This window comes from Coptis chinensis, chromosome 4 (assembly GCF_015680905.1).
Source record: "Coptis chinensis isolate HL-2020 chromosome 4, ASM1568090v1, whole genome shotgun sequence".
NCBI lineage: Eukaryota > Viridiplantae > Streptophyta > Magnoliopsida > Ranunculales > Ranunculaceae > Coptis > Coptis chinensis.
In genome coordinates, this window is record NC_141459.1 from 33,261,074 (window position 1) to 33,405,252 (window position 144,179).

General features: G+C 36.4%; 6 protein-coding genes, 4 long non-coding RNA genes, 6 other non-coding genes and 2 pseudogenes across 33 annotated transcripts; 11 read left to right on the plus strand and 7 right to left on the minus strand.

Annotated features, from left to right (window-relative positions):
• The first annotated feature begins 2,513 nt into the window (after positions 1 to 2,513).
• On the plus strand, positions 2,514 to 3,119 carry LOC147503250 (uncharacterized). Its single transcript, XM_086604757.1, has one exon. The coding sequence runs from the start codon at positions 2,514 to 2,516 to the stop codon at positions 3,117 to 3,119; it is 606 nt and encodes a 201-aa protein (XP_086460883.1).
• Positions 3,120 to 3,591: 472 nt separating this feature from the next.
• On the minus strand, positions 3,592 to 4,242 carry LOC147503251 (uncharacterized). The gene is made up of 3 exons (XR_015220557.1): positions 4,065 to 4,242; positions 3,869 to 3,984; positions 3,592 to 3,778 (listed from the first exon to the last, which is right to left on the minus strand). It is a non-coding gene; the product is annotated as an uncharacterized LOC147503251 (long non-coding RNA).
• A 4,891-nt stretch (positions 4,243 to 9,133) lies between these two features.
• Positions 9,134 to 33,643, minus strand: LOC147503252 (uncharacterized). 10 transcript variants are annotated; one of them, XR_015221949.1, is made up of 10 exons: positions 33,449 to 33,643; positions 29,608 to 29,745; positions 29,469 to 29,528; positions 17,791 to 17,893; positions 10,784 to 11,795; positions 10,620 to 10,704; positions 10,234 to 10,314; positions 9,954 to 10,132; positions 9,758 to 9,873; positions 9,134 to 9,468 (listed from the first exon to the last, which is right to left on the minus strand). XR_015221949.1 is itself a non-coding variant. In XM_086608012.1 (8 exons), exons 5-8 carry the CDS (start codon positions 10,948 to 10,950, stop codon positions 9,463 to 9,465), a joined length of 339 nt encoding a protein of 112 aa, XP_086464138.1. In that variant the 5' UTR covers positions 10,951 to 11,795; positions 17,791 to 17,893; positions 29,469 to 29,528; positions 29,608 to 29,745; positions 33,449 to 33,643; the 3' UTR covers positions 9,134 to 9,462. The 10 variants fall into 10 exon arrangements, 1 of the variants encoding a protein (XP_086464138.1); XR_015221953.1 differs by having other exon boundaries at positions 9,954 to 10,135; XR_015221951.1 differs by having other exon boundaries at positions 9,954 to 10,138.
• Positions 21,930 to 22,841, plus strand: LOC147503253 (uncharacterized). Its single transcript, XR_015221959.1, has 2 exons — positions 21,930 to 22,427; positions 22,534 to 22,841. It is a non-coding gene; the product is annotated as an uncharacterized LOC147503253 (long non-coding RNA).
• A 3,152-nt stretch (positions 33,644 to 36,795) lies between the features above and the next one.
• On the plus strand, positions 36,796 to 38,343 carry LOC147503254 (uncharacterized). Its single transcript, XM_086604758.1, has 3 exons — positions 36,796 to 36,976; positions 37,086 to 37,404; positions 38,088 to 38,343. Exons 1-3 carry the CDS (start codon positions 36,829 to 36,831, stop codon positions 38,341 to 38,343), a joined length of 723 nt encoding a protein of 240 aa, XP_086460884.1. The 5' UTR covers positions 36,796 to 36,828.
• A 9,850-nt stretch (positions 38,344 to 48,193) lies between these two features.
• On the minus strand, positions 48,194 to 55,058 carry LOC147503255 (phosphatidylinositolglycan-like protein). Of its 2 annotated transcripts, none has more exons than XM_086608015.1 (6): positions 54,919 to 55,058; positions 51,954 to 52,186; positions 51,377 to 51,461; positions 49,663 to 49,717; positions 48,893 to 49,031; positions 48,194 to 48,748 (listed from the first exon to the last, which is right to left on the minus strand). In XM_086608015.1, exons 2-6 carry the CDS (start codon positions 52,131 to 52,133, stop codon positions 48,665 to 48,667), a joined length of 543 nt encoding a protein of 180 aa, XP_086464141.1. In that variant the 5' UTR covers positions 52,134 to 52,186; positions 54,919 to 55,058; the 3' UTR covers positions 48,194 to 48,664. The 2 variants fall into 2 exon arrangements, with proteins under 2 accessions (XP_086464141.1, XP_086464140.1); XM_086608014.1 differs by lacking the exon at positions 54,919 to 55,058 and adding an exon at positions 53,295 to 53,754.
• Positions 55,059 to 55,191: 133 nt separating this feature from the next.
• LOC147503256 (WUSCHEL-related homeobox 8-like) lies at positions 55,192 to 61,373 on the minus strand. The gene is made up of 3 exons (XM_086608013.1): positions 61,143 to 61,373; positions 56,908 to 57,432; positions 55,192 to 55,603 (listed from the first exon to the last, which is right to left on the minus strand). Exons 1-3 carry the CDS (start codon positions 61,321 to 61,323, stop codon positions 55,518 to 55,520), a joined length of 792 nt encoding a protein of 263 aa, XP_086464139.1. The 5' UTR covers positions 61,324 to 61,373; the 3' UTR covers positions 55,192 to 55,517.
• On the plus strand, positions 57,518 to 57,589 carry TRNAQ-UUG (transfer RNA glutamine (anticodon UUG)). Its single transcript has one exon. It is a non-coding gene; the product is annotated as a tRNA-Gln (tRNA).
• TRNAQ-UUG (transfer RNA glutamine (anticodon UUG)) lies at positions 57,832 to 57,903 on the plus strand. Its single transcript has one exon. It is a non-coding gene; the product is annotated as a tRNA-Gln (tRNA).
• Positions 58,350 to 58,421, plus strand: TRNAQ-UUG (transfer RNA glutamine (anticodon UUG)). The gene has a single exon. It is a non-coding gene; the product is annotated as a tRNA-Gln (tRNA).
• TRNAQ-UUG (transfer RNA glutamine (anticodon UUG)) lies at positions 58,660 to 58,731 on the plus strand. Its single transcript has one exon. It is a non-coding gene; the product is annotated as a tRNA-Gln (tRNA).
• TRNAQ-UUG (transfer RNA glutamine (anticodon UUG)) lies at positions 59,213 to 59,284 on the plus strand. The gene has a single exon. It is a non-coding gene; the product is annotated as a tRNA-Gln (tRNA).
• Positions 59,692 to 59,763, plus strand: TRNAQ-UUG (transfer RNA glutamine (anticodon UUG)). The gene has a single exon. It is a non-coding gene; the product is annotated as a tRNA-Gln (tRNA).
• Positions 61,374 to 64,990: 3,617 nt separating the features above from the next.
• Positions 64,991 to 83,390, plus strand: LOC147503263 (tubulin alpha-2 chain-like; annotated as a pseudogene).
• A 1,011-nt stretch (positions 83,391 to 84,401) lies between these two features.
• LOC147503264 (uncharacterized) lies at positions 84,402 to 88,063 on the minus strand. Of its 2 annotated transcripts, none has more exons than XR_015221962.1 (2): positions 88,018 to 88,063; positions 84,402 to 86,940 (listed from the first exon to the last, which is right to left on the minus strand). It is a non-coding gene; the product is annotated as an uncharacterized LOC147503264 (long non-coding RNA). The 2 variants fall into 2 exon arrangements; XR_015221961.1 differs by having other exon boundaries at positions 87,535 to 88,057.
• Positions 88,064 to 88,083: 20 nt separating this feature from the next.
• Positions 88,084 to 93,404, minus strand: LOC147503265 (uncharacterized). 7 transcript variants are annotated; one of them, XR_015221965.1, is made up of 6 exons: positions 93,023 to 93,404; positions 92,855 to 92,872; positions 89,465 to 89,592; positions 89,107 to 89,260; positions 88,843 to 88,969; positions 88,084 to 88,751 (listed from the first exon to the last, which is right to left on the minus strand). It is a non-coding gene; the product is annotated as an uncharacterized LOC147503265 (long non-coding RNA). The 7 variants fall into 7 exon arrangements; XR_015221966.1 differs by lacking the exon at positions 92,855 to 92,872; XR_015221968.1 differs by having other exon boundaries at positions 89,542 to 89,592; positions 92,855 to 93,404.
• Positions 93,405 to 97,261: 3,857 nt separating this feature from the next.
• LOC147503266 (protein FAR-RED IMPAIRED RESPONSE 1-like) lies at positions 97,262 to 98,106 on the plus strand. The gene is made up of 2 exons (XM_086604759.1): positions 97,262 to 97,305; positions 97,353 to 98,106. The coding sequence occupies exons 1-2, from the start codon at positions 97,262 to 97,264 to the stop codon at positions 98,104 to 98,106; spliced, it is 798 nt and encodes a 265-aa protein (XP_086460885.1).
• Positions 98,107 to 108,293: 10,187 nt separating this feature from the next.
• Positions 108,294 to 108,396, minus strand: LOC147503267 (U5 spliceosomal RNA; annotated as a pseudogene).
• Positions 108,397 to 144,179: the final 35,783 nt, after the last annotated feature.

Sequence of the window (144,179 nt, forward strand, 5' to 3'; positions counted from 1 at the left end):
CCCATTTGTTTTTTTTAAATGCCAGTTATACCCTTCTGTGAAATTGACCATATTTTTATAATACCAGTTTAACCCCTCCGTGTTTTATTTAAAACAGAGAAAATTTCAAAATCAGAAACTACTTTACACTGCGTGCTGCGTTTTTAGTGGAGAGCGAAGATCGCGACACCAGGTTTCAATCTAAAAAGGTTTGTTCTATATGATTTCAATATGAGGTCCAATAATCTATTAACTTAAACTTGAAATCGTATGTTGAGGGTATACTTAAACTTGAAATCGTATTTTGAAATCATAAAATGTTATGATTTGTATACCCATTGAGATTGTTTATGATTGATGGTTTTTATGCTATCGGCTTTGTTTTGATTAAGGTTGTTTTATGATATAGATATTTCTTGTTTTTTAGATCTGAATGGGTATGAATACTCATTAAACAAATAATATGAACACTTATTGTTAATAGTCTAGTTGAGTATGAACAATGTATGTTCATACCTCTCTAAAGCATTGCGAATGATGATAGTAGTACGTGTACTATGAACATTTAATGTTTATGGTGAACACTTATTGTTCATAGTGTAGTGGAGTATGAACAATGTATGTTCATACCTCTATGAAGCATTGTGAATGATCATAGTAGTACGTGTACTATAAACATTTATTGTTCATGGTGAACACTTATTGTTCATAGTCTAGTGGAGTATGAACAATGTATGTTCATACCTCTCTGAAGAATTGTGAATGATCATAGTATTTTGTTTTTATTGTGTACATCTCCTGAATTACATTTTTATTGTGTTTTTGTGGGTTGAATTTTGCAGTTATACATGGAATTTAGTGTGATTGGAGTTTTTTGCTGTAATGGGGGTACTTTGTCCTTTCGTTTTGGGTTGGATTCTTCGATTGATGTTGTTACGCGCAAGGTGTGTGACAAGTGGCCTGATTTGGGATTAAGGAGTTTTTCTATGTGTTTCTCCCGTGATGCAAAAGAGAATATGATTGAAACGGATGGGGATTTGCGATCATTGGCTTGCTATTGTTATGGCATGAAGATTGCAACTGTGGAGATTAAAGTAAATGTGTGTATGAGTTCAATGAGTAGCTGTAGTGGTGCAAGTACGTCAAGTTCATCAGGTTCATCGAGTTACTTAATTGGTGGTGAGGTTGTTGGCCATAAAACTTACAAGTCTGATTTTTGGTGGTGTAACTTTGATGGTGGTGTTGGGCAGAGATTTTCTTTAGGTGCTCCTGAGTTTAGATCTAAATTGATAGAGTACTCTATTGTGAGTGGTTACAAGTATGAGTTGATAAAGAATGATGATTTTAGAGTGACTGCGGTTTGTCAGAAAAAGAATGAGCTAAATTGTCAATGGTGTATTCACTCTTGGGAGAGTTGTGGTTATTTTGAGATTAAAAAGATTAATCTCACACACACTTGTGGTTTTGCAGTTAAAGACTACGAGAATCCACCTCTCACTTCTTATCTTGTGAAGACTCATATTCTTGATTTTGCGAGAGATAAATCAGATTTGACATTTGGAGATATTACTGCTTTATATACTCGTGAGTACGGGCTTCGTATTTCAAGGCACATAGCTTATGCGGGTAAAAAGTTGGCATTGAAGGAGTTGTATGGTAATGTTGCGCTGTCTTATAATGACTTGTTGTGGTATACGGAGGAGTTGAAAAGAAGAGATCCTGGGAATATTGTTGAACTTGAAGTTAACAAGGAGAGTGGGAAGTTTGAGAGGGTGTTTGTTACTTTTGAATCAAGTATCCATGGTTTTAAGTTTTGATGTCCGATGGTGTATTTGGATGGAACATTCTTGAAATCTGAATACAAAGGGTGTTTGTTGGCTACTACAGCAAAAAATGGAGATCAAGGTATTCTCCTAATTTTACTAGCATTTTCATTAGTTTTAATTTTGTGTTTGGTTATGAACAATCATAACTATTTTGGAGTATGAACAATACGTGTTCATATGAACAATCATTGTGCATGCATATTTTTGTGTATGAACATTCAATGTTCATACACTCTGTATGAACACATAACACTGATGCTTCAAGTTATCTCATATTTTTTTTTTTGTTTTTTTAAAGATTGTTCCCTCTTGTTGTTGGTGTTGCTGACATTGAAAACGATTCCAATTGGTATTGGTTTCTTGATATGTTTAAGAAGGCTTTTAGGTATGAGCGGAGGTATATGTTTTTGAGTGATAGGCATCATGGTTTGCTTGTCAACATTCCTATTGTATTTCCTGATTCCTATCACTCTTTTTGCTTGTGGCATATGGAGAACAACCTTAGAACATGTTTGTCGAAGTCATGTGGTATGAGAAAAGTGTTGGTTGCATTATTTAAGAAATGTGCTTATGTTGCCACACGAGAAATTTGAGGAACACATGGCTGAATTCAAGGAAATTGGTAGAGATGCACTTTCTAACTTTCTTAATAGGGCCCTTTATAAGTACTAGACTAATGCATGTTTCTGTGGGGCCCGGTATGGTGAGATGTGCTCTTCCTTGGCGGAGTGCTTCAACAACTGGATAGATAAAGAGCGGCATCTTCCTATCACAGCCATGTTAGATGGAATTCGAATGAAGATGATGAAGATGGCGTCTTGCCGGAGGATGGAATGCAAGAATTGGAAAAGTTTTCTTTGTCCTAAAATTGAAGCAAAGTTGCTTGAGAGGACTGAGAGGGCTCGTTCTGTGACTGTGACAAAGTCAGATGATCATGTATTTGAAGTTGATACTGAGAAGCATAAGCATCGGGTTGATTTGCTTAGGAGAGATTGTACTTGCAACAAATGGGGCATAAACGGTTTTCCTTGCCGTCATGCTATTGCAAGTATTCATTGCAAACAGGAGTCGGTGTATTCATACATTGAAGATGCATTTCGCTCCACTTATTTCAGTAGCACCTACTCTCATGGCATAACTGCAATTAGTCGTAATGAGATCTGTTCGGATGGTTCTGATGAAGTGCAAATTCTCCCACCAGATGTGAAGAAGCCTCCGGGTAGACCACGAGTTAAGAGGATTGAGAGCGTGGGTGCTATGCGTTATATTGCCCACAAGTGCAGAAAATGTGATAGCACCGACCGACATGACTGAAAGAATTGCCAAGGGAAAACTGTTGATGTGTTAACTACTGAGTAGCCTAGTGGCGATATGGTATCAAGGTCTTGCCAATTATTCTAGGTAGGAAGAACTAATCAGGCTGTGGTAATGTTTTGTATGAACAATATATTGATTGACTGATTGATATTAATACAGTTTTCATATGATTTTTATATTAGGATGTTTAATGTTCTAGGTGGAATATATTTGTTCATACTTACTGGAGTATGAACATTCAATGTTCATGATGAACAATCAATGTTCATAGTGAACATTTTGTCATTGTGTACCAAAATCATGACCACTCAGAGAACACATTTGACTATGAATCACCACTGATGCACATTCATACACGAGAAAAAAATATTGTTTTGTCCTTGGGTACCAAAAAGACAACTCAAAAAGAACACATTTCACTTTGAATCACCACGTCAAAATATATTGTTCATAGAGTAAACTCTCCTTTTCTTAACGACTCCTGGAACTTATGATCTTCCTTTGTCCAGCTTCTTGGTTTATCAGAAAGCAATCCACATGCAAGTTCTGGGCGCATATTGTGTACTTCGGTTTCAGTAGTTACATCACAAAAATCCTAATGATCTTGTTCATAAAGAATTTGCATCATTTTACAAACATGAACGCCGCAATCAATGCTGCAATTTAGAGAATACATCTCAGGTCAATTATTGTTTTCTGTATGTCTAGAAGTCTCCAAGAATGTCAGTGAATAATTACGTGCTTACCTATTTTGTTGCTGTGGACATTTTTTAGGCATTATTCTTCCTTTATTACTGAGGCTGTGGATTTTCTTCTTCTCCATTTTGATACAACTGTTGATGGGATCAACCAGTCTTTTCCTCTGCAAAATAAAAAGAAGTTATTTCATTATGTTTCAAGAAAAAAAATTCATGTCAGTTAAGTGTTTTATGTTGAACTCACCAGATTATTCGCAACTTGGAGCGATTTTTTTTCGGTGATTAGGGAGTTGAAATGAAACCATTGATCTTGTTGTCCCTCTATCAACTCTATTACAAGAAGTGTCCAATGTGTATCTGAATGAACAGGAATAGCTATGAATTTTGCAGAAACATTGATGCTCTGCACTATTTTTTCCAAGCCTCGTTCTTCATCTAACATTTTCTGTGTCAATGATTGCCTGAAATAGTAAGAATGTGACAACATTTACAATATAGAAATGAAACAGAATTTTGTAATAAATATTTTACCTTTATGTTTGAAGTGATTAGACAAGTTTCGTTTTTTCCATGGTTCTTTTCTTGAAGGTGTTTAGACCACCAGTCGATAACCTGTTGAATTGAGCATTTTTTAAATTGGCATTACATATTTCATGAGCAATGATTGTTCATAGTACAGTATGGACTATGAACAATGAGTGTTCATAGCTCATGACTATGAACAATAAGTGTTTATAGTTCAATTTTAGTATGAACAAAGAATGTCCATAGCTCATGACTATGAATAATGATTGTTCATAGTATAGTATGGACTATGAACAATGATTGTTCATAGCTCATGACTATGAACAATGATTGTTCATAGTACAATTTTAGTATAAACAAATTTTACCTGAAAATCAATTTCTCTATCAAATAGAAGGTCTTCAACTAGAACACCCTGTACTTGTAAATTTCCATCTGACCATGCAATTGTGCTTCAAAAACCACAAGAAATTACCATAAGAAATTACCATTAGTCAAAAATGTTATAGTAAACTTGTAAAACTTACAGTCTTGTTAGACTTACCCTTTGTCTGCTATCGTGAAGAAAGTGTTGACATCTTGTCTGTGGCTTTCTTCTAATCCCTCATAGTAAGGACTCATCTTAGGGGAACAAAGAATGTTCTTAGCTCATGACTATGAACAATTATTGTTCATAGAATAGTATGAACTATGAACAATGAGTGTTCATAGCTCATGACTATGAACAATGAGTGTTCATAGTCCAATTTTAGTATGAACAAAGAATGTTCATAGCTCATGACTATGAACAATGATTGTTCATAGTATAGTATGGACTATGAACAATGATTGTTCATAGCTCATGACTATGAACAATGATTGTTTATAGTACAATTTTTGTATAAACAAATTTTACATGAAAATCAATTTATCTATCAAACAGAAGGTCTTCAACTAGAACACCCTGTACTTATAAATTTCCATCTGACCATGCAATTGTGCTTCGAAAACCACAAGGAATTACCATAAGAAATTACCATTAGTCAAAAATGTTATAGTAAACTTGTAAAACTTACAGTCTTGTTAGACTTACCCTTTGTCTGCTATCGTGAAGAAAGTGTCGACATCTTGTCTGTGGCTTTCTTCTAATCCCTCATAGTAAGGACTCATCTTAGGGTCTTCGAGTGGTCCACTCTCAATATCATCATCAAGAATTTGCTTGCCAGTATCAACTTTCTTTATTTTCCCCTTCCCTTCAACAGTGTATTCCTTACTAATAGGCTTAGTTTTCCTTCCTTTCTTTTCCTTGACTTGCTTTACTAGGGAACAAGGTTTCTCTGCTCCCTTACCCGCCTCAACATCCTTCTCTTCACCTTTATTTGTATCTCCCTCCTTGTCTGGCGGAGACAATGTAAGACGTAAGTCAAATGATGGAGCTTCAAACTCTCGCTGGAGCTTCACTTGTTGCACTTCAGCGAGGGGGACTTGATCAGGTTGAGGTTGCAATTCAGCCAGGGGGACTTGATCAGGTTGAGGTTGAGGTTGCACTTCAGTCAGAGGGACTTGGTCAGGTTGAGGTTGCAATTCAGTAATGGGGACTTGATCAGGTTGAGGTTGAGGTTGATCAGGTTGAGGTTTAGCTGTATCCCCCTCTTGCCTTTCCTTTAACATCTCTTTTAATTTTTTTATTTCTTCTTCGTGATCAAGAAGTTGTTTCTCAAGTGTGGCAATTTTGGCCAACAGTTCTTTGTTCTCCACTCTAAGTGTTTCATCCGTTCCTGGAGTAGGCTGGACTTCATGATATGTATTTTTGACTAAATCAATGTACATGTCACGAAGTAACTCCCTTTCAGCCTCCGTTGCTACTTCAGCATTGACAACGATCTGAGATGCAGCTACTGTAGTAGTCGGAGTCTTCCGGAACGCATCAAACAAGGTCTTTAAATTCCACCTCGCACACCTGGGGAATTTACTTTCATGGTTCTGTACCTTGTTGATGACTAGAGAGTGTTCACAAAACCAAAATTGCAACGCACGTGACGAAATCCATATTAGTTCACACACCAATAAACCAAAATATTAAAACAATCAATGTTCATACCATAATAATAGATATGAACAATTAGTGTTCATACCTATCCATGTATTAACATTGAATATTCATTAGGATATGAACATTGAATGTTCATATCTAGTGTACTATGAACATTCAATGTTCATACCCAATCAATGTTCATACCGAAGGACTATGAACATTCAATGTTCATACCCTAGGGCTATGAACATCGAATGTTCATACCCAAAGACTATGAACATTCAATGTTTATACCTACGAATTGAAAAAAAAAATTAAGGAGAAACAATACCATAAACATTATCGTGCAGCCATTGATTGTCAGTTTCTTATTGACTTTGTGCTCTCTAGCTGCATCAATTAGGTCATTGTGGATAGTTGTTGGCCAAGACAACTTTCTCAATGTATCCAAGTTGTCAACAGCAATTACCAATGGCCACAAGATTCTGTAATTGGCATTTGTGAAGAAGCAAGTTGTCAGCATGAAGAGAGACACCAGCCTTGCAAAATCTTCAGCTGCGTGTTGCTCTTCTGGGTCGTCCAAGGTCCTCTGTATGCCATCTTCTACTTGAGCCTTGGTATATCGGACGGTCTCATCACCAAAATACTTCAAAATGAACCTTGTTTTTCGTTCATCAGCTCCGACAATCCGGTTTAGTTGCACCATTGTCTCGATCATAGGAATTCCAAATATTAGGCTGACCTCTTCTACAGTGAACTTGACAAGCTTTTTTCCAATCTGAAATGCCTCCTCAAGTACAGTGAAATTGTCTAGAATATAAAATATTTCCTTGTTAGGTTTGTTTCCTTCTACAATAATATTGTTGTACAATGCATCAAACATGTACCAAAACGGCGTCTTCTTCATTTCATGGAGATGTTTTTCTGGAATGCCTCTCTGCTTGAGTTTTCTTACAAGACTTATCATAAAAGACAAGGTACTTCGCAGCTGAGTTACCTTCTTTTCCTCCTCTTTCTTCTTTTTCACTTCCACTGCCTTATTTCCCTTTCCTTTTTTAGCAACAGATTGACCGACATCAGTGGTTGGCACTTCCTTCCTTTTCTTCTGTCTATGGGCTAAGTTCTGCAAATTAATAAAAGCCATATATCAAGATTAAAAAATTAGGAAAGTATATATCAATGGCTGAACATTGATGTTCATACCCTTGGAATATGAACATCGAATGTTCATACCCACTCAATGTTCATACCCAAGGACTATGAACATTTCATGTTCATGTATAAACACCTACCCAAGGACTATGAACATTGAATGTTCATGTATGGACATTGAATGTTCATATCCAAGGACTATGAATATTGAATGTTCATGTATGAACATTGAATGTTCATATCCAAGGACTATGAACATTTAATGTTCATACCCAATCAATGTTCATACCCAAGGACTATAAACATTGAATGTTTATGTATGAACAGTCAATATTCATACACAATCAATGTTCATACCCAAAGGACCAAGTACTATGAACATCGAATGTTCATACCCAAAGGACTATGAACATTGAATGTTCATACCAAATCAATGTCCATACCCAAGGACTATGAACATTCGAATGTTCATACCCAAGGACTATGAAAATTCAATATTCATACACTAATATTTCATACCGTGCAACATGCATGCATAAACTAACATTCACTAACATAGGGAACAGAGTTATGAACTATCATTGCAAAAAAAATCATTGTTCATACTGAAAAATGTACCCTTATTAGTACATCCTCTTCTTGTTCTTCTCCTGGTTCTTGTTGTAGTTGTTCTTCTTCATCTTTATTTTCTCCAACATCATCTGATTTCTCATCAACTTATATTATGCTCTTAAGGACAAAATTATCTGCTTTCTCATCATCATTCTCAGTAGTTGCAATTCCTTCTTGTTCCTCCATCAAATCATCCAGCATAATATTGTCAATAACAGATGATATTTGTTGGATGTGTTCTTGACAATAAACTTGGTTTTCAAATCTAGTATTCGTGCAATTTTCCGTTGCGCACAAGTTCTCGTCGGTTTCAAATGGTGAGTTTGACATTTTTACTGGGTTTGATTTTGATTTTGTTATATTGTTTGAGTTAAGTAAGAAAATATATCAATATGGGGTTTAGTTTGCGGTTTTGGTTTCTTTGCGCTCTTTTTTTCGAAATGTGTGTAACTGAAATCGTAAAAACAAGAAATGATGGACACGTAACACTCAAAACCGCTTTTGAGGGTAATTATGTCTTTTCACATGTGTGCATAAGTATGAACAATCAATGTTCATAGCTCAATGTCTTTTCACATGTTGAGGTATGAACAATGATTGCTCATATTATATTTGAAATCAAAGTAGTCATGAACAATGATTGTTCATGTTTGATGTATGAACACTGAATTTTCATACTCCCAAATAGGTATGAACAATCCATGTTCATAACTGGATCAATGTTCATACCTATTGGATCATTGTTCATAGCTCCAATAGGTATGAACACTTTTTGTTCATAGTTAATGTTCGTAATTGAGGGTATGAACAATGAGTGTTCATACCTGCTTAAAGAAAATAATATGAACATTGATTGTTCATACCTATTGGAGATATGAACACTCATTGTTCATACCTTTAACCAGGTATGAACAATGAGTGTTCATATCCACAAATATGAACATCAATTATGAACAAGGATATAAATATAATAAAAATTAGTTATAAATAATAATAAGATAACACATTAATAACACCAATATTTAACTTTCATAAACAAAATATCATTTTGCACAAAACACACCACAAAATAAATTTTTTTTTGCCTTCATTACATTCATTCAGTATGCATTTCCTTTTTAAAATCTCACATTCATTCAACAAACATTCCCTTTATAAAATTTTCCTGAAAATCATGATCATCTTTACTCCAGCTTCTCGGCAAGTCTGAAAACATTCTGCATGCAATGTGAGGGCGCAAGTTTAATTTTGTATTTCCTCTTCATTTATCAATTGGGAGAAATTCATATGACCTTGTTCATACAAAATTTCCATCATTTTGCACACATGAATGCCACAATCAACGCTGCAATTTAGAGAATATACAATCAGTGCTAAAATATGAGGAATCATAGTATTCATATGTATTGGTGTATAAACAAATATTATTCATAGTTCCTATGGGTATGAACTATGATTGTTCATAGCTATCTGATGCATGAAAAGTCATTCTATTCATAATTTTTCATACCTATCTGAGGCATGAACAACTAATGTTCATAGCTATATGAGGTGTGAACACTCATTGTTCATACCCAATAGGTATGAACAATCAAAGTTCACACATGTAACACAGGTTGTAAATAAATAATTACCTATTGTTTTGCTGAGGACATTTTGGTGAAAGAATTCTTCCTTTATTATTGACAGACTGGATTTTCAAATCCCCTTTTGTGATAAGATTGTTTATTGACTGAACTAGTACCTTCTTCTGTAAAATTACAATAAGTTATTTCTTTATATTTCAACATAAAATTTTTATATAATTTAAGTGTTTATTGTCGAACTCACCAATTTTTTTACAACTTCCAACCCTTTTTTTTTGTGGCTTAGGGAGTTGAAGTAATACCATCTTGCTTATTGTCCCTCCACCAACTCCAACACAAGAAGAGTCCAATGATTGTCCGAATGAATTGGAATGACAATGAATTTCAAAGAGAAGTCGATGCTCTTCAATATGGATTCCAAACCTACTTCTTCCAACAATCTCGGTGTCAACAATTGTGTGAAATAATAAGAATGTGACAATAATAATAAATGAAACAATATTTTTTTGTAATAAAAAATTCACCTTAGAATTTGCAGATACTAGACAAGTCTCTGTTTTTCCAGTCTTCCTCTGTTGAAGTTCTATCGCCCACCAGTCGATGACCTGTTGAATGGATAAGTTTATTTTAAATTGGCATCACATAAATAGTTTATGACTATGAACAAAAAATGTTTATAGTCCAATTGTCTAAGGTTAATTATAGCTACAAGATTCTTGGCAAGTTGCTGGAGTATGAACAATGATTGTTCATACCCATTGCTGGAGTATGAACAATGAGTGTTTATAGCTAAAGACTATGAACAATCATTGTTCATAGTCGAATTGTGGGTATGAACAATAAGTGTTCATAGCTAAAAATTATGAACAATAATTGTTCATAGTCCAATTGTGGTATGAATTAAAAATACCTGGTGATCAATTTCTCTATCAAAGAAAATATCTTCAACTAGAACACCTTGAATTTGTAATGCTCTATTTGACCAAGCAATAGCTCTTCAAAAACCATAAGAAATAACCATTAGTCAAACAAGATATTTACTCAAAATATTATTTTATGGTATCTTAAACTTACCTACTGTCCGCAATTTTAAAGAACGTGTCAATGACTTCTCGATGGGTTTCTTCCAAACCCATATAGTATCGACATGTCTTCAGGTTAAGCATAGGGCGAACGGTACTGTCATCAACAAGAGCCCCCTTGCCAGTGTCACATTTTTTTTTTTTTTTTTTTCCGCCCATCACCAGTAAAATCCTCACCAATCACTTTACTTCTCCTTTCTTTATTTTCCTTGACTCGCTTTACAAGTGAGCAATGTTTCTTGGCTCCCTCGACATCCTTATCCTCATCTTTATCCGAGGTGACAAGGTTACGCTAAGATCAAATGATGGACCATCAAAGGCTTCTCCGACATACTTTCTGGCTGAACTTCATCGGGCCGGTTGTGACTTTGTCGAGAAGGCCCCGATGCACTTCAACCGGTGAATCAGATCGTGACTTCATCAGGATTCCCCTGCTGCACTTTTTTAAGTGGGTGGACTTCATTCGTTACTTTAGTTGCCACTTCGTCAGAATGCCCCTGCTGCACTTCAGCTGGGTGGACTGCATCCGTGACTTCATCAGGATGCCCCTGCTGCACTTTTTTCGGTAGGTGAACTTCATCCATTACTTCATTAGGTTGCAATTCAACCTCATCAGACATATCCCCCCTCTCTTGCTGCTCCTTTAACTTTGCCTTTAACTTTTCAATTTCATCTCTGGAAGACATAATTTGCTTTTCAAGCTCGGTGACCCTCTCCTTCAGTTCTTTGTTCTCCATTTTCAATGCATCAATGTTTTCTACAGTAGACTGGACTGTTACTTCATGGTTTGTGACTAAATCACTATACATGTCATGAAGTAAAGTCTTTTCATCCTCATTGCCGCTTCAAAGATCAACAAACAATCGACTTGCGACTATTTATGTTATTGGTGTGTCTTCGAACGCATCAAGTAAGGTCTTCAAATTCCACTTTGCACATCTCGGGAATTTGGTTTCATGGTTCTCTACCTTCTTGATGACTACAAAGTGCTCACAAAACCAAAACTGCAATGCACATGACGAAAGCCATATTAGTTCACACACCAATAAACCAAAACATTAAACCAATAAATGTTCATAACCTAATAATAGATAATGAATATTGGTTGTTCATATCCACCAATAGCTATGAACATTGAGTGTTCATACCCACCAATAGCTATGAACATTGGTTGTTCATAGCCACCAATAGATATTTATGTATAAACATTCATTGTTCATACCCACCAAATAGTTATGAACATGGATTGTTCATACCCAGCATTAGCTATCCACCAATAGGAATCCATGTAAGAACATTGGTTGTTCATATCCACCAATAGCTATGAACATTGAGTGTTCATACCCACCAATAGCTATGAACATTGGTTGTTCATAGCTACCAATAGGTATTTATGTATGAACATTCATTGTTCATATTCATTGTTCATACACTACACCAAATTGGCCAAAAAACAACAAGTGTATTCGGCCGTAAACGACGGTTAATAGCCCACGTAATAAAACTTGAGCCCATAGCCGTGGTTGTGTAACTCAATAGCCGTCGTCCTCTTATAATAGAATTTGGAGCTTTGACGAGCTAATTCCTGCTCTACTATTTCGCGAAAAATTAGACTTCGCGGCTAAATTTCGATTGGGCAAATAAGAAAAATATAGCAGAGAGAGAGAGAGAGAGAGAATTCGCCTTCGTCAAAACAAATCAGATAGTGACTACTTCTCTTCTTAAACAAAGTGTGAGAGAAAAATAGATATTGAGGTTCGTTTGGAAATCTTAATTGTTGTTTTCATCTCGTTCTGTCGCCATCAACAGCTTAGTTTCAGGTAATCATATAATCTCATTTGCAACAATTAACACTTTATTTTTATTTTTTTGTATAAATTCTTCATATTTCAATTATTTTATTTGTTTTCCCATCAGTTTTTCGGTTTCAATTTGGGGGGTTTTGGTGGAATGTGTTTCGCTCGATCATCCAATTAGCAGGTACTACATATTTTGATCTTAATTCTTTGATTAATATCTGTTATTAGTCGAAAAATTGAATTTGTTGTTGTTATATTAAACCAATTGCAATTTATTTTTTAAAAGGTTGAATTTTTCTTCAAAGATTACAATTTTTTTTAAAAGGTTGAATTTTCCAAGAAAGATTACAAATTTAATGTTAAGTCACCGTAAAAAAATCGGTTGGGTTGCTCAAAAAAAAAAATTGAGTGGTAGTAACGCGATACAACTAGGATACCTTTCAACGCCCTCTTAGTTAATCCTTGGGTATACGTGGTATCATAAGCATAGCATTCCATCTTAACGAGATGTTTTAGGACTACGAAAGATGTTTTACAAGGCATTACCTATATTACAAAAGTTAGCTAAGAATCATTACGGTGTTTGTTAGTTATAATTTCACGCATGAATTGGCGTTTAGGTTAGTAAGCGGTTTAAAAGCACTTGGGTCATGTTAGTGTTATTGTTTGGAATGGATATGATTGAGCAAGGGGAAAGTGTTGATTAAGGTTTTGATACGCCGTGGAGGATTAAGGTTTTGGATTTGGATCCGGATATTGAGGTCCGTGTTTAAGAGGACTAAGGTATAAAATTGTTTTGTTGATGATATGTAAATTTATTAGTTATAAGTATATGAAGAAAATGTTAAAGCAATTTGAATGGTTAAAGTATATGTGAGAAAGTGAGATATGCAATATGTTTCATAACCATGTGGGGATAGAATTTCTTCGCGATTGGCACCTTGACGTGGTGTGTTTTAGAGGATATGTGTAGTGGATGGTTGAGTTTTGTATCCGTTTTAATTGAATGGAAACACTTAAAATTTATGAGCGTGTAGTTGTGTATGGCTAAACCATACAAATCTTAGGATACTTGGATGTAGAGACTTGAAGTGTTTAGAGCGAGACTTGAGTTGTCCATAGACGTAAGATGTTCTTTGAAAAGAAAGGCTTCAACGACTACATTTTGACCAAACTTCGCCCCAAGAAACCTTTAGGTTGAAAAAGTATTGGCGGATCACCTCTCGAAAGGGAGGAAATCCTATTCTTGATTCTTTGAAACAACAAAGATATGTCTCGTCGATGTCGGCTTACATACCTTTAACTCGACCCCACCGACCATTCTCAATGTGGCTTAAAAGCTCTTCTATTTCCCTTCGAGGGAGTTTCGTTTAGCCCCCGTTCCCAAGATCGATCCCCTTCTTTAGGGACCTTTCAATCTTTCATACACCGATTTTAGAGTAGGGTCTCTAGCCCATATCTCAGACTCTTTTTATACCTTATTATCCCCGAGGAGCCCCCAAAGTAAGCTAAAATTCCTTTAGTTTAGAGTGGGCAACAAGCCCTTTTTATTAGTTAGTCGGATACTAAATCCCGGTTGGCAACCTCTATCCAGCCCTCTTTGATTCGCGCTTTTAATACTTTGTGGATTTGAAACTACTGACCTCAACCCTTGCTCCACCAGCTAGAGCTTGGCTAGATGTCCACCTCTCGATCACCATCCGTTTCGACTCGTTCGATTTACCTAGTGATGAGCTTGATGGTCTCTAAGATTTAACGCAGCGGTCCGATCCGCAAAGCCGGCTCAACGGCTCCCCGAAGTTTGGCCCCTCTCTTAAGCAAAAAACGTTGTTTCGGGTCATTCGAATGGGCCTCAAGCCGCCCCATGCTTCAACACCTAAGTTTTCACGGAAAAACCCAATTTTATTATTGGGCGTAAAGATTAGATTCCGTCAGTGGAAACCAAACAAAGAAAGCCAATCGGAAATTATTTTATCACTACGCGAATCCAAAAGAAAACTCAGAGCGAGAATCAACATCCTCACTTAGGGCTAGGCTAGGCCGCTTGGGGCTTATGGCGCTCCCTCTGCGGCTTCTCCGAAAGGTTTTCTGTCACTACTTAAGATAACACAATATTGGGATGTGAATCCATAAGAGAAGGACATAATAGAATAGATAGGTGAATGCGTTGAGTTCCGAAAGAAGAGTTTCTTCCATAGGGAGAATCTATGAAAATCTAGCTGGGATGGATATAACCATACTAACAAAGGAAACAAGATAAATACCATATAATACATTCCTACCCTGCCTAATCTCTTCTAATCGGAAAGAACCTTTCGTAAAAAATAGAAAGCAAGGAGGAACATAGGTCCCACTTTTTTCTTAGAGGCCGCCATACTAAACTAAAAGCACTTGAAGGAAGTTAATGGCGATTTACCCTAATATAGATATCTCTACTCAGCTCTTCCCCTAGCTACCATAGCGGCGGGGAGCTACTAGAAAGGCAGGAAAGATAAAGTGCCTTAGAGAACCGAAAAGCGAGGGAAGGAAGATCGGGGAGTAAGATACAACCAATCTTTAAAACCGGGATTTTGGTTGTCTAACTCAAGGTAAGCAACCTTCCTTAAGGATCAGAGTGCGTTAAGGTCTTATGCTTAGAGTGCAACAGCGAGAATGGCTTGTTGCAGAGCGGTGCCTGTCTCTATCGTCTGCATCGCCCATCTTGAATTAGCAAGAATGCCTAAAAAAGGCTGCGCCGAAAAGACTTGGGATTTTGGTCCGATGAGGAGGCTTCCGTTTATCCGAGCGTGAACTTTTTTTCTACCGATATGTTAGAATGGTCCTCGCAATACATTGTTCCAAAGATTTAGCTATTTCTTTCCTTCCGGAGATTGACCCTCTTCGAGGAAGAAGCTTCTTACCCGTATTGAAGAAATCAATTACTACATAATACTTAATCTAGGTTCGCTTCATCCGGGTTTTCGTCTTGACGGGTCCGGCCGACTTATAGTTAGTTGTTTTGTATGTCGTCAAAGATTCCGTATGAGACCTCCGGATGACTATCTATTGACAATGTATTCGACCGTCGCCCGGGTTTTAAGGTGCCGGAAGAGTATTCGCTATTCCTAACGCTAACAATGAAAGCGGGCACTACTTGCGTCCGCGAATGATTAGTGTGGTATGTCGATCGTAAGTAAAATCCCACAAGATGGAACTTTCGATCAACTGCGCACCTCCTCCTGGTTGAAGGGTTGCATGAAGGTAAGATCGTATGATTTATCTTCGCGAATCGACCGCTTTCCTCTTATCTTAAGTTCCGGAGGACGGTGATCGAAAGTGTTTGTTTAACAAGGTAGTTGCCCATGCTTGGGTTGAGTCGGATTACAAGTAAAATAGATTTGGGCTCCTAACTTTCGGTGAAGGCTACTTTAAGTTTATCACCCTTGGGCTTCCTATCATCCCTGTTATTCTATGTCACCACATTCTTGTGTGGCTCGGTCGCCATGGATGCGTCTACCCCGGCGGGAGATTTGTCAAATACTAGCTTCTCGGTGATGATTTTGTCATCGGGGATGCTTTAGAGTAGCCGACGAAAGTATATCAATCGGTTGGCTAGGGCTTTCTATTTCATTACCTAAATATCGCATCAATGATACGGGTTATTTCGAAGTTTGCGAATCAATTCAGCGGACCGGGAAAGGATCTATCACCTATATATGTGAAAATGCTTCACTTTACCCTTGCTTTCCTGTGGTATCATGCTTCTTGACATTTGAAATCAAAGAAAGAAGGACGATAAGGCAAACTAGTTCTTTATCGATGGTGATCATCCATACCGCTGCTTCTAACCACAATTAACATCACTCCGGGGGCTATGGGAAGGCAAGTGGAACACTTAGTTCTTGAAATGCACTTAAAGAAAGAAATTCTTCACTTTTATAATCATCATTAAATGCACTTGAAGTAGGTTCTTTACTTTCAGATATATCATCTTTACGTTCATGAAATGCACTTTCCGAAATCCAATCATTACTTGAATAATCTGAATTATCATTATCAGAAATACAACTATAACACCTAAGACTATTCAAATAAATACGACTATCACACTTAATACTACTATCAGAAAAACAACTATTTAACCTTATACTATGAATATGCAACCCAAACTTTTTTGTACTCCTACTTACGTTCGAGTAGTATTAGGTTATGTAGTATTGATAGCAGATCTGATAATGAACTTAAAGAGGAACTTAAAGATGTAATTAATGATAGTGAATTTCATAATTTATATAAATCTTCAGATTTAGTTTCTGAAAGTGACGAAATTCTTGATCGATTCGATCGAACTCTGACAACTTAGGGAAGAATGATGGGTCGCTAACAAGGCCCCTAAATGACCGCTCCGCTCAGAAGGCCTACCTATTTTTTCCCCAATTTGTCACTTGCTCGACCCTCTCTCATGAGAGATTGTCTCTCCTTTCCCGGCAGCTTTGACTCATGCCTATAGCCAGTTGCTAAGACGATTCCCATTCAAGCATTCTCATTCAACGGTCTATCAATGCCGCCTTATTTTTTTCCAAATAGCTTTCTTTCTACTAGTTCTTACATAAGCAATTTGCAGGAAGTAAACAAAGTCTTTCCTTCAAAAATCAACTCCTGAAGTATGATCAAACTGCGACCCATACTGAAAAATCAAGAGGTTACGCTTCGTCCTCATGGCAACAATGGATTTCTCACTCTTCGCGACCATTTCTTTTCATGGCACCTCTCTTCGACCTCAATCAACTCAAGTACACTACTTAGTAGTGCTTCTTCACTTACGGAATTGTTTGGGTGTTCTCTATTTTGGCTAATATTAGCTTGTGAACTTAAATGATTCACAACAAAGCAAAAAGTAACTCAATAAAGTGGTTGATCTTTATATATAGGGAATTTGTATATATGTGTGTGTTTATATAAGCAAAATATCAGTATTCAAACACTCTGTTTAGTAAGACTAAAAACAATAGATTCTTATATAATGACTTTAATATAAAATGGAATGTGAAAATATTTAAGGTAAGGAAGCAGCCATACTCCAAGCGGGGTGTCAGCAGTAAGCGTCAATCTACAGGGCACTTTCTTAATCCTTGTATAGAAGATCTACATAATACATAAAAGGAAAATAACACTAATAATAACAACTGGAACAGTAAAAAAAAACTAAAGATTTTATTACCTCTGCTTTCCTTGCCGATGTCCGCGTAAATACGTGCACTTGTAAATTAGGAGGTGATCTTCTTGTGTTAGTGTGTGACTTGTGTTAGTGTGCATCACGAGATCTAAGAAGGAGAAGAAATAAAACCGAGAAGCCCAGAAGTTAGAAATAGAAAAAATATTTATGACGATTATTCTAGAAGATATGACTTACAAAGAACTGATCAAATAAGCCCTTCAATATAGTTTCTAGAAGATATGACTTACAAAGAACTGATCAAATTTTGTTTCTAGGGTTTTCCTTTTTTTTTCATCCAAATTAAAGAGTTGCAGTCTCTAATGAGTCTTGTTATCCCCATATATTGAGGTCTTTTGATCATATAGTGTTTTAGTGATTGATAGTATTTTGAATTATGAATGATATACCATTAAATTTTGTCTTGGTATTTAGCAGTTGCTAGCTTGAACTTGTGCTTATTGCTAATATTATATTTAGTTCTCATTCTTTTGTATAGTAGGAATGTCTTCAGTACCCCCAAACAGGGCATGGATGAAAGCACCTCAAGCTTCTACGGAATATCTTGATGGTGTCATATCGTTCCTCACATTTGCTCAAAACAAACCGGGAAACGATGGATGGTACTGCTGTCCATGTGTAGCATGTCGTAATGTTAATGGGAAAAAGACTCTATCTGAAGTCAGTGACCATCTAATCCGTCTTGGTATTGATCAGACATACACAACGTGGACTTTTCATGGTGAACCACTGCCCACTAGTGGCATTAAAAAGGGGATTCCTAGCACTTCTTCAAGTGCAACCCCTAGGATGGTTGATTTGGTTAACGATGCCCACATAGATCCCCGAGTCATTAGATGATTGTATGGATGAACTTCGAGGTGGACGGACACACAAAATGAAGAAGATATACATGGTAATGATTACTACAAAAATTGAAGGAAGATGCAAGATAACCTTTATACCCTTTCGTGTGAAGATGGATAAACTAAACTTTCCGTGATGATTGAGTTGATGAGTATGAAAGTTAGAAATAGATGGTCGGACAATAGTTTCACGAGTTGCTCCAAATGTTAAAAGCTATTTTGCCAAAGGAGAGCACTATACCTATTGACACCTATAATGCGAAAACACTTGATCAAATCTTTGGGAATGGACTATGAGGTGATCCGCGCGTGTCATAATGATTGCATTCTATCTTTGGAAAGAGCATGCAACTAGGGAGTTTTGTCCGGTGTAAGGCAAGGCAAGCGGATGTAAGTCAATTGTTCTTAGGAATAAAGGGAACAAAATTCCGTGGAAGGTGCTAAGGTACTTCCCATTAACACCAAGGCTGAAGAGATTATACACAATACCGTGGATTGCAGAGAAAATGAGGTGGCACACAAATTCAGTTGGAGATGAGGATTACATATGCCATCCTGCTGATTCTTCTGCTTGGAAATCAGTTAATCGCAAGTGGCCTGAATTTTCAAGTGAGCCACGCAATGTCCGGCTAGGACTAGCTACAGACGGATTTAATCCTTTTGGAATGAATAGCAATTCTTATAGCTGCTGGCCTATCATGATGGTTCCCTATAATCTTCCTCCCTTCTATTGCATGACTCGAGAATTTACAATGTTAACATTGTTAATCCCCGGAAAAACTAGCCCAGGAGATGACATTGATGTGTATTTGCAACCATTGATTGAAGAGTTGACTGAATTGTGGAGAGTTGGAAGTCTAGCATACGATGCCTACTCCAAGAAAATATTTACTATGAAAGCTATTTTGCTATGGGCGATACATGATTTTCCGGCGTTGGGTCATCTCTCAGGTGGAAAGTATGCTTGTCCAGTTTGTAGTGTACATATCGACTCAATCAGACTATTACATGGGAAAAAGGAAGCTTACATGGCAACTAGAAGATTCCTACCAGATGATCATGTGTTTAGGAGCCAAAAAATGCAATTTAATGGAAAAGAAGAGCATAGAAAAAAGCCCAATCGCTTGACTGGTTCTGAGGTATTGATGAGGGTGGAAACATTTCCCACAGTGTACGGAAAATTAAGCAAGAAAAGGAAAAGACCCCAGCACATACGGCGATGAAAATGGTTCATATGCATGGTCCAAGAAATCAAAATTGTTTGACTTGCCGCCGATTGGGAGGTAAGTTTAAAATGTTTCGTGATCACAAGTGTTATATATTATAATATATTAGGTATTTTAACATTTTCAGTTTTGTGTAAATGTAGGAGTTATTTAATCCACACAATGTGGACGTGATGCATACAGAAAAAAATATTGCTGAACATCTCCTTGGGACAATCATGGGAACAAAAGAGAAGAATAAGGATGGTCTTGCAGCTCGCCTAGACCTTAAAGAAATGAAGATAAGGAAGAACTTGTGGCCTATTGAAGAGAATGGCAAGATTTTCTTGCCTAAAGCTCCATTCGCTTTGTCGAAATCAGAAAAACAGTTGGTATGTCAAACTCTAGTTGATTTGAAAGTTCCCAAAGGGTATAGTTCAAACTGGAAACATCATGTGAATATGGAGGAGCTTCAACTCAAGAGCATGAATTCACATGATTACCACATCCTCATGCAACAATTGCTCCCAGTTTTACTAATGCATGCATACAAAAAGCATAAGCCTTTGTGTGCTGCTATCTTGCAATTGTCGCTATTCTTCAATGTCTTGTGCTCAAAATTATTCACCGTGAGACGCTCGAGATCATGAAAAAACGTGTTGTGGAAACTTTATGTGTGTTTGAAAAGTATTTCCCTCCTTCATTTTTTGTTCCCATGATACACCTTGTTGTGCACTTGGCGGAGGAGGCATTAACTAATGGACCTGTTCCATTTTGATGGATGTACCATTTTGAGCGGTATGTGATATATATTTATCTCATTTTATGCTATTCATATATGAAATTATTGTGTCTCTGATTTATTTTATGTAAGGATGATGAGAATATACAAAGGGAACGTGATGAATAAGACACATGTAGAAGGGTGTATTGATGAACGGTACATTATGGAAGAATCAGTAAGATATTGCATGGAGTACATGCCTAAAGCGAGAAAAGGAAGCCATAAAAGAGGAAAGTTCACTACTAATAAAAAGGGGACAAGGTACATTTTGTCCAATTTGCAATACTGAACAAGTGCAAGAAATGGCTTTTGCAACATTGTCCTCAAAATGCTTTGAATGGGGGCGTAAGTAAAATCTGATTTTTTTTCTTCATTACTTTCAAATTTCATGTAAATTTATTCAAATCTAAAGTTGTTTTAAATTACAGGAAGTACCCGGTTATACGTTGAACCCTATACATCTCATCCTTCTAGTGGTCGACGTCGAAAAAGGAATGTAGCAACCGAAAAGCCATTGGAATCGTTCCTTGGTTAAGACAACAACTACAAAATCAGAAGGCGGCTGACCTTGAAAAGGCTTGCTATGGGTCCGAGCTTTGAAGCCAATTCGTTATGACGATATGAGCACAATGGATACATGTTTTTGTAATCGCGGGGGTCCGAACGCCAAGTCAACCCAAAATAGTGGGGTTTCAATGAATGCTTTTACTAATTTTAGAGCAAGTCGCGCGAAGGATCGAGAACCTCGTGGAGAAACAAGCTACTTATTTACGACATCATTAGGCAAATACTTGAAGTGGATTACTCGATTTCAAAGAAGTGGTGTTCTATTGCGATTGGGTGCTGATTGGAGATAAAGTAAATGGATGTGTGGTTGATCGAGAAACAAATTTAGTATTTGTTAACCTTGGGAGGTTCAAAGGAAAATATAAGGAAAATGACGAGCCATTTATTTGTGCATCCGAAGCTTCTCAAGTTTTTAACTGCAAGGATCCAACAAGGGACAATTGGTATGTTGTCTTGGATGCTCCAAAGAGGTTGAATCAAGGTGTGGACGTTTTTGAGGATCCTTTGGTTTTGAGGCAAAATGAGTGAAGAGGAAATGAGAATTAGTAAATGACATTGTGGAAGAATTAGATAAATGACATGGTTCTTGGGTTTAGATTGTTTTTTTGTAGATACCAGGTTTAGATTGTTCTTGGGAAAACCTATATATATATATATATATATATATATATTATATATATATATATATATATATATATATATTTTTTTTTTTTTCTAAGTTTCTTTTAGAGGAATTGATTGTTAGAATTAGTAATAGTAAATGGATGTTTTGTTTTGAACATGATATTAAGTTGAATTGCTATGTTTTGAGCATGATATTAGGTATACATGTCGCATCCGACATTTGATCAAATGCTAATGTCGGAGGAGCAATCTAGCGAGCATGAGCATGAGCATGAGCATGAGCATGAGCCTAAGCCTGAGCCTGAGCCTGAGCCTAAGCCTGAGGGTGAGATTTTTAATATTTGAAAGTTTTATCACTCTAGTTTATTTTATTTCTTATGTATGTGTATAATTAACAATCTATTATATTGTTATGTAGCCCCACCTCCTGTGAGAATAGAAGTTCATTTCAATGTTGATGGGAAGGCGGTTGGACCAAATGCAGTGAAATATGCTTCACGACTAGGGAAACTTACAAGGCAACATTGTCCTCCACACTACTCTGAATGGACCCTTGTTCCTGTTGAAGCGATAAATCTTTTGTGGAATGGTATCTTGGTGAGTATGTCTTTCATTCGAAATTGCTTGTTTTGCTTCAACAGTGTAGAGTGATGTCCTCCACACTATAGATATATATGGCTGATTTCTGAATTTGTTTTGGTAGAGTTGGTTCGATGTCCCAGTAGAATATCGAAGCCAACAACAACACAAAGCAAATAACATGTGGAGGAATTGGAAGTCTAGTCTTCGGAAGCATTGTGACCAATATGATACAATCCTAGAGAGAAAGCGGAATCGTAAAAGTGGTGTGAAGAAAGAAGAGTGGGATCTATTTGTTGACATGGAGTCAACTGAGCTCGCATGCCTTCGTTGTTGAAAGGGGAAAGAAAACAGAGAAATGATGAAGAATCCACACACACGACGGTAAAGAGGATCGCAAGGACTATAGAAGAAATGGTAAGTTATAATCAAATACTACTATGAATCCTTAAGGATGATCAATAAGGTATACAAAAAATGCTTTAGCCCATTCTTTTTCTTTTGTTATTTCTTAGTCATAAATAAGCAAATTGCTTGTTTTGCTTGTCTACCATCCTTTTGTCTTTCTTTTAGTTAGGTAAGATCCAAGTTTTAACAATTAAACATATAGGTCACAGTTGTGGATATTAGGACATGTGCCTCTAGATGTTCTCCTTCATTCTCTAGTCGACAGATGCACTTAGATTCTGTGAGAGGTAAATATGAGAAGAGGTCCTTATATGGGAGGTCCTTATATGGAAGATGCTTGATTAGTAAACTAAAGCAAAGTAAAATATTCACTCGCTAAGTTTTGATTAAACTACGGGTATTCTATGATCAGTTGTAGTAAGTGTTGTTGTGGAACAATTTGTGTTTTATTTTATCTTACTAAATTTCTATTCGCAGAAGGATGCATTTTTGTATGAGCTATAGAACTAATAGCTCTTATTCAGGTGACTAAAGGGATGATATATTCTTATTCATAGGTTGCTAATGATCCTGCTAATCCCCCCTCTCGAACTGATATATTCGTGGTGACTCATACTAGAAAGAATGGAACATTTGTTTCAGAGGAAGTCAGACAAAAAATGGTATGAAATATATATTTACTATTCTTATAGTCAAGAGAAGTAAGTTTAACTGATTTTACTTTTGTTCTCACTTTACAAATAAAAATCAATGAAATTGTTGCTCGTGACCCGAGTAGCAAACACAAGAATTTGGACCATGACCCTGTTGCAGAGGTGTGTTTCTTGTTTAATATATACTTTTTATATATTAATTTTACAATTATTCTTCTAAAATTAATCCCAATGTGGGTAAAAATGAGTTTGTAGGTCTTTGGAAAGGATGGAAGGGTCGAAAGTACTAGGCTTGGGTAGTGGTGTCTCCAAGACCACTCTTATGGTTGCAGCTCCTTATAAAAGGAAAGAGAAGAAGCGGAAAGATCAAAGGTGGAATTCCAAAGCCAAATAGATGATTTGAAGCAAAGGTGATTGATGGGAAAAGGACACAAATGGAGATCTGATCCACAAGTGAATGCAATGTTTCGAATGCAAGGAATTAATGAGGGAGCACCAACGTGAATCTCTACGAACTCTCCATCGATCGTATTTGGTTAAAATTAGTGTACCATTTTAACTTGTAAATTGCAAATCGTAAAGATGCTATCACTACATAATCCTATATGAATAATTGGCTTACCGTTAATTATAGTTGGTTGCACATAGCTCAATTCATCTCTTCTTCTTTGTTGTGTTCCCTATCACCTCAGCCCAAGTGCTTTTAGTGATATTACTTTTACTTTTAGTCTTTGTTGTGTTCCCTTACACATAGCTCATTCGGGTAGGGTAGGCGGGAGACCAAACCACCATTCCACGTCGTCGTTGGCTGGATGAGACTTTCGCCCCAAATTCCATCGCCGCGGGCTATCCGGTTCAAGTGACCCCGAAGGGCTATTCTGTTTGAGTCATATCCGTGTGCAAAAAAATCCTTGTTCCTCTTCTTCGAGCCATGGCTGATTCGATAGCCTGAGAAAGATTGACCACGATTGTAGTGGATTAGGCTAAAACCGGATGTTAGGTCTCGTCTGAGTCATTCCCCGTGGTGTATAAGTCAAGCCTTGCATGCCCTCCACTGCTGTCATCTCTAACGTTGCTGTAAAAGTGGAGTCTTGGTCATCCTCCACTGCTAGAAGTTCTTCAGCATGGTTTAGAACAAGGTCTAAAACCTCCTTGATCTTATGGCCTTCTTGGTTTGTCCACCTCTCATCAGCTCCGACTTCTTTAAGCTCGAGTCTTCTCCTGAATCTCTCCAGCATGGTTTAGAACAAGGTCTAAAGCTAGTCCATACTTCTTTACCGTTATTGTTTCAACTAGGGCATATGGAGCAGCAGCTTTATATTATTCGGTGCTTGATCTTAGGGAGATAATTACTTCTCTTTTTTTGGGAAGAAACCGGCTCAAATGCACGATATCGCCTTGGTTGATGGAGGAAGTTGTCACATTCCCGGTTACTAGCAGAAAGACATCAAGGACTTGAAAAGCAATATATCTTTCTAAGTGGTGTTGTAAATCCAAAATCTTTGAACTTGCAGTAGCTTTTTATTGCCTGCTAGGGGTCGTAGTGCGCTTGTTAAGAACTGGTTGGTTTTACGTGGACCCAAAACAAAATATAAAGTAAACCTGCAAAGTAACTATTACCTAGGAACATAAATGATCCAGTTGGTTAGTTTGATACCTTTTCGTAAACCTCGATTGGAACTGATTTAGGGTGAATAGAGACAAATAAGCCACAACTCTAAGGTTGTACTTGTGAATTGAGGTCAGTGATGCGATAGAGTAATATCAGGAACTCTTAAAACTGAATGCTATCAAAAACGAAAAGAGCTTCAGATGACAGTCTTTTTAAAATTATAAAATGTACTTCATCCTTTTTTCCTAGCTTGATGAAAGAACAATATTTTTATGTTGTTTTAACATAGATAATAACAACCAATCAACCAACCACTAATTCTAGCCGACTAATATTTTTAGTAATGCTTGCTTTTTCTACGTTATCCTTTACCAAAGTCTAAAGTACTTAAAAGATTTTGTAACTAACGGTAGCTGTTTCTAGTTAATCCAATGGTTGGTTTGAAGTTTTGAACTTCTTAGATTGGACTTTGTCAGCAGTAAGTTTAACTGCGCTTCCGCGCTGGTATAAATTACATTTAGTCATTTACCGACAAAATCTTGACCATGACTCATGCCTAGGGCTGGTCATGAGACTCGGTGCTCGTGAGTAACTCGGTGCTCGGCTCGTTTTGAGATCGGCTCGTGCTCGCTCATGAAATAATATGAATCAAATATGAGCTTAGTTTTAGGCTCGTTTCGAGTTCGAGTTCGTTTTGAGCTTAGTGTTGCTGTGGAACTCAATCCAGCTGTCTTTCTTTATGAAGGCAGCTTTCCTCATTCGCCCCAGTTCGAGATTGTGGATCGGAAGCTGCAGCCTTTTGTTTCAGACTTTCCTATAGATTCAGCTGGAATAAAAACCTTCCTTCGAGCGTGTTCTAAGGGCATGGCTCTCCCACATCTTATTCAACAACTTCTTTTGGAGAGGAAGTCAGTAATAGCTTTTGGATGTTGATGGTAGTTTGGATTCGCTTCTTACATTGTGAAAACTGAAATATGAAATGTAATGTTTTTTTTGGATTTTTTGAGTAAATATGCTACTGTTTCCAGATGCAAGCTCACGAGCTAGTTTCGAGCTCGAGCTTCAATCGAGCTCGTTTTGTAAAATGAGTCGAGCCGAGTCGAGCTCGAGCTAATCGTAATTCAAAACGAGTCGAGTTTGAGCACAAAGTAGAGCTCGACCTTGAGTTTGAGCTCGGCTCGAACTCGACTCGAAAACTCACGAGCCGAATCTGAGCATGCCAATACTCGGCTCGCTCGACTCGATGACCACCCCTACTCATGCCTCGGTGCGCTATCAACTAAGTCAACCATACCAAACGATTGTTTTATTTTAAGTCTAACACGATATGTTGCCCATCTTCGCCTATCAAACAAAATTCTTATATAACACACACAACTCTTTGTTGGTAGATCAGATGCGACCAACATCATCTATTTACATCTTTGTTGGTACTTGGCGGTCTCTTATATCATTCAACCGCCAAAAGATAGGGTTGGTTGAAATGAGGATCGGATCTTATCAAGCACGATGCCATCTTATTATACTCGAGCTAGCATTCAATAAGACTTATTTATGTTATCCGCTTAAGATTTTGAGATGAAAATCTAAGTTGTAGTATATTGTATATATATAACATAAAGATACAAGTGTGAGAAGATAATAGAACAGCCAATAAAATAGTAGGACTAGGAAGAAATAAACAAGAGAAAGGAATATAAATTGTGCATCTAGAATACGAGGACATGATCTTAGCAAATTCCTTGGTATTAGACTATTAAATCTTGTAAGATGGAACCGTGATAGTACAATATGGTTTCTTTTCTTCTTTTTTAGCTTTGAGCAATGCCAAATGAAATAATGAAGAGCTCCTGTATTAGTTCCGACATTATAGTCAAGGCACCAGTGATTAAGAAGCATTACACATTTATACATGAAGATGCCACTTGTTGATGTCTACTTGATGTTTTGTAATCATTGGATTTCTTCCTTTTTCTTTGAGTGTTTGGGATGTTGTAAATGACTTGGTTTCTTTTGCTTTAATTTCCTCTTGCTTATATATAAAGCTGCCAAGTTTACTTATTCATTGTTGAGTCTGCAAGAAGTTATCAACTATAAATATATAATATTGTTATATATTTGTTATACAACTCTTGATTTTACATATGAATCTGCTAGTTGACATGTTTGTCGTATTGAGATTTTCTTATTACTTTATATCTTGTTCATCGCAGACAACTGGTCATTCATTATCTAGGCGACCAATGGTATCACGTTCTGCACAAACGTATGAGCTGCAAAGCATGGGGAGAAGAGTAGTTGCCATTGGAAGAATGCTTGGTGATCGAGAGGATGTACCTGAGAATGCATATCGGATTATAGTGGACGAGATCCTAGAATTTAATGCTGAGTTGTTTGGTGCTAGAGGAAAGACCTTTAGTGACATTGACATGGGATCTTCTATTACATGGCCTAAAGCCTTTACTAATGTAATCTAAACTACTTTCTTAAGTTATATGAAAGATTTGGTTGTGTACAAAGTTGTAGGATAGGATTTGTTCAAGTTGTTGGATGGGATTTTTTTTTGTTGAAGTTTCAAGTATCCAATGAAAATATTTTCTTCGTGATTTAGGTTTTGTTATTGTTTTATATTTTGTTATTGTTCTTGATTATAGCTTTATAGGAATATATTTTGTTTCTATCAGGTACCAAAAAAAAAAAAATGCTAAATAAATAAATGACAAAGAAGAGCCCGATTGAAACATTTATCCCATAAACAACGGCTTGAGTCATTTGTTATATTCCAAATGTAGGTGGGGACGAATTTAAAGGGAAACATGTAATCGACTTAACCGTCGTTATTTTACAAGTGTTAAAAGCCGTCGTTGTTTTTTAAACTTTACAAGTGCCCCGGGCCGTTGTATTTCAAAAACTACAGCGGTTTTTGTGACGGCCGTAACAACGGAATATAGCACATGTTTCTTCATAAACAACAGCTATGGGCCGTTGTTTCTTGACTGTTTTTTTGTAGTGATACCTACCAAATAGCTATGAACATGGATTGTTCATACCCAGCATTAGCTATCCACCAATAGGAATCCATGTATGAACATTGGTTGTTCATATATATCCACCAATAGCTATGAACATTGAGTGTTCATATCCACCAATAGCTATGAACATTGAGTGTTCATACCCACCAATAGGTATCCATGTATGAACACTCATTGTTCATATCAACCAATAGCTATGAACATTGGTTGTTCATAGCTACCAATAAGTATTTATGTATAAACATTCATTGTTCATACCCACGAAATAGCTGTTCATACCTACTAATAGCTATGAACATTGGATTGTTCATACCTAGCATTAGCTATCCACCAATAGGTATCCATGTATGAACATTGGTTGTTCATATCCACCAATAGCTATGAACATTGAGTGTTCATACCCACCAATTGTTATAAAAACAGACAAACAACCATAAACTAAAGATATTGAGTTAAAAAAATATACCAAAAATATTATAGTGCATCTATTGATTGTCTATTTTTTTGCTTCTTTGTATTCAATGGTAGCATCAATTAACTCTTTGTGTATGGCAGTTGGCCAAGACAGATTTCTAATTGTATTCAAACTGTCAACAGCCTTGATCAATGGCCATGATGCTCTGTAATTGGCATTGGTGAAGAAACATGTAACCAACATGAAAAGCGACATCAGCTTTGCAAAATCTTCAGCTGATTGCTCATCAGTGGTTGCCAAAGTCCTCATTATGCCATCTTCAACATGAAACTTGGAATATCTGGTGTTGGCATCACTAAAGTAGTTTTTAATAAAGTTGGTTTTCTTTTCATCATCTCCAACAGTCCTATTTAACTGCACTAAAGTCTCTGTGATAGGCAGCCCAAACATGAGACTAACCTCCTCTACAGTTAGCTTTACCATTCTCTTACCAATCTCAAATGCCTCATCAGGTTCTAATTTGAAATTGTCCAAGAGATAGAATATTTCTTTGTTTGGCTTAAATTTGTTTACTTCAACAATCTCACAGTTGTATAATGCATCAAACATAAACCAGAACGGTGTCTTCTTCATTTCATCGACATGTTCTTTTGGAATCCCCACTTCTTTGAGTTTTTGTACCAAACTTATCATGTGTGAGAAGGTACTTCGCAGCTGCACAGGTGCTACTGTGATACCTTTAACATTCTCCTTCTCATCTTCCTCATCTTCCTTCTCTTCCACCACCTTCTCTTTCCTAGTTTTCTTGACCACAACCTTCCCTTTATTAGTATTCTTTGTCTTAAGTTTTTTAGATTGGACGACAACGCTGCTCGACTCCGATTTCTTTTTTTTTTATGCAGACCTCAAACATAACTTTTTACTCACAAATCTACTCACAGGGGACTTATCGACTTTCTTCTTCTCCAAATTTCTTTTCGTCCTTCCTCGGATTAAAGACTGCAAATAATTGAAGGTCAGACATGCAAATTATAAACATAGTTTTGTTATTGTAAAGGGATGAAATCGATATTCATACCCAGTGGACTATGAACAATTAATGTTCATACAGAATTTTGAGTAATTCCTAATGTAAATGTACTTTTATTGGAACCTCCAAATCATCTTCTCCTCCATCTTGTTGTTGATGTGCTTCTTGATTTCCAGCATTCAAATCCTAACATGCAAAACAAAGTTATGAAAAATCAGTATTCATACATATTTAATATTATGCTATACTACATGAATATGAGTATTTATAGTCTAATATGAGTATAAACAATGAATGTTCATGCCTATTTCCTATTCTATACGGTCCTAACATATTTAAATCCTAATATGTAAAAACAGACGTATGAACACTCATTGTTTGAGTGTTCATACCACTTTATTTCAAAAAATAAAAACAAAAATTTTAAAAAAAAACCTTTATATCTTTTCCTTGTTCTTTTTTTTCTTTTTCTTCTGCATTTCCATCTTCATCATCGGTATCTGTTTTTTCGTCATCTTCACTCTCAACAATTACTTTTGTTCTATCCTCCTCATCTCCTCCAACTTTTTCTTCAACCGTATCATTTACAATAATTTGTATGACATTTGATATTTCTTGTTTGTGTTCTTCACAGTAAATGTCGTTCTCATACCTAAGCTTATTGCAATTCTCAGTATTGGACACATTTTCGTCCATTTGATATATTTTGATTTTGATTTTGGAGACAATTTTGGTTTAAAAATGAATCTAGGGTTTTATTGTTTGTGTTAGTTTTCTTTTTGGTTTCGCTGTTTTTTGGAAATGTGTGCAAAAAGAGTAGTTGGAACCGTATTTGAACAATAATTGGACACGAAACCGTTTATTTAGGACGTGACACGTAATATTTTATATTTATTGGGTATGAACATCTATTGTTCATACACGGAATAGGTATGAACATCTATTGTTCATACGCAATTCAATGTTCATACTCAAGGACTATGAACATTGATTGTTCATCCCTCAAAGACTATGAACAATGGATGTTCATACCAAAAGGACTATGAACATTCAATGTTCATACCCAATCAATATTCATACCAAAGGATTATGAACATTGAATGTTCATAGTCCTTGGAATATGAACATCGAATGTTCATACCCACTCAATGTTTATACCCAAGGACTATGAACATTTCATGTTCATGTATAAACATTGAATATTCATACCCAAAGGACTATGAACATTGAATATTTATATATGAACATTGAATGTTCATATCCAAAGGACCAAGTACTATGAACATCGAATGTTCATACCCAAAAGACTATGAACATTGAATGTTCATACTCAATCAATGTTCATACCCAATGACTATGAACATTGAATGTTCATACTCAATCAATGTTCATACCCAATGATTATGAACATTGAATGTTCACTATGAACATTTAATGTTCATACCTAATCAATGTTCATACCCAAAGGACCAAGGACTATGAACATTCAATGTCCATAGACAAAGAACTGAACATTCAATGTTCATACCCAAAGGACTATGAACATTTAATGTTTATACCCAAAGACTATAAACATTGAATGTTCATGTATGGACATTGAATGTTCATATCCAAAAGACTATGAACATTGAATTTTTATACCCAATCAATTTTCATATCCAAGGACTGAACATTGAATGTTCACTATGAACATCGCATGTTCATACCCAATCAATATTCATATCCAAAGACTGTAAACATTGAATAACATTGAATGTTCATACCCAAAGGACTATGAATATTGAATGTTCATACCCAAAAACTATCAACATTTAATGTTCATGTATGAACATTCAATGTTCATACTAAATACACCAGGTCGTTTCATCTAGGCTGGGCCGTTAATTATTTCGCGTCATGGGTATACTTAACATTTCATCTACTCGTTCCGTTTTTTATTTCACGTCAAGGGTATACTTGAACTTTCATTTACCCGGTCCTTGAGAGTTACAAAAATAAAAAAGTGTCATTGAGAGTTACTTTTTTGGCATTTTTGTCCTTGAGAGTCATTCCCTGATATGTGAAAAGATATCATAGGTATTTCATAATATCATCAAATGGAGAACACGTCCGGTAGTGGAATAAATCTTCTCTGCCACATTCAATAGGCTGCTCTGTCATAATCTTTAATTCAACGTGTTTTTGTTTTATATTTTCTGTCTTCTTTTTTCCTTTTGTGATTAACCCTTAAAAATTTAAATGATATGAGAATACTAGTAACATATCAAGTGAGACAAAGTGTAACAATTACCAGACATCGAGAATAGAATAGACAACTTGCATTTTGAGAGAATAAATCATTATAACAAAATCAGAAAATTGGGTATAGATACACAGACGCAAATTTCTTAAGTTCAAAGAAAATAGCGAACTTTTTTTTTTGTTTTTCCTCTATAAAAACTGAAATTTGACATCTGTCTCAAATTTCAGACTGACTTTTACAATTTTGACCTTTTTTATTAGTCCTAACTAAAAAAACTAACTACCAACAAAAAAAAAAACTACAAACCAAAAGAGTAGTGGGTTAATCAAAATAACTAAAATTCATCTGAAATCTACAAAATTCTAATTAAAAGTGAAATGAATTTCTAGAGAGACCAAAACATTGTGGAAAACATCAACTTCAAAAACGGAAAAAAGTAATGTTGATTACAACTAATTTCAATACAGCTTTAACAATTTAAAATGCATATCTGATAATTTTGAATAGCATATTTAAACTTTGTTTGATATAATTCAAATTGTGAAAGGACAAATGGTTTTTTTTATAAGACAATTGTATTATTTGATTGCAATACATCTTGGAGCAATGCACACGCACCCTTATTTAATGAGTGGTCTCGATTAACACACACACCTACAGTCTGCACACATTAGATTTTCATATTATTTATTTGTAGAAGAAATTGACAGTTACAAATGAAAGGGTAAAAAGGAGAAATAAGAAATTTTAAAACCAGTTAATACACCCAAAAAGTGACGTGTTATTAAAATTGAAGTAGAATCAAAATATAATATTAGTATTTCTCTAGACAAAAAACACACTAAATAAAGTGTCTAGAGCCCAATTTCTAGATAACAAAATGAACTTGTTGAAAAATATTATAACAATATATCAACACTGCATGAAATATCAAATTTAATCAACATGAAGCATCAAAAGTAATTCTGAATTCCCCAACTGACATATCGAACCTCTCTTAAAAGTGAAACAGAAAACCAGAAAAGCAATACAAAAATTTGCAATTTTGCACGCTTGTAAAATCAAAATGCTTTGACCCCCGTGCATCAAAAGTAACTATAGTTTACAGCTAAAGGATCTTCGTAATATCAATTTTCACTGTCACTTGAAAACCACATACTAAATCGTTTTTTCTTTATCGTTCTCAGCAACCATTAAAGTATTAACCGATTTAAGCATATTCAATTGAGATTTCAATTTAATGGTAGTTAGTAAAAATTGTTGTTGATATCAAGATTAATTGATATGGATGTTGGTTTCTATCCCATTACATGTATAAAAAAAGAATTTAAATATGTGGTGACATAACGAACAATGTTGAAAGTTGAAACACATCTATATGGTCGCGAATACAAGTGTGGGTTTTAATGGAAATTCAATGGAATGAAGACCGAAAGAAGAATGTTTTGTGCCATGCAATCTCATCTAAAAACATCTCCTTATGTCAGATCAGAAACTTACTCATAGTCGTATCTCATAAAAGTGCTAAACCAAATTTTAGGAATAGCTCATAACTACTCAAAATGCCTAAGAAAAGTAGAAAACTGTTGTTTGGTACGTGGTTAAAACTTAAAAACACAAACTTGTCGTGGGTAGTTTTTCTCTTACCTTGTATTTGTAGTTGAAAGCTGAAGATCTCCTCATTTGTTGTAAAAAACGAAAAAACGAAGCATGGAAAGCCATGGAAAAAATCCTGTAATATAGTTATCTCCTACATTTCCTGGCCGAGATTGGAACCAAGAGCCATTTCCTGAATAACAACACGGCGAAGAAGTAAGTAGTGAAGTTTTGAAGGGACAACATGAGCTTTAGCGTTTAGCTGACGTGACGTGTCTATATATGGGTCTTAAAACCACACAATCTCTGCGTATAGCCGTCGTACACACGTCACGTTCTTTGTCTTCTTTGTCTTGAAATGTCAAACCAACGTAGGCTTTTAAGCTTTTTGACTCAATTGGTGTTAGAATATGGACTGCAACCCAATATCTGCCGTGCTTTATGCTTTATGTTTTATGCTTTATTGGGTCTGAAGGGTTCGAGATCTCTGTAACCGGTTACAGAATTATCTCACCGTTTATTTCAAATCGAGATGTGTGTGTGCTTCGATATCTGTGTGTGTACTCCGAGATGTGTGTGTGTGCGTCGAGATACGAGACGTGTGTGTGTGTGGTACAGAGATCAATCTCTGTACCCGGTTATAGAGGAACCGGACTCGGGTCTGAATTCAGTATATGGGCGTGTCAGAATATTGCAGTCTTCAGCCTAAGAAATTTCTAAGTTATAGGGTGAGTAGCGCAGGGTCAGGTTGGACTTGAACCCAAATAAGTTGGATTTGGGTTGGTTTTAGGGGTGATAAAAGAGTTGGGTTGGACTAGCCCGCCCCTCAAATCATAAAAGCCCTCGTGGTTGAGAGTCTGGTCATTTTGTTTCTATTTTGTATTGAGAGCCGGGTAGAGTAGGGTCAAGTATGAAAACTCAAATTCTTAATCCGTCCTTCGACTCTCATTTTTGAGGGTCAAATGAGAGCCGGGTCGGGCCAAATCTAATTATATTGGAAATTTTATTGATACTAATAAGGATTTTTACAAATAATTAGGACAAACGTGCAACAAGCTGCGCCGCAAACTCTTTTCTGAATAGCAAATCCTATTCTTCTAAAAACAAACTCGTTAGAACCAGCTGTTATAACGTTACTGTCCATAACCTTCTGAAGTCTCTTGAGAAGCTCAACCGACTGTTGTTCCAAGAAACCGAAAGTGTCAAAACTAAACGGAATGAAACAATGCTGGTTAGCCGTGCAAGCTTCCTCATGCTTCTCCATCTTTCCTACCGCTGCTCTTTTAGCTGCTTCTCCCACCTCAAAGACTCCATTTCCAAGCCCTACCAACGAAGAGGCTCCAGTTACATCAACACACGCATATCTCCCCTCAGACCAACTGTAGATCAATACATCTGCAGGCCAAAGTGTAGATCTTCCCTCATTTGGATCAGTGAGAAAATTAATAGGAGCTTCCCTTTTTACTTGTACCCCAGCCCTCCAGAATGCATCACATAAAATATCTCTGACATGATCATGTCGGTATTTGAAACCTGGAAAATGTCTACAATGTGCTGTATGGTCCCCGAAAGCATCTAGTCTACTCTTTTTGCAAACAGGGCATAGACCACCATCAGAATACAAAGGAATCATGAGACGGTACTGGAGAATAGAACGATACTCCACCGGCGACATACGTTGTCCAAGTCCCTCCATCGGAATAGCAAGTAGAAAATCTTTTGCGTGTTCGGACTGCAAACATCCAATGACTGCTTTCTGACGAGCAGATAATACAAACTCCCTCAAGACCAGCAACAATCTTACCGTAGAACGCTTCCGCCAAAACTTTTTGTGATTTTGAGGGGACGACAGCATTCACAGCTATAAAACTGAGGTCAAAATCGGGCAGACACATACTCAATACACTGCTAGCAACATCAAGAATCTCATCTAAAGACACTGGCCCACAACTCCTAAAAATGTAGTTCTAAAGCTCAGAAGTCTGACAACGAGAGGCCACAAAAGCAAAAGTAGAGACATCAGTGACAAAATAAATACCTAACCCACCAAGACGTACTGGGAGTGTTGATAAACGCTATTGCAAATCACCAAAGTTAGGACCATCAGAAATCACAATACCCTGGAGAGCACTGCGGAGATGCCGATCAAAAGTTTTTGTTGCCTCTCTAAAAAGGGATGGTGGACAAGTGCGAATCACAAAGACCAACTTAGAGAGCCCAGCACAAGCACGTAAGAAAGCTAACTCACACTGTGGATCTTTCAATATAGCTAAACGGTCCATCAAAGTCACAACCTTTTCAACACACTTGCGAGCAAGGCCCATGACAAAGGATGAATCAGTGTTGACCGCACCTCCAAATAATCTGACTCCCTGCTGAGAACGGGATACACTACACCATAATAGAATATTTACAACACGCACCTTTTTTGATTTGCAACGGTTATTTAGTGTTAGTAAGTTTCCAACGTTAAATAAGCGTTGTTAATGTTGTAAGGCGTTGCTTTATTTGGGTGAATTTCCAGAATTAATTGCTAACGCTTAAAAAGCGTTGGAGAAGTGTTACAAACTTAAAAATTTCGCGAACAAAGGGAAACCAAAAATATCGAAATATAAAACATAATTTTTTTTTCTCTCCTCTCTCTCTCTCTCACTGCCGCATTATTTCAAGATCCCTAATTTTCGCACTCTTCAAAATCAAATTCCATATTGACCGAGTAAACAGTCAATCAAAGAAAGAAGAAGAAATAAGCGTTAGTAAGTTTCCAACGTTAAATAAGCGTTGGTAATATTGTAAAGCGTTGCTTTATTTGGGTGAATTTCCAGAATTAATTGCTAACGCTTAAAAAGCGTTGGAGAAGTGTTACAAACTTAAAAATTTCGTGAACAGAGGGAAACCAAAAATATCGAAATATAAAACATATTTTTTTTTCTCTCCTCTCTCTCTCTCTCTCACTGCCGCATTATTTCAAGATCCCTAATTTTCGCACTCTTCAAAATCAAATTCCATATTGACCGAGTAAACAGTCAATCAAAGAAAGAAGAAGAAGAAAAAAAAGAAAACAAGGAGTTTGGAAGTCCATTTTGACAGTCGTATTTTCTTGAAGTTTGAGGTAATAATCTTTCATTTTCTTTCTAGTTACTAACTTAATTAACTAGTCCTAATTATCGACATTGCAAGAAATGGATGAATTCCGTTTTTTTCATTCCTTTCTTAGCGATATTTTGCAAGAAATGGGTTGTTTAGTTAGTGTCTTAGAAATGGATGTTTAGCTAGTGGTTGTTTTAGTTAGTGTCCACAGCCCATATTTTGTCTCAAGTTGTAGCGTCACTTGGTATCTAATTCCTCTTCTTTGATCCGGTGGTTGGTGAACCACACCACCCAATTCATTTAATCGATTAATTAGAGTTTTGTGGAATTTGATTGATGAAATGGAGAGTTTTAGCGCGAAAGATGTATCAACAATAGGTGGAATTGCAACGGTTTTGCTTCTACATTCTTTTATTCCGACACATTGGTTGCCTTTTTCCATTGTGGGTCGTGCTAAAAAATGGACTCTTTCTAGAACTCTTCTCGTTAGTAAGCATTTTCTCATATCTCAAAGGAGTTAGTTGTAGATCTATCTATGCTTTTCATTTTGAGGAATGATTTATAATCCGCCAATTTCTAATTCATGAATTTGTGCAACCGCTTTTGGTCTTTGTTTTGCATGTCATTTCAACTTCACTTCTTGGCATAGCAGCAATTACAATGGCAAACACCATTGCTGGCGAGGAAACAGTGCATAAACTTGCTTTGTTATTGCTCATAATACTTGGGGGTGGTTATGTTATACTATATTTGTTTGGTAAAGGTGGTCACAGTCATTCTCACAACCACCCTATGGAGAAAATGGCCCTCATCCTAGTTCCTGCACTGTCTCCTTGTGCAACAACGCTTCCAGTATTTCTTGCTGTTGGAAACTCCTCCTCTATGATGGTTCTTGCAATTATAGTGCTCCTATTCAGGTAATTGTAGATCAAAATTTTTTTTTTTTGTTTATGTTTACTTTTGTATTTTTTATTTGACCCAAATTACTTTTTATCTAGTATAGTTCTGTCTTATTCTTTAAGATGTAAGAATAAATGAACCATCTTTCTAATTTGTGTCATATTGAAGCTTGAGGAGGGTGTTATTTTACTTGTTCAAATGAAGTAGTGTCGACTTTGAGGGCCAAGCTTCTAAATTATAAGTACACACAAAATATCAAGTAACTTTTAATGGTCTAAGCTATGGAGTGCTCTGAAGGTCTTCTTTTATCCTTGGTTTATTAATTTGAAAGTCAATTATATTACAGTTCGTTTTTGCGATCTGTTTCTTTCGTCATCTGTATTTTATATTTTTAATTGATTCCTCTCATAACTTAGTTTCTAGAGAAACATTTAAAGGAAACACAAAAGAATTGTAGCACAATATGTTGAACAGGGTATGAATTCCATACCTTGGCCGCCCTCAGTGTAATGTACTTGGCAATCATACCTACTTCTAAGAAAAATCACGTTGTGGCAAAATATATCTTGTCTTTTTAACTCTTAAAGCTTTCGTAGTAGAGAACATCTTTGAGTTTAGGATTCTTATGTAGATAATTATAATCATTTCGGTTGATGTCTTCTAAATAACACATTCGACAATGATGTAAATATCTCAGTAGCACCATAAGCGTGATGACATCTTTGGTGGCTCTCTCATTCTATGGAGCAAGCCAGCTCAAGTTTCATTTGGGTGGGCGCAATGATAAACTTACGGTAGAGGGTGAGTCTTTGTGTCTTGTCGGAGTGTTGACACTTCTCTTTCACGATCATGACCATGATACCGACGCGTTTATTCTATTCTTTGGTGTGGAGCATTTGAATAGGAAGCTGATTGGCTGTGAGACCTTTACACTTTCTAGTCTTAATCCTTTGTAATAGAAGAATTTGTGAGTTTACAAGTCATCAAAAGTATGGTTCAAGTTTTAACTTTCCTCGTGTATTCTATTTTTGGGATTATAGTGAAATGGCCCTAGCCTATAGGCCATCTCATGCGATGCAACCTATGTCTTCAAGGCGGTGTGTGAGAGCGGTCGCGGGTGACCTCTTTTTCTAGTAGTCGGGACTTCGTTGTAAATCTGATTTTGTGCACACTCTTTAACATTGCTGAAAATTGGAAATGTAGGGTGGTGGTAGGTCTTCTCATGAGGGAAACCATTGGTAGAGTTGCGGTGGTCTTTCATTGCAAAGATTATTCTTAGAGCATATCTTTGGAGAACAGAGGTAGGTTTCTTATGTTTTTAATTGCACGCTAATGTTCATACACCAATATTTTTCCTTTTTGGAGGATTTCTAATTAAAATTTAGCTTGAATTAAGTCAAGGTAGGCTATGGTAGTTGGTCATTAGGTTTATACTAGTAGTAGTTGTTGGGAAAGTTGATAAGGAGGATTCATGGTTTTAGAGAGTTATCGAGGAAACATCCTGGACAGGCTACTACTTTTTGAGGCATATTAAGGAAGGGGTTGATATTGTGTCGAAAAGACAAGGAGGCTTTAGTTTTTTGTTTAGTGGTGGGGAGACTAGGAAAGATGCCGGTCCTAGAAGTGAGGCTCAGAGTTCTTGGGTCATTTGCTGAATCAAAAGACTAGTTTGGTGAGTTTGTTATTGTTTTTTGAGTTGTTTGATTATTACTTGTTAGATATAAGTGCTCTCCACAATTTTCATTGCACCATCCGAGTTGTAGTGCAATGAAAATTACTTTTTGTACTTGAAATCTTGAATATGACACGCAAGACACCACAGATATGATCGTCTGTAATTACCTTTATTTACATGTATTTAACATACCTGTGAGACCATCTCACGTAGTGCTTGGGCTAACAACTCCCAAAGATGACAACATTCCTTGCTAGACGGATCTGAGCTTCTTCTACCTATAATTGTTATGACCATACGTCCTCCCGGAATTACTTCTTCAGAACGTGAGTTCAAGAATAGCATGAAAAACTTTTTAGCTGTATCTCTAGATGTAGGAAACTTATACCCATGAATATGAATTTTAAAAGTCCTCTAAACTATTTTCAGGTTGATTGGAATGTTTGAACTCATGTGGCCTTATCTGGACAAGGTGTGTGCTAAAGCTTATAAAATTATTAATCATGCAAGTGTCTTCTAATACTCTTTTTGATGGGTTAATTGTTGACGTTTGTTGTTTAGGCCATCTGCAAGACTGCAAAGAATATTGCAAAGCCCATTATAGCTGAGCAAATTCCAAAATATAAAATTGATTGATGGAGTTTGAAGAACTTACTTTGGGTTACTTGCCTCCAACTTTTCAAGGTTAGTGATGCTACTCTTTAATTGGTAGTTTTCTGGCGATAAATCATCTTATTTGTATTGGGTTTACTGAGTGAGGTCATCGTGAATGCTAGTTTGGGCTCTCAAATTAGAGTGTGGGTTGAATTAGAATATGGGTTGAATTAGGAGTAAATACCATAAGAGTGCACTACCTTAAGATATGATAAAACCACCAAAACCACAGCCCCAAGAAGAGCTTTTGGAAATATCCGCTTGGATTTTGTACCTCCCCCGCCAATGTACTTGCTTTATCCCAGTAATTTAAGTTCCAAAACATACTATTAAAGTATCCCTCCAATCCACCTTCTTGAAATCAACAACTAGCCATTTTTAGGCCTTATTCGAGGAATTGAAAGAAGTCCCATTACTAAAAATGGCAAAAGCGAAGAAGGCTGACAAGGGAAACAAATTGTAAACCCAACAATATTGAGTCCTCTCAGAATTCAAATATGTCAAAGACATGAAGAAGTCCCAACAAAGCTGGAATTCGAAAGCAATCAACTTGGTTGAAAATTGGGAAAGAACGTTTCAAGTAATCCGAAACAAAATGGGGGTAAAGTGCATTATCGAACTCCATTTGAACCACTTCCGGAATCCTTCACGAAAACCCAAAAGGGCCCAAACGCCGCTAAAATTCGAGAGAACATACCCGCCATTTTCGGGATAGCTTGTAGCAAGTTCATTTGTAACTAAGGCTTACGGAACACTCCAAAGTAGAGGAAAAATTAAAAAACCAAGCAAAGATAAAAGGGGACCCCCCTCGCCTTGATGAATCTTCAACCCCAAAAGGTCCTCCGAGGAGACTTCATAGAAGATAAGAGCAATAAGGGGTAAAAGTGTTAGTTTTGGATTTGCTTTCATAGTGGCTTCCTAGGCATCGAAGTTCCATTCAGTTCTTCTTCACCCATGAAACAAAACCTCCAAATCAACTAGTATAGCGTAACACGGTGAGGATGGACCGTGGAGGTTGGAGATCTTGTAGAGGAAAAAAGTGTAGCGCCAACATCACTTCCGTGATTTGTTACAAACGAAAGCTAATGAAAGCCTACAAATGGTAGTATTAAGGTCTTATCAAGTCCACCGTGACAGTAAGGGGTACATCAATTGGTGATGCCCACAACAAAACCACATTACAAATGCACCAGTCCTTAAAAGTGGATCGAGTATCTTATCTTGTTGTTAGACTTCATCATCCAATTTAGTCATTACTAATCTTAAACTCCATTTATATGCCTGTTGATGAAATACTAGTTACTTACTTTTCTTTATCCTGATGCTTTATAAATTTCATTCCATAGGTTTGGGATACAAGGCAACGTACTTGCTGCAATTCTTTTGACGCCCATAAAGAGTACATTTATGATATGACTTATGCGGCGAATTCATTGAAACTTTTGGGAACGAGGTAGATCTATTTTCTTTCATATTTATGATATTTAAATCGTTCTTTTTTATGCAACTCGGCTTGCATGTATATGTTTCTTATTGAGGAATGGATAAATTGATTCATGATGACAAGGGCAATGCTACTATTTCTAATGATGGTGCTACTATTATGAAACTTCTTGATGTTGTTCATCCTCACGCTAAGATTCTTGTCGATATTGCCAAGTCTCAAGAATCGAGGTATACAATAGAAAACAAATTTACTAATTTTAGTGATTGGCTGACTAAAAGAGTGAAATTTTTATGCTAAAGTTTATATTTATCTTAGAGTGGGTTATGATGGTTGCATTACTACAACATTTAACAGCTTATACTTTAGAGAAGATAATGACCATTAACAAGGACATTGTCTCAGAAAAAGTTGAGAGGGTATCATTAATAATTGTATTGGTTAGGTTTTAGGGATAAATTTGGAATTCACTTGTAATTTTAATGACCGGATTTATTGTCTACAGGTGGGTGATGGAACCACTAGAGTAGTTCTTTTTGCGGAAGAGTTTTTAAAGGAGGCCAAACTTTTCATTGAGGATGGTGTCCACTCAAAGTCTTGTACGTAGTTTTCGAGCTGCTTCCAATTTGGTAAGGAATTTAGATCTTTTGGTTTGATTGGATGGATATGTTCATGAGAAATTATTCTAGAAGCCATGAGTTTGCTACTTATATTTCAGGCAATTAGCAAAATTAAGGAACTTGTTGCTACCACACTCTCTTCAAAGTTTTTTTTTTTTTTTTTTTTTTTTTTTTTATACAAAAGACCTCACTCTTTTCAAATCTGATTGGTGGTGAAAAAGAATTTTTAACATCTATGGTTGTGGACTCAGTTATTTCAATTGGCAACTATGATACATTGTTTATTGTATTCTTGTATTCATTGTTTATTATAGGTTTAGCTGGTCTCGCTACAAAATATGAGATTTTTTTTTTATTAGCAACCCATCAGCAACGGTTTATAACCGTTACAAACGAATTTTAAATTATTTTTTTTTAAATTAACTAACAACTTTGCAACAGTTACAAACCGTTGGTAAAAATTTTAACAAATTACCAACGCTTAAAAAGCGTTTGTGAAATAAAAAACCGTTGCAAAGGGTTTAAATATGTGTACGAAATAATTATAATAAGCGTTGGAAATTTCTGTTTGCAACGCTTTTTAAGCGTTGCAAATATTTCCAACACTTTACCCACGCCATATTTGCAACGCTTAAAAAGCGTTGCGAAAATTATTAGTAACGTTTTTTTGCCATTGCAAATAGCCTGTTATGGTGTAGTGATAAATCTGAAGAAAAAAGACCAGGAGTGGAGCGTCGTGGATCCAGTGATGGCCAAAATATCTCAGTTTTAGCGACATTAAGAACCAACCCGTAAGAAGGTCCTTCTTCCTGAATCATACCCAAAGCTGTCGCCACCTGTTTTGTATCTCCGATCAGAGTCCCATCATCTAGATACCAAGCCTGTAGCATCAACTGACAACTGGACTGGATCTGCAGAATCAGGGGATGCAACACCAGTGCAAAAAGAAGGGGACCCAAAGGGTCGCCTTGCTGGACCCCAGTAGCCGACCATATGTAGCCATCCCCCATATATAACTTCGCAGGTTGACAATACAAGTACTCAACCCAAGGAGCAATAGCTGGGCAACGGATACGAACCTCTCTCAACATGGTAGTCCGATCAACCATGTTAAAAGCATTCTGAAAATCTACAAGCAAAGATCGAAAAAAAGAGAGGTCGCATCGCCTTTGTTAGCATACACTATGTGGTTGACAACGCGTGCAAAATCATACGCTCCACCGAAAAACACCAACCCCATATTGAAAATCTTGTAAGTATCCTACCACATCTTGGGAAACTCCTTTCATTGCAATCTTGGAGACCAGCCGACGCCAAACCATCCCCACGGCTATAGGATGAATACTATTATCCGGCTTGAGAAGTGAAGTAAAGTTTAAACACTCGCGAATGAATTCGCTCAATGACTACTTTGATTATGTATATCAATTTTAACTAAGTATACAAAATTAATTGTTATGTCTTTAGAAAAAAAAATAATAATAGATAGAGATGGTGGAAAAATTATATTCTTAAAACATCTACATTATTCATACTTAACTATGTTGTTACTTGTTAGGTTGGATTTGTTTTTATGTATGATTTATATACATATCATTAAATAAATTACAAAAAACGCATATGTTATGTTATATTCTAATTTATCCCATATTGAAAACTAATTTAGTGATTTTTTTTTATACAATTTAGATAATTAAAGTATAATACATAAATATAATGTAAAATAACAAGAAAATGTATGAGGGCCAAGTGATGGCTGGTGAGAGCTTAATAAGGGCCGGGCTCATGTTTCATAACCTAGGCCCTAACCCACCCCTTATAAGCATGAGGGTCGGGTCGGCCCGCCCCTCAAATCTGTGAGGGCCAACTTTTGAAGGCATGAACATGCAATTTTGAGGGGCGGGTTGAGGGCCTGATGGCCAAATTATCACTCCTAGTTGGTTTTCATATCTGTTTTTAAATTTAAGTATGTTGGGTTTGGGTTTGGATATAAATTTTGGATTTTTTTAAAAAAATTTAGTGTTATCCAATCGGATCTACCGAGTTTGGTTCAAGTTCGGATTAAACATTTCGGTTTGGTTCAAATTCAGATATGGTAAAACTATTCAGGTTTAGGGGTGATTAAAGGGTAGCCCACTTCTATATAAAACCCTCATGATTGAGGGTTAGGTCAGCCTGCCCCTATTTTGTATTGAGGGCCGGGTTGAGTAGGGTCAAACATGAACCGCCCCTCGACCCTCATTTTTGAAGGCCAAATGAAGGCCAGATCTAATTATACTTGACTAGTTTTTTTTTTTTTTTTTTTTTTTTTTTTTAAGTGGAAATTTTATTGATACTGATAAAGAATTTTACAAATAATTAAGACAAGCGTGTAACAAACTGCGCCGCAAGTCCTTTCTGCATAGCATTTTTTTTTTTTTTTTTTTTTTTTTTTTTTGATTTTTTTTTTTTTTTTTTTTTTTTTTTTTTTTTTTTTTTTTTTTATCATACTTTGATTATGTATATCAATTTTAACTAAATACACAAAACTAATTGTTATGCATTTAGAAAAAAAAAATAATAGATAGAAATAGTGGAAGAGATGATATTGTTAAAACATCTACATTTTTCATACTTAACTATGTTATTACTTGTTATGTTGGATTTGTTTTTATGTATGACTTATATACATATTATTAAATCAATTACAAAAAACACATATGTTATGTTATATTCTAATTTATCCCCTATTGAAAACTAATTTAGTGATTTTATTTTATACAACTTAGATAATTAGAATATAATACATAAATATAATGTAAAATAACAAGAAAATATATGAGGGCCAAGTGAGGGCTGGGCTGGCCCGCCCCTCAAATCTGTGAGGGCTAATTTTTTAGGGTTTGAACATGCAATTTTGAGGAGCGGGTCGGGCGGGTTGAGGGCAAGAGGGCCAAATTATCACCCCTATTCGGATTTGCCCATATCCGACTCGTTCCCTGCCCTGTCCTAATGGCGAGTTTGTCAAACAACTGCCTTCACAAGTTAAAATTTCTACACCAGGGCAAAATATGACATGCACAACATTTTTTATAGTTAAAATGTCGACCACAGTATACTAATGTAAAATTTCACAGCGCATTATGGTATCTATCGGATTGTAAGGCAAAATGTTGTTAAAAACTTAAAACAATCAGGTTTTGAATATGGTAGGCCTCATTCTCTTGTTCAAATGTCGCGGACAATAGTTTTTTCAATTTCAACAATGTAAAATGCCAATGAAGGAAGTGAAATATCAATGGTATCCGCTTAAGATTTAAGGGGTGGATATTTGTTGGAGTTATCCCTCACATGAGGAAGAAGGAGAAAAGAAATATTGTTTAGGTGTGAAGGTCCTGAGCGGCCACCAGATTTGCCTTTGCCCAAAGCACCCAGGCCATGCCTAAACTTGCAGACTTCTATTTTTCTACAGTAACCGCAAAAGTGGAGATTACTATAAAAACAGAAATTAGGTTTTGGAAAACCAAATCTTAGATAGAAACCCAATTTTGAGAGCAATCAAAATTAAGAGAAAACTCTTGCAAAGAGAAAAACTTGTAAGGAGAGAGGAGTGATCTAGTAAGGTGGAGAGACTTGAGAGGAGTGATTGTAATCTTCCTTCCCATACTTATAAAGTGATTAGCTTTTGTAGAAGTAGACATCATTAGCCGAACCACGGTACATCTTTGTGTTGTGGTATGTGTTACTTGCTTTATATTTCTATTGCTTGTTTGTGATAGTTATATTCATAGTTTAGATTGTGGTTGTTAGTCCAAGTGCAAGTTATCTTAATGGGGATCGATTGGTATCATTTTCCCCAACAATATGTAGTCATCCCTCTCTATGCTCTCTCACTTCCAAGTGAACTTGGGACGTTTAGTCCCTCGGGATTGAAGTATATGCTTTCTCTCATTCATTTCCTTAACTCGGCTGATTATTTTACTTGGAAAGTTCTAAAAATTCGGAATGTAAAACATTATTACTGTAGATTTTGTAGAGAGGGCATTGCAAAGGTAAAATTGAAAATTGATACAAATGGCACACCTATTCATACCATTATTACTAGGAATTAAAATGAGAAACGCCATCGTTCTCAAAGTCCTTCAGTAAAAGCTACACCACTTGATCTTAACCAAGTTCTTCCTTGTTTTAGCGAGGAAACTGTGAAAAATACGATATAACATACATCTCAAGCAATATTGCACTAACTCGAATGTAAACACTAACGCGGCGACTCGATTATATCTCAAAAAGGTAGGACGCGGACGCAGCAAAGAACAAGGAAATGAATTAATATTTATAATTTTATTTTATATCAATTGAACATTAAAAACTAAATTAAATATATCAACATTCATAAATTTAAAACTATTAAAGATAAATAGCCACAAAATTAAGTTTAATATTTTCTAATCAAACTTTAAAAACATGTCATAAATATTAACAAAACAAAAATTGGAAAAAAATGAGTTTTTTAATATTATTTTGATTTATTATTTATTTTTTTGGGTCAAAATCCACGTCTTGACCATGTTGACCGCGACCTGACTGCGTCTTGATCTGCGTCCAGTTTAGTTGACTGTGTTGATTGCATCTGTGTCCGCATCGGATGCGGACACAACCCATTGGTAAGTGCGTCTGTGCTTTAGAGATTTCAAGTTTCCAAAATCATTACATTCACATGTTAAAGTTAATAGAGTTTTCAAAAGCTTATGATGAGGGTCCCCAAACATTCAAAACTAGCGACAACATTGATAACCAACAACTTCCTAAAGTTACATGTCCAGCTGTGGTCGTGATTTGTTCAACTCGGACATTACTATCTCGACGGCAATTTTATGGCAGATATATGACATGTCCGCATGCAAGTTGGCATGCACAATCTTGCATAGTCAAAATGGATGTGTGAATAAATAAAACCATTGTGTTTTTGAACAATTAAATTAAGTAAATTACCTGTGAAAACTCTTTTGAGAGTTTGCGACCATCCCAAAACTGCATATATTTCATCATGAAGACTCCATAATCAAATCTACATAGAGACAAATAGTTTATTACTAACTCTACAAGCCAAGGTTGTTGCAAATTTATACTTGAAATTAGAGATTACCCATTTAGATGTTGTGGAACGCTCTCGATCCACTGCTCAATCTTCTAGTCTTTAACAGTACAGCTCCCAACGAACTCATCTCAAAGTAGAGACAGAATGCAATGCATATACGTGACCTAATAAAGCAAACAAAAAAGTAAGTAGAGTAAAAATTATGATCGCATAATGGTCATTAGTATATATTGTACCACCATTTTCATTGATTGCTCCCCTCCTAATATTTGTGTTAGACTAGTTAGGAAATCCAAAATGACAACCCTCTTCTATTCAGGTGCAAAGGCGTACAGCCACCAATGGTAGTTGTCCACAACTGGCACGAACTACTACACACTCACATCGAAACTTAGTTGAAGCTTCTACTTTGAAATTAGACCTATATATCAAATTATATTCAATTATCTTATATTATACCACATCGTGTACTGCAAAATTATCTTACCAAATGATTCGTGGATCGGGTGATCCGGGTGGATCACGCATGATTCTTCTAAGAGGTCAATTTCCTCGAATTTAGTCCTACAAAATAATATTCACTACACTATAACAACACTTTTGTGACATGATGGATCCCAAGCGTCAGAATTAACTTTTGTGACGCCTACAAGGTGTAAGAATTTTAGCGTTTGTGTTAACGTCAACCATATTTGTAACACCATTTTCCCGTCAAAAATTTAGAATATTTGTTACGCCAGTTTGCTGTCAGAAATATTTTTGCCACCATTTTACCGTAACTAATATAGACATTGTGTCGCCAATGCACCATCACAATTGATTTTCATTACTGACGGTTTATTGCCGTCACTATTGAACTTTCAAACGCCCCAAGCCCCAAAAAACTAACGCTATAACTTGGCGCCAAAATTGATGCCTCAGTACCATCAGTAATTATAAATTTGTCGTTTCTTTGAAATGATTACTGATGCTTGTCAGGCATCACAAAATATCATTTATTTAAAAAAAAATAATATTTTATTTTTGGTTGTCATCCTAATATTTATATTTTTTGTCCCCGAAATCACCTGCATAAATACAACCATAGACACCCCAAATACATAATATAATTAAAGCTTAACATGCAATTATACACGAGAAAAATCTTAGCAATAACCATCACCAAAATTTGATTAAGTATATATATATATATATATATATATATATATATATATATATATAGAAATGCTATTATACGGACTTCCCGTATAAAATATGATCCGGACCAACCGACCAAACTAGAATGCTAGATACGTAACCCCATTCCTCTCTATTTCTCTCTCTTCACTAAGAGTTTCCAAAGGCCATCTACTGCTACAGTAGCCAAATTACAAACAAATTTAGTGCAATAAGATAGCTACATTTACACTCAAATTTCTGAACACGCCAAGTTCATCAATAAAATAAGTGTTTCTTATCTAACATGCTTTTGCTAGCCAACAGAGCAGGGTTAGGGGCATTGCCAAGACATCAGGTCTAGTAGCAATGACCAAGAACTGGGGCAATGTCTTTCTTCACAATTGAGTACTTCTTCACTTCTTCTTCTGTTCCACTAACTCAATACAAGGCCTATTAGCTGGAACTGCCAACTTTGACAAACGACTGATCAACCTACGGTCATGAGACTGCATCTAATATCCACATACCTCAGTGATCTATCCTTTGTTAGCAAGGTCAAATTTCTACCTTTCAAAGCTCAACCATGATAAAAATTATGAAGTCCTAAGCATGGCTGACAGATAACCAGCGGATTAATTTTCAGCGACTATATCTGCGTTTCTTTGCTACCGGTGGCAACAAGCAAGGCCTTCCAAATAGGAACCAACATTTTGACTGGCGGTTGTAATTCCTACATGAAAACATATAGCAATGTCAGCAGACAGGTTTGTCCAATATTGATTATTTTTCAAACGTGTGGAGTTTGCAGACCATGCAAAACATCACGGTCAGGAACTGTTAGAATGTAATCAGAAGGAAGACCTAGTAGACTTACCCGGAAAACCAACATCAATTCTGCTTCTCCATGCATAATCAAAGCCAAACTCCAGTAACAGGTGACCGGTGTCACACACTCATTCAGCACAGGTCTCAAAATATTTCCAATGGGAACAAAGGAGCGTATGACTTTCCCACTGTGCGAAAGACAGAAATTGCCACTAAGAACCACTATTGGTATAGAGAACACAGTAATCAAATAAAAATAAAATGATAAAGCTCACCATTTGCCATTTCTATAACCTGTTATGAACTAATGCTAAAAGGAAATAAATGCAAGTGAAGTGGAAAATATAACAGATTCTTTCAGTTGCCCAAGAAAATGTTCCATAGACCAGAATTAAGTATATCATTTGATCTGGTGATAGGTATTTACTTAGTAGGAAGAACTTTGATGAAGGCTTTTGACATTAGATGAATAAGTCATATCAGAAGGAAGAGATGAGCAAATGCATATGGCGAAATTTTTCTTACTCCGCATGAAGGATTAATCGTTAAGGATCACAAGATGCTAAGCTGAAAGTCTAAAACAAATTGAACCATCGATATACGTTTGTGACTCATCAGTAATGGGATTCCTAGTATCCAGTTGGCATGTTAAAAAACGTGAAAACCATGATGTACCGTGTATGGCATAGAAAATATCTCGATTATCTGCAAGACTTAACTTTACTTTCTCCAACCAGACTAAAAAATATAGAAAGTGTTTCACCCTGAGCAAGGACCGATGAATATAGTGAAGCTTACTGAAGAAAACAATAGAATTACCTCTTATAGTGCGTCTCGAGTTGCACTCCAAATCCTGGCATAATCACAACAGACTCTGCACATAATAAAGAATATAAAAGTTGTTTGTCAAGGAAAGAAAAATTCCAACTAAAAGACAAATTTGGATACAAGTTCACTAGATATCTACTAAGAAAAATATGGGGTCTCTGCAATAGTGAAATGTATGTCTGTCACAGTGGCAAAATCGTAAATAATGTCAATTATGGTGGTAATTTCGTCGTTTTTTAAGAAAGAAAAATTATGTTGTCACATCAGTGGACCTGCACATATTTTGAGAAAGTAAAAACATGTGGAGACATGTGCAAATAGGCTAGTTTGTTATAGAGTCCCATTACTGACAGACCCCATATTGTGTTGGGCAGACCCAAAAAAAAAAAACAATTATTACAAGTGTGCCATTGGTCCCAAAAAATCCAAAAAAAACAATTATTACAAGTGGGCCATTGGTCCCAAAAAATTGAATTCGAAAATCCCAAGCTTAAACGACCCAGCTAGGTCGTTCATTGTGCAAACCCAACGATATGGCCACACCGTCAAGTCGTTTGGACTAAATCTCAAACGATATGGCCACACCGTTTGGACTAAGTCCCAAACGACTTAGCCACACCGTTCAGCCACACCGTTTGGGACTTAGTCCAAACGATGTGCCCACACCGGTCAAGAGGCCAAAAAACAGAACTTTATATTTTTTCAAAGTTCAAATCCCAAACGGTATAGCCATATCGTTGGGGACTTAGTCCAAACGGTGTGACCATATCGTTGGAGACTTAGTCCAAACGGTGTGGCCATATCATTGGAGACTTAGTCCAAACGGTGTGGCCACACTGTTTGGGATTTGAACTTTGAAAAAATATAAAGTTCTGTTTCTTGGCCTCTTGACCGGTGTGGGCACATCGTTTAGACTAAGTCCCAAACAATATGGCCAAGTCGTTTAGAACTTAGTCCAAACGGTGTTGCCATATCGTTGGGTTTGTACAATTAACGACCTAATCGGGTCGTTTAAGCTTAGGATTTTCGAATTCAATTTTTTGGGACCAATGACACACTTGTAATAATTGTTTTTTTTGGGACTTTTTGGGATCAATGGCACACTTGTAATAATTGTTTTTTTTTGGGGTCTGCCCAACACAATATGGGGTCCGTCAGTAACAAATACCTTGTTATATGTACGTGAACTTAAAGACGAGAAACCCAGCCTTACTTTACTGAAAATGTTAATTGTCATCCAAGCAGTTGATTAAGGAAAAACACACCACTGATTTCAATGTCAAATGTTTGGCACCAATATGAACTCAAGAATAGGACAAAATGGTCTGGATGTCATTTGGATTTTCCTATATAGACATCTTTCAATTTCATTCATAAACGGATCTGGACCTGACTCAGATCCAAATTCAAACCATACCCAACATTGGTGGCATTATGATTGATCTGTGCTAGGAGTAACAAACTTTGACTCATTTGTTTACCAAAACAAGAATCGTTTCTTTTTTTAATAAATACCTTAATAAGAATCATTATAAACCATAATCGCAAAAAACCATTTTTAAAGTTCCACACTCACATAAAACCATTTAAAATGGTAGTCTATATAAAAGATACTATTAAAAAGAAATCTAATAAGCTTTGACGATAAGCAACTCATGAAAACATGCATATCGTAATAGGTATCATAAACCATGATTTAATCCACCTTTCTTAGCAAGCTTCCCATGCCACGCCTTAAGAATGAAGATTCCCAAAAGAATGTTCGAAAGAAAAAAAGCACTTGGGTTTCCCTGTCAATGTAATACAGTCATGTCACTACAACAGGCACCATCTACAAGCATTTTGCTCTAATACAGTTAACTTGTCATTTTGAGATTAATTTAAGCTTCATTTAGTAAAACTCCAAGATTAATACAAATCAATTCTAAAACACCAAGGATAAGGGTACTGAATGCTGGTGTTATTCATGGTATTATGCTATTATACTGTTATTGAAGTTTGTATTGATTATTTCACTTTAGCAGTACCATAATTGTGGTACATTCACTATTGCTTACATTAGTTTACAAGGGTTATCAAAAACATTTTTTTCCTTGAATTGCTTGAAAATAGCTTGGATCAGTACACTTTAGAAGAAGAAAAAAGGCTTTCTGGGCAAAAAACACAGCACTTCTTCCTTTCAACATTGCGAAAAGAGACTCCATACCTACTCCCACTTGTATCCAAAACCATCAAACATAACAAAATGCACAATTGAAATAGCTAAGTAAATTACCACCAACCTTATACAGTACGAGACTGAAAGTGTATGCCAACAAGGTGACAATGGCGAAGTAAAAAAGGAAGTCCCTTGCACTTCTCTTCTGGACTAAAATGTGGTGAACATCAACAGCTTGGAAACCACCCTTGAGATCATCCTGAATGTAGACATATTTTCCAATGACTATAGGCGCAATGGTCATTCTTGAGCTAAAGCAGAAAGCCACTGACACAATTGGTACTCCTGCATTAACAACTGAATAACCAAAATGTCACCCTACTTGACGATCAACTCATAAGCTTCTACATTATCAAAATCCTGAATCTTTACAAGCAGTACAATGAATTCAAAGGTCGTGTCTATATTAGTATATTACAAGGTCACTTATATGAACAACACTGTACATATTAAACAACACTTACCTCCCATAGACTACAGTACCTTCTTTTCGTTCTTTAACTTACCAAATGTTTTAAAAGGTGTAATACTTTGACATCATGAAAGGTGAAATGAATAAACAATATAAGTCTAATGAAGTTACAATCACTCAACTACATAAGTTATATGCACTACTGGTCAGTAACATATAACACTGAAATCTCTTTCCTAGAACATTGGTGCGAGCTATGAAGCACGGATACGTCTGTATGGGTGAAGTATCCGTGTCCGATACGTATCCGACACGGATACACCCTGATACGCCTCGGATACGCGATTTGGAGTATTCAATTTTTTAATTTCCGATACGCGGAGGATACGTGGGGGACACGCGGGAATAGTAATCTCACAAAAAAAATTTGGAACTTCAAAAAAAAAAAAAACAAGTGAAATAAAATCCAAGATAAGAAGAGATGCAAGAGAATAAAGATGAAGTGAATTAAGATGTAGAAGATGACATAGTTGAAGTTGGACAACTTGATTGACAAATCCATTGTATTGTTTTGAACTTTTTTGTTGGCATTTGCTTGTAGTGTTATACACTTATACAAAGTTGCTGCTTAATGTGTTTGAATTAGTCATTTTATGAAGTAGAATTGTCATTTTAATTTGAATTTGGAGAAAAATGCTCAATTATATAATATTTATATATATATTATTCAAACGTATCCATGACGTATCTGTATCCTATATTTTTGAAAAATGTCGTGTCCGCGTATCCGTGTCGCGTATCCGTATCCGTGGTTCCTAGGGTGCGAGCATTGATGTGACAGAATTTCTTTTATAGTTTAGGAAATTTTCATCTACTTTGTTGTCACGGCTAGAACGATTCAAAGACACTAAATTTGTAAAACAAGCAATCACTTATTAAATTTTAAAAAGGGTAAGTTAATGTTCCATAGAAAGGAAAAGGGTTGGTGCTTACGAAATTCCTGCTTTTCCAGATCCAAGACACCACAGAGGCTTAAAAATGCCATCCATTAGAACGCCAATATCTCCATGCATTTTCACAGCGACGAGCGTCTTTAACCTTTAAAAAAAGCTTGTATGCTCTCTCTACTTTATTAACATTCAAAAGCTTGTTGTTTAATTTACTATATATAATCTTTCCAGGGCAAAATCCTTTACGCAATGCTTCCTCCATGACAAGTACAGCATTTTCCAACTGTCCAATATTACAAAGCCCATTAACAACATACTCATACACCTCCATATCAGAAGAATAACCACAAGATTGCATGTCATCCCAAACCGTTAGAATCATTCCACATTTACCAAATCTAGACAGTCTCATAAGCAACAACTTATAAGCTTTCAGTGACAGTTCACATCCCACTTTTCTTGCTTTCTTGTAAATAACAGTGGCAGCATAAGGGGGGCCAAACCTACACAAAGGTTCAAGAAAAGATGTCACTGTCCCTGTACTAGGAACAATCCCTTTCTCTAACAACTCATCAAACAACTCGAGTGCATCAGCTACTCTCCGAGCCTTTAAGAAAGCATTAATCAGTATAGTGTAGGTGTTTATATCCGGTGAACAGCCCTTTTCTATCATAACTCTATAATACTTCATACACTCATCTAACTCTCTAAATGAAACAAAATTAGATATCATCGCATTATAAACAGTTGTATCTGCCTCACAACCATTCTCACTCAATTTTCCGAAAACCTTCACAGCATCCTCAATTCGACCAGCTCTACCCATCCCCTCAATAAAGTAACTAAAAGTCAAACAATCAGGACTCAACCCATCATCCACCATTTCTTTCATAAACCTCTCAACTTCATTTACTCTACCCACTTTCGCCCATCCACCAATAACAACATTATAAGTTCCACAATCAAAACCAATCTTCCCTTTCATTTTACTCATAACCGAACTAGCACTACCAACATGAGAACGTCGACAAAGACACTCCAAAAGCACATTCAACGACTCCGTACCACTCTCCAAACCAAATTCCTCTAACCCCTCAAAAAACTTAACCGCTTTCACCACCAACCTCGCTCTCACATAACTATCCAACACAATAAACAACGCTTCACAATCAAAACCCACCCGTTTCTCAACCATTTCGCGCAAAAAAAATTCCATAAAACTAAAATACTTTCTTCTACCCAATCCTTTAAGTACAACTTTATAACACCTAAACAAATCTAGTTTTACCACGGGTTGTTTAATAGCCCAATGGAAAAAAACAACCATAGCTTCTCCACCTAAATTCCCCCTATTCACAACTTCCTCCAACACCTCTACATTTAAACTAACACCAACACCACTCAATGCAGACTCAATAGCAGCATTCCCATTCAACTTGTGTATAAAAATTCCTCGTAATTTCTCCGCTGGCGATAAATAGTCATCCATAATCCTAGATTCTTGGGTATCAGTAACTATATTTTTACGATCAATTGATAATGGTAATAAAAGATCAGTGAGTTGACTCAGTACAAAACGTTCATCGAGATTCTTGTTGTAATTGATGATATGATTATTATTTAGAGTTGAAAATGGAAGTAAAGAAGAATGAGAAAAAAGGTTGTACCTGGTTTTGGTCATTGTTGACGTAAATAACCCTACAAATCTTCGACCTCGAAATGCCATTCTTTTTTTTTTTAGTTTTATGAAATGCCAAAATTTTACAAGACGGGTGTATATGTAGTTACGGAAATTTAGTTGGTTGGTCGTTGGTCAAATTTTTTTTATATGGGCTCTTTTTATGGGATTTAAAACGGACTAAAGCCCTTTTGAAGTTTGGGGATGTGAACGCTGCAACCGTATAACATTTGTATGGTGGTTATTTACGAAGATTTAAGAATGACTCTAGTAAAGATTTCTTATTTCCTACCGACAAAGATACAAATGCAAGTATAAGAGGATCCAACAACATACACACATATCAAGTCCGGTACATGGGAATCCAACTCATAGTTATGTGAGAATTATGTGTCATCCCAATATTCCATAGTTAACTTTCATTATGAAGTTTTCTATAATTACATTTCTGTATATTTTTTATCACCGCTATGATGTTAATCATATACTTCTCTGTATAATGATGTCCTTCTGCTGTACATATTTCTTGAGTCTCTCGGGCAATAATAACAAGCCGTGTCACTTAAAAAGGCATAGCATGAGAGAATATTATCCAATCATGTCATAGTCTTCTCCTTGCCTATAAGAAGTAAAGCTCCCTGCTTCTTCCATCTTTCCAAACCGATAATCAGTTCCTGCATTCACCAATTGGGTAAGTAGAACATGTTGTAACTTGGATGCATATGAGAAACACAAAAAGAGAAGTTACAGGACAGAATGTTGTCATAAGATTGCGATATAATCATCAATAACAGTTAGTATTGGCTAAGCTCATCTATAGCTCTTGTTGCCCTTCCAGTTAGGATGACCTAGTTATTCCTCTCGAACATGTCAACCATCAGGAAGTGGAAGTAGCAGTATCTACTCGGGCACAGCATTGGAAGTGTGTTGAATCAAGAGCAGACAGTAAGCGTCTTTGTTATGGGTGTTTTATACTGTCGACGCAATGGAATTATAAGTGAATTATAACTAACATCAAGGTAGTATATATTTTGTACAAGACATGAAATATCAACTTAATATATATTATATTTATCAAACCTTCCTGATGGCTTAAATATATTAATTAACCTCGTTAAAAAACTTAATGTGACTTAAAATGTGAAGAACATACTAAGCAATATCAACATAAGAATATAACAGAGTATGAGGTATGTGGTTCACAAATTAGGTTTGTGTTAATTAATATGTTTTATTTCAAAGTATCTTAAGTTTTCATGATTCTCAACAAAAATGATTATCCAGATAGTTAGGCCGTGTTTGGCTTCCCAATATTATAAGCTCTGTTTTCAATTGGTAAAGATCAACCATTTTGAACTCTTTATATCCAATAAAAAAGGCTTTATAGGACAAGAACACCTGAAGTACAATTACAAAACAAAACCAATATAAGACAAACAAAACACATCAGGCTCTTCCCCTCACTCATCAATCCAGAAGCTACTTTTCTCCAATTATACAACATAACACAATCCAATCTGAGTGGCCTACTGGTCAAGCCTTGGTAGGTTGGGATCAACTCCCACCTTCAGCAGGAACAAGAGGATCTAAGGGTTTAGGGGAATATAGTTGTAAGTTTTAGCAGTACAAAAAAATAAAATAAAACTAAAATGAAATAAATGAACATAACTGACTCACTGTTACGTCAAACATGTGCAAATTCCAGTCCTATGAAGTTATTAGAAGAAACAACTGAGAAGCTTCTACAGGAACATAGGTCAACAAATATCCATACTCAAAATATGTGATGGAGTTTATATGCGTCAGATTCTAAGGTTGGTGGGGAAAAAGAGGATTAAGAAAAGCAGCTAAATCCAGCCTTATAATGTTGTCAATTAAGATCCTTTTTTTCCTCTTATTTTCAATTTACTCCTAGATAAGCTTTGGTGAACAAGTATATAGGAAGCAAAAAGAAAAGTGTAATTTAGGGAGAACATACTTGAGTTGGATAACAAACTCTCGTAGAAAGGTATGTTGCCTACACTGCCAGTTGACTTTGAGCAGCCATCTGATGGAAACATGATCGCTGCTGTGTGAGGCCGTGGATCTTGGGAAAGTGAGTTTATTTCAGAACTCTGGAAGCATATTTCATCAGGCCTTGGAACCATGATTCCATTGGAATTGATGTTTTCTGAATTTGTTTTCTTTTCTTTTGGAAAATCATCCTCCGTCTCTACTTCTGATTCTGCACTATTTGGAGGTGTAACCATCTGCTTTCGCTTTGATCGGGCCCGCCTGTTCTGGAACCAGTTATAGACATTTGTTTCGGAAATTTGCCCATGTTGCATCAGTTCATTAGTTACCTCTTTAATCTTCTGCTTACTTGGAGTCCCAATGCCTTCATCAAAGATACGCTCAAGAATCTGAAGCTGCGCAGTTGTTGGGGTCCATCGCTGCCTAGAAGTCATCTTGTTGCCAGCAGATGTCATTACGGAATCACAATACAGATTTCCAAGCTTAACTCCTGAAACAGAGCAAGGTAATTTTCAGTAGTGGCAAGAGATTTGAAAGCCACTAAGCCCAAAATATATTTTACTAAGACAGCAAAAGGTTCCATGGTGTAGTGGTTAGCACTCTGGACTTTGAATCCAGCCACCTGGGTTCAAATCCCAGTAGGACCTTTGCACTACTTTTACTCAAAACAGGTATTACATAGGCATGAATTTCGAGCATTTACCGCTTTACATTGGGGGACAGCGTAAAACTTACAGAACCTTTTTTGACTGTCAGTTCAATCGGGCCAAACAGGTGGGAAACTTAAAATGACAATAAAGGTCTATTTTCTGACATGTGCATGCTTTTGCACCCAACTCAAGAAAGTGCTAAGAGAAATTTGAGGGATATTGAACAAGTGACAGCAAAAGGTTCTATGGTGTAGTGGTTAGCACTCTGGACTTTGAATCCAGCGACCTGGGTTCAAATCCCAGTAGGACCTCCACTTCTTTTTTATTTGCACTAGTTTTACTCAAAAAGTGAAGATGAAGTGATACTACAAAAACATTCACATTAACCACATTACATAGGCCATTTCAAGCATTTTAAGCAGTTAAAAAATTTGCTACCAATGCATTGATTGAAAGCGATATGAAAATCTGCAGTTAATCACATCCCAAAAGAGGTGTATTATAAAAAAAGGAATACAAAAGAAAAGAGAAGATTTATAATCAAGACGGAAATTATCCCAAGGAAAGGAAAGTTTCAGCCTCCTGACAAATAACAGGAAAGAATACATATGTCTGACATGGTCGTACACTTGATGTTCCCAAGGAAAGGAAAGTTTCTGCTTCCTGACAAATTATATTGTTAAATGTGCATGCTTTTGAACCCAACTTAAGAAAAGTTCTAGAGAATGTTGAGAGATTTGAACAAATGACATCAAAAGGTTCTATGGTGTAGTGGTTAGCACTCTGGACTTTGAATCCAGCGACCTGGGTTCGAATCCCAGTAGGACCTCTGCATTTTATTTTTCTTTGCACTAAACAGGCTTTACACAGCATGGTTTTCAAGCATCTCAACCACTTACATTGGGAGAAAGGGGGTACCTTTTTGACTGTCAGTTCAATCGGGCCAAACAGGTGGGAAACTTAAAATGACAATAAAAGGTCTATTTTCTGACATGTGCATGCTTCTGCACCCAACTCAAGAAAGTGATAAGAGAAATTTGAGGGATATTGAACAAATGACATCAAAAGGTTCTATGGTGTAGCGGTTAGCACTCTGGACTTTGAATCCAGCGACCTGGGTTCAAATCCCAGTAGGACCTCCACTTCTTTTTTATTTGCGCTAGTTTTACTCAAAAAGTGAAGACGAAGTGATACTACAAAAACATTCACATTAACCACATTACATAGGCCATTTCAAGCATTTTAAGCAGTTAAAAAATTTGCTACCAATGCATTGATTGAAAGCGATATGAAAATCTGCAGTTAATCACATCCCAAAAGAGGTGTACTATAAAAAAAAAAAAGGAATACAAAAGAAAAGAGAAGATTTATAATCAAGACGGAAATTATCCCAAGGAAAGGAAAGTTTCTGCCTCCTGACAAATAACAGGAAAGAATACATGTCTGACATGGTCATACACTTGATGTTCCCAAGGAAAGGAAAGTTTCTGCTTCCTGACAAATTATAGTGAAAAAAATACATATGTCTGACATGGTCATACACTTGCACTAATCACCCTTTGAAGATAAATATAGGTTGGCGTGGCATAAGTTGAGAGATTTTTAATATAGACATCAACGGGTCCTATGCTGTAGCGGTTAGCACTCTGGACTTTGAATCCAGCGACCTGGGTTCAAATCCCAGTAGGACCTCAGCTTCTTTTTTCTTTGCACTAGTTTTACTCAAAAGGTGACGGAAAAGTTATACTACAAATACATTCACATTAACCACATTACATAGAGCATTTCAAACATTTTAAGCAGTGAAAAAATTTGTTATCAATGCATTAATTGTAAGCAACATGAATATCTGCAGTCAATCACATCCCAAAAGCAGTGTAGTATAGCTAACTTGGGAAAGAAAAGGAAGACAAAAGAAAAGAGAAAATTTATTATCAGGATGGATATGTTCCCAAGGAAAGAAGTTTCTGCTTTCCTGACATATAACAGGGAAAAATACGTGTCTGACATTGTCGAACACTTGCACTAACCACCCTTTGAAGATAAATAAAGATTGTAGTGGCATTTGTTGAGAGATTTTTTTATATACAACATCAAAAGGTCCTATGGTGTAGTGGTTAGCACTCTGGACTTTGAATCCAGCGACCTGGGTTCAAATCCCAGTAGGACCTTTCACTATCTTTCTTTTTTTCTTTCGGTGCTGTACAAACACAACTTTATAACAATAAGCATGTTAACCTTATAACATAGCATTCCATGCATTCTAACCAAGTTACGATATTCGGTGCCAATGCCTTACAGTATATACAAATACTGGTTTTGGTAACCAACACTATGAATACTTGGCAATGAATCACATCCCAATTGTAGTTTATTATATTTAACTTGTAGGTAGAAAGGAAGAGTTGGATGAAGGGATTTAAAGTTCAGAATAATTAACGAGGCTAATTTCCTTTTAGGATATTTCTAATTACGAATTTAGGTATTGTTTTTTTTAGTGTCCTTTTCCATTGGTGTCTAAATTGTCAGCCATCTAAGGCTATAATAATTATGTAGGCCTTTGGCCAAGTTAGTTGTTTTGGATTGAATTTATCAGAGTTTAAGTAGAAGTTTCATTGAATTCTCATTAGGGCAATTGCGGTTGCATCAATTTTGGCATCGGGGCCAGGTTAGTCCAATGTAATGAGAAGGGAGTTATTTAAGTTAGCATTTGTCACGGATCCTATACCAAAAATAAATAGGGGAATTAAAATAAAACAAACAAAATAGTACTAAACAATAAATACAAACAGATTGATATTTTTAGCATTAATGCAGCGTATCCATGTTTTGGGTGTTTCATAGTTTTCGTACACCTCCTACCAATGTCAGACACCAAAAGTACAAAAGACCTACCCGTGTTAGCCTAATAAGCAACCTAAGAGGCTAAGATGTGAATACACACAATTAATAGAAGTACAGATGAGAGCATATCTTCCACATCCAAAACAAAATGAAGAAAGAAATTCAAACAAACACAATTCAAAGATGGTCTTTGATACAAAATCTCAGCTTCCCAACCGAAATTATAATAATGAAGTATTCTAGATAATAATTCAAACAAACAATCCTCACTAGTATGAAGAAAAATAAAGGTAGCATAGTTTCGGCCATTTCTTCGTATTCAACCCAAACACAATCCAACTCAGACTATCAAAAACAATCATCAAGTGCAAACCTAACCTTACATTGCATCAATTCCTTCCAAAAAAAGGTACGAGTCAATTAGCGATAAGTTTAACCCAAGGATACTACTCAAACTAACATAATATCTAACATTAATGATGCCCAAACTTACAGCATATCAATACTCATCAAAGAATATAAAAAACCCCCAAAACACATGGAATATTGTTTTGGAATATCCACATAAAAAAAACACAACATCATCAAAGCAAGAAATAGCCACTATATAAATAAACTAAGTAGAACACAAACTAAACCAATCCAAGCCTTCAATACACATAACAAGTAATACCCAGCATAGCCAAGTGAAAAAAAGAGAGTGGACCTGAGAGATCTTGTTGGGCAGATACATTTTTGTGCATCTCAACAAGCTGTTCACAAATAGTTGTGTATACAGCGATTTGCTTTTGTAAAAGCTCCATTTGTTCATCTGTCATCACTTTCACGTACACCATTCCATTATTTTGCTGTGACTGTTGCTCTTCTTCTTCCTTTTCCCACTCCATTTTTTTTTCCTATTTTTTTTTGCCTATGCGTCAAAATCTCTCTTATACACTCCTCAAAAAGGCCTAGATTTTGTGAGCTTTATGTATATGGGCCCGGACTGGCCTATTATTGCTGTGGGCTTTGGGCTTAACAATTTTATTTCATCGAACTAAATTTGTCTTTGTCTGATCACTGTGATGTAATCGCCGCGTTTGTTATGTGCCACGTTGTTGTGCAAACCAGTTGTCATCTGTGGTATGTAGCTGATGAAACATAATTTGGAATAATAAACGATAAAATTCCAAACGAACGTACTGTAATTAACCAATTAACCCTACACCGAAAATTGTATAAAAAATATGTGCATTGAGACTTGAGAGTGCAAGGAGTCGCACAAACTATGTCCCCAGAGATCATTTTTGTGTACAAGGCCCTCTTTTTGCTATTTTCTTGGCGATAATTGTTGTTTCTAAGGAATCAGTTTATAATAATGTGATAATAAAAATCGTTTCTATACTCTCATTGGTTTAGGGAACCATCGAGTCATCAACCACGCAAGTCATGCTCCAACTCTTTCTGAAGTACAACAACGGTGCTTGAAATTTCGAAAGCTTAATTGTAATCCCAGTTGTGGACAAGTTATTAGTTATTACGGTCATTGCAAATTGAAATCCTTCCAAAGTTTCAGTGTGGACAAGTTACTCAAAATCGTTCACTAAAATGAATTTCAACAACATAAAGGAAATGTATAGATTAAATACGTGAGTGGTAATACAGTATACTTGGCTAGTTGGCTACTTGGCTACTTGGTGCCAATGGTTTGAATAAACAGGACTCTACAGTACATCAAACTAAACCCGAATGGATAAAGGCAGCCTTAAAAAGGTAAAAGGCAAAGTTAAATGAATTCGTTATATATTCATAATTTCATATACGACGCAACTATAATCTGTGAAGTGCAAATATTCGGGGCCTTTAAGCCTAATAGCATCATCAACACGCTCGCCTTTATTCCATTTCTAATGTGACAGGTAGCAATTTATTTAGCAATTTCGGTCTCCAACTTAACACGCTGCCAAATCGTTGTTTCTATCCCAACAATTGTCATAATCAAAACCATTTTTGTGAAAATTATAACAGCAGGATGGAATAACTTTAACCGTCCCACTATAGGGACGGTGTTTGAAATTTTTTATTTTTTTCTAACAAAATATCGAACTTCAACACACTTTTTTTTTTTGAAGGGACAACTGTCTCGTCAGATATATATATATACGGTTTGGCTAGGTGAACAGCGAACAACCAACTTTGGACCGTTAGATCGTTAGATCATCCAAACCGATATCAGGAACCTTAAGCACGATATTTCGATATTTCGAAAGATTTTGCATTTTCGGCTCCAAAAACAAAACACTTAGGTAAAATTATTCAAACAAATCTCTCAAACAAATCGGCTTCAAAATCAAAATCAAAATCAAACTCCCAATTATTCAAACAAATCGGCTTCAAAATCAAAATCAAACCCCTAATTATTCAACCGAAAAATTCATACAAATCAAACCCCCATTCAAATTTTGGACCAATTTCAAACTCCCATTTTTTTTATTTAAGGCATGTTTTCTTCATTATTTAAAAAGTATATTATGTTATTAACTGCTTGTATGGTAATTTTATTAGGTTGTATTTATTGGATGTTAATTTTTATATTTTAATTTTTCTGCAGCCGATTTACTGCTAATACACAACCATTAGATCACCAAAAATTGTGCATGGAGTCAACGGCAGAAAATGTAACAATCAGTATCGACGAAGACGTCGTTATTGAGTCTTCTTCGAATAAATCCCCGGATAGAGAAACGCATAAACTAGTTGCTCTGTCTGTAGGAATGGTTTTTAATAGTGTTGACGACGCAAAGACTTACTACAAATAGTATGGTCTACAAGAGGGATTAGAGACTCGTGTTCGGTCGACGGATAGGAAAAAAGGTGTGGATTTTGCTACGAGTTGTTTAATGGTTTGCGCACGTGAAGGGGTCTATAAGAGAGAAGTGGGTGTTTCTAGGAATACGAGCACTGTCAAGTGTAGTTGCCCCACTAGAATGCGTATTATGAAAAGAAAAGACGAAGATTTATACTCGGTAAGCTGCGTTGAAAATGAACATAGCCACGGTTTGGTTAGTCCAGTAAAGAGAAATTGCATGAGATCGAACAAAAATATGTCTGAAGCGGCAAAGAGGTTGACTGAGATTTTTAGTGAAAATGGATTACCTGTCGAAAAGGTTACAGCTGTGTTTAATGGGGAAGAACTTGGGTTTACAAAGAAGGATTGCTGAAACCATCGTTATGGTTTGACTAGAAAGATGCCTAAAAAAGGTGATGCAACTTTTGTGCTTAGATATTTTATGTAAAAGAGTGCCGAGAATCCCCAGTTCTATTACACTATTGATCTAGATGAAAATGGGACTGCAGTAAACTTTTTCTGGGTTGATGGGAGGTCTCGAGCGCAGTATGAGTATTTTGGGGATGTTGTCTCTTTTGATACCACATATTGTATGAATGCATACTTTATGCCTTTTGCCCCTTTTATTAGAGTCAACCATCATATGCAGTCGATTCAGTTTGGTTGTGCGTTGTTACTTGATGAGACAGAAGATGTATTCATATGATTGTTTAAGGCCTGGCTTGCAGCCATTGGTGGTCATGCGCCAACTGCATCATCACTGACCAGGATAGAGCGATGACTGCAGCCTATTGCCAAAGTGTTCCCTAATACTCGTCATCATTATTGTCTTTGGTATATTATATATGTAAAAATTTCAAGAGAAGTTGTCATTTACTAAAATTGAGACACTGGTAACTGACTTGAAGAACACTATTTCTTCCTCGTATAGGATTAGTGATTTTGAAAGAAGATGGCGTACAATAATAGAGAATAATGGGTTGTTTGAAAATCCTTGGTTGACAGAAATGTATAATATACGGGAGAAATGGGTTCCTTGTTATCTCAGTGGCACATTTTTTGCTGGTATGCATACGATTGGGAGAAGTGAATCGATGAATTCTCATTATGACCAATTCGTAAATTCGACAACTGGGCTGATTGAGTTTGTACATGGCAATGAGAGGTCTTTGACTTTGATTGCTAGGAATGAAAGAGATTATGATTATCAAACCGAGCATAGTTCACGAATTGTAGCTAAAGATGCTTTTCTCCTTATACATGCTGCGTCGGTCTATATAATTAATGCATTCAATAAATTTAAGGAGCAATTATAGAAGGCAAATATGGAGTACAAAATTGATGGGGACGAGATTGTCGAAAATGGAATCAGAAGCTACATGGTGAAATTCAGAGACCCGCAGAAGAAATCCGTTTGGAAAGTGCGTTTCAATAGAAGAACCTTAGAGGGAGATTGTGAATGTAAGTATTTTCAATTTATAGGGTTACTTTGTGGTCATATGTTAAAAAAAATTCAGCATTATGAAATCGAAGAGATTCCAAGGCATTTTCTTTTGAAGCGGTGGATGCAAAAGACAAACACGTATAGAGCGGAGTTTGATACTAGATTAGTGGTCGGCCATGAAAACCATGAACCTTTGAGAGTGGCTCATTGTATCAAAGTTGCTTCTCAAGTGGCTTACGATGAAAGGAATACTGTTCAGACTTATTTATATTTTATAGAAAAGATGGGTGAAATGTCTATTGGAGTTTCAAAGTTGAATGAAACTTCCAGTGAAGGAGTCGCGGATAATGAAGAGCCTCCAGTTGAAGAGCATTCGATTGATACCTCACATGTTAATTGATTTTAATGTTTAATTTGATATAAGTTTAGTGTTTAATGTTATTTGATTGATTTTAATGTTTAATTTGATATAAAAATTTATTTGATTTTGACTTCGAAATCTTTATTTCAGATATTGATTTTGAATCCCAACATTTCTCAAACAAAAGGGAGGAAGAAGAATGTGGAGATATGGAAATCCCCCATGGAGATAGCCCTAAACAATCCAGGAAGAATGTATAGAAACTGTGGAAAGATTGCTAACCATAACTCGAGAAATTGTCTGGAGAAAAATAAGACGAAATTTGTGAGATGTAAGTATTTTTGGTTGCTAGGTTGCTTGGTTTGTTGGTTAATACGTAATCTATGATATGTAAACTGATCCGTACGTTGCGTCTGAATTGTTTAGGTTTTAACTCGCTCAAAGGGTATCATGGCTTCTAGTTTGTTAGAGAAAGCATTACTTGCATACCTGCAGTTTTGATAAGGAGTCTGGATTGAATCTTGCAGTGTTTAGATTGAATCTTGCGGTGCTTTTACTTGCAGCTAAGTAGGTTAAGCTGATGTGCGCCCTCAAGTAGTGAGTCTTAGTTACAATGCAGCTAAGTTTTTGGGTATGGCATTTTTAGGTATGCAGCTAAGTGTTTTTGGTCTTAGTTACAGTTGATTGCTTGAATAGAACCACTTGCAGGAAATGGTTATGCCAGAGTTTTGTCTGTTAGAGTTCTGTCTGGATACTTAGTTTTGAAGTTTGCTGACAACTGTACTGGTCTATAAGGCTTCCTTGTTTTCCATGCTGTTGGTGGTGGAACTGGGTTTGGTCTTGGATCACTTCTACTTGAGAGGCTTTCTATTGATTATGGGAAGAAATCCAAGCTTGGGTTCACTGTGTATCCATCTCCACAAGTTTTAACATATGTTGTGGAGCCTTACAATAGTGTTCTCTCAACTCACTCACTGCTAGAGCACACTGATGTGTTTGTGCTCCTTGATAATGAGGCTATCTATGATATTTGTCACAAGAGTCTTGACATAGAGAGGCCTACTTACACTAATCTTAACAACAGGTTTGTTTCACAGGTATGCTTGTTTAATAGTAGAATGAACTTATTTTTGCTTGAATTTAGCTGATTGTGTCTGTTATGAATGTGGTTTATATAGTGCAATTGTAAAAAAAAACATATGGATACTATTACCTGATTCTGAAATTATGTTGGAAGTATTAAGGTGATGTGACTGTTGATTGGGATTATTGTAGGTAGAAACTGGAAGGATTATAAGTTTGTATTGTATAGTGCCTCTCATGATTATGGTTTAAATGAACAAATTTTGCATTTAAATAAGGAGATCTTGTATGTCATTTAAAGTGCTTTTATTCTTATTTTTGGATAGCTGAAGAATTGAAGATTGATCTTAATGAACTAATGATCTGATAATTATGTTGATCTTGTTTGTTGTATAAAGTTAATGAAAATGACTTTGGATATGGAGAGGAGTGACCGTTATTCCTTATTCACAGGTCATTTCTTCTCTAACTGCTTTGATATATGCTTGTTACTACTACTTAGAGTTTTGAACTCTCTAAATTGATGCAAAAGCACTCAAGGTTCCTTACTCATGATCTTCGTTTCATAGAGTTTGAATAAGGATTCGAACTAACCTAAAGTTTAGAACAATTACAAATTGGATGTTACAATTAAGGGAACTAAGGAGTAAGGTTATAATATTTAAGCTAGGATTTCCTTCCTACACAAACATTAAGAAAGACATTAAAGTTGAAAACATGCACTTAATACCAAAATAGAGATTTGAAAGAAAAGGTGGAGAGTTAATCCTCCTCATGTGAACTATCATTAGTTGTTGATTTGAAAAAGGTTATTTGATCCTTCCTAGACTCATAGACAATCCCCTAATGGAAAAAAAGATTTGATCCCTAGCATGTATGCCTCACTTAAGAGCTCACACATGCTAGCAAGTGGAACTAAACAATGACTTATCTCTAAGCTCATTGTTTTGATTCCTAACTAGACACTACACCAACTATCATTTTGGGATAGGGTGTAGAGCTAGTTGTTCTTCCTAACAACCTATCAAACCAACAAAAAATGATTTACCCTCACATGAGTTGGATTAACTTGGGACAAGGATTTATAAACTAAAAAAAAAGTTAGCTCATGAGAGAGAGGGAGAGAGGATTTATAAAGAGAGAAAAAAACAGAGAAGAGAGAGAAAACTAAACAATCAAACTCACTTCTATTTAATTTTCTAGAAGAAACAAGTGTTCCTCCATTAAAACTATTACAAGCTTTCTAATAAAAAAACTAAAACTAAACTTAACATTTCTTTCACTAAGGAACTAAAATAATGCCATGTGAGGAAAATAAGTCAAGGGAGTAAATGGAGTGTCCCCCACCCTTGTCTAATTTCTTCTCCATTTGAGAGAAATCTCATTTCCTCCCCGTGAATTATCAAACCACATTAATGAATTTTTATCCACCACATTAAAACAAAGTGACACCTTGCCTTTTTTTCACTATTAACACCTAATCTAATTTATTACATGCAAGGTGTCAACTTTGCACCAATAATTTGTTATCTTTGTCTTGACATGCTCCATGATTGATGACTCATCCAATCTTGTGGCCCCGTGATATAGTGGGTCCATGTGCGATCCGATGGCGGTCCGGTATTTTGGGTAGTGTTACAATTTCCGCCTATCGTAGAGTTCATCATACGATTATGCGAGCATCTCTCGTGGTCGCATTCGAGTCTGGTTCGAGAGGTAGGAGCTTTGGAAGTTTGATGCTTACGTGTGGATTTGGGAGAATTCAGATATATCTGTTTTTCTTTGTGCTTTATTTGAGGTTTAACCAATATTTCCATGTTTCTGCGAATACTTGCAAAAGTATGAAAACATATTTATTTCATGATTATTAAACACATAATTAACCAAATTTATATGTCTCGATGGGGTTTCATAATACACTTTTGGGTGCTTATCACATTACCCCCAAACGGCACTTTGCTTGTCCTCAAGCAAAGAAAGAGACACTAAAAATAGATAAGTGGCAAAAAAATGTGTAGTCCTAAACTAATTCTCGTTTCAGAGTGCGGTTGCATTGACCATATGCAACAAGGCCTTAAACCACTAGGAATTCCCTAGTGGACGAGTTATAGCCCTCGTGAGAGTTTTTCGAGAAAAGATACTCACAAACTTCATTTATACTATAACGACTCGATGTGTAAACTTCGTTTCCAAAATTAATCTCATATATCCATACATCTCCTTAGCGAGGAAGCGAGGATTGATTTCTTTGAAACTCAAGTTAATATGTATTCAATAATTAAAACATCTACATATGATTATTCATGCGGTGAACTTTTCATTGAAATATACTAGCGGGGTTGTTTCGGATCCCTTGGAGAGCGTACCTAAATGGGTTCTCACAGGTATGTGTCGAAACACAATTCCACTCAAAATTTTTCCACTCAGGTTTTGTTAACTCCAGTGTGCAGTGGGCACACGTTTCCTTACATCTCAATGACAGTCAGAGGAGCCGATGTCGATCAATCACGTCTACTACTTATTATCACACCACCCTAATCCTAATTAAGCTAGAGGTCTTTATTAGGTATTGTGGGGCTTAGGTGATAGTGTACAAGAAAATGGAAATGGGTAATCAAAATTTACGAGTATGAGAGAATAGGTTCTTCATATATTTACACTAGAGAAATCCTTGTTTCCTTTCCTTCTTCGAATTGAGTTTTTCCAACCTTGTTCTTAAGCCTCTGGATACTAAGGATTTATATATATATATATGGCTTAAGAACATGATTCTATTTTCCTTTCCTGAAGCAAGTAACTGACTTTTATTTGGGACAAGTCTTTATCTTTATTCTTTCCACATTTCATCCTACTTCTCATACTCATCACTTAGGTAGGTTCTTTTATTTGGTTTCATAAATGGGTAAGGAATTTTTGGTGAAAGTGAAAGGTTTGATGAACGGTTCAGTGGAGTGACTAGCGGTAAAATTTGTAACAGGTAAGAATTTTTAGCTATGTCGATCCAAAGAAGGCCTAAATTCTCGCCTAGGGTTCGGGTGGTGATCAAGTAAGTAGATGCGTAATTTCCTCTAATCGGAAAAACTACTCCTCTGTGTCATCACACACAAATCACTCATATCAAGGCTTTTGGTTAGATTCTCCACAGGATTTATAGTTTAAGTAACTAACCGTTGGTTCGAAACTTCTTGCTATGTACAATCAATGATCTCGATTACATGAATATTCATGAAAAGATGTATAAACTATTGCATACGTATTATCTAAAGTTTCTTAAAACAAATCCTAATTAGGATACTAATGTGAGATTTCTAGAAAATTTTCATCATTGAAAAGGAAACAATACTTTGTCACTAAGTACAATTATTAATATGAAAATAAAAACTATATATAGGCTACAAGATGCCTAATTTTTTGCTACTCTGAGTTTAAAGCACCCCCAAACGAATGATGCTTAGTCCTCGAAGGATCAATAATTAAAGAGAGAAAGTACCTGAGAACCATGAGCAAAATTAGGGCTAGATTGCTGGAACAGAGAGGTTGGAGATCATAATATATTATTCAGAAAGAACAAGTAAATGTTCAATAGCACACTAAACATAGCACACGATACATAGCACACGAAATAATGAACCATAACATACGAAACATGAAAAACAATAGCACACCAAACAGAAGATTTAGCTAGATATATGTACAATGGCAAACTTAAGTTTACCATCCAGCAGGACGTGAAGGTCGAGCGTCCTCTTTAAGAAAATGCATTTCCTTAGCATCGCGCCAATAGATAATAGTCTGCCAAATTTCTGCCCATTCTTTGTCTCTGGATTCCCTCAAATTGGTCTTCATCTTTTCGTCCTTTGGGTAACATCGAACATGCCTCAGGTATCGAGCGGGACGCTTCCATTGACGAAACCTCAATGAGCGAATGATTTTGTTTTCTCGGGCACATGGAATCTACCTTGACCCGATCATGAAAAGTGGCCGCAAACCGTGGGAAATGTGTTCTTCATGATCCGCAAGCGGTGGTGGTAAAAGTATATCGATCCCGAAAAGTCGCGAGCTCGTTTCAATTTGGAGATAACCACAACCTAAAATGTTAAATAATGCATGACCACGAAGCTAGTGCAATGAATACAATAAGCAGCCTCATTGGCGGCGAGAAAAATGCCAATCTCCCATAATGTTTAGGAGTACAAATAACATTGCAGTCCCCATGTTCATGGTCATGCTTGCTAATGGAATGGTGATGTTGCGCCATGGCACATGGCCATCTCCTTCGTTTGATCTCAAGACCATCACCATAAGAGTCGCGAAATGCTTGTCTTTGAAAAAGGCGGTAATAATTATGATAGATGTCTTGCCAAGATCACGGTGGGTTTGTGGTATGGAAGGTCCAAAGATAGGGCAAGTTGTTGTTGAGAAAAGATATGAGGTGTGTCACCAACTTCGGATTGTGAACCCGTCTAAGTAGAAACCATGCGCATGGTTGAAATTTGGTGTGTCATCCATATTAGCATAAAAGTATGCAGCCAAACTCGGAGAATAAGTTTGGTTAGGTTGAAGAATTAGGGAAGACCACCCAATGTTTGTGATGTAATTATGGAAGAGATGGCCATAGGCATTGGAATCCATCATAGACTGAAAGGATTGCTCAGGAATGAGTTTGGGAGGTACCATGGATGATGAAGATGCAATGTTTGATGAAGATGCCATGGTGGATGAAGTAAAGAAATGGGTAACGATCTGAGGCAAAACTGGATGGAAAAATGAGTATGTAAGAAAATAGACCCTCCTGTAGCACATGTTAAAATTATATTAGTCACAATGGAAATGATGACAATCCTATTAAGCATTGCATACAAAAGAAGACAAAAAGATAAGACAAAATACATAGTAAGGCGGAAAAACGTAATAACATAGATGATTATATACTTATTGACTTAGTAATATCATGGATTCTTATATTGCTCTTGGAGATGCATATTTTGCACCAAAGTGTTTAGGTCTTCTATTTGTTGGTTTTTGCATCTGAATGTCCCTTGGCCGGCAAAGAGTACAGTTTGATTTTCCATTAGGAGGCGTGATTTTGCAAGAATTGAGAATGATTTTCCAAGATCTCCTCTGTTCAACATCATCATCGTTGCTTGATGATCTTGGAAATCTGAAGAGTTGTGATGATGATATTACGACGAGCGTGTAGTTCCCTCAAAACCGATGAAGAAGTTTAATGCCTTCCATGGGATTAATAATATTGACATGGCATTTTCATCAAATAAATGGTCGAATTTGAGCTTGGGGTTTACGCTCATCTATCGAGAGTATCGGGGTCCAAAACCAACGGAGTAGTCTGTTTGAAGTACCTTTATATATGCTCTTTGAAGGGGTGTCTACGGAGAAATTATTGGATAACCCCAACGCATCATAATCTGGCGTAACCAAAGTGGGTAGAGCTCGACCTTCTTCTTTTTTCTTGGTGATTACGTTCGGAGGTGTTGGATCGGACAAAAGTCATCTCTTTGAGTTTGCAAAATCCAAAGTAGGTGAAGTTGAGGCTTTGTGACTTCAGATTGGTGTGATGTACCTACCACATTATGTCCCAACCGATTGGAGCACAACACGTTGATTACGTTTCAAAAGCGTTGAAGAACCATGTGATGTGTATTTTCAACGTCGCCATGAGATCTGGTAGCTTCATGATTAAAGTTTTTTTGCGGAATCGAATGATGACTCTTGAACAAAGGGACTCTGGGTTTTATTGGGATTTGAAGTATGTCGGAGATCATTTCCTTATTCAATTCAATCGTTGTCCATAGGCATTGAAGTAGAATTTTCCATCTTCATATCCGCTAAATTGGTAGAACATCAAAACCAATTCGGGAATAATAACTAGCTCTTTGAATGATATAGAAGAGTCCATCCATGACGATATGATTTGGTGTCAAAATAAGGAGAAAACCGGCCTTCTTTGAAAGTTTTTTAGGTAGTCTTTCTCTGCCGTTATTTTTCTTGGTTGAGCCATTCTTGAGGGAAGGATAGTGAAAATTGTATGAATAAGAATGGCTGAAAAAGAAGAGATTTATAGCCAATCTATGAGGCTAGACCAATCTGGAGTCCAAGTGTAGTTAATGACCCATGTGATTATGAACAGCATCATAGGGGATCCACATTAAGTCTTTGTCATGTCAGATATCCAAATACAATTAATGAGATGGTTTAATATTAGAAAATACGGAGGAAAGTTTCACAGGCCGGTAGTTAAACTTACACGTAATTTCAGAAATGATGATCATAACTCAGTAATAGAATATGGATAGAATAATCGAGATGCATGTGTGACAAGTGTTATGTGTACCTTGTAGCGTGCGCGATTTTATTTGAACACTATGTGTATCCATTAATTATTTTGGTGAGTTTTGGATGACCTATCTTTGTTATGGTTTGTTTATTATTTTTTATTTTTATTATTTTTTATTATTTATTTTTTATTATTATTATTATTATTATTATTATTATGTATTATTATTTATTTATTTATTTATTTATTATTATTATTATTTATTTATTTTATTATTATTATTTTTTTTAGAGAGGAAAAGACAACTAATATACACAAATATTTAATACGGAACTTCTCCATTTAATAGGTAACCCGTAGAAATGTGTGAGAATTATTTAATATACCATACTAATATACAAAATGAAAATCAGAAAAAAGAAAAACGGTTACATAGATCTAGATGTTCTGGATCATGTTATGCATGAGTGACAAGAGAATAATGATAAACACTGTTATCACGATTAATGTGATAGCCCATTTGTGTTGCTCCTTTTCCCATCGGTCTATTTGATTCATTATGTTCAAGGAATTGAAAATTTGTGAAGAAGAATTTGTGAAGAGTGAGAGAAGGGAATGAGTGAAAGTGGAAAGGAGAGTTGTATTTATAAGTAGATTTCTGACCGTTGGGCATCTGACCGTTGGCATCTGACCGTTTGGATCAGGCCGTTGGGCTTTGTACCCGGATTTTTGATTTTTGGGTCGGGTCAAAATTTTGGCCCAAGCATAAATGAATTCTGAGAAATTCCCCTTATGTTCGAAATGTTACGAATTTCAAGCGTGGAATTCGATTCGTTTCAACTCCAAATTGAGCGGATGAGATATCGAAGCGATCGGCATTAAAAATGCCATCCACTAGAATATAAAAAAATCACATTCAAACATTTTTTTTTTTTTGGTTTTATTTATTTACACTTTTATATACGGAAATCCAAATAAAACAATACATCACAAATGACTTTTTAACTTCGAGGCAACTTTCATGTCGGCTCGGCTGAACCGAACCCAATCCAGCCCGGTTGTGGCTTATCCTTTATGTTTTGGGGGCCTAGGGTTCAGGGCGGTACCATCCTTGACCAATGTGCAATGGTCTAATAATAATATTACCCTTAGTACATATGGTATAGCCTCAAACCGCCAAAAAAGCAGATCACATAGAAACCGATCGGGGTTGGCTGGTGGAATCCATTTGTCTGCGTCTGAACTAGGAAATTCGATGGTGCATATCACGACTCTCTTTGGGCACCATCTTTGGGTGCTAATAAAAAAAAGCGAGTATATACATGTTGAGTCTTTTAACGTCGGATCCTCAAAAGGCGAATGTGAGTCTTTTAACGTCGGATCCTCAAGGCGAATGTGAGTCTTTTAACGTCGAGATCAAGGCGAATGTGAGAATCCCATCCTCAAGATGGCGAATCCCAACCTGTGGCGGAAGAAGCGGACCGGCGGCGAAGTTTATCTGTTGAGCTGGTGTCGGACAATAATATACCTTATACCGGCTCATATCGGATAAAAGATCAAGACACAGACGAGAAAGGAGTTTGGCCGGTTCATACACCACCCCCTTTTCCTTTCGCCGTCCGCTTTTCGAGCAAAAGTACTACGACCATTACCAATTCGAGATGGGTGAGATTTGGACCAAATGATGAGTTGGAGTTCGCGAGGAAGAGAATAGAAAAGGGAGGAGAAAGAAGGAGTTGAAATTTTTGGTACCCATTGTTTTCACGGAGGCGCGTTTGCTTTCGATTATCGAAGACATTTATACTCGGTTGAAATAGAGTTTTTGTGGACTAAGGTTCGGCTTGCAACCACACACTCTAGGGATTTTTAGAAAAGAAAATAGAAGAGGGCCCGGCTACCCTAATGGCATACTTTTCTGTTTAAATACATGGAGCGAAGTACACCAGTGAATCTATTAGTGCGCGTGTAGAAATTTGGATCATTTAGAAGAGTCTCTTCGACATCACGGAGAGCGCAACTCATGATAATGTTTAAAGCTGGCCATTTACTTGAAATTCGCTACCATCATTTTACATTTTCACGAGAGATAGCCCCATAGGGGGGTGACAGAGAGACAATGAAAGGACCCGGACCATCGAGTTTTTAATTTTCACGGAAAAATGTGTAATCTTGAGTTGTACATCAAAACTTTTGACCGACTTTGAACTCTTTTCGCAATATGTGCTTGTCATGCACTCTTTTCATGTTGGCTTTATAGGATTTCGAGAGATCATAGGCATCACTCCGAATTTCCTCAAGCTCATTTAACTGTAATTTTCTCTTTTCGCCTGCCACGTTAGTGTTATAATTGAGGCTTTTGATGGCCCATAGAGCACGGTGCTCAAGTTCAACCGGCAGATGACAAGGTTTTCCAAAAACGAGGCGATACGGAGACATCCCTATAGGTGTCTTAAAAGTTGTTACAGTATGCCCACAAAGGCATCGGATAATCGTAGAGACCCGATCTTTCCTAGATGGATTGACAGTTTTTTTCCAAAATGGATTTTATTTCTCGATTAGAGACTTCTACTTGACCACTTTGGTTTGAGGATGATACGGAGTTGCCACTTTGTCGCGTGACTCCATATTTCTTTACTAATGATTCAAAAATTTTATTGCGAAATGTTTTCCCCCGTCACTAATTATAGCTTTTGGAACACCAAATCGAGAGAAAATATTTTCTTTTACAAACAAAACGACCGTTTTATGATCGTTAGCACGACATGCCAATGCTTCAATCCATTTTGACACATAGTCAACTGCTACAAGTATGTATAGGAAGCCATGAGAATTTGGAAATGGACCCATGAAGTCGATGCCCCATACATAAAAGATTTCCACAATTAGAATGGGATTTAAAGGCATCATATTACGTTGAGTAATGCGACCTAACCGGCGGGCGATTGCATGCTTTGCAATGCTCATGTGCATCTCTAAACGGTGTTGGCCAATAAAAACCACATTGTAGAACCTTGGCGCAGTTTTTCTTACCACTAAAATGACCACCACAAGATTGTTCATGGCGGAAGGATAACACATCGTTGTGTTCCCGGTCGGGAATGCGGCAGATTAGTTGGTGCGAACAATACTTGAAGAGGTAGGGATCATCCTAGAAATAGAATTTCCACGGTGGATAAAAACTTTTTCCGGTCATTACAAGACCAAGATAAAGGAACTTCCTCGGTAACTAAGTAATTTACTATGTCTGCATACCAAGGGGACGAAAAAATAGAGTACAAGTGTTCATCTGGAAAGGAATCACAGATAGGTTCAGTATCATTATCAACATCACTGACAAGTCTTGACAAATGGTGCGCAACCACATTTTCGCTACCTTTTTATCTCTAATTTCGAGAGTAAACTCTTTGCAAAAGGAGAATCCATCGGATCAATCTTTGTTTTGCATCTTTTTTAAGCTAATAGATAGCGAAGTGCCGCATGATCGGTGTAGACAATAGTTGGAGAACCCACTAGGTAGGGCGAAACTTATCTAGCGATATACAAACGGGCGAAACTCTTTCTCGGTGGTGGTATAGTTACGTTGAGCTTCATTAAGGGTTTTACTCGCATAGTAAATGACAACCGGCTTATCTTTCGGCGTTGCCCTAGTACAGCTCAATAGCATAGTATTTCGCGTCACACATTAATTCAAAAGGTTTAGACCAATCGGTGGTTGAATTATGGGGCGGTAGTTAATGTGGTTTTAATACCTCAAAGGCTTGTTTGCAACTGAAACTGAAATCAAAAGCGGCATCTTCAAGCGAGGAGATTGGTTAAAGGTCTAGCAACCTTTGAGAAATCTTGAATAAATCTCCTATAGAAAACTGCGTGTCCTAAGAATCTTGTGAATGTCTCGAACTGTTTTTGGTATAGGAAGTGAAGCAATTTTTTCTATCTTAGCTTTGTGGAACTTCGATTCCGTCCTTTGAAGCGATATGTCCTAAAACTATTCCTTTAGTAACCATGAAATGACATTTTTCCCAATTAAGAACAAGATTTTTCTCTTCTGGCGTGTAAAGACCTTTTCAAGATTTGATAGGCGGACTATCGAAAGAATCTCCATAAATTGAGAAGTCGTCCATGAATACTTCCATAAACCGTTCAACCATATCATTGAAAATATGAAGCATGGCGTTGAAAAGTACCGGTGCATTGCAAAGGCCAAAAGGCATTCGTCTATATGCAAATGTACCAAATGGACGGTGAGCGTTGTCTTTTCTTGATCGTGAGGGTCGATGACTATCGAAAATAACTTGAATAACCATCAAGAAAGCAGTAATAGGCATGACCGCTAAGCGTTCGAGCATTTGATCGATGAATGGAAGTGGAAAGTGATCCTTACGGTGGCGGCATTAAGTTTGCGATAGTCAATGCATATTAAGCCATTTTCTTTGGGATCTGGCGAAATGCATTCATCTTTATCATTTCGCACTGTTGTAATGCTAGATTTCTTTGGAACCATTAATGTACAGGACTCACCCAAACACTATCGAGGAGATAGGGTAAATAATACCCGCATCTAGTAATTTTAACACTTCATCTCGGACCACATCTTTCATTGTAGGGTTTAAGCGTATTTGTGGTTCACGCGACGTCTTAGCATTTTCTTCGGTGTGTCGCGATGGGTGCACACATTAGGTTCAATGCCTTTAATGTCATCGAGGGACCATCAATAGCGAAGCGATGTTATTGAATGACATTAATTAAAGCGTGCTTCGACGATCGTCGGTTAATTGTGAAGAAATAATAAGCGGGTGGCGACCATCGGCATCAAGTTATGCGTATTTTAATTCGAAGGAAGAGGTTTTAAATCGGGGGGAGTGGGTGGGTATTAAAGATTCTTGAGGGAGGTCATCATCCATGCAAGAAAAGCAGATTGATGATCATCAAGTTACTTGACATCATTTGTAGGGTCAAATAATGGTAATGCCCGACTCTAATAACTCATTTACTTCTTGTGTATAATCATCGTCCTCAAACTCGGATTAAGCTAAAGGAAAGAAATTGGTACACTTCATCTTCGGAAAAGAGTTTGTGAAATACTCTTGCGGAATCTTTGTCAATCCATTGACCTCACCATCAATGTCAAGCTCACGGAAGTTGTTTCATCAACTTGAACACATTCACCTCGACCCGAAAGATTTCGAAGGACATGGTCATGGAACCATCTCGACGGTTAATAAAAGCATTAGCGATTGGCGAGGAGCGGACGTCCTAAGATGATCGGAATGGAATCACATGCAACTTCGTATCCAAAATAACAAAGTCTACGGGATAGAAGATATCTTGGACTTTTACAAGGGCGTTTTTCCACAATTCCTTTTGGATACTTTATGGAGCGATCGGCTAACCTGTAGAGTCATGGTGGTAGGTTTGAGCTCATGAAGACCTAGTTGTTTAAATAAATAATATGGAAGTAAGTTCACACTAGCTCCTAGGTCTAGTAGTGCGATGGGCGTGTATTTGTCACCTAAGGTGCATGGAACCGTTGGTCTACCGGGTCTTTGTATTTTACTATACCATTGTGTTGGTGATGGAAACCTGTTGATGAGGAACGCTTGTTGAGGAACATTAGTTCTCCTTTTTGTGGTGCACATATCTTTCAGAAATTTTGCATGTTTTGGTAATAATTTTAAGGCATCGAGAAAAGGTAAGTTGATTGTTAAATTTTGAAAAGTCTCTCAAATTTCAGCAAAATTCTCATCAGGTTTATTCTTTGCCAAAGCGTGGAAATGGTGCCTTAGTATGAATTTGGCAAAAGGGTCTACTTGCTTGTTTCCTACATTCGGAGGTGTTGACTCTGTTGAATCTGGGGAATCTTCCGTAGGTTCATTATTAGAAATAGATTCCTTGGAACCCTCTTTTTCTTTTGGTTGATCATCTGGCATACGTATCTGATTGTCTACAGTTTTTCCAGATCGTAGAGTAGTGATTGCATGCACCTCACCTTGGTTGGGGGTGCTTGTACCGGGCATTAATGGAGTTCAAAGGTGTGTTTCTTTGGTTTAGGGTTTGGAACCTGCTTGCGCAGAAAACGCCTTCGACTCTTTTTTTGCGCCCAATTCTTTGAAGTGATTGTTGGATAGGCGTTAAAATTTGAGATTTGTTGGTTCATGTAAGCAAAAAAGTCTCATTTGTCCTATCCGTAATGGTTGGCGCAGGTTGTGCAACAGGTAGTAGTTCTCGATTATTGCTTAGAAGTTGTTGATTATAGTTGGGATCTGGATTAGCTGGAACAAGGCTGCGGTTGGTTTGATAATTAGCATTGGAATTATTTGGAAATTGACCTTGTTGGTATTGTTGATTATTTCCTTGGCGGTATGGAATAAAATTGTTGGTAGAGGCTTAACGGTGGATTAGCGAAACCTAGAGGAGCCCCCATTTGTTGGTTATTTTGGCGCCAAGCGAAATTCGGATGTTGTCTCCACGGTGCATTGGGAATGTTGAATGCACATGCCTCCTCCGATTGTTGAGTAGGGGAAGCATATAACAAGGGACAATATGCATCAGGATGGTCAGGACTAAGACAAAGGACACAAGGGGGCGATGTCAGCGTTCATGGACCGGTTTTGGTAGTTGATCGTTTACTTGAACCGCAAGGGCATCTACTTTTTAGTTAGGGATTCTATCAAATTTTTATTTGGGATCGGGTTTTACCTCAAAAATAGATGTGGCCTTTGTAACATTGTCCTTTGATGACCTAGGCGACTTCGGTGTTACCCCAGTGTGTACCCTTTTTCGCTTGTTTTTCAAGAAAAGTATAAGCTTCAGTAGCTCCTTTGTCCATGAAGCAACCGCCGTTCATTATATCAAGAGTTTCTTTTTGATGATCAGAAAGACCATTAAAGAATGAACGAACAAGGACGACTTTTTCTAGTTGGTGATGAGGACATTCTAACGGAAGATCAAGAAAAAGCGACTCCATGCTTACGTAAAGGATTCATGAGGATTTTGAGGAAAGAATTGAATTTTTCGGAAGCATTTAGGTTTTTTTTTGAAGTGTAAAACCGGAAGCATGAAAGCTTGAACTAGTTTATTCCATGTGTCTATGGATTGTGATTGTTGTCCCGCTAGCGGATTGACGCTTTTCCGCTAAAGTGAATGGAAACGATCGAAGCAAAGAGTTGTTCCTTAGAGGCTCTTTGGATGATGAAATGTTGTTGCCACTTGTTGAAGCCTACGAAGATGATTGTATGGTTTTTCGTGCTCCAAACCATGATATATTGGTAACAAACTGAAAACGTTTGGTGGGATACGAAAATCACCGACAATGTCTTCAAGTTTGATGCAGGAAGAAGGTCCTTCCTATAATCTAGTATAGAAGTCCGAGAGGGGCTTCTCTGCTGGTGGAGGATCGTCGGCCATAATGACAAAAGTTGATGGCGACGAAGGATTGTGATACGATGAAGGTAATTAGCAGAAGAAGAACAATTTTTAGGTGAGAACTTACGCAATTGCTTATCGTATTTTTTCCGACGATAGGTATGTTCAATTTCTTTAGTGGAACCAGACCTTAATCTCATGCAAGCAGAAGGAATTTAGTAGGACTCGAATTTTATTATTATCTTAAGCATTATAGTTTAACAACATATGCCTAAGCTGCTGCTAACGTAGCAATGAAGCTAGGAATACGTGTGCATAAACCAACAGCCAGGTCACAAGAGAGATATGAGGGAGGTTTTCCGTGCAAGCACGGTTCTAATTAAGTAACCTCAATCTTTCAAGTTTCCTAGACACCATTGGAATATGATTTAAGATTTATGGAATTAAAATTTATGCAAAGGTGGTATTAATTTAATTTAATTTAATTTAATTTAATTTAATTTTTTTTTTTTTAAAGATTTATGCAAGGGTTAAAATACAAACATGCAAATACGATCTACTCATACAATACTAAGTGCAGTAGCATGTGAAGATACTCTACTCATCACATTATAGCTATCACGAATAGGCAAGCTTGTGTCATCGATAAATATTTCCATAACGCTGAGGGCAAATATACATCGGTAATAATGATATATGCGCTAATTTGTAAATCGATATTACGTAAGCGATATATCAGCGATGAATAACAGCGAATTTGAATCACTCATGCATTATCTAAATACATTATCATGCGAATACAAAGATATACATCATGAGAATAGGCGACAAAACTAAACATGCAAAGTATTATACCTAAACTAAAATACGACTCTTGTATTGCATAATAAATCGATTTCGACAATACTCATTGAGATTGCGAATGTCCTATAGAGAGCAGCTTTACCACGTAGGGTTTAGAAACAACTTACCCAACTCAGATTTTAACCCTCGTTGGAATGTTCTCCTCTTTCTTGACAAAATCGACTTATTAGACAATACCGTGTACCCATGCAAAACAGTACCATTAATATGTAAATATACATTAATATGCAGATCATGTCCAAGTAATCGTATATAAATATTTACCGGTATACAAACTTGATTCATACATAATTCAAGGCTAAAACTTAAATAATAATCCATAAATATTTCCTAATACTATATACATGGCATATATGCAGAAAAACATAATAAAAAAAAATTACAATAATACTGAAAATTGGAACCTGAAGCTTCGGCGTTTTCACCCTTGAAACTGAAACAAATGTTTCAATTGCCGCGATTAATCCCAAAGGATTATCGAATTTTTTCAGTCTGAGGGCGGATATTTAGGCACGGGGAAATGGATCAAGGTAGATCGGGGAGATCTTTGGTGGTTGAGCAGGGAGCAACAAGCGAAGAAATTCACCGCGGACGCTGGTCCCCTTTCGCGCCACGCGACTCCAACCAGCAAGACGGCGTGTCGATGAATTCAGAATACTTTCAAATTTTCTCGAAGTCTTATAATCGCTTTGTATTTATCTTTCCCAAAGTCCTAACTTTTGGTACGAAAGTGGAGCGATTTTTTTTAGATTACAGTGTCTATCGCGAGGCAAAAATACGAAAAACAACAAAAAGCGTGAAAGCGAGCGAAAAGGAAAGGAAGGGAAGAGAATGGGGTTCCCCTTGATGCAACTTCCGATCTTTATCACAAGTTCTATGGCTTTAGAAAGCAAGGCTTGCATTTGATATATGCTTGTTACTACTACTTAGAGTTTTGAACTCTCTAAATTGATGCAAAAGCACTCAAGGTTCCTTACTCACGATCTTCATTTCATAGAGTTTGAATAAGGATTCGAACTAACCTAAAGTTTAGAACAACTACAAATTGGATGTTACAATTAAGGGAACTAAGGAGTAAGGTTATAATATTTAAGCTAGGATTTCCTTCCTACACAAACATTAAGAAAGACATTAAAGTTGAAAACATGCACTTAATACCAAAATAGAGATTTGAAAGAAAAGGTGGAGAGTTAATCCTCCTCATGTGAACTATCATTAGTTGTTGATTTGAAAAAGGTTATTTGATCCTTCCTAGACTCATAGACAAGCCCCTAATGGAAAAAAAGATTTGATCCCTAGCATGTATGCCTCACTTAAGAGCTCACACATGCTAGCAAGTGGAACTAAACAATGACTTATCTCTAAGCTCATTGTTTTGATTCCTAACTAGACACTACACCAACTATCATTTTGGGATAGGGTGTAGAGCTAGTTGTTCTTCCTAACAACCTATCAAACCAACAAAAATTGATTTACCCTCACATGAGTTGGATTAACTCCCCAAAAAAGAAGTTAGCTCATGATTATTGGGACAAGGATTTATAAACTAAAAAAAAAACACAAAAGAAAGAGAGAGAGAGAGAGAGAGAGAAAAAGAGAGAGAGAGAGAGAGAGAGAAAGAGATCAAGAAAGCTAAACAATCAAACTCACTTCTATTTAATTTTCTAGAAGAAACAAGTGTTCCTCCATTAAAACTATTACAAGCTTTCTAATAAAAACTAAAAACTAAACTTAACATTTCTTTCACTAAGGAACTAAAATAATGCCATGTGAGGAAAATAAGTCAAGGGAGTAAATGGAGTGTCCCCACCCTTGTCTAATTTCTTCTCCATTTGAGAGAAATCTCATTTCCTCCCACGTGAATTATCAAACCACATTAATGAATTTTTATCCACCACATTAAAACAAAGTGACACCTTGCCTTTTTTTTCACTATTAACACCTAATCTAATTTATTACATGCAAGGTGTCAACTTTGCACCAATAATTTGTTATCTTTGTCTTGACATGCTCCATGATTGATGACTCATCCAATCTTGTGGCCCTACATAGTGGGTCCATAATGCGATCGATGGCGGTCCGTTATTTTTGGGCGGTGTTACAATTTCCGCTTTATCGCGTAGAGTTCATCGCCTACGATTGTGCGAGCATCTCTCGTGGTCGCATTAGAGTCCCGTTCGAGAGGTAGGAGCTTTGGAAGTTTGATGCTTCGTGTGGATTTGGGAGAATTCAGATATATCGCGTTCCTCGTGCTTTATTTCGAGTTTAACCAATATTTCCATGTTTCTTGCAAATACACGCAAAAGTATGAAAACATATTTATTTCATGATTATTAAACACATAATTAACCAAATTTATATGTCTCAATGGGGTTTCATAATACACTTTTGGGTGCTTATCATGCTTCACTCCATTTTGATGGAGCCCTCAATGTGGATGTCACAGAGTTCCAAACTAACTTGGTTCCATATCCACGCATCCATTTCATGCTTTCTTCTTATGCTCCAGTTATAAATGCTAAAAAGGCCTACCATGAACAACTATCTGTCTCTGAAATTACCAACAGTGCCTTTGAGCCCTCATCCATGATGGTGAAGTGTGACCCTCGTCATGGGAAGTACATGGCTTGCTCTTAGATGTACCGAGGTGATATGGTACCAAAAGATGTTAATGCTGCAGTGGATTCTAAGATTTGGATATTATGGTGTATTAGCTAGGGGTGGTCTGACAGATTTTATTCTGACAGATTGTTTTAGTTCTGACAGATTTGGATATTTTTTACTTTGTCATCTACTGTTGGTAGATTCTTTTGTTAATCTTTTTGATTAGTACTCTAATCACCTATGAATTTACCATTGTTTGTAGATTATTAAAGCAATTGTTTGTTTCAAATTTCAATTATTAGCTGCTACTAACTAAAGCAATATTATGCCACTTGTTTCAGTTTCAGCTTTTGGCTTGGATGTGGCTGTCAGAGTTTTATACAATGTGGCTGTCAGAGTTTTATACATAGTTTTAGATATTATATGTAAGAGTTTTAATTTTGGCTGGCTGTCAGAGTTTTAATTTTTAGTGAACTCTATAAGACTAGGTTGAATTGTTGAGTTTTAACTAGCATTTTCGGTGAACTCTGTCAGAATTTTGCCTTGTTTCAGTTATTTTCGGTGAACTTTGTCAGAGTTCGGTGAACTCTGTCGGAGTTTTAACTAGCATTTTCGGTGAACTCTGTAAGAATTTTGCCTTGTTTCAGTTATTTTCGGTGAACTCTGTCAGAGTTTTAACTAGCATTTTTGGTGAACTCTGTCAGAATTTTGCCTTGTTTCAGTTCAGAATTTTGGCTGTCAGAATTTTGGCTTGAGTTTATACAATTTTGCCTTGTTTCAGTTATGAATTTTGCTTGTCAGAGTTTTATATGGCTGTCAGAGTTCACATAATATATGTTTGTATGTAAACAGAGTTCACATGAACTATGCTCTCTATATATGTTTATATGGCTTTCAGTTATTTTGGCTGTCAGAGTTTTATATGGCTGTCAGAATTTTCGGTAAACTATGTTTGTATGTTGAGAGGGAACTCTCCATTATACTATCCTAAAGTAATGAACTGCAGAATTTTATCAAAAAAAAAAGTCCGAACTGAGCTGCATGATCTTAGCTAGAACATGTTAAATTTTATGAAAGAGGAGAATTATCTATCACCAGGCTTCTCATGTAGTGCGAACTTGAGAATCACTGAAAGGACAAACACATATGGATTGGAAGTACGCACTGTCACCAAAAACTATCTTCTCTTGTTGTAGGCAAACTGATTTACAGTTGAGCATGTCAATGCTTTGTACAAAAAACGACGAGATCGGGTAGGATTGACTCGAGAGATCTACTTCTTTAACCTATACAACTCCCCTCTAAAGATTAGATTAACTTCCACTGCTACTTTCTTCTGTGCACATAATTGAAATCCCACCTCTATGCATAAGAAAAAGCTCATGAAGGAATCAACTTGCAAACTGCTTGTGCACCTTCCTCAGAGATGTCGTTATTCTCCAAATAGAGCTCCTCCAAGCTCCCTTGAGATTTCCAAGCTACCTGTGAAAGAAGCTCTGACGAAGCTCTGAAAAGCTACGTCCATTCAAAAGTACGACGAAATGCAACAAACACATACAAGTAAAATAAACATAAATAATCATAGAACATAACACAAATGAAATACCAAATAAAACAGAGATTATACTAACTTTTACTCAAAATAATACTTCTTCGAAGATTTACACATACTAAATTCGAACTACTAACCAAATACCCACCACTTAACATCCCATACAAATACAAATTGAGAACTCAGTCAAAAATGCTATAGACACCTGAATTTCCCGAAAATACAGTTCCAAAGCCCCGAGTCTAACTGATGGTTACCTCTAGAGCAACATCATTTAAAGCAGAAGCTACATCCAAAGCAACTGAAGTCGAGCACTCCTCCACAATTTCCACCAAAAACCCCAACTTAGGATAACTCATCATCGACAATGCCACACGACATAGTGAAAATCTCCTCCCTTTCACACCCAATACACCATAATCATTACATAGTTTCATTCCGCCTACCATCAAGTAATAACACATCTGACAACTTCATCAAATCCAATGTTCAGTCTAAGACAACAACACTTTAACCAGCCATTTAATAATACACAAAATCGCTAAGAGAAGACAGACCAACAACAACTTAAATATTAACATTCCGATTGAGTGAATTTCCAAATCAGTCATTATCCTCCTTGTGCAAATAGAAGCTCGACTCTCACTACACCAGAAAAAGCCAAAAAGACGGTAATTGCCGTCCTAAATCGAGATTTACGACAGAAATTGGTGTCCCAAAGTTCGTCGCGAATCGCACTGTCGTTAATATTAACGACGGGAAACCGCGTGGTAAATTGAATTAGAAATGCGACGGGTGTGAGACATTTAACGCCGTCATTAATTATAAGACATTCAAAACCGTCGCAAATCTCCTTTGTACTGCAACTTCATATTTTCAAATCTAGAACGTACCCATCCGTCGTAAATTTGCATCCCAAATTTATGACACACATTTCCGTGATATATTGCTTTTGGGAAGTCAATTAAAGACACTAATCCCCGTTGTATTTGTCTAAATTAATTTTTTGGTAGAACCTATTTTTCCCCTACACCGCTACTAAATACTACCTAATTCCTAGATCATAAAATCAATTATACAAGCAACATACTAAAACAACAAATTTCAAAAATTGATATATTATACATTGGTTTTCCAAAATTTACAATGTTATTGCCAATAAATAACTAGGTTTTTAAAGCACACATGGCATAATAACAAAAACATAATGGAAAAAACAATTTGTGTTTTGAAATTCCTATCTTCATCACTTTTACGCAATTTGTTCTTTCATCGAGTCGCACAACCTTTCATGTGGGTATGTAAAGAGCTTCGAGAATTTTCTAGAGATGGAACAAATAGAGGCAAACAACATAGCAGGAGCATTATCAGTGCAGCACCACTCCACACAGAGCAAGAGTAGACTTCGTTTCGTCGGAATGAACCTGGAAGTTACTGTACAAGACTACTTATGGCTAGATACCTAATAATAGCATTCATATATTAAAGACTAAAGTCAAATAATTAACACAAAAGGCACTATTGAAAACATCAAGGTTTAAGTATCTAGTAGGCTATTTACCATTCAAACCATCATGTAAAAGTTGCCGTGAAAGCGGATTTAACACTATCATATGAAGGACTCAAGAAAAAAAATGCATGTACAGATTCAAGATGATATAATTCTCACGTTCGTAGAAACTTACCCGTTCAAACTTGAGAGTCTGCAAATTAAAGATATGAAACCTTTAAACTATGTATGGGCTAGCTGCCTGTTCCTACTTGAATGGGTTTAAGGTGCACCCTGCTTTCAGAGGGAAGTAGTAGCATCCTCAAATTGAATAACTTAAAAACCAAACACATATGGAGGTCAAGGAAGCACAAAAAGTCCAAAAGCATATACATGAATTTATATTCTAAAAGGAACCAAAGCAAAGATATGTGATGTTATAAGCAGATTTCTGAATTGTTCAAGTCATTTGATCAACTTTAAGTACCTGAGAAGTACTTCCATATCATTCCTCGTTTGTTGAGCTAGTTTCTCTTTAAAATGAAAAGTGCACCATCCATACTTGTATAAGCAGCCACAAATAGCTATGCTCTTGTGACCTTACCATCATAACTTTCCTTAATCTAAAACAAATACACAAACCCAATAAGCGTAAAATAGTACTGCAGTGAATCTAGAAGATATACTAGCAAAGAATAGACAATACCAATTTATCTTGAAGTTAGACACTACGAAAAATGGGAACTAAAATCTTAGAGTTAGGCAAAGATCACAAAAAACTGTAGCAACTCGGAAATATAATATATCATAGTCAATTTTTGACTGCCCTTATGCAAAAAGGGTGTTGTCAACTAGGAGGACAAATGTGGAACTTCCTTCGGCAACCAGTGATTTGCCTATAGAAGCTTATAACAACTAATGATATCTTCAAGACTGTTGTAAAAGATGAATGTTATATGTCTAACTAAACTACAAAGAGGAGTTACGAACCACACAACCAAATATTCAGCAGTCAGTGAGGTTGTGCTGAACACTATCCTAAAACCAAGCCCTTTCCGAGATCAGCGGCCTAGCTGATCTCAAGCACAAACATCATATCATTGCCTTGATAGTCTTAACAGTGTCACTAAGCTTGATGAACCAAGACCAACAGATTGTCAATTACTAAAAATGTGTAGATTCAAAAAGATATAACTCTCATGTTCATAGAAACTAACCTGTTCAAACTTGGGAGTCTACAAAGAGAGAGTTAGCTGAGATTGGTTGTGAATGAGCAACAAAGACCAAGTAAGCACCAATGATGAGTATGTTCAAGTAAGCTAACTCCATGCATAACATGGATGTATGTGGTTTAAATGCTTGCCTGTACGGACATCCATAACAAAGACCAGTGGAAGAACCAAGAAAAAGTATCTCATGCAAGTTAAAACTTAAAGGTACTGGAAATGACAAAACCAAAACATGCATATAATTCTAATGGTGTGGGTTTGACCTTGCAACAATTTAACATACCAAGCCAATTCTAGAATAGATCCATGGGATAATAATAGTTTTTCAATCACTTTATGAGCGGGTTTTTTTACCAAGAAGCTTATTACCAATCACTATGAGAAGTTAGATGGTTAAGTACAATGTAATTAAGTTAATACAATAAATAAATTTCAAAATACAAAGATAAGAAACAGGACTTGGAGCGTTACCTTGTTATGAAAGAAAATTCCCTAGCTCTCATAGGACCTACATTCAAACTAAGTATCATTTCGATCACTTCAGGCTGCAATTCTTTTCCAATACATTAGCCTGAAAAAGGAAAAACAAACTTCTGAAGACGCTAATTGCACTGTCACTGTAAACCAGTTGTGACCATATGCCCAAGGGACCAAGAGATACAAAAATTCAGCACTAGAAATTAAGTTCAATTTTGCGATGCTTTCTTTTGATCAGTAGAAAATTTCATTTTCAAATAAAAGAAAAGAAAGCAAGCGAAATAGAATTGTAATGTTATAATTGATCAATTCAGTAGCTAACAACTTATTTTCATAACAAAACAACTCATTTTCATATATTTCATCATTCATTACATTTCAGTAGCTAACAATTAGAAAATGCACACAACCAAAGAAACCAAATCAACAGCAAGAAGAATTCCCATCATGAACCTATATAACCCCAATCAAAAAAATCAAATGGAATGCTAGCAATCAACAAAGTTTCAAACTTCATACTTATTAAACCGAAATAAAAACAGTCAGCAATGAAAATGTACGTGGCGTACTTATCTTCTTGAACTCTTGGAACTAATCAGCAGTGAAAAATCAACTTGTTAACATTCCTTGAAAAAACTACCTGCTGGAACCCTTGGAACTAATCAGAATGAAAACGTACATGACATACTGATCTGCTTGACACCTGCTAACATTCCTGACCAGATCCCCTGTACACGATTGGAATTTAATCAGGCTATCTATTTTGAGTTTTTAATGAAAATTTCTGGAAATATAATGGTAGTTATTTAAGGATCTTACCTGAATCCCAAGGTTGAACCTGTAACCAACTAACCAAGTAACGCAGCTATAGGAAGCCCAATTACATAGTAGCAGACATCATTTATAAATGCAACTTGGAACTGCCACCCTGCACCAATAGCGAAGCCTGCGTGTTCAAGACAAGATTCTTAGCTAGACTTTACAAACCATGGTATGCCATTTAGTTATTGATTTTCTTCATTTTCAAATGTATAACAGTTGTCTTCTCTTGTTTCCTAAACTATAGCGAGAACAGAGCTATACCGTGGAGAACAGGTTGAATGATGTTCAGGAAAATAGTAGCCGCTAACACATATCTGAGCTTGGAAGTTTCTCTTACAACTATGGGTTTGTGACATCCCACTTTGGAGCACATTGCTTGTGGAATGCACAGGGTGACTCACAACACGAGTCCTTCCTAAACGTCAATTATTCATTAGGCTCATGATATAATAGATACAATATTAGAGTACAAAAACCAAATACGAAAAGGTTAAACAACTTTTCAACATGTCTTAAAATATCAGCTAACTGTCCAAAATATACGTAGAAGTGAATTTACATCAAGTCCAAAATAATATAACATACGACCCAATATATTATAGTAAGGAAAAATATGTACCAATGATTAACCGCAAAACCGATGTGCCGCAAAAACATGGTGATAGGACAAAATCAAAGTAAAGTAGTCCTACGAACCACTGTTCACAGGTTGGGTGTCTAGATGGCATTCCGAACTTAAAGGCGTATCTGAAATCAAAAATAGAAAAAATAAAATGAGTGACCGTTTGCTTTCGGCCAAATAGTTTAGAGCACCAGTAAATTGTCTACAACTACAGCTATAATATGCCAAAAAAATAATAAAAAAGTGTACGTATTAGGCGAAGGCAACAACTAATTAAACTACATATTCCAATAAAATGGTACCACATATATTACTAAATATTAATAAAATCATAGCCATATAACTAGCTCATCGTTCATAAGTATATGTACATGAAATACAACTACTAGTCCAGGTGAGTCCTCTCAAAATTAAAACATTTCCAAATATCTAGCAATAAAAATAACGAGGACCCTGCTTGCTAACCTGCTAGTGCCAACCAGCTAGGCAAAATAATAATGGGTCACCGGCTAGCGCCAACCAGCCAGGCAAAACAATAACAGGTCACCTGCTAGCGCCTACTAGCCAGGCCCCTAACGACGAGTACACACCTACTAGCACCAACCAGCCAGGCCCCTTATATAAATACCAATTCTACTAGCACCAAGCAGTGAACGGTAATACAAACTTGCAGCTAGCACCAACCAGTCACTTAAACTACTAATTGCAATTTATATCTCAATTCTTCTGTACAAAGAACAAAATGCAATGCACAACACTATCTCTGATTGTCATAAGCATTCCACGGTTTCAGCAAAGAATACAATGTGGTCTTTAGAGACGTAGTAAAGGCAGATCCAATCTCTAAAATCAAACTTGCTACCATGGTCTTACTAGGACAATATTAAAAACAAGCATTTACATAAAATAAATACCATAGACTTAAAATGCGAAGTTGACGTCATGAATAGTCGTCATCGAAATCGTATGTTGAATTATGACACATGTTATTAGCTATACATCTGCAAACTTGAAATTTCAGTAATGAGTTATAATCCCACTAAAATTCAGCTCCACTAAAGTTGAGAGAAATAATAAAAATAAAAATAAACCACTTACTTGAAAGAGGTGTGTCCAAAATTCAAAAAGGAGTATGCTATTTAAAGGATGATAAAATGATGTAAGTGTAAACTACTTACTGCAAATCAAGGTACGAATTCAAACTAGGGAATATATGGTTGGAAAATCAGATGAATAGCAAAATCCAAGAGAGTAAAGAAAGCTATAAATGATGCTCCCAATTAATACTCAGACCACACAATCAATCAAATTCCCAATAGTGATTCCAAAGCATGGATTGTCAAAAAGTACCCAATTACTATGATTGAAAGGGTGAAAGTATGGTAGAATAAGACAAAGATAAGAAATATTGTTGATTTGTTGTTGATTGCAAGTGGTTCTTTTCTCTCGACCATGGGCCCCAAGCAAGAGGTGAGAGTTGGGTTGTGGGGTAGGTTTAATTGTACATAGTCTAGTTATTTAGGAGTTTTGTGGCACGTGTCCACACTTTTCACAAAAGTAAAACTTCACATGCAACCAAAATAATTAGCAAATCAAAGAAGTTATTAAACAAATAAAATCTAGCTAGTTAAAAATCACAAATTAAATACATAGAAATCTCAAACTGAATGAAGGGGAATTCTAATGCTCCTTAGAGTAGAAACTTAAAAAGGAACAGTAACTACACGCAACACAGTAACACGGTATGAGAAACCCGGACATCACATGGTTTCTCTATGAAAATTTTGGGCAATTGACTCTTGGTAGCTAATATTGAACCTGAGAAAATAATACCAAACAGGAAGGATGTCAAAATAGCCATCACTACAGAGAACTTGGCAGCTTTAGGTTCTCTGGCTCCTAGCTCATTTGAGACCCCAACACTGAGAGGAAATCAAGAGTATAGGCAGAATGAGTAGGAAACCACTTGTAGTTAGGGTTTTTTTCTTTCTGAAAAATCATACAAAGATATTCAGAGGCGTAAAAATCCATTACATTTTCGCTACAAAACAACTCATTTTCATATATTTAATCATTCATTACATTTCAATAGCTAACCTTTACAAGACTGTACGTGTATATAGTCTTCATTGAATACGAGTATAGTCCCAAGATTGTGTCCAAATTATTAAATTCTGGTGTAGCATGAAGTTGGCATTCCCTATAACCCAAATGATTTGCACTATTCTTCAATACGACATTTCAATTAAAACTATAGCTTGGTCACAAATATACTAAAGACCATAAAACCATCGTAACAAGAAATGATCTTGAAAAAACAAGCAAATGACACAGATATAGAGTAGCGTTACATCTTATGCAAGACAAGAAAAAACATTACTCTTATAGATAATGGACCAATAAATCTGAACATTTATTATTATATACATTCATTACTATGAAGCAAGTTCCAATAGGTAATATATCCACATACACATATTCACGTCAAAATTTCAAATATGCACTATCAAACAACAAAGACTACAAATAAGCAGTGAAACAAGCCCCAAGTCTCACTAACTTTTACAAAAACATGTCATAAAAAACAGTAGAGAAGCTAATATACATACCTCAGCTAATTTAATCTATGGATCAAATAAAAATACTCGCAACAAATGTTGACGAAAGATACTAAAAAAAAACAAGTGTTGATGAGGAAGTTAAACATTCAATCAATACATTGTTCTTCTTCAAGGGCACTACTACGTGTTAAGGCCAGGACCACTAGTCAAGAGTACCAAAGAGAAACCTAAGGTCCTAATGATAGCAACCACTTCGACATATTATATATATATACAAAGAATTTTTGGGTGCAAACAAAAAAACAATCACGAACAACCCCATCAACATATTTTTTTATCACCTAAAGTGACACTCATATACGCATTTAACCTCTTAATCTAATAACCCCAATTAATAACATAAAATGAATTGAAATGGAATGTAATGACCACTTCTATGTTTCAACATATACAAAAACATTAACTACACAAGAATCACAAAAAGATAGCTTTTTTTTTTAGCAAATAACAAAACCAAATTTTGACAAATGAAAATAATTTCTACAACAAAACTAGTTTACAACTGAAAACTGAACAAGATTAATTAACAACAACACTTGTGCCAGTAACAACTAAGATCAAGCAACTCTAAAACAATCAGCACCAAATAATTCAATATGAATCAAATTAACATAACCCAAATATTAAAATATAGATGAATATTTCACACCCATCAAAGAAAAATCGAAATAACAAATACCCATGATAAATTCAGTGAACCCCATTGAATCCATAGTTAATAAAACAATAAAAAATGCAAAAGAATGAAGAAAGGAAAGAACTTTACCTCAATTTGGAGAAGGAACTTTGATTTGATCGAAGTTTCAAGTACCCATTTCAGTTTAGTGAATAATACATCAATTTAATAACCAAAAATCAGTCGAAAAAACACAAACTTGAAGCTTTATAATCATTAACTAAATGTTATATTTTGAGACAGAAAGAGAGAGCTTACAATTTCACAGAAGCTCAAAGGCTATTGCCTTGTGTTCTTTACAGAAGCTCTTGCTTAAGTGTACAAAACTCACGGCTTGTTAGAAGTCACCTTTTTTTTTGTTTTGTTTTATCTCTCTTTCCGCTAGGTTTCTAACTGGCTTTCTTAAAAATAGGGTATTGGAAATAATGAGCGCGAGAGTGAAAAACTAGCCCCGCCCACTTAAGGCGACGAGTACTAGAACTGCCGCTACTGTCGTGTATTTACCACACTAAAACTCGTCCACTTTTTTACCTCAACTCATTATACGACGATCTTATGCCATATACGACGGCTTTATCAATCCTAATTTAAGGACGGTTTTAGCAGTCTTAAGCTGGTGTCGTTTTTCAGCATTTCTGGTGTAGTGTATGGGGAAAATGTTGGAGCTAGAACAGAATAATTTTTATATTTCAATTCATCAGTGATATTCGACGACGTCGAGCTTCCACAATTATTTTCTTCATCCGCCCACTTAAAATAACTACATTTCTTATCATCAGGCAAATATTCATAATTTTTTTTGCAAACACAGAAAGGTCGTCCAGGATTCCTTTTGGTTCTCGAGATTCTATTAAATATTGAATTTCCACATATAGGGCACCTCATTTATAGATCGAATTTTACTGTATAAGGAAAAAATTTAAAAATATCAAAATATGCAAATGTAAAATCACCTGAATAGTAAAATCAAATAATTTAAGCTGACCTGTAATAACTACGGAACCTAAAACAATAACATTAAAAAAAATAGAAACAATGTTAAAATTGGCTGCAGGAAAATTAAAATATAAAAATTAACATCCAATAAACAAAACCTAATAAAATTACCATACAAGCAGTTAATAACGCAATATACTTTTAAATAACGAAGAAAACATACCTTAAATCGAAAATGAGGGTTTGACATTGGTCCAAAATTTGAATGGGGGTGATTTGTATGAATTTTTTGGTTGAATAATTAGGGGTTTGATTTTGATTTTGATTTTGAAGTCGATTTGTTTGAATAATTGGGGGTTTGATTTTGATTTTGAAGCTGATTTGTTTGAGGGATTTGTTTGAATAATTTTACGTAAGTGTTTGTTTTTGGAGCTGAAAATGCAAAATCTTTTGAAATATCAAAATATCATGCTTAAGGTACGGTTCCTGATATCGGTTTGATGATCTAACGATCTAACGCTCTAAAATTGTATATATATATATATATATATATATATATATATATATATATATATATATATATATATATATATATATATATATATATCTTAAACGTAGGTACTTAAGATAATAACTAACGGAGTAAACCTCACAAGATATCCCACAAGATTTAGTCAATTTTAAAACTAAAAAATCCCACTCGTATCTCTCTTTCTCTCTTTCCCTCCCTATTTTCTCTCTCCCATTTCGTGACTTTCTTCCCCTCCAACTTTTCTCTCTCATGGTTCTCCCTCATTTCTCTCTCTTCCAACAAAAAAAAAACCCCCATTCATATCTCTTTCCATTACTTTTTCTAGGAGAAAATTTTTCTTTATTGTTTAAAGGTATGAGTTACTACTTATGCCTCATTAACAATATTATATTGAAGTGGCATTAGAATATTTTGTCTATGGTCTTTCTCAAAAAATGAAAATTCGATGGAATGTAGGATATTTCTATGTGTTGTATGACTTGTTTAAGTTTAATATTCTGTTGGCTTTAACTATTTTGGTTTGTAGGGAGTGTTGGTTTGGAGTTGAAGCGTTTGTGTTGTTGATAGTTCAAAGAAATATAATATATAGTTCAAAAAAAACCCCGCGGAGGGGGGGGGGGGGGTATTGATAAAGTTTGGCATCAGTCTAATTTAGAGTTTGATCCATTTATTTGTTCTTGAGCAAGTACGTGGCTTTGTATACCTTTCAATACCTTCTTTGTATGGAAATATCATATACCATTTTATAATTTCTTTATATTCCAAAAAATCTGCAACAAATAGAATTATTCATTGTTTTGCTAATTGAAGAATGGTGTCATGTCATTTATCTACTAACTCTGCTGAATTTTTTTAACGCATTTAAAGGATACAATACAGACAGATGGAAATATATAACCATAGGAGTAATTTATGTAGAGTAGCTGCAACTTTCCCAAAGTACTTGAGCAATAGAAAGAGTTGCTTGTTCATGAGAAATATACTTTGTGGTGCGTTGCCTCATGTTTTAGAGTCTAGAAAGATTGCTCAAACCATTATCTCTTCCTTTGAAATATGTATTAAAATAAGAAATACATGGACAGACTTAGTATTTCTTTCAATCTGAAGTATAACAAAAGTCGGCAAGTCAAGTTTGTAAGTCAAGTAAACTTACTTAAAGATAAAGCTTGTGTGATAATTAAGGGATCATTCTGTTCAATTCCTTTAACCCCATGCTCTTCAATTGCATTCAAAACTGCACTGACAGGCATGACCATAGTACAAAATATCAGGATATGGGTATTTATCGATATTCAATTTCTGGATATGTATCGTGGATATATCCCTCTCTTTAGAGATATTTGACATTGTTTCACATGCAAATATCGTGGATATATCCAAAATATCGATAAATATCATGGATATTGTGGATATTTCTTGATATATCATGATACATTATTTATATTTATTTGAAATATAATGGTAAATATTAAATAAAATTGTTTATATACACAAAATATCTCCAAATGTCGCAAAATATCCCCAAATATCACAAATATCACAAATATCGTCGAAATAACACCGACATTTGCAATCGTATATATCTCTGAACATATCGTGATATTTATATATCTTTCTCTGAAATCTGGATAGATATCCCCAAATATCGAGATATATCGGGATATTTTGTAATATGGGCATGACCACATTGTCTGTAAGTACTAGAACACTTCCGTTCATCTCAGCAGTATCCTACAAAAAAAAATATCAAAGTTTAACTTCAGACAAGGATTTTCTTCTTCCATGTAAATAGCATCTATCAGAAAAAAAATATATATATATATATCTTGATCATCATATCTCAGTCAACATGAAGTACGATACACTAGTTCCATGAGTAGCTTTTCTGCCTCGTTTTTTTGTCCCCGCCATTGACAGTATCTACCTCTTCATATGTTACTGTTGGAATTAATTAAGTTTTGTAGTTCCTTAATGTTATAGTTATTAGTAGGTGTTATACTAAAAGAAATAATTAATTATTACTTTATGGTGTTTTTTGGTAATAAGTTTAATTTTTTCTTATGTGTTAGGTTATAGTGATGGAGAATCCGGAACTCGATGCAGAGAGTGGGAGCTTAGGTGCTGAAAATTGTGAGATCTATACTCCTTAAGAATCAAATGACGTGAAGCCAAAAGTAGGTCAAGAATTTGAATCATTGGATGACGTTTACAACTTTTACAATGCATATGCAAAAATAGTTGGATTTAGTATACGTAGTCGGACTCAACAGAAGAAGGATGGTGTAACAGTAAGAAAGGAATATGTTTGTTATAAACAAGGAAAAAGTTTACTAGTAGCGGATGTTGGGCAAAAAAGGCGTCGGGATAATATAAAAGAAGATTGTAAAGCAAAAGTAGCAGTGACAAAGACAAAATCCGGTGCAATTGTAGTTAGTATGTTCGTTGAGGGGCATACTCACTCGTTGTCAACTCCAAGTAGAGTACACTTTCTGAGAACTCACCGTGGCTTTTCTAATGCCCAAAAATGTTTAACGCAACAACTTAGCATGGTTAATATACCACAACATCAACAATTCAACTTGCTTGGAGTGCAGTCAGGTGGGATAGAAAACATTGGTTTTATACAAAATGATTTATATAACCAGAAAATGAACAAGCGTAATGAGATGAAGGGCCATGATGGAGATATGTTTCACGAGTATTTAAAATTGGAACAAGGAAAGAATCCTTCTTTCACTTTTAAACTTGAGGTAGATGCTGAACAAAGAATTACTCGCTGTTTTTGGATAGATGCAACCTCTAGGCAAGCATACAAGTTTTTTGGAGATGTGGTTATTTTTTATACTACCTATAAGACCAATCAATATGGATTGATTTTCGCACCATTATTTGGGGTTAATAATCATGGCCAGACTATTTTATTTGCTTGTACTTTTTTATGTGATGAGACCGCAGTGTCGTTTTGTTGGTTATTTGACCAATTTTTAGAAGCTATGCCAAGCAACGCGTCGAAGATGATTATCACAGCAATGACAAAAGCCATTTCTCAAGTTCTTTCAACTACTTATCACAGGTATTGTAATTTTTTCTTTTCTTTTTATTTCTTTTGGCATACTAAAGATTTGGGTACTCTGTCCACGAATTAGCTTGGCACATATTAACTAAAATTTTTGAGAGATTAGATACAGTTAAGTATACTGAGTACTATGGTGAGTTTTCAAGTTGCATATGGAGATGTGAGACGAAGGACGAGTTTGACTCCAAATGGAATGATCTTGTTCAAAGGAGTGCTTTACATGAAAACAAATGGCTACAGTCAATGTACGATATCCGTTCACAGTGGGTGCCTGCATATGTGAATCATATTTTCTCTGCTGGTATGTCAAGTAGCCAGCGAGCGGAAAGTGCTCATTCATTCAACAAGAGGTATGTTTCAAAGGAAAATTCTTTAGTAGATTTTATGATTCAATTTGGTAGGGGAATTATGCACCAACGCCATGAAGAATTAATGGATGATAACAAAGATATGATTGAGAAGCCTAAATTGAAAATGCCCCATAATTTTTTGGTACATATGGCTGATGTTTATACACTTGAGTTGTTTTTTAAATTTCAAGATGAGTTGTGGGAGAGCTTGAACTATAGATTTGAGCTTCTTAGTGACGATGACAGTTGTTGTGTTTATAAAGTTGAAAGGAAAATCTTGGGGAAGAAAGTGGTGGAAAAGTATAGAGTGGGAGAAGTTTGTTATAAAAAAGATTTGGATTTGGCTTCATGCAGTTGCAAAATGTTTGAAAGTGCGGTGGTCTTTTGTAGACATGTTTTGGCATATTTGAACAAGATGCATGATTTTGATAAATTGCCGAACCAATAAATTTTAATGAGATGGTGTAAAACTGCAAAATCAGAGATAGTCATTGATGATGGTGGAATGGAGATAAAAGATAATAAATTATACCTTTTGACGAGGAATAAACTGATTCAAATATCTACAGTTGTAGTTGATGAAGCTCTTAGAAGTAAAGAAGCAATTAAAGTGTATACAGATGCTTTATGTAGTGCACTTGAAGAGATTAAGAAGTTAGTTGATTGTGGCACAAGTGTAGCAGCAACACGTGATAAAAATATTTTTCCTAGAAATAAGAGTTCTAATATGAAAAATAATTATACTGAACCGAGTCAAGCAAGGTTAAAAGGTTGCGGAAAAAGGCTTAAGAGGGGAAAAGAGAAGGCACTCAGAAAGGGGAAGCAAAGTAAAGGCAGGCAGTGCAATGGACGTAATAAGGTTGGAGTATCTCATGACAAAAGGAATTGTCCAATGCTTAATAATGGGTAAGAAATGCCAATTTATTATTTCTTCATTTTTAATCCTAAAAATGCATTTCACATATTCTTTGTTATGTTAATTTCCTTGCAACGAACAAGTTTCACAAATTTCTTCATGTGACAAGGAGGATGAAAGTAATACAAATTCTAATAGTGATGATGATTCTTATTCTGCCTTGGGTACACTGATTTTTTGTATTGTTTTTTACCTTTTAGATAGTATTGTATTGCTTTTATCCTTATCGCTATCGAATTTTTGCTTGATATTAGGTGATGGAAGCTTTGCATTGATATGCATAAAGTACATGGTCAAAGTTCATTTGGTCAGCTCCTCTGCATCCTACAACAATTGGAATTGGCTGGAAAATTGCTCACGGTGCTATGCGCATACTGATGAAAGGCTAAACAAGATAGGCTTCGTTGTTGTTTCGAGGTGTTGTGTGTGTCAACATGATGTTGAAACACAATCTCATATTCTTTTCGCATGTCCGTTTGCTCTTCAATGTTGGAATTTGCATGCTTCAAGTTTCAGGTGCACAGGTCGGTGGATTATTTTTCTGACATGATGCTTACTAGTAAAACTACAAGCTGACTTGTTAAAGATATGTGGAGTACGTGCTACTGCCATCACATTGTTATTGAAAATTTGGAAGAATAGGAATAACATTAACTATGATGGGAGTAAATCCAATTTTGGCTTCATTTGTACACCCTATGATTAACTATGATGGCATGTACCCAGGAACATAAGTATGCAAAGAAATTCTGACAAGGAATACAAAGGGCAGCATCAGTAGTGATAAAGGACCTAAATCTAGGCTATTTATACGCCCTCATATCCATAAATGATTGATTGTGCTTGCTAGAAAATGACACTAAAGTGCATGTGCCTGTACAATCTAATCCTGCTTCCATCTCATTTAAAAGGTCAAGTGACACATAATGCATGATAAGTGTGTTGTAGATGTTGAGTACAGATTGTTGACTTTGAATATATTTGATGAATGCTAGTGTTCCAAGCGAACCTTAAAATTCTAGATGAAAAGCATTTTGAATTCTTAAAATATCGGGGTTGCTACATGATGCAAGATGAGACAGGCTAAATGAGTCTATGATTTGTTCTAGTACATCAGCAAGTTTTGAGAGGCGGGATTCACGTCCAAAATTTTCAGATCACACTTATCCGCCTATGCACATACATAAGAATGAGATTCCAAATGAGAAGCTGGTACAAACTCCTCACATATCCTACAGATTAGTGAAACCATTTGCTAAAAGCAAGATTTATTGTGATGTCCATGATCACAAATCAAACACATCAGCGAGCAATCATGAAAAAAAGGAGTTTTACACATCCATCTTATCTCGAAAATCTACTAACATATATAGGATCTTGGTGGATTCGAACCACCATATCTTTAGATAACCCCAAAGTGCTCTACCATTTGAGCTAAAGATCCAATCCTTGTGAATGTGTTTATCGGTACTTTATAAAAACCAATAAACAATGTAGGCTGCTCAACATCTCAATTCTCCAAATAATATTCCACATCTCAATTCTCAAAGTGTATTATTTGACTACTGCTAAGCTTTTGCGACTTCTCTTCTTCGGGTCATAACCAAATCGGTAAGTCACTTGTCTTTTCTACTTTGAAAGCTTAAGCCGATCTTGTCACTTGAACTTTTATGTTTTTTTTGGTTATGTTATGTATTCTAATAGCAGAAAACAGAGCAACATGAGATATTATGTTTATGTCTGTCTGCAAACCAGACTAGGCAGTGTAGTTAATACTAATTAGCCATAGTACAAGAGCAAGACAATCAGGGGGCGTTCTTTTCCTATAGAAATTCAGTACTCTGATCCTAGATGCATTGGTGCTTGACAAACCAGTTTACTCCCTCACGCCAATTACCATTAGAAACCCAACAACAAAACGTAAAACCAAATTCAACTTCAGCTTCACTAGATCAAGCCCATTGACATACCCATCACTCCTGATATTGAAATTCAAGACGCCATGCATATGCCCCAAAAACAATTTAGCTACAAAATAAAATTACTAACAACAAAATTTGATACAAGAAATAAGTTTCAGAAATACAAAATCGAAGTCAACACATCCATACCCTTACCTCTACTTTCAAGTTTCATCGTTGTTTCAATTAACTTCAAACAAGAAAATCTTCAAAAAAAAAAAAAAGGCTGCCATATTAGAATAGATTGAGCCTTCCATGGAAGCTATTAACAAAAGACGGAGAGAGAGAGAGAAAAACACGAGTGAACAGAGGAAGTGAGAGAGAGCAACAAGAGTTTATTTTCTTTTTCATTTGTTTTTTATGGGAGATAAAAAAATGGGAGAGAAAGTTGGAGAGAGAAAATAAAAGAGAAAGAGAGATACGAGTGGGGTTTTTTAGTTTTAGGATTGACTAAATCTCGTGGGATATATTGTGAGGTTTACTCCGTTAGTTATATATATAAGGGAGGGATTTGTTTACATTATCACGCCCCTTTACAAGATGAGTTAAAAGCTAATATTTTGTGGATATGATCTCCTAACTATGAATAGATTTTCCACAAAAATTCGGCTAATTTGGTTTTCATATAGCATGATATATCTTTAATATATAGAAAAATGAGGGGTCGAGTGAATAGTGAATGTGCATGGACGTAGGGGTATTTTGGTCATTTTATATTTTATTATTATTATTTTTTAACTTTTTAAAGAAAAAATAGTAATTTAATGTTTATAAGTTTTAAAAAAAAATTAAAAAAAAAGTTTGTGGATCCCACATGCACAGTAGCTAATATATATATATATATAAAAGCTCGCACCTTACCTCTCTCCTCACCATATGGCTCTATTTTCCAAACAGTGCATTCTCATTCACTCCTAAAAAATAGGCAACTCTATATATTAGTTTGACCTCCCTAGATTTGCTACTTTCTCCTTCTTTTATTCTTTATTTATTTGGTTCTCCTAATCTCTTTTAAAATGAATCCTAATAAAATAAAAGTCCTAAAAACTACTAAACCAAATTCTTAAAATACTAAACGAGGATGAAGAGATCAAAGTTTGCCAGAAGAGATCACCATTCGATTTATGCGCTATGTTCTTTCACTACTTTTTTGCTTCATTATATGAAGGCAAACAGGTTCATGCATATGCTCTTAAGATGGGTCTGGACGTTGATGTCCTTGTATGCAACACTCTCATTACCATGTACACAAACTGTTTGGATCTCTCTGCTGCATTCAATATCTTTGCGAGATGACTAGCAATATGGATTCAGTTTCTTGGAATGCAATTCTAACAAAGATGTCCAGCGTCCACAACCAGCCCAATGACACTTGCGATTCCTAAAACTAATGCATACTTGAATATAAGATTGATCATATAACACCGGCAATGGATTAAAAGCAGATTTGATCACGGAACACTTCCGTTAGCGGATGCTCGCAAATATTTTGAATCAATGACTCATCCCCGATGTAGTCTCTTGGAGTACTTTGATTGTGGGGTATGCGCAGTGATTCGGCTATGGGGAGGAAGCTCTCAAACTTTTGAAACAATGAGAAGTGCAGGTATCAAGCCAAACAATGTCACCTTTGTTGGGGTTCTCTCGCTTGCAGCCATGTTGGATTGGTAGAGGAAGGGTGCAATTACTACAAAATCATGGAGTCCGACTATGGGATTAGACCTACAAGGGAACACTTGTTGTTGTGTGGTTGACATGCTTGCCCGTGTTGGGAGTCCAAAGGAAGCCGAGAACTTTATCACCAAATGTTATTTGATCCCCGACATTGTGGTGTTTAAAACTCGCTTTGCAAAGATGTTGAAACCGTGGGGATGTAGAGGTTGCAAAGCGTCAGCAGATAGTGTATGGAAACTGGATCCGTCCGATTCAAAGACCTCATGTGTTACTCGGCAACATCCTTGCATCGACAGTAATGCTTGGGGTGAGGTCGCCAGAGTAAGGAGATTAATGTGAAGCGAGAGGTGTTAGGAAGGTTCCGCCAAAATTTGGATAGAGGTTAAGAATTGAGTCAATGTATTTTTTGGTAGAAGACAGAAAACATACAAATATGGACCGGATATATTCATCTTTGGAAGGTTTATATTTGGAGATGGAAGCTAATTGTAGTCTTGAGGAAAAAAGTTGCCTCGGCTAAAGCACTTCACAAATAGAACCAACAACCCGATACTACCTTATTTAAATATATCAATACCGGGATTTGCATTGCCTATTTACATGAAGTCCGCCTATGTCTTGCTCCATTGAAAGTAGGTGGACTCGCCAGAGAAGAGAGTTGAGAAATTAACAAAACAAAACAAGCTGTAAAGAATGTGTGGGAGGCGCAGAGATGAATGTCTCAAGGGTCCCATGGCTCCTCAGACGGTGTTTCGACTTCGGGGTTAGTAGGAGCCCTGGAGTACTGAAAATTTTAGAACATATCTAATCAGTAAAGTTTGGTCTAAATTAAAGCCATCCTACTGGAACTGGCTTATACAGAAAAAGCACAAAATACACTTCCAAATTAATAATAAAAATGTGAATGCCACGACTTTGTTGGTTCAGCTTTTCCACGTACAAAGTGGAGTTGTTCTGTACAATGGGAAAGCAGAAATCCCACCAATTAACATGAAAGATCAAGCACTCCCACAAAACACATACCTTGGCAAGGTTGGCTCTCATCTTTTTGATGTTCCCACGGCTTACACTCTTGAGAAATGTCAGAAGCCAACCTGGCTGTATGGCATCGTTGGAAGAAACAAATAGAGCTATCTGCATACAGGTAAAAAAAATGTCTGACTATTGGACAAATCAAACAGCAAGTGCATAAAAAGATAAAAAAGAAAGCATCAAGGCCAGGATATGGAGAATCTCACGGTTTTGTACTCAGCAATGTTCCATGAGGCCTAGATCTCAACATACAAGGCCATAACCTCAATTTCACACAACAAGGCTCATAAGGTTTTAACCTTGATTCAAAATCATAGAGTACCCCAATGAATTTTTATGCACCAAAAGGACCTTAATGAAAGTCTAAATCAATGTCCCTTTCATTTAAGGAAGCTTATATGCTCCAAAAAAATTGATAATTTCTAATCTTGAAGACGAGTTGATAAATTTAAAGGGATGATGTCAACCGGACCACCCAAATTATATGGGATGTTGATGTGGCGAGAACCCATGAGTTATCGAAGTTTTTGATTCGACCGAGAAAACAATACATAACAGCTCGGTGATCTCAAACATTTGTTCCTACAATAAATTATTGTGGTATGTGCAACCTAGAAATAGTGCAATACCAGGATCTCAGACTGCCTATTTACAGTCGCCTCATCATCATCCACGAACGGAACATCACCTTATGACCCCATACCTCAATAAGACTTAAAAGGTAATCATGGTGATAAGTTAAACTAACATTTCAAAACGCAGAGTAGCAAATTACAGGTATTTGGTTATAGTCAATTGTCACATCTATTTAACCAAAACGCAGAGTGGTTGCTCATCATATCTGTCACAAGGTATTGTAGAATCTACAGACCAATTGGATCTTCACGCGACTAGATGAATAAAAACACGCAAGACCAACTATGACACTCCAGGGAAATGTGGGTCAAAAGGAACAAATATCAACTGATGGATGCAAGACAAATCAACCTATGCCGCTATTCATACTAACACGTTTTCAGTATCTTAATGTTAAGATAATTAGTATGAACATCAGACAATAGTTTGCTGATAGGCAAAAGCAGAACAAAGCAGATCTTTCAGCATAACAAGTCCAGTTATCTATGTTTTTTTATGCGAAAAAGTTCAAATATAGTTAATAGGAAATGTATAATGTGCATAAATTCAACACTTTTTTTCCGTTCTCAAATTCCACAATACATACATTAAGTTCAAGGATAACCTCCATTACCTTTGCATCATCAATATCTTGAAGCAAGGTTCGCTCACATTCTTAGATGTCTAGATTTCTTTAGTATCATCGGGGCAGTTTTGCAACTCCATTATATAAACTCTCCTAAATCACCACAAATTACCACAAGAGCACAATCCATCATGAAAATGGTGAAACCTCATGTTATCCCTCAACAATCTCTCTCCTCATAATCAGAGACACACCACACATCACAGTGTGGAAATCCTCACACACTCTGAGGTTCTTTACAATCCTAATGGGGGTTCCAGCAGTCATAGTCAATAGTCCAAATGATGTCTGTAAAAGCTCCTCCTCTGCTTCCATCAAGCTGCAGCCAGGGTTCTTTCTGAGTCCTTTTTCTCTAATCAGGATTTCCATGGATTCGACAAGCACTAAGGACCAATACAATTACTCGGCAAAATGAACTTTTCAATCCAACAAGATGACTAGATGTCAAAGTAATGCTTGACTGGGGATTCAGACCATTTGAGAGATTATGCACAAGACCTACAACATCTTCACCTACTTGGCAATGTGTTTTTTGTTTAATTCCATTTTTGTTCTTTGGTTATGCCTATTTTGACATCTTATATAATTAGACAATATATGTTGATTCAATACCGTACCAATGTCTTCTAATTCATTTTATGTGTGGGAAAATTAAACAAAAAATTGTTACAGGTCAACTACATGGAGAGTCGAGATGACGATGGAAATTGTAACGGAAGCACATTCATCAAGAGTGAATCTCCACTACAACATTATGCAATCACACTTGCACAGAAAAAAAAAATTGATATATCTATTAAATTAGAATAGAATCGATTGCACTACTACACAATGAAGAAAAATTTAATTATCAAAGAAGACTACATCGGATTATTAAATGTGCAGGAAGATATATTCTCAAAAGAAGAGATGGAATATCTCAAGGCAATTATAAAGAGGGAATGAGAATAGTTTTTAGAATTAGTTTAGTTATTTTAATATTGTTAGTGAATATTTATTTGATCTTGCTTAAGTATCAACAATTTTATTATATCTCCTGATTATTTTTCACAACAAGAAGTTAAACCAGAGAATAAATAGCCATAAAAAAACTATTACAAAATAAAAGGGTGGAAATGAGTTGATCAATACACTTACATTTCAATTCGACCAAATTCATTAGTTAAGATCCACAGCAAACATTCACTTTTCTCCATATCTCCATCTAACCAAAGCAAATTGAATATAAAGATCAATATCTAAACCAATGCACAAGGAAATTGTATAGCAATACAGAAAAACAAAAAATGGAAACAGAGGTTGGTTTGCCAAATAAGCAAATCAATACACTTACATTTCAATAGCAAAGAAATTCAATGGCGAATCTTTTACACAAGTTATAAGGCTTTCCATAGCAAGAATAAGGTACCGTGTCACCGGATTGCAATAATACATGATTCTACCAATGCGTTGATTTACAAAGAACAATTTCTGGGTAGAAAACCCCCCTACAATTGGTGAGTATTTACTATTTACCCTTCTTCCATATAATTAAGAAATGGATTGTCCTTAACTCTCGCCTTCCAAATTTGTTTAAGAATGTAGCTCTTTGTAAACTTCAAAATTATATTGCATTTTCTATCAAATTGCTTTCAAAAGTCCTTCAGCATACAGAAGCATGCTACTACAGTCCTACACAAGGTTTAGCACATTTACTTAAATATTTTTTTTATACTCAACGACATTAAATGGATTTTTAAGAGATTAAGCTTATTTATGCGGATTTAATTATAGCCATGTTAAGTAAATTTTAATTATAGCTATTCAGGATTTAATCTATGCTTCTCATGTAAATATTGAAATATAATGGCCAGGTGAGATTCAAGTATGAATTGTTTCACTTTCGTATGCTTAGGGGAAACGTGTAATTGGCGTACTACAAGTCAACTGAAACTTAAGGTGACCATGGTAACGGTCGTAGCTTAATCTGTTTTACTAAAGCAGCTACTATAATGACTCGATGGATCACCTTGGAGATTGGAAGTTGCCAGCCTATAAAGTGGATAATCATTTAGTCCATTGCAATTGGACTGGAGTTTGGTGCAACTCAAATGGTGTAGTCGAGAAGCTTGATCTTTCCTACATGAATCTCAATGGCCGCATTACTGATGACATCGAGCTTTACGACACATACGTGCTCAACACAATTTATTCCATGCCAATATATGTTTTTTTATTAAACTACTATAATTAAAAAATGCAAGTCATGAAGAATCAAACATATAACAAGAAGATCGTGGGGTACGAAACAAAACACAATGTTTCACTGAAGAGTGCACTTATAGAAATTCTCAAAAAAGAAAAGATCTATGAAGAACTAGTTTACAGTTCAATATTTGAGAACTATCAGTACGTAGCGGATGTCGCAATCAATGTGCCTATACTAAGAGAATACCATAAAGATCCAGATTATCCTATCATACAAACATCATTTGGAACATATCAAACCAACAAAGTCAACTCAGAAAATGTTGCTGCAGGAAATGCCATACACTATCTACAACAGATATACAAGTTTGAAGTACTAGATGTGAACTACAACGAACTCATGACTAGACGTGAAGAGCTCTACGAAGCAAATATTCAAGTAGAAGAACTTCATATGTAGATTAAAGCATTGAAAAAAGATAATGCTTATTTAAAGGGAATAAACAAATACTTGCTCATAGGCGGACCCAATATGGAAATTGACGACCTAAACATTCCCGAGTAAATATTCACAACCGATTAGAAGATCAAGTGTTAGGAAAACAATGTGATTCGTAATATTCATGTTCTTAGTTTACGCATTGAATTTTGTTATTCACATCCTAATAATGTTTATTAATAAATTCCATCTCCTTTGATTGCTCATTTGTTTTGTTTGTAGTTTTACATACACAAGTTACACGACCAAGTATATTAGCTGGAATAGTTATATAGACAACTGTAAGAAGCGAAAAAACCCCAAAAGCCAATATAACATAACAATAATGAGTTTGCTTTTGTTGGATCAAATTGAGATTCACCCATGAGAATTCTAGACGCAGCAAATCAAAACCTTCTCTCTACCCTCTTCTAGCTTATAGTTCAAATTGTAATCAACTATCGAATCGACTATTGGATTATTGAATCAACTCTAAGGCTATGAATGGCTACGGTCTGTCAAAACACTGCCTTAGAGCTTTGCTTCCAGTTAGAGGTAAGATTATTAATTGAATTTATAAACGGTATGTAATCTAGGAAACAAGTTTGTCTTTTGATTGTTATCATTCATTTTTTCATATAGTTCTCATTAGAAAGTAAAAAGTGGTATGTATATTGAGATTGTAATATGGTTAATTTATGTAAAAATATGGAGACGGAATTTGTGGATATAATGTTGGATTAAATAACGGGTAAATCTTTAGGCCAATATAATAATTCTCTTTGGGTATGGAGCAATTGATTGCTTCTTGAATTTAGTTTCGTCATTATCAGGATATCAAGGAGCTTGCTCCTCATTGCCTTGCCGAGATCCGTCACTTCATTGAAGACTGTATCCACTTCCATGTTTTTTTTTCTTTACAGTTCTCTTGGTTGTTCAAATTAAGGAAATTTCATAACTCTTAACTCTGAGGTATCAGTCCCCGTAAGTTTATTTCACGCAGCTAATATATATTGCAATGAAAATACTTCATTAAGCTCCATTGATCTCACACACTAGCAGCAGCAAACTACTGAAAGTTGCATATAAACACTTCTCCATTAGCAACATTTTAGCTTGAGTTGGTGGGATTTCGAAAGGAAATCCCTTCAAAAATATAAGTATTTTGCTTCATGGTATTCTTTAGTAAAAGGTGAAAGAATAGTTCGCTCTATGCTTATCGGGCAACTGCCTGTGTTTAGACCTTTCTTGGCTGCAACTTTACATAAGTGGTTCTTAGCTCAAAACTTTCATAGTTTCATTTGCTTGATATGGGACTAAAAGCTTTAACGTGTACCTGATTTTGCAGCAGTGAGGTTGAGTTGAAATCTATAACCCTGACCCAATCCGGTCTTAGACCCTGAAATGAAGTTCTCATAATAAGCTTGGGTCGTCGTGGGAGCCCAACAGGTTTAGGTGTCGATGGACTACTCACAAAACACTGCCCCCCAATGAAATATCCAAGTCTAGAGTGCATTGGACTTGAAAGTTGCATCAAATTTTCCTACACATGGTTGGGTTATTAAGGTAGAGTGGCTGATTGTTTGGTCAGAGTTTGAGAAAACAAACTCGCACACAAGAGTTTAAAAACTTGAGATTTAACTAAAATTAAATCCTCGGAGTTCCCTGCAAAAGATACTGTTGATTTTGTTTTTTAAATGTCATCATCTTCACTAACTATTTGTGTAATTGTGTTTATTTGCGTAGCATCCTAGCTTTTATCTGTGAAGGTATAAGAATGATGCCCTTATTATTATAAAATAATGAGTAGCTAAAATATTTTCCTGTTTGGCAGTGATCTTCCTCCTTTGTCGTGGAGGCAAAGATTAGATGCATGTATAAATGTTGTTCGTGGTCTCTATTATCTTCATACAGGGGTAGAGAGGCGGGGTATAATTCACAAGGATATGATGTTAAGACGACAAATATTCTATTAGATGAGAGTTGTGTTGCAAAGATGGCAGATCTCAAGTTGTCAAAGGATGGTCATGCACTTGATCATACTCACGGGAGTGCTGCAGTAAAGGGAACCTTCAGATATCTTGATCCAGAATACTTCCGTAGGCAACAATTGACCAAGAAGTCTGATGTATATTCATTTGGTGTGGTGTTGTTTGAAATTATTTGGGGATCAACATCTTTAAGGGTACTCACTTGATTCGTTGAAAATTTTTGGAAAAATAGCAGAGAAATGTCTTGCTAATGAGGGAAAGAATCGACCGACAATGGGTGAAATCCTACAGACCTTTGGACATGCTAGCTGCATGATTGCACCGCGTGTTGGAACTTATTTATGTTTCTGAGCATAGAAATTATAACGGCATAAAGGTTCGTCATCTTAACACGTTATACATATTAGATGTGTTTGGGCTATTTTACTCAAATCATGGTTTCTGACTGAACTAACTATGCGGGCTTAAGGCATCTAGCTATAATTTTTTTTTAATGCCTCTTGATAAGAGCCCAAAACTGTAGTTTTAACGCTGTAACAGTCATACTTTTAGACCAATTATGTGAGTAATAATTAAGAGTTAACACTGATTACGTGTTTTTATGCATTTCAGGTTTCAAAGTCCATTATGTGCAGAAATGTGCCACTTTAGCGAGATAAAGGAACAAAGGTCGGTTACTAAGGAGTTCCGTGATTAAAGGCCAAGATTCAAGAAGACAAAGCCTTTCTAAAGCCCGGTCAAAAGCTGAAAAGTCGACGCGGGCGTAAAACAAAGACACAAGTCGGCAGAATTTCCATGAGGCCGTATCTTTGGACTCAGACCTCGGAATAGGACCTACCTTATGTCAAAACAACCGGCTCGGAAAGATCTTTCCAATGGTCTAAGCCTTGACCCAATCAGAGGAGCAGAAGTGGACGAAAAGTCTGTTGAAGCCAACTGCAGCTGAAGAGGCCTTTTTGACTTGAAGAATTGGGTTTTGGGCCTGATTCTCTGGCCCAAAACATGGCTCCAAGCCCATGCACGATTTTTGGATCTGAAAGTATAAAAACCAAAGCTTAACTCTTTGTTAATGGTAGCTAGTTAGACCTAAAAAATATATATAATTCTAGATCTAGTTTTCAGTAGAGTAATTAAGTTTAAGTTCCAATTTCAATTCTTGTTTTAGATTAAGTCTTGAATCATTGTTCTTGATTGATTAGATAAATAAAATAGTTATTTTTATCAATTTCGATTTTTGTCATTTCAATTTATAGATCTAATTTTAATTCTTGTTGATTATCATTTCATAGTTTAAGTAGATTGAAACATTGTTAGTTAAATTAGTTAAGTTAGAATTTTAATATGGTGTGTAGTTATAATTCAATGGGAAATGATGGGTTGATGACTCAAGGCTAAAACCTCCATTAGAGGGGTTGATGAAGCCTTGATGAAAACTTAGTGGTATAGTGTAGACGCGTTGTAAAATCTATTCCACTCTAGAAGGTCGTGATTCGCCATGAGAATGGGTGGACGACCTCACATGCTAGTTAGTATTTGGTAGAGATGCCATGAACACTAGGGATTAGAACTTCGAAAATTTTGCCGAAGAAACGCGTGAGAATTTCGAGATACAAGAATCTATGCTAGGTTATTAAGTTGGATTCGAGGTGGATTCAATTCCCTTCTAATCCTTTATCTAGATTAAAAAACAATCATATTTCCATAGCATTCGTAGTTTAAATTCAACATAATCAATTTCATATTGTATCGTAGTATAACACCCTTCGTAAAACTCTCATTAGACTTAAGACCGATTAATTAGATAGAAAACATTCCATGCTAGAGAACTAGGAGTGGAACGAATTTGTTACTCCACTCTATTTCGATAGAATTGAGAGTAGAAACTTTGATAAATATAGACACGTAAATAGTTTTAGTTTACTTACGTTTTGAGTTCATCGTTCATTTCGTAGGTAAATTATTCATTATATGTTTATCAAATGGCGCCGCTGCCATCTTAGTTTCACTTTAGCATTATTTTCATAGTATAATTAGTCATTTTTAAGTCCCATTAAACCCATCCACCCTTGTTTGATTCATACTGTGGTTGTCCGTTTCAGCGTTGAAAAGTTCCGCAAAAATATACACGGAGCGCGACCGCGCCCTATCCGAGCGCACCTGTGCCCAAATGCCTGGAACCTTGAGCGCGACCCGCCCCCATCTTGAGCGCGACCCGCCCTAAAACACTGGAACTTCAAGTTACACGGAGCGCGACCGCGCCCTAAGTGAGCGCACCCGCGCCCTAAGCTAAATTTTTTGGATTTCTACAGGTTTGTTTCGAACTTCGATTTTTTAAGTTTTAGGTGTTCTAACTTGTTATTTACACCGAACAAGCATAAACAAGACGCTTATTCATAAGCGAAGCAAGGACGCTATCAGGTATTCCTTTCTTCCATACCTCGTGATCTCGGTTAGAGGTTTATACTAAAATATCAAGATTGTTTGGAGTGTTGTCGTGTTTAGACTTAGACTTGCATGAGATTAAGGTCTGGTCGGAGAAAAACACCGAACGTAATTAACCGTTAGCATCAATAAACAAATCAATCGAGTATACCAATCACTACACCTCTAGCTACTATTCCACCAACCACACCTGACATAATGGCTGAAGAAAGAGAGACTCCTCTCTCCGATTTTTACAAAGCCTTGAGCGATAGCCCTAAATCTTGCATCGTTCTAGCAGACCCAGTGGGGGATTTTCGAATTCCCCTAAACATATTTAATTTGTTACCCATTTTCCATGGTTTAGACCATGAAAAACCTTATCAACACATGTGTAGGATTGAACAAGTCCTTACAACATTCCATCATCCTACGGTTGGTACGGAACAGATTAAACCGAGGGTATTTCCCCTTCACCATAGCCGATAAGGCGTCTTGGTTAAGCGCCCAAGCCTAACTCTGTGGACTCGTGGGCTAAACTTGTTCAATTTTGTTTATGGAACATTTTACCCACCCCTAAAGACGGATGAGATGCTTTCCAAGATTCATTTTTTCCGACAAAATCCTCATGAATCATTTTTCGAGGCTTGGAATCGCTTTCACCGACCGCTTATAGAGTGTCCACACCATAACCTAGCAAAAAGACACGTTAGTTCGTGCTTTTTCAAAGGACTTCAACATCACCATAAAGAAGTCCTTGACATAATGAATGGGGGTAGTTTCCTAAGTAAAGGAGCCCGAGGCTTACAAATTTTAGAAGATCAAACTAAACGAAATAACAATTGGGGGGGTAGTGATGATATCCCCCGCTCTATTAGTTCTTCTTCAACAGTTAAAGCCGCGGGTATGTTTGAGATGAAACCCGATCTAGAACTTAAAAATTTAATCAAATCTCTAACTAAAAAGGTTTAGGCTATTTCTGTGCAACAAAAGCCTATCTCCATCATGAATGTCAACTCCAACCCATGTAATGTCCGTTTGAGTCCCGAAAGCACCTGAATCCTATTGTCCTCAGCCTATGAACAACAACAATTAGAGCAAGACAATGTTTGCTCCATTAATAGCTATCCTATTCCTAATGCCCCATGGAGACAACATCCCAACTTTAGTTGGTTAAACAATCAACAAGTTTCACCTCTAGGGTTCAATAACCAAAATGTTAGGCAAGCAAACAACTATAATCAAGCTCCACCTAGGCAGGGGGGGACAAAGTCAAGGAAACTATAATAATTATAACAACCAAGTTTAAACCACAACAAGGTTTAGCACAAGGTCAAGGTAATTATAATAGTTATAATACCAATAGAGGTATCGTTAGGTTAACAATAGTAACTATCACAACCCACCCATAAATAATCGGGTGAGATAGTTCCGGTCGCACCACTGCGTGACTACTACACCATCACATCCGGATCGTATAGACGCTTTTTATACAAGTTACCCAACAACTTTTCCAATCAATGACTCAATCAAACCAACAGATCTTACAATCCATAAATCAGGGCATACAACAGGTTAGCCCAAGAGAAAGCTCCAACCAAAAGGCATGTTTCGGGACAAGCGATACTAAACCCTAAAAAAAAGCAAACACGGCCTTTGAGGTAAACGGTAATACTAGTACGGAAACTACAATCGTAGGTGACCTTAATGCCATCACCACTCTCCGCCCGGAAGAGTGGTTGATAACAAAGTAACTATGCCTATAGTTACCCCATCAAGATTTCTACACCGGATAAACTAACTAGATACCGAACTAGAAATCAAGAGCGCACCACCGTAGAGGTACCAGGTTAAACAACAAACAAAGAAACGAAAGCCAAGGTTACACATCAAGTCGAGCCATACGCCTAAATATAGAGCTTAAACCACCATTCCTCGGAAGTTAGCCATGCTAACCGGGGATACAAACTTTGAGGAGATTAGGAACGTTTTCAAGAATATAAGGATAAACCTTCCTTTTCTCAAGCTATTAAAAACTATCTAACCACGCTTAAGTTTCTTAAAGAGTTGTGCACTACTAGGCGTAAGACCAACATACCTAAAGACACCTTTCTAACCTGAATAGTTCCCAACTTTATCCGAAAAAAATAATGGAATTGTTAAGTACAAGGACCCTCGGTCGCCCTATCGTAAAAATGCACCTTAGGAGATTCCCACACCACGGCGACCGCTTTATTAGACCGGGGGAAAGTGTTAACTTACTCCCCTTATTACTTGTATAAACAAATAGGTCTACAGGAAATGCAACCTACAAAAATAACGTTGCAATTAGCGGGATGTGTCAATTAAGTATCCTAAGGGTGTAGTGGAAAACGTGCTTGTTAAGGTTCAGGATTTTTACTATCCTGCTAATTTTGTTATCCTCGATACAGAAGTCGCTAACGACTCTGTACCGATCATCTTAGGGTGCCCCTTCTTGGCAACTGCCAACGCACTTATAAATTGCCGTGATGGTAAGATGTCCTTATCTTTTGGCCATCTTACAGTTGAGGTAAATGTTTTTAAAATGATGAAACAGATACCAGATTCGTCTATAGATGGGGAGGTTAGCATGATCAAGAGCTTAGCTCAAGATTATTTTAACAATACGTTTCCCGAAAACAATATGTACAAATTCCTTTCTTTTGAAATTTCAGATTTTGTAAATGACTCCTACTTAGAGGAAGTCAACACCATCCTTGAGTCCACACCAATTGTAGACCCTTCGGTTGCTCCATATATTGAGTATGAAGACTTGCTACCTAAGCAAGTATTCATTATGCAAAATGAGGACCCCGACGAAACATCTATTGATTTTCCTTCCGCCCCAGTGCTTAAACCTCTTCCCCCGGAGTTAAAATATATTCAACTTGATCCGGATGGTAATCATCCGGTAATTATATCTTCTCTGTTATCTAAGAATGAAGAGACACGTTTAATCCGGGTGATTAGGGAACATCGGTCGGCGATTGGTTGGTTCCTAGCTTACATTAAGGGAATTAACCCTAATGTTTGCACTCATCATATCCATTTGGAGGATAACGCGAAGACTTCTCGCGAACCTCAGCGTCGCTTGAACCCTGCCATGAAAAAGGTGATTAGGGAAGAAGTCTTACGATTACTCGTCGCGGTATCATATACCCAATCTCGATAGCGAATGGGTAAGCCCCATTCATGTAGTTCCTAAGAAATCGGGGAGTTACCATGGTGCGTAACGGGAAGGGTGACTATGTTGTCACACAAGGTCCTATGAAATGGAGGATCGTATTGATTACAAGACGTTTAAATGCTATGACACGAAAGGATCACTTTCCTTTACCTTTTATAGATCAAATGCTCGAACGCCTAGCTGGTCATGCTTTTTATTGTTTTTTGGATGGCTACTCAGGCTATTTTCAGATTATTATTGATATTGATGACCAAGAAAAGACTACCTTCACATGTCCCTTTGGAACGATGCCTATAAACGAATGCCTTTTGGCCTTTGTAATGCTCCCCGGTACCTTCCAGCCAGTTGTATGCTTCATATATTTAGTGACATGGTAGAGCTTTATGGAAGTTTTCATGAATGATTTTTCTATCTATGGAGACTCCTTCACGCATTGTTTTGTCTAACCTCGCCTAAGGTTTTGACACGGTGTGAAGAAAAGAGCCTCGCTTTTAAACCGGGAAAAGTGTCATTTCATGGTGAAAAAGGGCATAGTACTAGGTCACATTGTATCTAGTGATGGCATCAAGTAGATAAGGCCAAACTAGATAAGATAGCAACCCTACCTAAACCACGGACTGTCCGCGGATATTAGAGCCTTTCTAGGCCATGCAGGTTTTTAGGCGGTTTATTAAAGACTTCTAAAATAGCTAGGCCTTTAACTAATCTGCTTTTGAAAGATGCAATATTTGATTTTAATTTTAAATCTGATGCAGGCTTTTGAAACTTTAAAAGCCGCCCTAACCTCTCGCACCAATTATACAGCCTCCGATTGGTCTAAACCTTTCGAACTCATGTGTGATGCTAGTGACTATGCAGCTTGGTGCGTCTTTGGGACAAAAAATAGATAATAAGTCTATCTGTTATTTATTATGCTAGTAAAACCTTAAACGATGCTCAACGGAATTATTCAACTACCTAAAAAAGAATTCTTAGTCTGTCATTTATGCTTTAGATAAGTTTAAATTCCTTTATTTGGTTGGTTCTAAAACTTTAGTTTACACGGACCATGCGACCTTTTTAAGTACCTTCTTGCAAAGAAGGATGCTAAGCAGAGATTAATCCGATGGATCCTTCTCCTGCAAGAGTTCACATTAGAAATAAAGGACAAAAGAAGGGTCAAAAACGTAGTTGCCGACCACTCATCTAGACTCACAAACGACGATCAGAGTGATTCTGAGTCCATACCGGACTCTTTTCCTGATGAGCATCTGTATGCGATTTTTTTAGCACCATGGTATGCTGACATTGTAAATTATTTAGCGGTTGATGTTATGCCTTATAATTGGTCAAGAAATGAACGTAAGAAGTTCTTGGCGAGTTAAGTTATACTCTTGGGATGAGCCATACCTTTTAAGTATTGTGCGGATCAGATTATTCGTCGTTGTATTCCCCAGTGGGAATATAATGAAGTTCTATCATTCTGCCATGACAAAGAGTGTGGTGGCCATTTTAGTGGGATGAGAACAGCCGCTAAAGTTCTTCAATGTGGATTTTATTGGCCTACCCTTTTAAGGATGCCCAAGTGCATTGCAAGACGGTATTCGTTTGCCAACAACTTGGGCTTAATCAATAAACGTAATATGATGCCATTAAATCCAATCTTGATAGTAGAAATTTTTGACGTTTGGGGCATTGCTTTCATGGGTCCCTTCCCGGTTTCCCACGGTTTCATTTATATTCTAATTGCCGTGGACTACGTGTCTAAATGGATAGAGGCCCTAGCTTGCCGTGAGCAATGACCATAAGACCGCGTTGTATTTTTATTAAAGAATATATTTTTCGTCGGTTTGGCATTCCTAAAGCCATCATTAGTGATGGTGGAACACATTTTTGCAACAGAGTTGTTGCATCCCTAGTGAAAAAGTATGGAGTTACACCCAAAGTAGCAACTCCTTATCATCCACAAACTAGCGGACAAGTAGAAGTTTCTAATAGGAAAATCAAAAAGATTTTAGAAACAATCAGTAAACCCCGATAGGAAAGATCGGGTCAAGCGCCTATCGATGCCTTATGGGCGTATAGAACTGCTTTCAAAACTCCTATAGGTATGTCTCCCTTTAGACTTGTATTTGGGAAACCATGTCATTTGCCTGTTGAATTAGAGCACCATGCTCTGTGGGCTATAAAAAGCCTTAACTTCAATATTGATGAGGCAGGTGTCAAACGTAAATTGCAATTGAATGAGCTTGAAGAAATTTGTAGCGATTCTTACGATCTCGCGAAGGATTATAAAGCTAACATGAAACGTGTTCATGATAAGCAAATCTTGCACAAAGAGTTTGTGGTCGGTCAAAAGGTCTTGCTTTACAACTCCCGTCTACATATTTTCCCAGGGAAACACCCATGGTTGGAATTGAGTGTTTTATGGATCATTGAATTGGAAATTCTCTACTGATCATTTCCATAACTCATTCGCCAAAATCGGACCAGTAACGAAGCGCCGAATTGAATTTGAAATTGCGCGAAAAATAAGAAAACTCGTAATTCAAATTGGGCTTGGGCCCAAACCGCACGCACGACTGTGCGTCTCCTTCCTTCCCAAAAACGCACAGTTCTTTCCCTTTCAATCCCGCCGGTTACCAAGTTTAAATCAAACCTTGAACACCAAAATTAAAAAAAAAAAAAAAAAAAAAAAAAAAAAAAGAGAGAGAAGAAAACCTAACTACACCCACGCCAAGAAAATCAAATCCAACTAAAATCTTCTCTAAACCATTACCACCACAACCCCAACTCCGAAAACAACCACCAATTCAAGTAACCACCGCCACCACTGACACTACCTCTTTTTGTGTGTGTAGATGAGATGATGGGTGATGTAGATAGATGATGATCGTTGAACAAATAGAAGCGTATCAAAACCTAATTATCCCTCAATAAGTAAAGGATGAGTAGGGTATCGTTCCACTTTTAAGTGTATGTTATGTGAAGGACAGGACTAGAAAGGGGGTTTGAGGGATTAAAAACTAATATTGTAGAGATTGTAGATTCTAATGCTAAACTAAGCTAAACTAACTAAACTGTTGAGAATTTATAAAAGAGGGAATTCAAGAGATTAGAATCCACCAATACTTTTGATCTATGACCTTCTGCTTCATGGTTGTTCTTACAAGTAGACTACAATTAGGCAATCGAGCGAGTGTCGATGCCCTCTTGGACAAAACATCGTTAACAATTAACTCTACTTAAGGTTGTTCCTATGTTTATGCTATTAATATCTTCTTTCCTTTTATGTAAGCTCGGGCAGCCATTCAATGTATTACCAAGAGCAACATCAAGGAGTACTTCCTAATAGGGCGGCCATTCAATGAATCACCACTTAAGGCAAACACAAAGAATACTTCCCCTAGGCAGCCACTCCCTGAGCTACCCCTTCTAAGGCAACACAAAGAATACTTCCCTAACTCTAAAGAACTATACAACTAGAAGAAAAGTAAAGAACACTAGCATGATATTAATATTGCAAAACATAAACCCTATTCTATACTTCCATTCCCTGGTGTTGGCAATAGAACTAATAACTACAAACATAAAGAACTAACCTGATTGAAGAACACCATGAACCAAAAGAATCATTAAACCTTAAGCACTGGCTTCATCTTCTCCCTTGAAGGAGAAGATTAGCCTTCCATAAAGAAGGAAGAACAAGAAGAAGAAGAGTTGAAGAACATAAGACTAGAAAGACTAATTTATTAAGACTCAGCTAGTTAAAACCGATCTTTTATTATTAATCTCTCTCTGCCTCAAGTTCTGGAGATAAGAATATAAGTGAATTGGCCCATTACATGAGGCACTTAGGTTCTCTATTTATAGGGGTTACAATGAGCTCTAGAAGCATTCCAAAACGTCATTTGTTTCCTAATACAAATAGACTTCTTCTAGAGTCCGACTTCGTCTTCAAAACTGAGAAGGAATTGGCTACAGTGTCGATTTGGACACTCGATTTATGCGTCCCAGACGCACTCAATGCGTCTGGACGCTCGATACATGCGTCCCAGACGCATAAGCTGATTTTCTCTCTTCTGCTCTATCCTTCTATCCTCTTTTGCAGGTTTTGGTCCAAACAACAAATCCTTTGGCCTTGGGCTTCAAAATAGACTTTAAAATAGGTCCAAGTCGCATCTTTAACAACTCCAATTCCTTGGCCTTCTCCATGATTATCCACGGGCCTCCCATGTGATCCTTAATGCTCTGAATTGCTTCGTTTTACCCCATTTTCTCTAATATTCTACAAAACTCTCTTTTTTACCTGTAGAATCTTAAAACACAACTTATAAACATTATTAGTCCACTAAGATGGCTAAACAAGAGGCATAATCGAGGGTTAAATAGCACTTTTTGAGCACTTATCAACCACCGTGTTTTTAGTTGTTTTTCTTCAAACTCGCCTCCCCCACAATCTACAAAACCATTAGTTGTCTCAGAAACTTCAATGGTGCTACGACGAAGAATTTTGCCGGAGCACGCGTTTGCTTCCGATAGCTTCGCGCCATTTTACGACGCGGAGATGATTAGGAGGGATTGGAACGGACTGTGGTAATTTCGAGGAGTTCTATCACTATGATTTGGTAGACCAATTTTATAAGAAGCGAGAATGGAGGGGATAGGATTTTCATAAAGGTAGCAGGAACGAGGAGGAAGTAACGAGACAGGTTGTTGGTCGAACTGTTAGGAATTACACTTGAAACCAACCTAGTAACGACAATTCGGGAATCGGTAGATACCGAGTTCCCGCTTTGATGAAGGATACTTGTCCGTGGAGGGTGAATACAATCCGACATCTCATTCGTCCGCCATCACCACGAGAACCAATCAACCGGGCTGTAGCTAAGTGGATTGGTAGGAACGCCCTCGGGAAAGACAAAGTCGATGATATCGGCCCGCAATGTCCGTGACGTTCTCTCGGATTTTGCAAACAAATAAGTATAATTTCTGCATCCTCAATTTAATGTTTAATGTGATTAGAGGAGTGGGAAAGAGCTTGGCGCCTCTTCCCGTATTGATCACTAAGATCATGCTCTCCTTTAGAGCTGTCGCAAGATCTGCTCCTATTAAGATCAAATTGCATTCTAATGCAAGTATCTATACGGATTGCATCCAAGAGACTTGGCCGTTGTCTGAAGGAAAGGTGGTTGAGTCGGAGGATGAAAGGGAGGATGTGACATGTCTGGATGACGATGCATTAGATAATTGTAGTTCTAATTTAGAACGCATGCAAGTGTTGCAAACTGCCTTGCGTTGCATTTATGGTATTTGTGAAAATATCCGAGATAGACAGATTGTAGTTCGAAATAAGCAAACGAACCTTCAGACGAGACTTGAAATGCTCGAAAGGGGTCAGGACGATATCTTGCCTAACTTGGAGACTATCCACCAGCATCACCAAGCCCAGTATGCAGTACTCAGGACTGAGATGGAAGCACAGCGCTTGTTCCGAATAGAGATGCTACGACGCATGCCACCCGTGGAGGATTCTGTTTCAGCCGAGTCCGACAGGCATGAGCGTCGTCGCCAAAGGACAGATGGTTCAAGCCATTCTCCATCCCAGGGACAATCTCCATCTGAGGGTCCATCTTCATCACATAACTAGGTGTTCACCATCAATTTGTGTTCGCTGTTATTTCATGATTTTGTTTTATTAGTTGGATTTTAATTCAGTTGTTAAATTTAAATATTAAGGTGTTTGTTTTATGTTGTGTGGTTTTAAATTTAAGTTTTAATATAATTCGTTATATGATCATCTCCTGTAAATTTGTCTTGGAGGAAAGGTTGAGAATTTGGCCGATATCGGCATTTCTATGAATTGTGTGGTGGTAGCATGAAATGTAGGAGAGTTTAGCAGTTACTATTCTAAATCCAGTATAAAAGATACCAGGATTTTTAGAAAATCAAGAAGATGGTTTGTTTCCGTTTTCGGGTTGGGAATCTTTCTATTTTCGGAAATTGCCTTTAAACAATTTGGCAACTTGCCGATTCGTTTTGGAAGCACAGAACCTATTTAAACCCCCTTCATTATACACTAACAAACCACACTACACCCCACCATCATCCCTCACCTTTCACTCCAAGTTTTTCCTTCTTTTTCCTCTAAACTCCTGTTTCAAGATTCTACGAGCGCTGCAAGGCAATACACTTTCACAAAGTTAACTCAGAGAGCGACCCGACCTCCTCGAAGCGACCCGCTTGCAAACTCTGTAATTTAAAACTTCGAGGCGCGACCAGCTTCCTCATCGAAAGCGTGACCCGCGACCCAAACTATGTAATTTAAAACTCGAGTGCGCGCCGACCAAACTCTATAATTTAAACCCACGATAACGACCGCTTCAAAGCGAAGCGCACCAGCTTTTGCCATCTGTGAATACGGAAATTCCAATTTTTGAGGGTCATTCTAGGATTTTTGAACTGTTCAAGGAGTCGTTGAGATGACATCTCCTATAGTCATACCTGAACAGTCTTTTCGAAGACGGTTGGGAACCGAGACCTATGGACATTGGTTCCGGCTACGGATCCGCGATTAGGATGGCGTCATCATCGGTAAGTGATGACGATTCATATTCACCACAGCTTACAGCTTATTTCTACGACCACGTTAAATTCTATTGTAATCAGGATGGAGAACAAGAATTCTCTGTCGTAGTCGATGACACGACACATAAATTCAATAAAAATGTAGTCGCTTTAGTTTCAGGATTACCAATACCTGATCCTGTTCACACATGGGCATATATGAACGATAATGCATACCTTTATGATTATACATATTTCCATGAGTATTATGGGGGAGGGGTATTTCGAGTAATGGACCAGGGGCGATATAGCATTGCCTTTGGTAGCCTTTCCCTAAACGTAGGCACCACCATGTTATTCATCCTGATGAATATTTTGGGGGAATGGCAGTTCATTTCTACAAACAGTACTGCGGGTGACATTTTCCTCGCTTTAGCTGAGGGACGTCGCCGATATGACATTCCCCGAGTTTTAGTCGCTAGTCTTAAGAGAGCCCAAAGCATGAGGCGTAAGTATCTTCTTATGCCTGTTTTGGTAAGCCGCATCATGCGTAGTTGTTTACCTGTATTCTGTGAACAATTCACAGATTGGAAAAGGGTTGAAGTCATGAGACCCACCAATTGGGTGGTTCGCTCATTGCGAATAATGACTTGGCCGGGATGGCAGGTGCAGCCTCATTTGGTCGCCCCGTACATCCCATCAGACATAATATAAAAAACAGGTTAGCATTAGTAGATGATAAATGGCGGCAAGCTTGGGAAGTTATAATGGACTGGCAGGATGCGAAGGAACCTCATCTCTTTACTGAGGAGGAGGATGTTTAAGCGGGAGATAAGGTAAGTTTTTAGTTTTGTTATTGTCTGCTTATGTCCCAAGCAAATTAATTCTGTTAGCCCCATAATGGGTGGAACTCTTATAGAGTTGCGTCAATATTTTTATTTTCCCTATATTAGTATGTTCTAACCTTGTTTTGCAGATGTCCCAGAATTTCACGCGTTTCCATGGTATTTTTCTACCCTCTTTATTTAAATGCTTTGAGGACAAAGCATGCTTCTTGTTTGGGGGGCATAGAAACACGTGTAATTAAGGCATCTGTTAGGATATAGAAATATATAATATGCATTTGTTTTCAAGTTAAAAATTTTCAAAAATATAAATAAATAAGTTTATGCTATACACTTAGGAATATTGGTATTGTTTTCTTTCTCTATGCTCTTAACAATCTAGAAGTCTCACGTAGCTTTTGCATCAGAATAATTGTTAGAAACTTAGGTTAATATGTAGGTAATAATCTTTGCATCTATCTATAAATATATTACATGAGTATCTATGATTGTTAGCAGTAAGTTTCTGAAAGCTAGGCTAGAGTACTTATTCTACAAATCCTGTGAGAATATAGCCTAAAGCCTTATATGAGCGAAACATTTGAGAAATGACACAAGGGAGAAGTAAAATCCGGATAGAGAAATCACACGTCCACTTGCTTGATCACTATGCCATATCCTAAGCGAGAATTTAGGCCATCTTTGGATCGATATAGCCAGAAATTCAAACCTATGAATTATTTTCCGCTAGTCGCCCCTCTGAGCCTTTCTTTAGCCTTTCATAACCCACAAATCCTTTACCCTGTTACAAAAACAAAACAAAATAAAAAAAAATAAAATCAACCTACCCAATCTAGAATAAGTCTGAGAATAGAATGAGGAAGAAAGAAGAAGAGAAAAACCGGTGTAAACAAAAGTTAGTTAATTGTTTCAGAAAATAAAGAAAAGAAGTTTCCATCCAAAGAAAATAAAAATAAAATAGAAATAAAATAAAAACTCCGAAAAAATAGAATAAAAGGAGTTAAAAGCCAAAGAAAAAGAAAAAAAATATGGCTAAGGATGGAAACAAAGTGTAGAAGCAAAAGTAAATAACAAGGTTTTCTCTAAGTTACATAATATGAAGACTCTACTATCTCAGACTTGTCCTTTTGAATATCCATTTCCTTCCTTCTTAAACCATCTCCTAATCCCCGTAACACCTAATAAAGACCTCTAGCTCAATTAGGAATAGGTTAGTGTGATAGTAAGTGGCAGATGTGTTTGATCGACCGCTTCCTTGTTGTCATTGAGATTGTAAGGTAAAAGTGTGCCCACCGCATTACCGAGTAAATTAAACTTGAGCGGAAAAATCGAGTGGTTTTCGTCTTGACATTTATGTGAGGACCTACTTAAGGACGCTTATTCGAGTTTTCAGAAACTTAAACACGCTAGGCATTTCATAGTATTACTCATAGTATTTATATTTGTATCATAGATGATTGATTATTATGCATATATTAGCTTAGGTTTTTGACTTGGTTATTCTTATTCATTTGCTAGTGAGATGTATAGATAGTTGGGACATGAATGAGGAAACAATAATTTTATTTCTTAGTCGTTGTAGTATAGTTGAAGTTTGTGAGTATCTTCACTAGAAAACTCTCACGAGGCTATAACTCGTTCACTAGGGAATTCCTAGTGGTTTAAGGCCTTGTCAATGTAATCGCACTCAGCGAAACGAGAGTAGGTAGAACTTCATTTTTGGTCACTTATTCTAATTTCTCATCTTTGCTTGAGGACAAGCAAAATGCTGTTTGGGGGTGGTTTGATAAGAGCCCAAAACTGTAGTTTTAACCCTGTAACAGTCATACTTTTAGACCAATTATGTGAGTAATAATTAAGAGTTAACACCGACACGTGTTTTTATGCATTCGGGTTTCAAAGTCCATTATAATGTAAAATGTGCCACTTTAGCGAGATAAAGGAGCACAGGTCGGTTACTAAGGAGTTCCGTGATTAAAGGCCAAGATTCAAGAAGAGAAAGCCTTTCTAAAGCCCGGTCAAAAGCTGAAAAGTCGACACGGGCAGAAACAGCACACAAGTCAGCAGAATTTCCGCAGGCCGTATCTTTGGACTCAGACCTCGGAATGGGACCTACCTTAAGTCAAAACGACCGGCTCAGAAAGATCTTTCTAATGGTCTAAGCCTTGACCCAATCAGAGGAGCAGAAGTGGACGAAAGGTCTGTTGAAGCCAACTGCAGCTGAAGAGGCCTTTTTGGACTGAAAGATTTGGGTTTTGGGCCAGAGAAAAACATGGCTCCAAGCCCATGCACGATATTTGGATCTGAAAGTATAGAAACCAAAGCTTAACTCTTTGTTAATGGTAGCTAGTTAGACTTAAAAAATATATATAATTCTAGATCTAGTTTTCAGTAGAGTAATTAAGTTTAAGTTCCAATTTCAATTCTTGTTTTAGATTAAGTCTTGAATCATTGTTCTTGATTGATTAGATAAATAAAATAGTTATTTTTATCAATTTCGATTTTTGTCATTTCAATTTATAGATCTAATTTTAATTCTTGTTGATTATCATTTCGTAGTTTAAGTAGATTGAAATATTGTTAGTTAAATTAGTTAAGTTAGAATTTTAATATGATGTGTAGTTATAATTCAATGGGAAATGATGGGTTGATGACTCAAGGCTAAAACCTCAATTAGAGGGGTTGATGAAGCCTTGATGAAAACTTAGTGGTATAGTGTAGACGCGTTGTAGAATCTATTCCACTCTAGAAGGTCGTGATTCGCCATGAGAATGGGTGGACGACCTCACATGCTAGTTAGTATTTGGTAGAGATGCCATGAACACTAGGGATTAGAACTCGAAATTCTTGCCGTAAGAACGTGAGAATTTCGAGATACAAGAATCTATGCTAGGTTATTAAGTTGGATTCGAGGTGGATTCAATTCCCCTCTAATCCTTTATCTAGATTAAAAAACAATCATATTTCCATAGCATTCGTAGTTTAAATTCAACATAATCAATTTCATATTGTATCATAATATAACACCCTTCGTAAAGCTCTCATTAGACTTAAGACCGATTAATTAGATAGAAAACATTCCATGCTAGAGAACTAGGAGTGGAACGAATTTGTTACTCCACTCTATTTCGATAGAATTGAGAGTAGAAACTTTGATAAATATAGACATGTAAATAGTTTTAGTTTACTTACGTTTTGAGTTCATCGTTCATTTCGTAGGTAAATTATTCATTATATGTTTATCACCTCTTAAACCAGGTAAGTGATCGTGTTAGAGGTTCATGCATTATCGATTACATTTCCTTATAAAGGTAAGATCTCCAATGAATATTAAACCTCTTTCTGTAAATAATGGTAATATGAAATCTCAAGGAAATCTCAAGGGAAACCTAGAGAGAGGCTCATCCTTATGTGAGATTGCCTGCTTTCTTCAGGGGAAACAATTTGAGGGCTGATGTAGCTAACAGCCCCCTTGATAGTCGATTCATTAGGGTCGTCAACTTCCACCCAGAAAAGTATCCACCGTTTTCTTTGTCTCTTAAGCCTCACAGCTATGGGACTTCCTAAAGAAAACAGCAATTGCAGTTTATCAACCACTCACAAGACCACCAAGATCTTCTGCCGCAATAAAAAAATGCCAGACTCAGGTGAACATACAAAGTTATAAACTTCGCAATTTTTAAAATGTCTTGAATTTCACCCTTACACTACCAAAGCTTCTGTAGGAATCTGGCTCGAGCTGAAAAGTTTTGACAACAAAGGATTCAACTTCTCCTCCTACAAAAAATTTACATCAGACAACTAATGGGTTATCTAATGGGCTTTACTTGGGTTTTTTGAAAAATAAACAATGAGGCCCAAACAATTTAAAAAGAACAACAAATTAATGGACTATAGGCCCGATAATTTGCACACTTTGGTATTTTCAAATTGTTCATACATTTTTTTAGGCCGGATACGCTATTCGTTTTTACTATAAACTACTGTGCAAATTTGTACATGAACACAAAATTCTTAATACATAATACTCTGACCAAGGACACGACTATTGACCAAAGTTTGGGATTTAATAAAATACATACATAATTAAAAGACTTTAGGCTTTTGACGTTCTTTGCACATTTTTTTGACTGGATACGCTGTTGGTTATCACTAAAAACTCCAGTGCAAATTTATATATGAACAAAAAGTTATTAATAAATAATACTTTGACCAAACACGACTATGGGCCAAAGTTTGGGCTTTTGTAAAATACATACCTAATTAGAAGACTTTGGGCTTTTTATTGGCTGGATACACTATTCATACATACAAAATACACTAACACTTTGTTCAAACAATGTTAAACCATATTCAAATAACATTAGGCAAAGTTGCAGACCTGTTTGTAATATTTTAACTATAAATAAAAATTCAGTGATCATACTTTTTACCCTTACACACCAAATTTAACTCACTACACTATTCAAGTTTGCAGAATTGTGACCTTCGATTTTCCAAGTTTTCTTTTGACTGAAACATAAAGTTTATGTGGTTGTTATTGTGATGGTTATGTTTGCCTAATTATAAAATATGTATTATTCGGTACAGCCTTTAGCATGGACTTCCATGCGTCAAAACCACCATAATACTAGCACGTGAGAAGACAGTGGCATTCGTGTTGGAAGTAAGTTATTTCATTATTAATACGACTAATAATTTTAAAGTTTTTTTGCTTTAACTTTTCGTTTTGGTGGCATACTTTTCTGCATATATATTGTATGCATGAGATGAGTCTGTTCATTTACTTTTTTTCCAAAGTATTGGTGTAATGACCAATTAATTGATGGTACGGTCTCTTGAGCTATGACGATTGAGAATACATACTTTGGTATTCCCTACTTTACGTAACTAAGTTGCTATTTTTGCATTTTATCTCAGTAGAACATCACTCTCAATTGGTAGCCTAGAGTTACATTGTCGTATTGAATGCAACATCTTACATAGCGTTTTCAACATTGATAAGTTGGCAAGGGTTAAAATTAAGAGGCTTATGTTATTTTACACAAAGAGATATGAAGATTTTGATAATTAGGATTTGATTAGCTTCACCAGTAATCGAAGCATACAAAGCTCACCATTATAAGTTGAAACACTAATAGATTTGGCTGTCCTTTTCGGCTAAGGATTGTCTAGGTGTATACGTTGTAAATTCTTACCAACATGATTGGTACAAAATGATCAAACGAGTCTGAATTACATGTAGATCATAAGGTTTTGATAATTCTGTTACACCAATGAGTTTTGATGCTGCTTTTATCGAATTTGACGTGACATCGAAGAGTAAAACTACTCGATTATTCACCAAGTCTTTAGCATTCATGAAAGGCATTTTGGTAATATGTTGGATAAAGGCTAAAAGATAGAAGAATGTATAAAAGATCCGAAAGGACACCTAGCAACCGTAGTGTTACAAATCTTGGTTCATAAACACTCCTTTTACGAGTACTATTTCAAGTAGACCGTTCTATTGCCTTCCTAATTCGTTTGTATTTGTTTGTTTGTTTTTCTCAAAGGAACATACGAGTGTTCGGATGAAATATTTAGAGAAGTTTCATGCACTAACTTAGCCACACTAACTTATATGATGGTGTATTTACTGTCAAGTTCTTTAATGAAAAGATAATGGATTTCATGGAATTGAATAACTATGACAACTTACAATAGAGTTCATTGAGAAGTTATTAACGTCATAGGTTTATTAGATGTAATTGTTAGTGAGCCTGCAGAGCTTCATATAGTTCCTAATGTTGTGATTTAACCTATCAATGCAACATGCATATGAACAGCATATGATATAAACTTTTCTTTTTCGATGTTTATCTTGGTGGATTTACTTTATATTTTACTGTCATGTTTTGTGCGCACCACCAATAAAATTGCTACATGTGGGAGTTCCATAGGCAATCTAAAGTTGATGTCAGTTTGTTTTTACAAAATGTAAAAGGTAAAATTTGTTTATCCTTTACATAACCAAAATTTTTCGTTAGTTATCCGAGTTTTGGGTTTATTTTTGTCTGCATAAGCTTTTAGACTATCAAATGGTTAACTATAAAGGTAGTAGATTGAATATTTCTAGAAATTTGTGTTTTTATCAAAATTTTAATTATTATAATATTCTATAGTTAAAACTTTTTAGTACATAATAATTCAAAAATTAAATTTATAAAATATTAAAAATAAATTAAATTAATTAGATGAAAACAGTCATTATAGTATTCTATAGTTAAAACGTTTTAGTACATAATAATTCAAAAATTAAATTTATAAAATATTAAAAATAAATTAAATTAATTATATGAAAACGGTCCCCGTTCGTTGAACGGGCTCAAAAACTAGTATATATATATATATATATACACACACATATATATATATATATATATATATATATATATATATATATATATATATATATATATATATATATGTGTGTGTGTGAGAGGGATAGAGCCACTCCTTACTGGCCACTCCCTATCCTTCAGTCCATTTGAATAGATCAGACAGTCGGGACTTGTTCAATAAAATCAATTGAAGACAAAAAAAAAAGAGGAGGGTAAACTTGTAATCATCTTAACCCATCATTTTTTTCTCCAAAAGAAAAAGACGTGGCTGTCCCAGATTCACACGTGAACTCAAACACAAAAGAAAAAAGATTTGGGCTACCACGAGAATATCTCTATAAGAATGAGTGTTTCAAGACCGTTGGATTTCGGATCGTCCGAAAATAAAAAACAAACCCATGTTGGATCTCGGATCCAACGGTCTCGGCTGGCGTCCCTATAGGGATATCCTCGTGGAAGACGAACAAAGAAAAAAGCGTCTCTCACGTCTTTTAAGTCTCACTCTTTCTTCTTCCCAAATATTTCTCATGCTCTCACTGTTTCATCGACAATTCTTCCGTTAAATATTTTGTTCCCTGCAAGTTAAATGATCGTAAGTGTATTACCGATTTTAACAGTGATGGTAAGTCCAGATTTGAAAACATGAATGTTAAAAAAAATGAATTCCCTCTCAACCTTAATTGAATATAATATTCAACTCAAATATCAAAAAATCTGGTTATTTACTAATTTTTCCATCATCTTCTTCCGATTAGCAGTAGGAAGTTGAAGAACTTCATCAACAATGGATGAGAGAGAGAACGAAGGGAAATTCTGAGAGAGTAATCTAGAGAGATAGAACTTGTAAATATCAACTTTTTTGAGATAGAGAAAGTAATGGAGTTGGTTCGAAAGATGGATATATTTTTTTTTCAGGAGGAGAAATCGGATTGTAAAGAAGGAAGAACGAAGGGTCAGCTTTGTGGGGGCCGAAATGTGTTTTTCATTATGGATAATTGGATATACACAGTGTGACTATTTTACCCCTCATTATTTGCTTGTTTTAAATGGTGGCTGACCAACTAAGTCCAACCGTTGGATCAAGGAGAATGAAAGTCCAGGATAGGGAGTGGCTAGTAAGGGAGTGGCTCTAGCTTGACAGCTTATCTTTTCAGCTCGTCAGGTCCGTTCGATCACAACTAATCCAACGTCTAAGATTTATTCCTTATCAAACAAAGAAGTTAAGGTGGGCATAATGGTCATTTTGATTTTCTATTCATTAAAAAAAACAAAAAACCCAACAAAACACCCGATACTTCTTCTTCCTCACTCACTATAGAGAAACCCACGCCGCTTTCTTCTTCACAAAAGATCACCCGACTATTCAATTGGAGCCCATTCTCTTTCTTCTTCACAAAAAAGCACCATACTATTTTTTTGGAATTAGCCATCACTGTAAACCAAGGTAAGTTAATCTTATTTTATCGTTCTTTTGGTTTTTCCAATTTGTAAGAAGTTAATGTTTTTTGCCTTGATATTGTCCTTTTGAACTTGAGTGCTTTCTTTTCGAAGTAGAATTCTTAGTTGTTTGTTCTCGAAGAATTGCTCTATAACCCTCATTTCTACCATAATCATTTTTTGCTAATTAGAATAGACATTAAAATTGTCAATTTAATATATGGGAGTCATTGATATCTATTTTGCATCATTTGCTATTTTGCTAGAAATGGAAGAAAATGTTAGAGCTTCTGTTGACTCTTCTTCTTGTTGTACTGATGAGATTGGGGATGAGATTGGGTTTAGGAGAAAGCATTGTTGGAACCACCATTATGGTTTGACGAGAAAAATGCCTAAAGATAATGATGCAATGACAACGGGCTTCACTATTTTAGGAGAAAGCATTGTTGGAACCACCAAGAGAAAAATGCTTAAAGAAAATCCTCAGTTCACTATTTTAGGCAGTCTTGCGGTTCAATTAGATACAAAAGGTATTGTAGTAAATTTCTTTTGGGTTGATGGAAGGTCCCGTGTCCAATATGAGTACTTTGGGGATGTCGTATCTTTTGATACAACATATAGAACTAATGTTTACGGTATGCCTTTTGCCCCTTTTACTGGAGTCAACCACCATATGCATTCCATTCAGTTTGGTTGTGCCTTGCTACTTGGTGAGACAGAAGAGACATTTGTGTGGTTGTTTCAGACATGGCTTGCAGCTATAGGTGGTCATGCATCCACCAACTTCAATACTTACTGACCAAGATTTAGCGATGACTGCAGCAGTTAGAAAAGTTTTCCCTACTACTCGGCATCGATTTTGTCTTTGGCACATTATGTATAAATTTTTAGAGAAGTTGTCCTTTGTCTACCATAGGCTCAATACATTTTGTTCAGAGCTTACATATATTATTTGGAAGTCATATAGGATTGCTGATTTTGAAAGCAGGTGGTCTGCACTACTGTTGAAGTATAACTTGACAACTGAAAATATTTGGTTGACAGAAATATATAAAAACCGTTCGTCTTGGGTTCCGGCTTATCACAATGACATTTGTTTTGTTGGTATGCATACGACTGGGAGAAGTGAATAAATGAATTCTCATTATGATCAATTCTTTAGTTCGACAACTATACTTATGGAATTTTTCCATGGTAATGAGAGGTCTTTGGAATCGATAGCTAAGAATGAAAGGGAATCTGATTACCGTACCGAACATATATTTCTCGCATTGTGGCTAAAGATGCTTTCCTCCTCAAGCATGCAAGTAAAGTTTATACCATTAGTGTTTTCAATAAATTCGAGAAACATTTAGAAAAGGCTAAGATGAAGTATAGAATTGTTGGAGAAGAGATAGACATACATGGAACATGAATTTATACGGTGAAGACAAGGGACATCAAGCAAACTTCAATTTGGAAAGTGACTTTTAATAGAGGAACTTTGGAGGGTGACTGTGAATGTAAGAATTTTTAGTTTGAAGGATTACTTTGTGCTCACATTTTAAAGCTTTTTCAGTGTTATGATATCGAAGAGATTCTAGATCATTTTATTTTGAAACGGTGGACGCAAAAGACAAACACATAAAGAGCGGTGTTTGATGGTGGACTAGTGGCCGGTCATGAAGACCATGAGCCATTAAGAGTTGCCCATTGTATCAAGGTTGCTACTCAAATGGCTTATGATGCATCAACTAGTGTTAAGACATATACATATTTTATTCAGAAGATGAGTGAAATGTCTATTGGAGTTTCGGAGCTAAAGGAAACTATGAACAAAACGGATGCAATGAATAATGAAGCACCTTTAGTTGAAAAGCCTATAGTTGATACCTCACAGGTAATTTATTTAGTTTGTTTGTTTGTTTTTTTTTTTTTTTTTTTTTTTTATATCTTTGCAATGATAAAAATCCTATTTGATTTTAACTTTTAAATCTTCTTTTCAGCTCTTGGTTTTGAATCCCAATATTTCTCAAACGAAGGGGAGGAAGAAGGAAGCGAAGAGAATGAAAGGCCCCAGGGAGGAAGCCTTAGAGAATCCAGGAAGAATGTGTAAAGTTTGTAATAAGATTGCTAAGCACGACTCCAAAAATTGTCCAGAAAAATTAAAAAACAAGAGTGTGGAATGACATGCTTGTTGAGTGTGGAAGGACCGTTGGTTATGTTCTTACGGTCTTGTTTTTTTGGGTGTTTTTTTTTTTTTTTTTTGAACTGTAAGAATTTTAAGACTAACTAGTTTTTTGGGAGCTTACAACAGTGAATTTCTTTTATGGAGTGAACTAGTTCAATGTGTTCAATGCACGTCCTTATTTTTTTTATTGCTTATTACTAGTTCAATGTTTATTTGCAAGTTCTTCTTCATCTCAATTGTTCTGAATTTTTTGTCATTTTCTGTCTCTCTCTCGCTGTCTGTACCTACACCACTCCATTAATTTGCTTCTAGTATCATAAAATTGATACATGTTTTTAAGATTGAGATTCAACACGCTCTCTGTGACATATTTTGGTTCTTCAATATGCATGTTTTTTTTTTTTTGTACTTGTTTCAATGGTTTCCTTAAAATCATTTTATGGTAAAAAATATTGTTTTGGTGTCCATACAAAATTTTCTGAAAATACTATATAAAAATAGTGATTTGTTTTAATGTTTAGTTTTCGCTGATTTCTTTTTCAAAACATTGATTGGTTTAAAGTGATTTGATTGTTCTGTTTTAAAAGCTTCTATAAAGTCATTTTTTTTACTGTAGTTACTGGTTACTGTTCTTTGTTTCAAACATTGTCAGTATTTCCTTCAAAACTTTTTAATCAAAATTACAAAGGCAGCAAGTCCTCCATAGGAGTTAATTTTTAAGGAGTGGTCAACTAGATTAGTCCACTTATGAGACATATTTTGCTCTTTTACCTGTGCAAGACTAATTTCAATGGAACAATTGCAGGTTGAATTTACAATTTGCTGCCGAACAATTGCATAACACAACACAAAATGCACAAAATATCAAAGATTATAAATAAATAAATAAAATGCACAAATAGTAACTATTGGACAAAAACATGTATATGATAACAACATTCAAGTTTTACATAAGTGATCTTTATAAATCTTCAAATTTCATTCTAAGATAATACACAGAACAGGCTAACAACAACTTAACATCCTCAAAATTGTGACAACATCCTCAAGTTTTTGGGATTGCTTGCCTTTAACATTGCCTTTGACTTCGCCACACATGCAAATGAAAGAATATATGACTTCCATGACCTTTTGTTACACCAAGGATCAAATGGAACTTTTGGTAGTCTGTCTGGAGGCGTGATAGCAACTGAGTACAAGGACATCAGTCGAGGTGCAAATTAGGAGCCGAAGTATGATGTGGATCCAATATTTAAGACCAAAGTACCTTGCTCCAAGTCAAAGAGAAAAGACTAATAAAAAAACTCCCCCAGCAAAGAAAAATTGAAAACTCTTAACTACTCAATTTTCCTTGAAGATTTATTCAGGCCGTTTAAAGAAAATCTTATAACAACAACAACAACAACAACAATAGTAATAATCTTACTATATTAGAAAAATCTGGGGCTGATGAACAATGTTTTTCACGTACGTCAAAGGGGCATTTTGGTCTTTTGGCTGTCTAAGGGTATTTTCCCCAGAACTCTCAAATTTTCTCTCTCTGCTCTCTGGCTCTCTTTTCGTCTCTCCCATTCTCTCTTCTCAAGCTCTTCGCCTAAGGATAAATATCTCGAATATTTCCTCTCTGATGTGTGCAAGTTCTTCTTCTTTGGTCTCCCTCTCTCGGTGTATGCAATTTCGGTGAGAACTGGACTTGAATAAATTTTGAAGTGTTGGAGGATGGGCTAAGAAGGAACTGGTTATGTGGGTTTTGTTTGTTGAGTGGAATCCAAATACAACTATATAGAAATATATATGTAGCTTTCATTGCTTATTAATAAACTTACTTTTGGGCGTGTGTGTTTGGTGGATCATTTGTGTACTGATGTACATACATCACCAAAGGTTTGCACGACGATATCTCTTTTGATCTTTTCTACTTTGCCATTTTGCTAGAGAGGTACTTTTTCCTTTTGCAAACAATATGATTTAAATTCTTATATTATTTAATGATCGAGTTATGCGAGTTATTATGGACACAGTTTAATTCAGTTGCGCTCCGAATATATGGAGAACTCTACCCAAGAAAACTCATTGGTACTTAACACGATTAATGATTGTCGAGAGAAACAATGACTGAGACAAAAAAACCGTCGACAAAACATGACTGAAGAACAACTTTCCACGCAAAGAGAATGCGAACGAACGTCTGCGTCAACGATAGAGAAGACGACGGATGACTGATGAATAATGATATGTTAAACGGGAATGGTATCGTGAATACTATAGACGTCGAAAGAATGCTTCGACTGTTGATCGAGTTCAATACGATCATGGTACACTGAAGCTGTAGATTGTGGTAGTAACTTCAAAAGTTTGTAAGAGGTGAGGTTCATCCTAGATTGTTTAGGCTTGAATGATGAGAGTTTGAAGAAAGGAAGGTAGAGATCTTATATTTAGGACTTGTGTTTTTATCTAAGTTATGAAGAACATTGAAAACAAAGTTAAAGTTGTTGAATGATTGAAAGAAACATAAACTTAGAAACAAAGAAATAGCTTGATTGATTGATTGAAATGAAAAAAAACAAGAACAAGATTGAATTGAAAAACAAGAAAGTAAATGACTTAATTGAAAAACTTGACAAGAAAATAAATCCTACAAACCAAATGGTTTGGACCCTAAAACAATGGATACCTTCTCTCTCCCTAACTTTTGGATTATATACCCCTACTTTATGCCTTTTACTGATTTGCCTTTCTCTATTACAAATGAGACACCTCACACTTCACTTTATGCTTTGCTTTTGCTTTTGCTTTTTGATTTCTTCTTGACCAAGATAGGTTTTGGAGAATGTCATATTTTGAGATAAAGACCTCCATCTCTGGTATTTTGAGTTGAGGGCTTTGACCTTTGACTTTGACTTTTTCAGCACTTTTCCATAGCTTCTGGTCTTCATAATAAGCCTGATTAATGCTCATTTTGGTGCTAAGAGCCCAACTTTTATGTTAAGTGGTCTAAAATTATCTACAACCTGAAAAAGACAATAAAAGCTATGAGTTATCTTTTCATTAAGCGTAAGAAAGGCTGTAATACACTAATATAAGGGTAATAAAACGCACATTTGGGAGCTGATCACCACCCCTAAATAACATCTTGCTTGTCTTCTGATAAAAGGTAAATTTGATAGTCTACCTACGAAATGAACGATGAACTCAAAACGTAAGTAAACTAAAACTATTTACGAGTCTATTTTATCAAAGTTTCCTATTCTCAAGTCTATCGAAATAGAGTGGAGTAACAAATTCGTTCCACTCCTAGTGCTCTAGCATGGAATTGTTTTCTAATCTAATTAATCAGTCTTAAGTCAATGAGAGCTTTACGAAGGTGATATACTACGATACTTACTGAATTTGATTACTTGAATTTAACTACGAATGCTATGGAAATATGATTGTGCTTGAATCTAGATAAAGGATTAGAGGGGAATTGAATCCACCTCGAATCCAACTTAATAGCCTAACATAGATTCTTGTATCTCGATTCTTACGTTCTTACGGCAAGAAATTCGAGTTCTAATCCCTAGTGTTCATGGCATTTCTACCGAGTACTAACTAGCATGTGAGGTCGTCCATCCATTCTCATGGCGAATCACGACCTTCTAGATTGGAATAGATTCTACAATGTTTCTACACTATACCACTAAGTTTTCATCAAGGCTTCATTAACCCCTCTAATGGAGGTTTTAGCCTTGAGTCATCAAACCATCATTTCCCATTTCATTATAACTACACATCATATTAAAATTCTAACTTAACTAAATTAACTAACAATGGTTCAATCTATTTAAACTACGGAATGATAATCAATAAGAATTAAAATCAGATCTATAAATTGAAATAACACAATTCGAAATTGGGAAAACAACTATTTTATTTATCTAATCAATCAAGAACAATGATTCAAAGACTTAATCTAAAACAAGAATTTAAAAATGGAACTAAAGCTTAATTTAATTAATGAAAACAGATCTAGAATTATCTATATTATTTTAGGTCTAACTAGCTACCATTAACAAAGAGCTAAACTTTGGTTTTTATACTTTCAGATCCAAAAATTGTGCATGGGCTTGGAGCCATGTTTTGGGCCAGAGAATCAGGCCCAAAACCCAATTCTTTCAGTCCAAAAAGGCCTCTTCAGCTGCAGTTAGCTTCCACAGACTTTTCATCCACTTCTTCTCCTCTGATTGGGTTAAGGCTTAAACCATTAGAAATCTCTTTCCGAGCCGGTCGTTTTGACATAAGGTAGGCCCAATTCCGAGGTCTGAGTCCAAAGATAAGGCTTTCGGAAGTTCTGCTGACTTGTGTGCTGTTTCAGCCCGTGTCGACTTTTCAGCTTTTGATCGGGCTTTAGGAAGGCTTTATCTTCTTGAATCTTGGCCTTTAATTACGGAACTCCTTAGTAACCGACCTTTTCTCCTTTATCTCACTAAAGTGGCACATTTCTGCACATAATGGACTTTGAAGCCTGAAATGCATAAAAACACGTAATCAGTGTTAACTCTTAATTATTACTCACATAATTGGTCCAAAAGTATGACTGTTAAAGGGTTAAAACTACAGTTTTGGGCTCTTATCAAACCACCCCCAAACAGCATTTTGCTTGTCCACAAGCAAAGATGAGAAATTAAAATAAGTGACCAAAAATGGAGTTCTATCTACTCGTTTTCTTTGAATGCGATTGCATTGACCATATGCAACAAGGCCTTAAACCACTAGGAATTCCCTAGTGGACGAGTTATAACCCGTGAAAGTTTTCGTGAAGGTACTCACAAACTTCAACTATACTACAACGACTAAGAAATAAAACTATTGTTTTCCTCATTCATGTCCCAACTATCTATACATCTCACTAGCAATTGAATAAGAATAACCAAGTCAAAACCTAAACTAATATATGCATAATAATCAATCATCTATGATACAAATATATATACTATGAGTAATACTATGAAATGCCTAGCAGGTTCGTTTATGAAAACTCGGAATAGCGTCCTTAAGTAGGTCATCACATAAATGTCAAGACAAAAACCACTTTGATTTTTCCACTCAAGTTTATTTGCTCCGATTAATGCGGTGGGCACACTTTACCTTACAATCTCAATGACAACAAGGAAGCCGGGGTCGATCAAACACATCTGCCACTTACTATCACACTAACCTATTCCTAATTGAGCTAGAGGTCTTTATTAGGTGTTGCGGGGATTAGGAGATGGTTTAAGAAGGAAGGAAATAGATATTCAAAAGGACAAGTCTGAGATAATAGAGTCTTCATATTATGTAACTTAGAGAAAACCTTGTTATTTTCTTTTGCTTCTATACTTTGTTTCCATCCTTTGCCATATTTTTCTTTTTCTTTTCTTTGGCTTTTGACTCCCTTTTATTCTATTTTTGGAGTTTTTATTTATTGCTATATTATTTTTTTTCTTTTTCTTGGATGGAAACTTCTTTTTCTTTTTCTGAAGCAACTAACTAATTTTTGTTTACACAGGTTTTTCTCTTCTTCTTTCTTCACTCATTCTATTCTCAGACTTATTCTAAATTATGTAGGTTGATTTATTATTTTTTATTATTTTGTTTTTGTTTTTATAACAGGGTAAAGGAATTGTGGTTTATGGAAGGCTAAAGAAAGGCTCAGAGGGGCGACTAGCGGAAAATAATTCATAGGTTTGAATTTCTGGCTATATCAATCCAAAAAGGGCCTAAATTCTCGCTTAGGATATGGCATAGTGATCAAGCAAGTGGACGTGTGATATCTCTATCCGGATTTTACTTCTCCCTTGTGTCATTTCTCAATTGTTTCGCTTATATAAGGCTTTAGGCTATATTCTCACAGGATTTGTAGAATAAGTACTCTAGCCTAGATTTCAGAAACTTACTGCTAACAATCATAGATACTCATGCAATATATTTATAGATAGATGCAAAGATTATTACCTATATATTAACCTAAGTTTCTAACAATTATTCTGATGCAAAAGCTACGTGAGACTTCTAGACTGTTAAGAGCATGGAGAAAGAAAACAATACCAATATTCCTAAGTGTATAGCATAACTTATTTATTTATATTTTTGAATTTTTTTTAAAAATTTTAACTAGAAAACAAATGCATATTATACATATCTATATCCTAACGGATGCCTCAATTACCGTGTTTCTATGCCCCCAAACAAGAATCATGCTTTGTCCTCAAAGTATTGTAAATAAAGAGGGTAGGAAAAATACCATTGAAACGTGTGAAATTAGGGAACATCGCAAAACAAAGTTAGAACGCATACTACTATAGGAAATAAACCGACGAACTCTATACGGGTTCCACCCATTATGGGGTTAACAAAATGAAATTGCTTGGGACATAAGCGGACACTAAAAACTAAAACTTACCTTATCTCCGCTTAAGCATCCTCCTCCTCATTAAAGATATGAGGTTCCTTTGCATCCTGCCGGTCCATTATAATTTGCCAAGCTTGCGCCATTTATCATCTACTAATGCTAACTTTGTTAAGTGTTATTATGTATGCGATGGGATGTACAGGCGACCAAATGAGGGCTGCACCGCCATCCCAGCCAAGTCATTATTCGCGAATGAGCGAACCACCTATTGGTGGGTCTCATAACTTCAACCCTTTTCCAATATGTGAATTGTGCACGCGAATCTGAGGTAAACAACTATGCATGATGCGGCTTACCAACACGGGCATAAGAAGATACTTACGCCTCATGGTTTGGGCTCTCTTAAGACTAGTGACCAAAACTTCGGGGAATGTCATAGCGGGGACGTCCCCCTCCCCTAAAGCGAGGAAAATGTCACCAGCAGTACTATTTGCAGAAATGAACTGCCATTCCTCCAAAATATTCATCAGGATGAATAACATGGTGGTGCCTACGTTTAAGGAAAGGCTACCAAGGGCAATGCTATATCGCCCGGTCATTATTACTCGAAATACCCCTCCCCATAATAATCATGGAAATATGTATAATCATAAAGATATGCATTATCGGTCATATATGCCCATGTGTGAACAGGATCGGTATTGGTATTCCTAAAACTAAGGCGACCAAATTTTTATTGAATTCATGTGTCGTGTCATCGACTCACGACGGAGAATTCTTGATCTCCATCCCGATTACAATAGAATTTAATGTGGTCATAGAAATAAGCGATAAGTTGTGGTGAATATGACTCGTCATCACTTACCCGATAGATGACACCATCCTAATCTGCAAGATCCCGTGGCCGGAACCCGGTGTCCATAGGTCTCGGTGCCCAACACATCTTCAAAAGTTCAGGTATGACTACAGGAGATGTCATCTTAACTACTTTTTGAACAGTTCCACAAAAAATCTTGGAATGACCCCGTGAAAATTGGAAATTTCAGCGTTCCGCGAAGAAGCGGGCGGCGTCGCGGCGCTTCATTATAGAAGCGCGGTCGCGCTCTTGTCTAAATGCTATTACAGTGTTATGGCGCAGGTCGCGCTTGGTATGAGGGCGGGTCGCACTCAGTATGAGGGCGGTCGCGCTCTGACAAAATTCTTCAAAAAAAGTAAAAAGGCGCAGCGCTTCCGAAAGGTGTAGCGCTGGCCGTTCGTAAAGTGAAAAACGGAGTTTAGAGCAAAAAGAAGGTAAAACTTAGAGTGGATGGTGCGGGATGATGGTGGGATGTATTGTGGTTTGTTAGTGTAGAAAGGATGGAGTTTAAATAGGTTAGGAGCTTCCAAAATGAATCGGGAAGTTCCCTATTTATTTGAAGGCAATTTCCGGAAATAGGAAAATTCCCAAAATCGAAAAACGGAAACAAGCCATTTTCATGATTTCCTAAAAATCACGGTATCTTTCATCTTGGATTTAGAATAGGAACTTCTAAACTCTCCTAGATTTCATGCTACCACCACACAAGTCATAGATATGCCGATATCGGCCAAATTATCAACATTTCCTCCAAGACAACTTCACATATATATGATCATATAACGACTTATGCTCGGTCTAAATATTTCCACTCAAACAAGTCGGAAGGTGGGATAAATGATAAAACAAGCAGTACTCGAAAATAACCAATTATATTAAAAATAAAATAAAATATAAATCCAAACAACATTAAATAAACACATTACTATTTAAATTTAACTACTGAATTAAAATCCTTCTAATAAAACGAAATTATGAAATAACAGCTAACTCCAACTGGGGTGAACACCTAGTTTTGTGATGATGATGGACCCTGAGATGGAGATTGGCTTGAACCCTCGTCGCTTTTGGCGACGACGCTCATGCTGTGGGGACTCGGCTGAAACAGAGTCCTCCACGGGTGGCATGCGTCGTAGCATCTCTATTCGGAACAAGCGTTGGGCTTCCATCTCAGTACCGAGTACTGCATACTGGGTTTGTTGTTGCTGGTGGATAGTCTCCATGTTATACAAGATATCGTCCAGAACCCCTTCGAGCATTTCAAATCTCCTCTGAAGGTTCCCTTGCTTCTTTTGAACTACTATCGTTTATTTCGGATATCTCCACAAATACCATACGCGCATGCAAGGCGCTTTTGCAACACTTGCATCGTTCTACATTAGAATTACACTTTCTAATGCATCTTCATCCATCCATGTCATATCTTCCCTTTCATCCTCCCACTCATCCATTTTTTTTCTTCAAACAACGGCCAAGTCTCTTGGATGCAATCCAGTATAGATACTTGCATTAGAATGCAATTTGATCTTAATAGGAGCAGATCTTTGCGAGCTCTAAAGGAGAGCATGATCTTAGTGATCAATACGGGAAGAGGCGCTAAACTCTTCCCCCTCCTCGAATCACATTAAACATTAAATCAAGGATGCAGAAATTATACTTCTTTGTTTGCAAAATCCGAGAACGTCTGCGGACATTGCGCAGGCCGATATCATCGACTTTGTTTTTTCCCGGGGCGTTCCTACCAATCCACCGATTTCTGACCCGGTTGATTGGTTCTCGGGTTAATACGGCGGGACGAATGGGATGTCGGATTGTATTCACCCTCCACGACATTATCCTTCATCAAAGCAGGAACTCCAGTATACTAGGATTCTTGAATTGTCGTTACTAGGTTGCTTTCAAAAGCGTAATTCCTAACATTCGACTAACAAGCTGTCGCGTTACTTCTCTCGCGTTCCTCCTAACTTTATGAAAATCCTATCCCCTTCCAATTCTCGCTTTTTATAAAACTGTTCTACCAAATCATAGTGATAGAACTCCTCAGTTGAGTACCACAGTCCGTTCTAATGTCTCTTGAACATCTCCGCGTCGTAAAATGGCGCCAAACTGTCGGAAGCAAACGCGTGTTCCGGCAAAATTCTACGTCCTAGCGCTATTGAAATTTCTTAGACTACTAATGGTTTGTAGACTGTGAGGGAGGCTAGTTTTGAAGAAAACTACTAAAAACGGCGTTGGTGGCGGTGGTGGTGGTGGTGGAAACTATAATTGTTGGCTATTTTTCGAAGTTGGGTTGGTGGTGATGATTGTTTAGAGAAGATTTAGGTGGATTTGATTTCCTTGGTGTAGGTGTAGTTAGGTTTTCTTCCCTCTCTCTATATTTATTTTTTTATTTTGGTTTCCAAAATTTAATTTAACTTGTAACCGGCGGTTTGGGATTGAAGTGGAAACACTGTGCGTGCGGGTTGGGAAGGAAGGAGACGCGCAACGTGTGTGCGGGTTGGGCCCAAGCCCAGTTTGAATTCCAAAATTTTCCGATTTTTCGCGCAAATTCAAACTCAATTTGCCGCTTCATTACTGGCCCGATTTTGGCGAATGAGTTATGGAAATTATCAGTAGAGAATTTGCAATCCAATGATCCATAAAACAATCAATTCCAACCATGGGTGACGTATAAGAGGGTGGAAGAATGCCTCGAAGTGCGTGTGTGACGTAAGTTATGCGAACGAAGGAAATCTTAGTATAGATTACGTCAACCCAATTGAACTAATGGGCCTAAACAAAACCAATGGAAAGTTCGAACAATCTCGATGGAAAGATCGACTGCCCACCCCCAAACAAATTTTTAAACACAAAATTTGTTTACAACGTGGGTCGTTTAAAGTCAGATTCCCAAGACTTGTTAGATTGCTATTTCTATGATTTTAAGAATTTTAATTTTATTTTTATATGTTTATTATAAGAAACACGAAAAACAATAAATACATAATTCACTCCATAGAGGAACATGACTCAAAACCGAGAAAACATGCAAAAGTGGAAAACGTGAATTATGTAACTGTGGACTTAGGATCCGGTACTTACAGCCACACACTCCATAGGGAGGGGCCGGTTACTGAATGGTGTACTTATTAGATATGGAAATGAAAGTAAGTACACCAAATGACAAGGGTCGATCCTCATAGGCGGGGTCTGTAAAAGGACTTCCTCTACATCGAGGGGACGAAGTTCGTGAAAATGTTTTAACCGTTGACCATTAACTTGAAAGGTACTGTTGTCATTTGGATTTACCAAGGTGATTGCCCGTAAGGGGTGACTTGATAACTAGAAAAAGGGCGGACCAACGGGTTTTAGTTTGCTGGGAAAACATGTAGGCGGGAGTTGTAAAGCAAAACCTTTTGATCGACCACAAACTCTTGCGCGCAAGATATGCTTATCATAAACACGTTTCATGTTAGCTTTATAATCCTTCGCGAGATCGTGAATTTAATCGTTCACGGAGTTTCTTCAAGCTCATTCAATTGCAACTTGCGTTTGACACCGCCTCATCAATATTGAAGTTAAGGCTTTTTATAGCCCACGAGCCGCGGTGCTCTAATTCAACGGGCAAATGACATGGTTTCCCAAATACAAGTCTAAAGGGAGACATACCTATAGGAGCTTTGAAAGCAGTTCTATCGCCCATAAGGCATCCGATAGGCGCTTTGACCGGTCTTTCCTATCGGGGTTTCGTTGTTTCTAAAATCTTTTTGATTTCTATTAAAACTTCTCTTTTTGTTTGTGGATGATAAAGTTCTACTTGTCCATACTTTTTCACTAGGGATGCAACAACTACATTTGCAAAAATGTGTTCCAAAATGGCTTTTTTCTTTTTAATAAAAATTCTTATGGTGAAAGGGCCTCTATCCATGGAACCGAAAGGACCCATAGAAATAAATGCCCCAAAAGGACCCATGAAATCAATGCCCCAAACGCGTCGAAAATTTCTACGATAAAGATTGGATTTAATGGCATCATATTACGTTTAAGTAATTAAGCCCAAGTTGTTGGCAACGTATACACGTCTTGCAATGCACTTGGGCATCCTTAAAAAGGGTAGGCCAATAAAATCCACATTGCAGAACTTTAGCGGCTGTTTTCATCCCACTAAAATGTCCACCACACTCTTTGTCATGGCAGAGCGATAGAACTTCATTATATTCCCTTTGGGGAATACAACGACGAATAATCGATCCGCCAATACTTAAAAAGGTAGGGCTCATCCCGGTGGTATAACTTAACTCGGCCAAAAACTTTTACGTTCATTCCTTGACCAATTATAAGGCATAACATCAGCCGCTAGATAATTTATAATGTCAGCATACCATGGTGCTGAAAAAATGGCATACAGATGCTCATCAGGAAAAGAGTCCGGTATGGACTCAGAATCAGTCTGATCATCGTTTGTTAGTCTAGATAAGAGGTCGGCAACTACGTTTTCGACCCCTCTTTTGTCCTTTATTTCTAATGTGAACTCTTGCAGGAGAAGGATCCATCGGATTAATCTCTGCTTAGCATCATTCTTTGCAAGAAGGTACTTAAGGGCTGCATGGTCCGTGTAAACTAAAGTTTTAGAACCAACCAAATAAGGACGAAACTTATCTAAAGCATAAAATGGCGGCTAAGAATTCTTTTTTCGTAGTTGAATAATTTCGTTGAGCATCGTTTAATGTTTTATTAGCATAATAAATGACAAGTGGACTTATTATCTAGTTTTTGTCCCAAGGCGCACCCAGCTGCATAGTCACT

Coding starts and splice junctions, on each gene's coding strand:
- LOC147503254 (XM_086604758.1), top strand. CDS start 36,829: ATGGAGAGTTTTAGCGCGAAAGATGTATCAACAATAGGTGGAATTGCA. Junction 36,977..37,085: donor TTCTAGAACTCTTCTCGTTA/GTAAGCATTTTC, acceptor AATTTGTGCAAC/CGCTTTTGGTCTTTGTTTTG. Junction 37,405..38,087: donor ATTATAGTGCTCCTATTCAG/GTAATTGTAGAT, acceptor ATATCTCAGTAG/CACCATAAGCGTGATGACAT.
- LOC147503256 (XM_086608013.1), bottom strand. CDS start 61,323: ATGGAGTGGGAAAAGGAAGAAGAAGAGCAACAGTCACAGCAAAATAAT. Junction 57,433..61,142: donor TGCCCAACAAGATCTCTCAG/GTCCACTCTCTT, acceptor GCTCTGTTTCAG/GAGTTAAGCTTGGAAATCTG. Junction 55,604..56,907: donor GAGTTTGTTATCCAACTCAA/GTATGTTCTCCC, acceptor TGGTGAATGCAG/GAACTGATTATCGGTTTGGA.
- LOC147503252 (XM_086608012.1), bottom strand. CDS start 10,950: ATGGGCGGAAAAAAAAAAAAAAAAAAATGTGACACTGGCAAGGGGGCT. Junction 10,705..10,783: donor TTTAAAATTGCGGACAGTAG/GTAAGTTTAAGA, acceptor TGGTTTTTGAAG/AGCTATTGCTTGGTCAAATA. Junction 10,315..10,619: donor ATAGAGAAATTGATCACCAG/GTATTTTTAATT, acceptor TCCATTCAACAG/GTCATCGACTGGTGGGCGAT.
- LOC147503250 (XM_086604757.1), top strand. CDS start 2,514: ATGTGCTCTTCCTTGGCGGAGTGCTTCAACAACTGGATAGATAAAGAG.
- LOC147503266 (XM_086604759.1), top strand. CDS start 97,262: ATGACAAAAGCCATTTCTCAAGTTCTTTCAACTACTTATCACAG. Junction 97,306..97,352: donor CTTTCAACTACTTATCACAG/GTATTGTAATTT, acceptor GGCATACTAAAG/ATTTGGGTACTCTGTCCACG.
- LOC147503255 (XM_086608014.1), bottom strand. CDS start 53,346: ATGGCATTTTTAAGCCTCTGTGGTGTCTTGGATCTGGAAAAGCAGGAA. Junction 49,718..51,376: donor TGGGAAGCTTGCTAAGAAAG/GTGGATTAAATC, acceptor TATTATGTGCAG/AGTCTGTTGTGATTATGCCA. Junction 48,749..48,892: donor AATTGATGTTGGTTTTCCGG/GTAAGTCTACTA, acceptor GTTTTCATGTAG/GAATTACAACCGCCAGTCAA.